Raw genomic sequence first — 141,741 nt, forward strand, 5'->3', positions numbered from 1 at the left:
TACCTGCGGGAGCGCGTGCTACGGGTGGGTGTTGTTATCGTGACCAGTGAACTGAGATAAGGCGGAGCTTTACCTATCATGGACTTATAGATGACCTGGAGCCAGTGGGTCTGGCGACGAATATGTAGCGAGGGCCAGCCGACTAGAGCATACAGGTCGCAGCGGTGGGTGGTATATGGTGTTTTAGTAACAAAACGGATGGCACTACGATAAACTGCATCTAGTTTGCTGAGTAGAGTATTGGAAGCTATTTTGTAGATGACATCGCCGAAGTCGAGGATCGGTAGGATAGATCCACATCGGATAGACGCCGGGAACTAATGTCTAACGTTTTACTGCAGTGTGTTAAATCAGGGTCACATAGAGTGTTTCTTGGTAGTCTTAAACCAATCTACTTTGAAACGAAAGTATACACCTCAAATACATGGTTATGGTCTTTAAAAAGAGAAGAGTTTTGTTGTACAGTTTTGTTGTATTTCAATCTTCTGTGATGTATATAAAGTGTAATATTGGGATGCAAACTCATATTTGAGTTTCATGTCAGATATAAACTCAAATATGAGTTTGCATCCAAATATTACACTTTATATACATCACAGAAGATTGAAATACAACAAAAGGTTTGCCATAGAAACATCAGATAACCTTTTTTTAGTTTCTTTTTTTCTAGTTTATGAATTATGAAATTATGAAAAATATTTATAACATCCCACTCACAAGGCCACTAGGTCATTTGACTGCAGGAAAGGGCTACTCCACACAGGCTGCTTTTTAGGAAGTCTCAGGCTACCAGACGCAAACCCTCTCAAGATGGAAGAGATTGACAGAGCCATACACCAGAGATCCAGAATAGAAAACTTTTATTTTATCATTGACCATGGTTGTATTATAGTTGCATTGCATTGCAGTTCTTTAACTATAAGGGTTTATTCACTGACCACTGTTCTGCAGATTCTGATTATAACTATTAATTGTCATGGCTTATAATGGGCAATGCTCATTTTTGCATATTTTCGCTTACTCCGTCTTCAACACATTTGGGAGTGATGCATGTTTTAGCCCCACATGACCACTAATTCATTCCCATAATGAGATGTGTTACTCAGCAGTCCAGGCCAGCCAAAAGGAGGAGAGGGGGTGTGGTGGAGTACAAGTCATTTGGCACAATTTCTACTGTTTAGTAATGATCAAGTTGTTTTCTCAAACGGGGTAATACTGGGTAGCATGCCTACAAAGAACAGTGTCACGCCCGTTCCCACTCCCCCTCTCTGGCGCTCGAGGGCGCCAGGCTCCCCAGCATTACGCACCCCTGCCACATTAGTACGCACACCTGCTTTCCCCCCGTCACGCGCATCAGCGATTATTGGACTCAATCAGCTCTGTCATTACCTCCCCTATATCTGTCTGGTTCCCCGCTCTGTTCCTGGCTTCAGCATTAATTGTCGTTTGTCGTTGTTTACCCGTGTGCTGACGCTGTACCTGTTTTGTTACCTGTCTGTTCCTGAATAAATGTTGATTCTCATTACCATCTCCAGCGTCGGTCCTTACAAACAGTCTTAAAACTGCTCTTTAAAAAAAATGTATTTAACCTTTATTTAACTAGGCAAGTCAGTTAAGAATAAATTCTTATTTAAGCTAAGCCTAAATCAAATCGTTTATTTATTATCCTTTAATTCCCCTGTGAACTATCACATGGGCCCACACTGGGGCTATCCAGTAAAATTCAACAGTAAAATTCAACAGTGCTCTTTTATGTCCATATACATATTCAACTGGAAACCGCTTTCAGCGAATGGCAGAGGGTTGGAAAATGTTGTCCGGGGGACAGCTAATCCTGAAGGTCCAGAGGTCTCCAGCTGGAGTCACATGTGTAACGGCTTTCGTCGGTGGAAGGAGAGGACCAAAGCGCAGCGTGGTTAGTGTTCATCTTAATTTAATAAAAAATAAAAAAACAGAACACTTCAAATACAAAAACAACAAAAGTGAAAACCGAAACAGTTCTATCTGGTGCAGACACACAAAGACTGAAGACAACCACCCACAAAACACAATAGAACACAGTCTACCTAAATATGGTTCCCAATCAGAGACAATGACTAACACCTGCCTCTGATTGAGAGCCATATCAGGCCAAACGAGAAACCCCACATAGAAACAGAAAACATAGATCATACCCACCCAACTCACGCCCTGACCACACTAAAACAAAGGAAATACAAAAGAACTATGGTCAGAACGTGACAACATGTTTGTTCCCTGCCCACCAGACTACCAGACTATCCTCCATGAGCAACATGTTCTTGGAGATGAGAATGGGAAATCATATGAGTTGATTTTAGAGTGGTGATGTGTTGTAGCCAATTATCATTGTTAAAGTGCTATTAATGTTTTATGACACCTTGACTAACACAATAAGTGTTTTAATTGAAAAGGATTGTAAATAAGATGTCTATGAGTGTTTTCTTGAAAATAATTTGGATTACCTCTGTGAAGAAAGGTGGCGTTGCAAAGCACATTGTGACGCATTACACAGTTAGATCAGTAATGGAAGTCAAGGACTGAATGTAACCATTACAATACCTATTTCAAAGGTCATTAGTCAAAGGTTAAAGGTCAATAGTATCTCAGACCATATGAACAATTCAATAAAATGGCTGATTGGAGTGGAGTAAATAGAATCATCGAAATGGGTCCTCATCAAGACTGGGCTGATTAGAGTAAAGCAAAATATCTTCATCAGTATTGCTAATCCTTTTTCAACCCCTGTTTTCCTACAACAGATTATGAAGTCATATTTCATTTGGGAGAGAAGGGCTACCTGGGAAATGAGTTATGGATGGGAAAAAGAAATGGAAACTTCTGACGGACTACTTTTTTCTGTGGGAAGTAGACCTACGAGCCACTACAGCCCCTCATGAGTTCCGTTTTTTTGTGGCCCCCATCAAAGTTGCCCTCCCTGGTGTAGGATGATACTGTATTATCAATTATACCACAAATGATAATATATGATGTAATGTCATATTCAGCATATTCATGAAATAACAGTGATGGCAGAGGAGACAATACTTTTCCTCAATGCAACAGAGCGTGCATAGCAGAATTGATGGATCATTATACATTTTAACCGGAAGTACAGTAGGCTATGTGTAAAGACAACCACCATTCATTCTCTGAATGTGTTATACATTTTAACCAGAAGTACAGTAGGCTATGTGTAAAGACAACCACCATTCATTCTCTGAATATGACTTGAGAGATTGATCTGATTGGATATTTTCCAAATCCCAAATTCAAACATACATCAAAAGATATCAAAACCTATTGCTGTGGTTTGGCATATATTTGGAAAGAATAGCCCTATCAATCAAATCAATGCTAGAATATATAAATGGTCTGTAAATTGTGTGACGATGCATGTACACCCGTATCTCACGCTGTCTTTTCACTTAATACTAATTCACCATGCTGAATCTATCCGCTCACTCTCTCATGCACTAATTCACCATGCTGAATCTATCCGCTCACTCTCTCATGCACTAATTCACCATGCTGAATCTATCCGCTCACTCTCTCATGCACTAATTCACCATGCTGAATCTATCCGCTCACTCTCTCATGCACTAAATCACCATGCTGAATCTATCCGCTCACTCTCTCATGCACTAATTCACCATGCTGAATCTATCCGCTCACTCTCTCATGCACTAATTCACCATGCTGAATCTATCCGCTCACTCTCTCATGCACTAAATCACCATGCTGAATCTATCCGCTCACTCTCTCATGCACTAAATCACCATGCTGAATCTATCCGCTCACTCTCTCATGCACTAAATCACCATGCTGAATCTATCCGCTCACTCTCTCATGCACTAATTCACCATGCTGAATCTATCCGCTCACTCTCTCATGCACTAATTCACCATGCTGAATCTATCCGCTCACTCTCTCATGCACTAAATCACCCGCATTTGGCAATGTACAACTAAATATATCACAGGTTGGGTAACTTGTGATATATTCATATAGGTGTACAGTACTTCAAAAATATTGCTGAAATAGGTCTGGACTGGAGTCCTATTCTTGCCTTCGTAGACAGTTCTTAGAAATGCTCATTATGTCACTGTTTCATGTAACTAATTACAGTGGCAAGAAAAAGTATGTGAACCCTTTGGAATTACCTGTTTTTTTGTATAAATTTGTCATCAAATTGGATCTGATACTCATCTAAGTCACAACAATAGACAGTCTGCTTAAACTAAACTAATAACACACAAACAATTATACATGTTCATGTGTTTATTGAGCACACCGTGTAAACAATCCCAGTGCAGGATGGAAAAAGTATGTGAACACTTGGATTTAATAACTGGTTGACCCTCCTTAAGCAGCAATAACCTCAACCAAACGTGTTCTGTAGTTGCGGATCAGACCTGCACAACGGCTGGCTGAGCATGCTGCCCATACAATCTGTCAAGGCATTTACTGTCTGTACATGGTCATCCAGATAGTTAAACTTGACCTGCAGCTTGCCATATATCGTAGCAGCGGCATGAATGGAGAGACATGGACATTTTAGAAATTTGAGTCAATGTAAGATTTTCAATAGTCCTCCTTTGAAACTGTGTTCTTTAAATAACTAGAATGAGGAGTTTCAATGTAATAGTACATTTTGTTTTAACTATAAATAACTATTATACAAATAATGTTTTTTTAAGTACTTGCAAAAAGGTTTGTGATAAATTGTGATAAGAAACATTATGATGAAGGGGATAGAATCTATTTCTGACCATACAGTGAACCGAAAGCAATTTGTTGGTTCTGAAATGTTTTGGGAAACCAGATATGCTTGTAAACAGATTAGAGTACAGTAGTCTAAGCCCTGAAACCCCAAAGCAGTGACTGAAACACAGAGTTCTCTGATGACTGAATCTGTATCCATTAGGAGAACAAGCTGTGAGTCAGCTAGGCCTCTCTGAAGTGTAGGATTGTTGTGATATTGTGGTTATACAGTGGCAAGAAAAAGTATGTGAACCCTTTGAAATTACCTGGATTTCTGTATAAATTAGTCATACAATTTAATTTGATCTTCGTCTAAGTCACAACAACAGACAAACACAGTCTGCTTAAACTAATAACACACAAATTATTGTATTTTTCTTGTCTATGTTGAATACATCATGTAAACATTCACAGTGTAGGTTGGAAAAAGTATGTGAACCCCTAGGCTAATGACTTCTCCAAAAGCTAATTGGAGTCAGGTGTCAGCTAACCTGGAGTCCAATCAATGAGACGAGTTGAAGATGTTGGTTAGAGCTGCCCTGCCCTATAAAAAAAATAGTCACAAAATTTGAGTTTGCTATTGCCTGATGTGAACCATGCCTCGAACAAAAGAGATCTCAGAAGACCTAAGATGAAGACTTGTTGACTTGCATAAAGGTGGAAAGGGTTACAAAAGTATCCCTAAAAGCCTTGATGTTCATCAAGACACATTTTCTATAAATAGAGAAAGTTCAGCGCTGTTTCTATTCTCCTTAGGAGTGGCCGTCCTGCAAAGATAACTGCAAGAGCACAGTGTAGAATGCTCAATGTTAAGAACAATTCTAGAGTGTCAGCTAAAGACTTACAGACATCTCTGGAACATGCTAACATCTCTGTTGATGAGTCTATGATACGTAAAAGACTAAACAAGAATGGTGTTCATGGGAGGACAACATGGAAGAAGCCACTGCTGTCCAAAGAAACCCATTACTGCACGTCTGAAGTTCGCAAAAGAGCACCTGGATGTTCCACAGCGCTACTGGCAAAATATTCTGTGGACAAATGAAACTAAAGTTGAGTTGTTCGGAAGGAACATACAACACTGTGTGGCGAAAAAAAAGGCACAGCACACCAACATCAAAATCTCATCCTAACTGTAAAGTATGGTGGAGGGAGTATCATGGTTGGGAATGCTTTGCTGCCTAAGAGCCTGAAGAGCTTGCTATTATCAACGGAAAAATGAATTCCCAAGTTTATAAAGACAATTTTCAGGAGAATGTAAGGCTATCTGTCTGCCAATTGAAGCTCAACAGAAGTTGGGTGATACAACGACACAAAACACAGAAGTAAATCAAGAACAAACTGGCTTCAATAGAAGAAAATACACCTTCTGGAGTGGCCCAGTCAAAGTCCTGACCTCAACCCGATTGAGATGCTGTGGCATGACCTCAAGAGTGGTTCACACAAGACATCCCAAGAATATTGCTGAACTGAAACAGTTTGTAATTAGGAATGGTCCAAAATTCCTCCTGACCGTTGTGCAGGTCTGATCCACAACTACAGAAAATGTTTGGTTGAGGTTATTGCTGCCAAAGGAGGGTCAACCAGTTATTAAATCCAAGGGTTCACATACTTTTCCCATCCTGCACTGGGATTGTTTACACGGTGTGCTCATTAAAGACATGAAAATGTATAATTGTTTGCGTGTTATTAGTTTAGTTTAAGCAGACTGTCTATTGTTGTGACTTAGACGAAGATCAAATTACATTTTATAACCAATTTATACAGAAATCCAGGTAATTTCAAAGGGTTCACAAACCTTTTCTTGCCACTGTATAACCACAATATCACAACAATCCTACACTTCAGAGAGGCCTAGCTGACTCACAGCTTGTTCTCCTAATGGATACAGATTCAGTCATCAGAGAACTCTGTGTTTCAGTCACTGCTTTGGGGTTTCAGGGCTTAGACTACTGTACTCTAATCTGTTTACAAGCATATCTGGTTTCCCAAAACATTTCAGAACCAACAAATCACTTTCGGTTCACCGTATGGTCAGAAATAGATTCTATCCCCTTCATCATAATGTTTCTTATCACAATTTATCACAAACCTTTTTGCAAGTACTTAAAAAAACAGTATTTGTATAATAGTTATTTATAGTTAAAACAAAATGTACTATTACATTGAAACTCATCATTCTAGTTATTTAAAGAACACAGTTTCAAAAGAGGACTATTGAAAATCTTACATTGACTCAAATTTCTAAAATGTCCATGTCTCTCCATTCATGCCGCTGCTATGATATACGGCAAGCTACAGGTCAAGTTTAACTATCCGGATGACCATGTACGGACAGTAAATGCCTTGACAGATTGTATGGGCAGCATGCTCAGCCAGTGACAAACCAATGATGTATATGAACCATTGGACAAAACCCCCTGATCGAGGAGAGTTGTAAGGGAGGTGGAGCTATTGTTGAATGAGTCGTAACTAAAATTCCGACCGCTCGCAATTTAAATGTGGTAGGCTATAAGAACGAGGCACCAGCAGCACTGTGAGCAGTTATCTAACAAACTTTGAAGTGTTATTTTTAGACGAACACTAGCAACACTGACTCAAGGGAGGACAATCAGCATTCATTATTGTTTTCGATAGTAAGAGGCTACTGCTACTGCCTGTAACATTTTGGATTATGATGGATGTAAGGACTTCCGTTCACTTTGGAGTGTCACTCTTATCGGTACTTTTCACGATTGGAGCATCTGGTACGTTTTACTTATGGCTTTTTATGAGTTTCATCTCAAACATTTAGCCGTTTTTTTATCCAAGGCTGCCTAAATAGGCAGAGATTAACATTTTCACCTGATTCTACATAAACATTTCTGTTTATTCCAATGGCACCGTTTTTGCACTCCACATTGTAATATGCACAATTACTTAGCCCTGATGCTTAGTGGGAAATATGCGAGATATCTGCATTCAAATCGATATGTAGGCTATAGATCCTATTTAATTTATAGGCTATACTTTGTGGATATCTTGATTCTTGCTTTTTTTTATCAGGTTACAGTATCTGAGTTGTGCAGATCCAGAGGTGCAATACTCTGGAATTCTTATCTTCACATTTTACTAAACATCAACATCCCTAAATAACTTCAAGGGAAGACTGGTGAACCAAACTACTCAGTAATCTCCTCCATATAACCTAACTCTCACACTGACATGCACACACACAGTTCAACAAAACACTTTTTTTTTGTGATTACTGATCAATTCATTTATAATTAGTTGGTTTTGTTATGTTTTAACAAACCTTTTTTAATTTTTGTACTTATGTTGTGGTGTGGTTTTCATATGAGCCCTTGGGTCTTCTAACCACACCTGCACACTTTTTTTTTCTGTTTTGTTTTAATCTGTTTTGTCTATCAATTATTTTCTTTGGTGCAAATACATTTTACTAAATAACTAATCATGCCTTGTTTTTCCTGGGTTAACAGGTGAGTATTATTTCCCAGAGGCACAGAATGTTAAATGGGTGTCCAATAACTTCAAGACTATTCTAACATGGGGCCCTGAACCTACCAACTACACATACACCGTTGAATTTTCTGAGTAAGTAGCCTACATCATGTCTCTGTAGACTGTCTGCTCTGTTCATCATTACATCATCGTTGAAAAAAACGCCCTTTCTGTACAAGCACAAATTGACCACTTTTATTGATGAATACCTTCATGTCAGCAGAATGAATTTAAAACTGAGTGTACAAACTGTACCTATCACAGTTCAAAGAGTGTCTGATGTGGGACTGCTGTGTTGTGTGTGTTCAGGGTCGGCAAGGATAGACGGAGGAACCCCTACTGCATTCGGAGCTCGGGGACAGAGTGTGACCTCACCAACGAGCTGCGGAACCTGGAGGAGACCTACTCTGCCGACGTCCTATCAGAACCCCTGCCTGGCGTGAACTCTGACCTTGTAGAGTTCCCCTACACCCGGGCCGAGAGGTTCTGCCCCTACAAAGACAGTGAGTGTTATTAGCTACATTATTATTACAGTAATAAATAGATTATTATTGTATTTACGCTCACACAGTAACAACCTGAGCCATTAACCACCTTGTTATTGCATTGAAAAATAATGCAGTTATAGCATTAATTTATAATATTAAAATGTTTATTTCACTGGAAATTCCCCAAATAAATTATGTCTGTGGTGCCTAACTTGTCTGGTTCTCCTTTTAGCTCAAATAGGAGCACCCAGATTCAACATCAAGCAGAGCGAAGACAAGACCAAGATGACACTCCACATACAGGACCCTCTCACTCCCATCTACAAAGATGACCAGCTGTTGACTATCAGAGACATCTTTAAGAATGACCTGAAGTACAACGTCGTATACAACAAAGCCGGGAGCACAGGAAAGGTGAGTTGAACAGTCAGTCAATAGATTGTAAATGCATCGCTTATGATTCTATACCTGTTGATTCCCACCAATGACACAACACAAACAGTGTGCGACTTGAGATAATATTGTATCTAACTCTAAACCTCTGTCCACAGAAAGAGACAATGTCAGACCTGAGAGATGTTGAGCTGACCAACCTGGATAAAGGAGAGAGCTACTGCTTCATGGTGGCAGCCTATATCCCTTCTCGCTCTGTGGAGAAGAGACTTGGAGATTGGAGCAAGCCGCAGTGCTCACCCAGAGAGAGCAAGACCATCTTTGAGGGTAAGTGACCCCACAATGCAAAGCACCTGGTATGTTGGAGTTGAGATGGAAGGAATTTAAGGGAAAATTCAGTGTACTCAAATGTGTAGGGGATGGAGTAACTACAACAAATCTAGTCTATAAAGATACTGTCATTTGGGCAATATCCCTTTTTACTATAGACTACAATGTGTAGCAACTTCAAGAACTTCAATTCAATGAAGTATTCTTTCTCACTTCTCTCAGAATTCCCCTTTGGTGTGATCGCAGGTGCCATCGGCATCATGCTGGTAATGCTCATCATCCTCATCACTCTGACTGTGGTGTGCTGCAAACGCTTATGCTGCAAAAACAATACAACTGTGGACAAGGAGAACCTGCAGTTGAGTCCAGTGTAAAGGTTTGTGTATGTATAGAGTATGTGTGTCTTATAAATAATGGTACTTCACTAAATCAACCCTTTCAGAGGGAGGGAGCTGAGCTCCCAATAATTTAGCCCAAATGTGTCTTAACACTGGAAATGCATGAGGTCTGTCTCATTATTAGCTGGTTCTTTTAAATGGGTAGATAATTTTTTACACTACTTATTTATTTGTTTAATAATGTTGAACAAGTAAATTAGATGAATCCTTGAGAAATACATATTTTTGCCACTATGTAGAAAAAAACATTTAATTACTTGGCCACTTATTTATTTCAATCAATGTTTTTTTGTTTGTTAAATATTTATTTTTGTATGTCTAATATGTTGATGTATTGAATGGGATTGTTGAATGGGATTTGTCCATATTGTGTGCTGTTGGAACATGGATTTGATCACTGTGGTGCATTGTGGTACTTTTAATTTTGTTTTACAATTAAATGTATTGATATGAGTCAATTCTCATTTGTCTTTTATCTAACACTATCCCTGTGAAGGAAATTTGACTTACAGCACCATCTAATGTCATCTTTGTATTACATTTGCCTTAAAATGATCTTACTTAAATCATGTTTGAAACTGATGAGACAAGGGGAAAGCCTTTTCATAGAGTGATTGATTGTAGCTTAATGCCTGCTTATCAGTTTATGACCCAGTAAACCATGGGAATACCCTGGCAGAGGGGTGAACCCACAGTCACATTGGCAACATGGTGCCAAAGACCTCTGAGTCATGCCCTGGAGCAGGTCCAAGTAATGGGTGCAGCAGAATAATAAAAATTGACTGCCTCTTCTTCATCTGAATGGACTTAAATGCCACTAACCTATTTCTAGTTCCTATATTTTTCTTGCACCGTGTTGGGCTAACATGCATCTGAAAAGGCTGAAGAGACAACATGGCAGAAGCTTTCTGGGGCATTTGCTTTCACCTGTCCAATTGTTTCAAGATCTGTGTGGAATCAGTGGATGAATGAAAGGAGATAGGAAGCCACTTAAGAGGTATTGGGATGCACAAACTATACTCTGATATCTAACAGAATAACACAATGGGTAGTCTGCAGAACAGAAGACCAAGGGTCTTGAAATATATATTAATGAAATATTTATTTCTAGTTCAGCTCATAGCAATGGCATTTTAAATATGCTATGTTAACAAAAGTACCACGTCCTCAATCCCCTTTTACAAAATAATCAAAGCTAAATTAAGTACAGTGTAAAGTAACTACAGTGTAGTACCTTCCAAATTGAGGCAGCATACTATAAAAGACAAAAAAAATGTGCATACATGTACTACAATTGACATATTTGGACTAGCTATGCTTAATGTCATTTACAGTTACTGGCTTCATGAAAGAATGCACTTCAGTGTTTCAACAAACAGCACTAAACAAACATTTAATTCAACATTAAAACTGACCATTTTAAATAATGAAAAACAATGCAATATTAACAGAAATAAAATTAAAACATACAGCTAGTAAGGCTAGTTTTCTTAGTACATTATTTGCTTCATATAGAATTTTAAAAAACTCACTACACGCACGTCCTTAAACGTAGACTCTGCAATATGACATCATACACAGCGGGGCGGCTTCCTGCTCTAAACAGAATTCAATCTGCCCTTCGGAAGAGCCAATACGGTCAGTCTTGGCAGAATTCAATTTTGTTTATTTCTGCGAGCAGGAAGTGTACCCTGCTCTGTATGATGTCATATTGTGGACTCTACCTTTAATCTAATACAGGTTTAGCTATTTCTCTCTTGACATTGAGCTCCCAGTCTTCACACTGTTGCATAACATTTTAATGTTAGGACTTGACTTCTGTTCCCTATGCTTCATGTAGTGCAGAATTACTTAGGACCATCTCTGTGAGCAATAATTGGCTGTGGTGAGGTCGTTATGACCCAAACTCAATTGTTTCCTGGGTGATGGCTTTGAACTCATAGTTTCCCCTTCCGTCCATGTGCAGGTAGTACTGGAAAAGAGACAGAAATCATTGGTTAGGTGTTCTTTCTTAAAGGTCCTTTTAAATATTTGGAAAGTATTTTAACCCATATAAAATAGATGTAAACTCTCTTAAAATTAAAAAAGGACAAAAGAACAGGGCTTTAGTATTCACCTGCATTTTACGTTTCATCGTTCGGTGTGAAAGGACTTACCTCATGGTGCTTCCACAAAGACTTCCTGTGAGAAACCGTGAACAACGTGATGCCCACCTGTGGAAAGGTAAATATGACATCCCATAAGCTCGGAAAACACTTTCTCAGTCTTCTGTAAGTTTATTTAACTAGGCAAATCAGTTAAATTATTTTTACAATGACGGCCTACCAAAAGGCAAAAGTCCTTTAAAGATTAAAAATAAGAAAAAACACACATGACGACAAGAGAGACAACATAAAGAGATACCTAAGACAACATGGTAGCAGCACAAGACATGGCACAAACATTATTGGGCACAAACAACAGCACAAAGGGCAAGAAGGTAGAGACAATAACACATCACATCAAGTTACCATGCATCAGTTTCCTTGGATCTTTTTCATTCCTCTTTCACAATGTGCACATAAATAATAGATTTTTAAATAATTATCATTATATTGACAAAATGGCCTATTTAATGTATAATCTTCATTATTAGTCCACGGTGTTGTATCTTACCGTCCTACAATGGCTGTAGATGAAGTCCTCCACATCTACACTCACAGCACTGGTGCACTCATCCAGGATGGCAAACTGGGGCTTATGGTAGAACAGACGGGCCATCTAGATACCAGAGAGAGCAAGAGAGTGTGAGTGAGTGAGCGAGAGTCCAATCAATGAAAAGCTACATTTACCCATTTTACAGCCATATGTGCTTGTAAAATGGTCTTAAACGTCATGGCAACATAAATGGAGTGAAGTGCTATGCCGCTAGCAGAATTAGTGTGGCATAGAAAGAGACAAAACAACTACACGTGTCTACACTATTGTTTTAGTTTTTTTAGGAAATGAGCAGTGACTTACAGCCATCCTCTGTTTCTCTCCTCCACTGAGGACGTCCATCCAGTCCTGGACTGTGTCCCAGCTGCCCTCCCTCTCCAGGATGTGACCAAGCTGGACGTTGTCCAGGTACTCCTTCAGCACCTATTCCCCAGCACAACACACACATCCCATTACACACACACAAAGACAGAGAGACGCACAGATACGTACAAACACGCCAGTATACCACACTGTCAGCAAACAGCATGCATAGCTTAGTGTTATCCTCAGACATACCACATCCTACTGACAGAGGCCACATACAGCACACTGTTCTTTCTTCTTGAGAAGCATTACAATCATTGGTCCAGAAAAAGGCTGCTGTGATTGGATATATGATCCAGTAATGAGCTGATGTGATTAGATAGTTAGTCTACCTTATCAAAGGTGCCCTTCCTCCTCTGGTCCTCCACTGTATCTGGGTAGATCACCTGATCCCTCAGAGAGCCCAGGGTCATGTATGGCCTCTGGGGAACATAGAAGAGTTTCCCTCGCTCAGGTTTGGTGAGACGGCCACCAAACAGAGGCCAGAGCTGAGAAACAGACACATCCATTACTACTCATGAATGTAAAACAGTCAACACTACAGCAACATAACAGGCTTTTTAAGCAATTGTTGATTCCTCATACCTCTCCCAGGACTCTGAAGAGTGAGCTCTTCCCACAGCCGTTGGGGCCACACACCAAGACGTTTGTCCCTGACGTCACCTTAGGTTAGCAGGGGATGGGAAGGCACAGTTCAGCCATTTGCACTTACAGATTAAACAGTCCCTCGACCGTCAAAAGTCTAGTCTTTCGATTTCATGAATTGTATAAATTGGTTCAGTACGGAGTTGCTCCTAGGTGGGATTGAGATACTCACCTCAAAGCTGAGGTCTTTGATAAGAATGTCCCCATTGGGCGTTGCAAGAGGTGTATGCTCAAACCTGAGACACAAGTACAACGTCAAACAAGGTAGTACCTACTTTCATTAAGCGTGTTAATCATGTTTATTCTATTGCTATAACACATGTATCTGTCAGACACATACTTAATAATCTTGTCTTTGTGGATGATTTCACCACTTCCTGGGACCAAGGTGATTCTATCTTGTAATTCACCATCTGAAAATGTGACAAAAAAATCTAAAGCAATCATCTCTCACATCAACTAGTAAAATGTTCTCATGTTCCTGCATTAGAGTACTACAATATGAAACTGCTATCCAACAACAATAATATCATCAATACATTATCAGGGAACATGCAGCGGGCACCTCTTCCTCCTTGTTGAGAGACCATGGTCCTCTCGTATTTCCCAGAGTTCAGCTCTTTCAGGACTTTCATGATCTCGGTGATGCGAGCTGTGAACCTGTAGGGGGACAGCAGGGGTCATTGAGGAGGGGACAGCAGGGGTCATTGAGGAGGGGACAGCAGGGGTCATTGAGGAGGGGACAGCAGGGGTCATTGAGGAGGGGACAGCAGGGGTCAGTGAGGAGGAGACAGCAGGGGTCAGTGAGGAGGAGACAGCAGGGGTCATTGAGGAGGAGACAACAGGGGTCAGTGAGGAGGAGACAACAGGGGTCAGTGAGGAGGAGACAGCAGGGGTCAGTGAGGAGGGGACAGCAGGGGTCAGTGAGGAGGAGACAGCAGGTTTCATTGATGAGGAGACAGCAGGGGTCAGTGAGGAGGAGACAGCAGGGGTCATTGAGGAGGGGACAGCAGGGGTCATTGAGGAGGGGACAGCAGGGGTCATTGAGGAGGGGACAGCAGGGGTCAGTGAGGAGGGGACAGCAGGGGTCAGTGAGGAGGAGACAGCAGGGGTCATTGAGGGGACAGCAGGGGTCAGTGAGGAGGAGACAGCAGGGGTCAGTGAGGAGGAGACAGCAGGGGTCATTGAGGAGGGGACAGCAGGGGTCATTGAGGAGGGGACAGCAGGGGTCATTGAGGAGGAGACAGCAGGGGTCAGTGAGGAGGAGACAGCAGGGGTCATTGAGGAGGAGACAACAGGGGTCAGTGAGGAGGAGACAACAGGGGTCAGTGAGGAGGAGACAGCAGGGGTCAGTGAGGAGGGGACAGCAGGGGTCAGTGAGGAGGAGACAGCAGGTTTCATTGAGGAGGAGACAGCAGGGGTCAGTGAGGAGGAGACAGCAGGGGTCATTGAGGAGGGGACAGCAGGGGTCATTGAGGAGGGGACAGCAGGGGTCATTGAGGAGGGGACAGCAGGGGTCAGTGAGGAGGGGACAGCAGGGGTCAGTGAGGAGGAGACAGCAGGGGTCATTGAGGGGACAGCAGGGGTCAGTGAGGAGGAGACAGCAGGGGTCAGTGAGGAGGAGACAGCAGGGGTCATTGAGGAGGGGACAGCAGGGGTCATTGAGGAGGGGACAGCAGGGGTCATTGAGGAGGGGACAGCAGGGGTCAGTGAGGAGGAGACAGCAGAGGTCATTGAGGAGGGGACAGCAGGGGTCAATGAGGAGGGGACAGCAGGGGTCATTGAGGAGGGGACAGCAGGGGTCATTGAGGAGGGGACAGCAGGGGTCATTGAGGAGGAGACAGCAGGGGTCATTGAGGAGGAGACAGCAGGGGTCATTGAGGAGGTGACAGCAGGGGTCATTGAGGAGGGGACAGCAGGGGTCATTGAGGAGGGGACAGCAGGGGTCATTGAGGAGGGGACAGCAGGGGTCAGTGAGGAGGAGACAGCAGGGGTCAGTGAGGAGGGGACAGCAGGGGTCAGTGAGGAGGGGACAGCAGGGGTCATTGAGGAGGGGACAGAAGGGGTCGTTGAGGAGGGGACAGCAGGGGTCATTGAGTAGGGGACAGCAGGGGTCAGTGAGGAGGGGACAGCAGGGGTCAGTGAGGAGGGGACAGCAGATGGAGGGAAAGAAGAACAAGTGGAGCAATCTCAGACCATTAAACCAGTGAACAATTGAACTGGTCTCAGATCTGTTTGTGCTCTTACCGTCTCCATTGCTGTCATTTTCAGGCCAAACAGTCTTGCCTCACAGCAATATTCAAATATGAACATTAATGAGAACAGAGGATTGGATCCTAATTTGATAACCCCCACAACTATGCAAATATTGGAACTCTATCGCAATAACTGACAGGAAGTTGACATGATAGCACAAACAGACTGGCATTCAGACTACCAGTGAACCACCAAACCATTGAACCACCGAACCAATGAACCATTGCACCAGTTGAACCAATTGTGAGATAGAAGCATTGTGTATGACTGACCCAGAGAGCCTGCTCATCTCTCTGCCAGCCAGGACGATCCTGCCCAGGGCCTGAGACATGCTCAGCAACATACGCCCACTCTGGTAATAGTCCTGAATGAGAACGAGGGAGAGGAGAGACAGGGAAGTTAGGATCTCAACCATCCAGAACACAGACACACACTCTTTGTCTCTCCTACCTCTAGCAGCTCAGCGTGGGTACTGCGTAGGTGGCGTGGGTGGGTATGGTTCAGGAACGGCCTGCTCACCACCAGGTACCCCACAACAGTGGCAATATCTACAGAGATGGGAAAACCACAAGTAGTTCATTCAGCTATTTTCAGTTAATTCAGCTATATTATCTTAATTCGGATGAGAGAATATGAATAAAGCAATTGATAACAAACTTCAAATCAAAGACATGACAAGTATTCTCACACTTTGCAATGATGCTATCCACGAAACCAGTTGAAAAGCGGAAGACAATGAAATTGTGCAAATGATCCACCTAGGGGTAAAAGGGAATGCAACGTGAGACATTGTATATGCACTGCAGTATAGATATTCTGTGATACCATAGTACAGGGCCCGCAAGTGATTTTATTTGGCCGCCCAACTTTAAATTGTTTTTTTAATGTTGGGTACATAAAAGACTGTAAATTCCCCCAGCAAATCAGCTCCAATTGATTTTAATTCTGGGAATCTGTTCCAAAGTATTCCCACGCATAATAGAGAGATATATGTGATCGTATACAAATGTAAGCAAGGTTTGAAATTATGATGTTTTAGTCAAATATTATATCTGTTTGGGCTTCTTGCGGTCAATTTGCAGTCTACAAATGATTTGAAATTATGTTCCGGCCCCCTGACCATCCACCCAAGAAAAAAATCATCCTCCGGCTGAATCTAGTTGCTGATCCCTGCCATAGTAAGTCAACTACCGCCACTGATACATTTAAAGTCCCTGCCCTCTCACCAGTTTCTGGAAGGTAGAGTGAATGGTCTGCTTCTCCCTCAGGTTTCCATTGTAGAAGGCAATTTCTTCACTGTGGGAAACAAAACATTAAACCTTTAATTTTTCACAGTGGAAAAAGAACATGGAAACAGAAATTCTTTGTCTAAAAAAAGAAGAGAGGGACAGTAGTAAGGAGCGATGTGTGTCCCGACTGACCTGTTGGTGATTAGGCGTGAGTTGACGAATCTGTACTCTCCCTCGTATCTCTGCTCCATCACCGTCATCTTGCCGATTGGCCGCCGCAGACGTGTCAGGATGAGCCCAGAGAACACCAGGTAGCCTATCATACAGGCAGGACCCTGAGGGGAGAGGAAAGTAGAATAGAGACGGTAGAAACTATATTCTGCTGTACGGATGCATTGGAGATTATCATGGTCACTCTTTCAATTTAAACTACATAAGCCTAACTGTAGGACAATTCCAGAGATCCATAGAAGGCTACATTAGACAAAGCAAGACTCACCTGTGGCCCGATGGCCGAGGTCAACTTGAAGATGTACAGACCAATGTCCAATAGAGGCTGAAGGGACAGAAAACCTGTCTGATTATCATCATAGGTTCAGTGTACTGTCAATAGCGGTAGATTGTATCAGGCTTTGAGCAGCATTAGTTGTCTCTACAACAGAGGTATTTTTTAATAGCCTGGTTGAATCCGACTGAATTCTGCACTAACCCTTGTTTCATTTGAGTGCAGAATTCGGTCTAGTTTATCCAGGCTATTTAAGTGCAGGTTACCTTGCTGATGTTGGAGTAGAGGTCCACTACACTGTTACAGAACCTCTCAACGTCCTGGGTCAACAGCTGGTCGGGGTTACCGATGCGGTTGTCCAGGTTACCAATCTTATAGTACGTGTAACCTCTGGTGGATGGTGTGGTGAAAACATGAATCAGGATTTGGCAGTTGGGTTATGTATTTTCTATCACTTTGAGTTTATGACGTCATTGTTCATTACACCATTGTAACAGGGTCACTACACTGTAAGTACCTATTGCATTGTGGCTACGAAATGTGTAAGATGAAAGAGGATCAAGGCTAAATCCTTCCAAACTAGCTCTATTGCTAAGGGCTAATCCACTGGGTTATATACGAACTAGAGACAGCGTCCAGAATGGAGGCGTAATCAACTTAAGTTTACATACGCTGTTTCTGGTTGCTGCCATCATTCTATATCCGTTTTTACTGGGACAACTATACCTGAGCACTAGCGCTCAGTGCGCACTGGACAGACAGCAAGCAGTACCACGCGAACATGCTCCGGGAACTCTGCCAGAACGTGGACAGCTACACAACCCAACCGGCACACAGTTTTGTGCTCAAAGACACTTAAGTGTCTTATTAAGAATTTTCAAATGTGACTTCTCTATGGGGCCGTCTATGGGAATTGCTTTCTGGGCCGGACTTCAGTTAAACTGCAATACCGAAGCTGTCATCTGGGCACAGCCAAACGTGTCCTTCCAGTCCGGAACCCGGGGACCTGCGCTAATCTAGTCATCCAGAAACAAATCTCCCGCTACGTGATTTGGGTTGGAAGCAAATGTTAACGTCTTTCACAAGAGACAAGCTAAGGGCAGACAGACAGATGTTCTCTCAGAAGTAATATTCTGTAAAAGTAGGCTTGGGAATGTGATCAGGAGGACTTACTGCAGGTACTCGTCATAGAGGTGCTTGGTAAGTCGAACCCGGCAACAGAGCTTCAGTTCATTCAAACCCAGCTTGAGGAAGTTGTTAACCAACGAGATCTGAAACAGGCAAACGGGCCATAATAGCAGTCTCATTTAAAAGCAGTGCATTACATTTTATAGTGCGAGTATACCACTCAATGGAATGTATGCACTGAGTAAATAATCATAAGAATCATGAACACCTCAAAAAACTTCTAATAAATATAGGCCAGGAATCACCAGTCTTATCAGGCAGTTTTAGTATTGACCAAAAATACACACAAAACGCTCTCCCCACGGGGCACAATACTAATACTAACGTAAACCCCCATTCCCAAAACATGAGGTTAACTGTTTTACTGTAAATTCATTAGTTTATTATCAAATATATTGTATTGAGAAAGTGTAATGTGTAGAATTACACATTATAATGTTAGTTGTATAATAATATATTTTGTTTTAATCTACGGGTAGTAGAGACAATTAAAACAGCAAATTAACCACAAAAATAGAAGTATGAAAGTTGCACTTACAAATGGCATGACTTTTATAAAGTTGAACAAGAGTCTCTTGAAATCTTTTGTTGAACGACCAATAATTGCACTGCAAACCAACGTCCACAAAGTGAATACACTCACAATGTCACATACAGGGCAAAAGTGGGGTCATTCTACATTGTAAACCAAAGGTGTCTGTGTTTTCAGTGTCTTTTAGCGCACAGAAAAACCCAACACTGGAAGAGCTAGATTGTCCGCACCTTTACTGTCATTAGAAAAACTTGTTTTCAGTCTTGGAGGTGGGTTTCCTAACTGATTCCGCATTTGGTTAATGTTTGCCCCTTATGAGACACTGTAGACTGAGAAGCCTATTTCACTTCCTCAAAATACCCAGCATTAATTTTGTATTTATTTTTTATTCCACCTTTATTTAACCAGGTAGGCTAGTTGAGAACAAGTTCTCATTTACAACTGCGACCTGGCCAAGTTAAAGCAAAGCAGTGCGACACAAACAACAACACAGAGTTACACATGGAATAAACAAACATACAGAAAATAATACAGTAGAAAAAGTCTATATACAGTGTGTGCAAATGAGGTAGGATGAGGGAGGTAAGGCAATAAATAGGCCATAGTGGCGAAGTAATTACAATACAGCAATTAAACACTGGAATGATAGATGTGCAGAAGATGAGTGTGCAAGTAGAGATATTGGGGTGCAAAGGAGCAAAATAAATAAAATAAATAACAGTACGGGGATGAGGTAGTTGGGCTATTTACAGATGGACTATGTACAGGTACAGTGATCTGTGAGCTGCTCTGACAGCTGGTGCTTAAAGCTAGTGAGGGAGATATGAGTCTCCAGCTCCAGTGATTTTTGCAGTTCGTTCCAGTCATTGGCAGCAGAGAACTGGAAGTACAGGCGGCCGAAGGAGGAATTGGCTTTGGGGATGACCAGTGAAATATACCTGCTGGAGCGTGTGCTACGGGTGGGTGCTGCTATGGTGACCAGTGAGCTGAGATAAGGTGGGGATTTAGATGACCTGGAGCCAGTGGGTTTGGCGACGAACATGAAGCGAGGGCCAGCCAACGAGAGCATACAGGTCGCAGTGGTGGGTAGTTATGTACAGGTGCAGTGATCTGTGAGCTGCTCTGACAGATGGTGCTTAAAGTTAGTGAGGGAGATATGAGTGGAACGATTTTTGCAATTCGTTCCAGTCATTGGCAGCAGAGAACTGGAAGGAAAGACGATCAAAGGAGGAATTGGCTTTGGGGGTGACCAGTGAAATAGACCTGCTGGAGCTCGTGCTGCTATGGTGACCAGTGAGCTGAGATAAGGTGGGGCTTTACCTAGCAAAGACTTAGAGGACCTGGAGCCAGTGGGTTTGGCGACGAACATGAAGCGAGGGCCAGCCAACGAGAGCATACAGGTCGCAGTGGTGGGTAGTATATGGGGCTTTGGTGACAAAACGGATGGCACTGTGATAGACTACATCCAATTTGCTGAGTAGAGTGTTGGAGGCTATTTTGTAAATGACATTGCCGAAGTCAAGGATCGGTAAGATAGTCAGTTTTACGAGGGTATGTTTGGCAGCATGAGTGAAGGATGCTTTGTTGCGAAATAGGAAGCAGATTCTTGATTTAATTTTGGATTGGAGATGCTTAATGTGAGTCTGGAAGGAGAGTTTAGTCTAACCAGACACCTAGGTATTTGTAGTTGTCCACATATTCTAAGTCAGAACCGTCCAGAGTAGTGATGCTGGACGGGCGGGCAGGTGCTGGTATCGATCGGTTGAAGAGCATGCATTTAGTTGTACTTGCATTTAAGAGCAGTTGGAGGCCACGGAAGGAGAGTTATATGGCATTGAAGCTCGTCTGGAGGTTAGTTAACAGTGTCCAAAGAAGGGCCAGAAGTATACAGATGGTATCGTCTGAGTAGAGGTGGATCAGAGAATCACCAGCAGCAAAGAGCGACATCATTGATGTATACAGAGAAAATCTAAGATAACTCAACTGTATCATAAATTTAGACTTTTTTTGCCGAGGATGCTTTAGTTGCGCAATTTTACATCTAGCTATGGTGTTTGGTGCAGTAGCTCTCAAGTAAACAAATTGCATGACGTGTTATGTAAACAGTCGGCGCTGCTGAGCAGGTCTGCATCACACTCTATGCTATTGTATAGATAGCATTGGTTCACTTCCGGGTTGGAGTGAGTAGTCGCACTTCGCTTCGCTCCACAGGTAATATTACATTTCATTACAGTACAACAGTTTGATTTGTTTGATCTGAGCAATTTTTCTTAGCTAGCTACATAGCCGTCTTTGTATCAAAGATAATTGTGTAGTTTAGAGTAATTATCGAGGTTAGCTAGCCAGCTATTTTCGTCCTTCTAACGTAGTCAACACTGCTAGCCAGCTAGCCAACTTCTACCGAATAGCAGCACTGTAGAAACTATTACATTACAACGGAACGACTTGATTAGTGTAGTGTTAGCTAGCTACATAGTTGTCTTTGCTGTCTTTGTATCTAAGATAATTGTGTAGTTTAGAGTAATTATCGAGGTTAGCTAGCCAGCTATTTTCGTCCGCCGCGCCACCGTTCTCCTACCTAGTCAACAACTGCTAGCTAGCTAGTCAACTTCTACCGACTAGCAGCACTGTAGAAACTAATAATACATTACAACGGAACGATTTGATTAGTGTAGTGTTAGCTAGATACATAGTTGTCTTTGCTGTCTTTGTATCTAAGATAATTGTGTAGTTTAGAGTAATTATCGAGGTTATCGAGGTTACCTAGCCAGTTATCGAGGTTACCTAGCCAGCTACACTTTCAAACAAAGTCAACAACGCAGCCACTGCTAGCTAGCCTACTTCACCAGCCAGCAGTACTGTATCATTTTAATCATTTTAGTCAATAAGATTTTTGCAACGTAAGCTTAACTTTCTGGACATTCGAGAAGTGTAGTCCACTTGTCATTCCAATCTCCTTTGCATTAGCGTAGCCTCTTCTGTAGCCTGTCAACTATGTGTCTGTCTATCCCTGTTCTCTCCTCTCTGCACAGACCATACAAATGCTTCACACCGCGTGGCCGCTGCCACTCTAACCTGGTGGTCCCAGCGGGCACGACCCACGTGGAGTTCCAGGCAGCCTCTGGAACTGCCGATCTGCGGCCAACAAGGCAGAGTTCATCTCAGCCTATGCTTCCCTCCAGTCCCTCGACTTCTTGGCACTGACGGAAACATGGATTACCACAGATAACACTGCTACTCCTACTGCTCTCTCCTCGTCTGCCCACGTGTTCTCGCACACCCCGAGAGCTTCTGGTCAGTGGGGTGGTGGCACTGGGATCCTCATCTCCCCCAAGTGGACATTCTCTCTTTCTCTCCTGACCCATCTGTCTATCGCCTCCTTTGAATTCCATGCTGTCACAGTTACCAGCCCTTTCAAGCTTAACATCCTTATCATTTATCGCCCTCCAGGTTCCCTTGGAGAGTTCATCAATGAGCTTGACGCCTTGATAAGTTCCTTTCCTGAGGATGGCTCACCTCTCACAGTTCTGGGTGACTTTAACCTCCCAACGTCTACCTTTGACTCATTCCTCTCTGCCTCCTTCTTTCCACTCCTCTCCTCTTTTGACCTCACCCTCTCACCTTCCCCCCCTACTCACAAGGCAGGCAATACGCTTGACCTCATCTTTACTAGATGCTGTTCTTCCACTAATCTCATTGCAACTCCCCTCCAAGTCTCCGACCACTACCTTGTATCCTTTTCCCTCTCGCTCTCATCCAACACTTCCCACTTTGCCCCTATTCGGATGGTATCGCGCCGTCCCAACCTTCGCTCTCTCTCCCCCGCTACTCTCTCCTCTTCCATCCTATCATCTCTTCCCTCTGCTCAAACCTTCTCCAACCTATCTCCTGATTCTGCCTCCTCAACCCTCCTCTTCTCCCTTTCTGCATCCTTTGACTCTCTATGTCCCCTATCCTCCAGGCCGGCTCGGTCCTCCCCTCCTGCTCCGTGGCTCGACGACTCATTGCGAGCTCACAGAACAGGGCTCCGGGCAGCCGAGCGGAAATGGAGGAAAACTCGCCTCCCTGCGGACCTGGCATCTTTTCACTCCCTCCTCTCTACATTTTCCTCTTCTGTCTCTGCTGCTAAAGCCACTTTCTACCACTCTAAATGCCAAGCATCTGCCTCTAACCCTAGGAAGCTCTTTTTCACCTTCTTCTCCCTCCTGAACCCCCCCCCCCCTCCTCCCTCTCTGCGGATGACTTCGTCAACCATTTTGAAAAGAAGGTCGACGACATCCGATCCTCGTTTGCTAAGTCAAACGACACCGCTGGTTCTGCTCACACTGCCCTACCATGTGCTTTGACCTCTTTCTCCCCTCTCTCTCCAGGTGAAATCTCGAGTCTTGTGACGGCCGGCCGCCCAACAACCTGCCCGGTTGACCCCATCCCCTCCTCTCTTCTCCAGACCATTTCCGGAGACCTTCTCCCTTACCTCAACTCGCTCATCAACTCATCCTTGACCGCTGGCTACGTCCCTTCCGTCTTCAAGAGAGCGAGAGTTGCACCCCTTCTGAAAAAACCTACACTCGATCCCTACGATGTCAACAACTACAGACCAGTATCCCTTCTTTCTTTTCTCTCCAAAACTCTTGAACGTGCCGTCCTTGGCCAGCTCTCCTGCTATCTCTCTCAGAATGACCTTCTTGATCCAAATCAGTCAGGTTTCAAGACTAGTCATTCAACTGAGACTGCTCTTCTCTGTGTCACGGAGGCGCTCCGCACTGCTAAAGCTAACTCTCTCTCCTCTGCTCTCATCCTTCTAGACCTATCGGCTGCCTTTGATACTGTGAACCATCAGATCCTCCTCTCCACCCTCTCCGAGTTGGGCATCTCCGGCGCGGCCCACGCTTGGATTGCGTTCTACCTGACAGGTCGCTCCTACCAGGTGGCATGGCGAGAATCTGTCTCCGCACCACGTGCTCTCACCACTGGTGTCCCCCAGGGCTCTGTTCTAGGCCCTCTCCTATTCTCGCTATACACCAAGTCACTTGGCTCTGTCATATCCTCACATGGTCTCTCCTATCATTGCTATGCAGACGACACACAATTAATCTTCTCCTTTTCCCCTTCCGATAACCAGGTGGCGAATCGCATCTCTGCATGTCTGGCAGACATATCAGTGTGGATGACGGATCACCACCTCAAGCTGAACCTCGGCAAGACAGAGCTGCTCTTCCTCCCGGGGAAGGACTGCCCGTTCCATGATCTCGCCATCACGGTTGACAACTCCATTGTGTCCTCCTCCCAGAGTGCTAAGAACCTTGGCGTGATCCTGGACAACACCCTGTCGTTCTCAACTAACATCAAGGCGGTGACCCGTTCCTGTAGGTTCATGCTCTACAACATCCGCAGAGTACGACCCTGCCTCACACAGGAAACGGCGCAGGTCCTAATCCAGGCACTTGTCATCTCCCGTCTGGATTACTGCAACTCGCTGTTGGCTGGGCTCCCTGCCTGTGCCATTAAACCACTACAACTCATCCAGAACACCGCAGCCCGTCTGGTGTTCAACCTTCCCAAGTTCTCTCACGTCACCCCGCTCCTCCGCTCTCTCCACTGGCTTCCAGTTGAAGCTCGCATCCGCTACAAGACCATGGTGCTTGCCTACGGAGCTGTGAGGGGAACGGCACCTCCGTACCTTCAGGCTCTGATCAGGCCCTACACCCAAACAAGGGCACTGCGTTCATCCACCTCTGGCCTGCTCGCCTCCCTACCTCTGAGGAAGTACAGTTCCCGCTCAGCCCAGTCAAAACTGTTCGCTGCTCTGGCACCCCAATGATGGAACAAACTCCCTCACGACGCCAGGTCAGCGGAGTCAATCACCACCTTCCGGAGACACCTGAAACCCCACCTCTTTAAGGAATACCTAGGATAGGATAAAGTAATCCTTCTAACCCCCCCCCCCCCCTTAAAAGATTTAGATGCACTATTGTAAAGTGGTTGTTCCACTGGATATCATAAGGTGAATGCACTAATTTGTAAGTCGCTCTGGATAAGAGCGTCTGCTAAATGACTTAAATGTAAATGTAAATGTATAGCAATCACTGCAGCTGTTCACCCCATGTTAGTGGGCAAATGGACATCACCAATTTAAATCCCAAACTTAATTAACCCGCTGTGACGCAGAAATGTTACAAACTCTGTTTTAGATGAGATTGACTTTACTTTCCAAATTACCCTATTTACACTTTGTAGTAAATTTTGACACTAGAATACCTGCTTCTGACTCATATCGATGCCACATAGGTCGTTATCAAAGGGATCAGTTGCTTTCAAAGGCAGTCGCTCTTTAAACTGACCCAGCTAGTTGGGCGAGAGTGAGTCACTGGATCTAGCAAAAGGCTTTCACCAGTACCCTGATCAATTACTGAACATTGGAAAAAGCCACTGGTAGAAGGTGAACACAGCAGGATGAGGAGTGCAAAATTGGATGGACACAAAACAAACTAAATAAAGTCTCATTAATAATTTGGGCCAGTCTAGTCCTGTAGGGCTGCCAGGATCAAATGTCTGTTGATTTTTCCACCCCAAAAACAAAATTAAACCCGCTCTAGAAAATAACCAGGATTATGTTAATAACTGACTAGAAGGTAAATACAGTATTTCAAATATTTTCAAACCTGCAACCCTTCATGACCAGTGATGCCCACAAACACAATTAAACCACAACAACAATACACAAGTGAATTCATAAGCACTTAATCATATTCTGCTTCCAGGCACCCCAAGCAGCAAAGTATTCCATGCAAATGGGCACTGGACACTAGTTTACCCCTGGTATGGCAGCAACATAGTAATAAAAGAGCTTCTTGAAAAGATTGACATCTCTGCTAATGATTCCACTGTGGAGGAATTAAGAGATGATTACAACCTGTCAAATATGATAAATAACAATTCTGCAAAGCTATGTTGAAATTGCTGCTGGCAATGCTGGTGTGCTGGGGGTTTCTATGGAGTCCTACCTCTAGTGCTGAGCGATATGGCCTGAAAAATCATATCTTGATTTTATTCAAAGTCATGGGCGATTCACATCTTTATTTTTTTACGTTTTCTCTTAAACTTTGTTGAACAATTAAAAGGTCAATACACTGCATTTCAAACAGTCAGGTCAGGAATAATCTAACGAATTCAGGGCTTGTAAAATTATACCTAGGCTAAATATGCGCCTTCAACAATAAGACCCACTAATAATTGTATTATTTTAGCCTGCTTTTGTTGCAATAACCACTGATCTAGCTTTCAAGTCAGTCTATGAAAATGACATTTTTGTTACAAATTGAACAGGAACCATGCATAATGCACATTCAGTAATATTGATTAACTTCTTGTAGCAGGCATTATAGAAAATGAACACAGGTTTCATAAATACTCTCTGAAGCATAAGCCCATGTGCTAGTGAGTAGCCAGCTAATCTTTATATTTAAAGTCTAGCCAACTTGGATCTATTTGCTTGCTAACGAGTTAGAACAGTTCAACTGTTATGACCCTGATGTCCATCTTAAACTGTTTGAACAACATAGCCTGTTCACTTTGTTTAGATATTGAAATCAAGTGTCCTACCTAGATAAGATTATTTATCAGAATGAGAAAGTGTTGCCAATTCCTTATATAAATGCATATTTTTATGCTCATTGCACATTCATAAAACGCAGACTATACAGCTAGCACAACAGTATGTGGCTAAAATGCTGAAAAAGCGGTACGTGGTACTGCAATGCCGCGTGCGACAGAAATTGAGCATTAACCAACACAAAAACATCCTATGGAGTTCTGCATTAGCAACGAACAGCCCCCGTGATATGCAACTTTTCAGGGAAGCTAGAAACCAATATACACAGGTAGTTAGAAAAGCCAAGGCTAGCTTTTTCCAAGCAGAAATTTGCTTCCTGCAACACAATCTCAAAAAAGTTCTGGGACACTGTAAAGTCCATGGAGAATAAGAACACCTCCTCCCAGCTGCCCACTGCACTGAGGACAGGAAACTCACCACTGATAAATCCACTATAATTGAGAATTTCAATAAGCATTTTTCTACGGCTGGCCATGCGTTCCACCTGGCTACCCCTACCCCGGTGAACAGCACTGCACCCCCCACAGCAACTCGCCCAAGCCTTCCCCATTTCTCCTTCTCCCAAATCCAGTCAGCTGATGTTCTGAAAGAGCTGCAAAATCTGGACCCCTACAAATCAGACAATCTGGACCCTTTCTTTCTAAAATTATCTGCCGAAATTGTTGCAACCCTTATGTCATGACGTTGGCCTGGGGGTAGGTATATGACAGTCATAAATACCTCTCCCCCCTTTTTACTCTCTCTGCCCTACTGATGTGACATTTGAAAATCCTTTGGTTAACTTCTCTGGGATATGTGGGACGCCAACGTCCCACTTGGCCAAAAGCCAGTAAAAATGCAGAGCGCCAAATTCAAATAAATTACTATAAAAATCTAACTTTCATTAAATCACACATGAAAGACACCAAATTAAAGCTACACTTGTTGTAAATCCAGCCAACATGTCTGATTTCAAAAAGGACTTACGGTTGAAAGCACACCTTGCGATTATGTTAGGTCAGTACATAGCCACAGAAAAACACAGCCATTTTTCCAGCCAGAGAGGAGTAACAAAAAGCAGAAATAGAGATCAAATTAATCACTAACCTTTGATGATCTTCATCAGATGACACTCATAGGACTTCATGTTACACAATACATGTATGTTTTGTTCAGTAAAGTTCATATTTATATCCAAAAATGTGAGTTTAGGCGGGACGCTATTGTCTCACTTGGCAAAAAGCCAGAGAAAATGCAGAGCGCCAAATTCAAATAAATTACTATAAAAATCCAACTTTAATTAAATCACACATGAAAAATACCAAATTAAAGCTACACTGGTTGTGAATCCAGCCAACATGTCAGAATTCAAATAGACTTTTCGCCGAAAGCAAGCGATGCTATTATCTGAGTTAGCACCATAGTAAACAAAGAGAGAGAAGCATATTTCAACCCTGCAGGCGCAACACAAAACGCAGAAATAAAAACATAATTCATGCCTTACCTTTGACGAGCTTCTGTTGTTGGCACTCCAATATGTCCCATAAACATCACAAATGGTCCTTTTGTTCGATCAATTTCGTCGATATATATCCAAAATGTCCATTTATTTGGCGTGTTTGATCCAGAAAAACACTGGTTCCAACTTGTGAAACGTGACTACAAAATATCTCAAAAGTTACTGTAAACTTTGCCAAAACATTTCAAACTACTTTTGTAATACAACTTTAGGTATTTTTTTACGTAAATAATCGATAAAATTGAAGACGGGATGATCTGTGTTCAATACAGGATTAAAACAATTGTAGCTAGCTTTCTGGTCATGCGCCTCTAACAAACAGGACACTTCGAGTGACCCTCGTTCAAGATGGCCGTACTTCTTCATTACACAAAGGAAAAATCCTAAACCAATTTCTAAAGACTGTTGACATCCAGTGGAAGCGGTAGGAACTGCAAGAAGGTCAATTACAAAATCTGTATTCCCAATGAAAATCCATTGAAAAGAGCGTGACCTCAACAAAAAAAAAATCTGAATGGTTTGTCCTTGGGGTTTAGCCTGCTAAATAAGTTCTGTTATACTCACAGACATGATTCAAACAGTTTTAGAAACTTCAGAGTGTTTTCTATCCAAATCTGCTAATAATATGCATATCTTATCTTCTGGGGATGAGTAGCTGGAAGTTGAATTTGGGTATGCTTTTCATCCAAACGTGAAAATGCTGCCCCCTATCCTAGAGGAGTTAACATAGAGATTCTGGGAACATCAGAAGGTGGGGGGAAATGAACTATATTCTGGTAATCCGACCAATTGAACATTTGCGGTGGTACTTAATAAATATGATGTCAGTTCGGTTGTCATCTGAGACATTCTCATCAATGATAGGATGACATAAACTCTACAGTGGAAAGTCTGCACATTCTAGTTATCGGAGTCACATGGAATTGTTGTTCAATTTAAATGTTTGAATATAAAATTATTGGTGAAGAGATTAAATGTAATTTTAGCTTCCAAATGACAGATTTGGGTTTTCATAAGGTTAGGGCTCTGCTCAATCAGTGGCCCGCCCCTGTGAAGAGACATGGGTTATAAAACTTTTCAAACACGCCCTCTTCTCCCTCCACTATATAAAGCCTTGACGAAAATGTAACCTCCTGTTCCAAGTACGTGAGGTCTGCAGCCTCTGCGTTAAAAGGGCAAATAACTATCTGTTCCGAGGATGTTAGGATGACGATCCGATATCAGAATGGTTCAGATGTCAACTACAGAACTAAGCCAACCTCAGCGTAAGCTTTGGTTGCGAATGGTATGAACTTTGAACTCTTATTCACTACAGAAGTGATACCTCCTAGCCGTTGAGTTAGCAACAGCAGCTGCAAACGTGGGCTAAAAAAGGACAGACAGAGTATCCCGTCTACCACACAACAATGTTACTACAACGTATCCAATTTACCAGCAGATACATTCTTCAAAGGACACGGCCCTTCATCTACCACCAACCTACCGAAGCACAGCTCAGAGTAAATATTTATTGCATTTTCCTTTTCCAAATGGCCGGTAATTTAGAATGCATAAGATACTGTATTTACGATAGAGACACCGCTTCTCCCTTTGTTCCTCGGTCTTCCCGCTCTTTCACTCAAACCCAGCCCATTTTCTTTGTGTAACCAGCTGTCATATCTGTTCCGCCAGCTAGGGACGTTTTCCTTTATGAAGTAATTCGTAATCAAGGTATGATTCATTCTGTGTATATGTAATTCTGTGTGATTAGTTAGGTATTTAGTAAATAAATAATTAACCCCAATTTTGTATTGCTGATTCAACTTGTTAGCCAGGGTTCGTGAAGATAACCAAGAATTTACAACTTTCAGATGAGACTGAAATAAGGTGACTGCTATTGATGTAAAATATTACTAGGTCTTTAAGAGTTTATTCGGAAGATAACAGCTCTATAAATATTATTTTTTGTGGTGCCCCAACTTTCTAGTTAATTACATTTACATGATTAGCTCAATCAGGTAATAATAATTACAGAGAAAGGATTTTATAGAATAGCATGTCATATCACTTATATCATATCACTTAATCCGGCATAGCCAAAGACATGACACCTATTACTAGCCTGTTCAACCTCTCTTTCGTGTCGTCTGAGATTCCCAAAGATTGGAAAGCAGCTGCGGTCATCCCCATCTTTAAAGGGGGGGGGACACTCTAGACCCAAACTGCTACAGACCTATATCTATCCTACCCTGCCTTTCTAAGGTCTTCGAAAGCCAAGTCAACAAAGATTACCGACCATTTCGAATCCCACCATACCTTCTCCGCTATGCAATCTGGTTTCAGAGCTGGTCATGGATGCACCTCAGCCACGCTCAACGTCCTAAACGATATGCTAACCGCCATTGATAAGAAACAATACTGTGCAGCCGTATTCATTGACCTGGCCAAGGCTTTCGACTCTGCCAATCACCACATCCTCATCGGCAGACTCGATAGCCTTGGTCTCTCAAATGATTGCCTCGCCTGGTTCACCAACTACTTCTCTGATAGAGTTCAGTGTGTCAAATCGGAGGGCCTGTTGTCCGGGCCTCTGGCAGTCTCTATGGGGGTGCCACAGGGTTCAATTCTTGGACCGACTCTCTTCTCTGTATACATCAATGATGTCGCTCTTGCTGCTGGTGAGTCTCTGATCCACCTCTACGCAGACGACACCATTCTGTATACTTCTGGCCCTTCTTTGGACACTGTGTTAACAACCCTCCAGACGAGCTTCAATGCCCTACAACTCCCCTTCCGTGGCCTCCAATTGCTCTTAAATACAAGTAAAACTAAACACATGCTCTTCAACCGATCGCTGCCTGCACCTGCCCGCCCGTCCAACATCACTACTTTGGATGGTTCTGACTTAGAATATGTGGACAACTACAAATACCTAGGTGTCTGGTTAGACTGTAAACTCTCCTTCCAGACTCACATCAAACATCTCCAATCCAAAGTTAAATCTAGAATTGGCTTCTTATTTCGCAACAAAGCATCCTTCACTCATGCGGCCAAACATACCCTTGTAAAACTGACCATCCTACCGATCCTCGACTTCGGCGATGTCATTTACAAAATAGCCTCCAACACCCTAGTCAATAAACTGGATGCAGTCTATCACAGTGCCATCCGTTTTGTCACCAAAGCCCCATATACTACCCACCACTGCGACCTGTACGCTCTCGTTGCCTGGCCCTCGCTTCATACTCGTCACCAAACCCACTGGCTCCAGGTCATCTACAAGACCCTGCTAGGTAAAGTCCCTCCTTATCTCAGCTCGCTGGTCACCATAGCAGCACCCACCTGTAGCACGCGCTCCAGCAGGTATATCTCTCTGGTCACCCCCAAAACCAATTCTTCCTTTGGCCGCCTCTCCTTCCAGTTCTCTGCTGCCAATGACTGGAATGAACTACAAAAATCTCTGAAACTGGAAACACTTATCTCCCTCACTAGCTTTAAGCACCAGCTGTCAGAGCAGCTCACAGATTACTGCACCTGTACATAGCCCATCTATAATTTAGCCCAAACAACTACCTCTCCCCCTACTGTATTTATTTATTTTGCTCCTTTGCACCCCCTTATTTCTATCTCTACTTTGCACATTCTTCCACTGCAAATCTATCATTCCAGTGTTTTACTTATTATATTGTATTTACTTCGCCACCATGGCCTTTTTTTGCCTTTACCTCCCTTATCTCACCTCATTTGCTCACATTGTATAGACTTATTTTTTTTTATTGACCATGTGTAACTCTGTGTTGTTGTTGTATGTGTCGAACTGCTTTGCTTCATCTTGGCCAGGTCGCAATTGTAAATGAGAACTTGTTCTCAACTTGCCTACCTGGTTAAATAAAATAAAAATGTATTTTCCACATGTTCATTGATACTCTCGTTTTAGTAGGGTCTCCTCTGTTGTACATTTTGGCAGTTGAGACAAAAAGGGTATCGTTAGAAAATGTAAGTTCTCCTCTAATACAGTAAAATAACGTCTCTAAGCGTTTCGGTGTCCATACGACTGATTATGTTGGACCAAACCTCAAATACAGAGTTTAAACTGCTTGTTGTCAGGGTGAAGTTATCATTCGTCTGTGTTGTTGTAAGTGGCAGGGGGAGGGGCTTGGTGCCTGTGTACGAGTGGGAAGGTGCACAGAGCACAGAAGGAGTCGAGACCAAAAAGACAGAACACTTATAAAAACGAACACAACATTTTTAAAAACTAGATTTTTGCGATACAGGCATTTGGAACATCGACCTGAAACATTAGATATTTTGCCCAGCCCTACCTACCTCTCGATCATGGTGCCATTCTGGATCATCCACACATCACAGTAGGTTCTGGCCACCAGCATGGCAGCGATGAGGAGACAGTATCCTGACTGTGGAGAGGTAGATTACCAGAAATAGGTCAACACAAGTGATCGGGAGATGTGTGGAGATGTTACACAATACACTTCCTTACATTAAGTGAAATGTAATTCCAATCAAGATGAAAATGTTGGAGTGCATTCAAAGTCATCAAGTTTGTAGAAGAGCTCTTACCTCTTTGCAGAACACTCCAGGAACCATGATCTTCACTATCTTCAGGATACGTGCAAAGAACACCTTGTCCACCACCGTCCTTTCCTTCTTGGCCTCCTGACACACATCATACCAAACATTTACAGATTAATCCGATAAATAAACCCCTTCAAATCTCACCAGCTCAGTCCTACTGGTTAATCTGGTAAAGGCATGTGGATATTGACATTATTGCCAAAATGTTGTCCCTGGGTGTGGTAAGACAGGGGTTCCCAAACTTTTTCACTATGGCCCCCCTTCCAGCCTTGGTGAAGATCCCGCGCAAGCGCCATGTCCATTTCTATTGACACAAACACTGCTCGTGACACAAACTGTTCACATCCCTCTTGTTGGTGGAAAGAATTTTGCAGGTTTCAAGCTTATTTCCTGCAATTCTATGCAATTTGACATGGGGTGCAAAGAACCTTCAGCAGTTTTAAAGCAAATTTTCTTGCAATTCTGTACATTTTGGCATGTTATATGTATTCATGTGCTATTTGAGTGACAAAAAATTACAACACTATCTATAGGTTAAAAAATAAAAATGTTAGCTGACATGGGCTAGTTGATCTGGACATTTCTGATAAGTTATAAATAGCTCTCTAAGGTATGCAATGACTAAAATGACAAGAGGAACTGATGATGCACTACCCAATTTTGAAATTGCACCTTGTGCATTTTACTATTACAACTTTCAAGAGTAAGTTTAAAGCCGGATTAAGTTTCTAAAATAAATAAATAAATGTTAAAATATATATATATATTTCAACAGGACGATGTTTTTCAACAGAACAATGACCCAACACACCTCCAGGCTGTGTAAGGGCTATTTGACCAAGGAGAATGATGAAGTGCTGCATCAGATGACCTGGCATCCACAATCCCCCCAATTGAGATGGTTTGAGATGAGTTTGACCGCAGAGGGAAGGAAAAGCAGCCAACAAGTGCTCAGCATATGTGGGAACTCCAAGACTGTTGGAAAAGCATTCCCGGTGAAGCTGGTTGAGAGAATGCCAAGAGTGTGCAAAGCTGTCATCAAGGCAAAGGGTGGCTACTTTGAAGAATTTCAGATATAAAATATATTTTGATTTGTTGAAAAACTTTTTGGTTACTACATGAGCCCATATGTGTTATTTCATAGTTGATGTCTTCACTATTATTCTACAATGTAGAAAATTGTTAAAATAAAGAAAAAAAATACTATGGTAAGAGAGAGATTTCAACATTGAGTGTTGTAAGAATCTTACAACTCAGTAGTTGGTAACATTTCCTGAATACAAACACTTACATCTTTGCTCAACTGTAGTTCTGATGATCTTTTCACCCTAAACATAAAACAGTAAATGAAACCAATCAATGGTACCGAAAGACACACAACACACTCATATTACTTTGTTAGCTAGACCTTGGGATCCTGACCACCCAGCTATAACAGGCAATTCAATAATAGCCACACAGGACCTCTGAGTGTCAGTAGAGAACATTTACTCCATAAACTACTAGCTACCTAAAAGTGTTAAAACAACATAACAGAAATCTCTGATTCAATGTCATCATACTGCAACTTGTCTCAGTTACATTTTGTCTGACAAGTGCCGCGTTCAAAACTACTGGGAACTCGGAAATCTCCGAATTAAGTGCGTTCTTAACAACTGGGAATTCGGCAAAAAAAACTATCTCCAACTGGGAAAATCGTTAAGAACCGTCATCCAACTCGGGAACTCGCGACTCTTCCTAGAGCTCCGACTTTCCTAACTGAAGATCACTGACGTCATGATTTGACCTCTTACTTTCCCCTAGTTCCCAGTTGTTTTCAACGCGACATTACTAGCTAGCCAATGTTGGCTACATCAGTTTAGCATTATGATGGCCCGTCATCTAGCTAATCTTACTTTAGCTACGAAATAGTTGTCAAGTTTTTAACTTAGCTACCCATTTATCTTGGCAGCATGTCTTTTCCTCTTGAGAAGATACAAGGCAACGATTGTGGCGCCTGCTACAGTGCAGTTCTTAGCTGTCAAGTATTTACTGATCGCCGCCATGTTTTCATCTGTCGACCGACCAAAGAAGTAACGAGATGCATGCTGGGGTAGCTACCTGGCTGGCGTGCTAGCATAATGAGCTATATGGTGCAACATTTCAGTATATCAGACAAATGCAATGCATTAATCTTATGAATAAACCGTTTTAGCCAAGGGCAAAAAAGTCAGCATGTCCTTTATCTTCAGTAAAGCATGCTAGCTTTGTGTGTCAACATTGCATTTTCACTTCTGTTTTCATTTCAAACTCAGCGACATTTGGCAGGAGAAAACCGGAAGCAAATCCTTCAAATTAAAAGTAGTAAGGACTCTTAGAGAAAATACTACACACTAATGAAGACAATTCTAATTTCGTATGAACACGAGCAACTATAGAATGCTACAGCAACCTCCTTATTGTAGCGTTATTTTTCCATATGGCTTTTATTTTGCAATATGGCTAAACAAACTCACTGAAAACCGGAAGTTCTGAAATAGTGATGCTTGTGGAACACGCGCGTAGTAGAAAGACACGGATGGAGATTCCTGATCAAAAACAAGGTATGTTCTTGTTGCTGGTTCTATATAATCGTACTGTTTCTTAGTAACCACCAATAATAATTGCAGATGAATGTACGTCTTTCTGATGAATGGGCTAATCAACAAATGTATTGATTATTGTTAGTTCCCTGACATAATGCAGCATTTAGCTAGCTTCTAGCATTGTTAGCTAAGGCGCGATTTCAGTTAATATGTAACTAGTTGTGTACTGTATCTACTACGGTTTAAATCTACTAAAAGAGCTGTCTGTTCAACTTGCTCAGTTAGCGGCTAGCCCACACTGGCTTCATCGAAGTAGCAACAAACTAGCAAGTCAGTGACTAGTAAGCTAACTTAACGGTACAGTTGTTAGCGAGTGACTGCTTTGAAGTTGTAGCAAGCTAATGTTATCCTTGGCTTGAATCCAGTCGACTGCAAATAGAGTGTTCATAGTCAAAAGGTTGGCCATCAAGTTAGCTAGTTACTGATGTCTATATGGTTACAACTTGCAGAGAAATCCTTGCAGATGTCAACGCACTCACATAACGTTAGCTACTTAACTAAGCATTAAGTTACAGCATTGACTGTGTGAGATGGACCTCATAATGGACGATTTTGAAAAAATGTCTGCTTAACGTTAGATGTTGGCAAAATTCAGTTGTGAACTTATATTAGCTAGCTACATACAGGTAACTGCCAAAATAAAGGAAACACTTGAGTAAATGAGGGATACAAAGTATATTGAAATCAGGTGCTTCCACACAGGTGTGGTTCCTGGGGAAATTTTAGCAATTAGCATTGCATAATGTTTAGGGTAATGAATAACAATGCCCAGTTGCTCATTATTTTGTCAGCCATGGCTAGAAGAAGACATCTCAGTGATTTTTGAAAGAGGAGACTCAAAAGAGTGTGTGTCTCAGTCACCAGATCTCAACCCAAATGAACACTAATGGGAGATTCTGGAGCCGCACCAGAGACAGCATTTTCCACCGTCAACAAAACACCAAATTATGGAATTTCTTGCGGGATAATGGTGTCGCATCCCTAGAATAGAGATTCAAGGCACTTGTAGAATCTATGCCAAGGCGCATAGAAGCTGTTCTGGTGTCTCGTTGTGGTGCAACGCCATATTAAAACAATTTATGTTGGTGTTTCCTTTATTTTGGCAGTTACCTGTACCTTTCAAGTTTAATATTATTCTCTTCATTGCGTAGAAGTCAATTGTGTCAGAAGATGAGTTCGCAACAATATTCACGACCGGGAATACCCCCTGGTATGGGGAAAAAACAGATTTCCGGAGGAAACACTGCAATGGTGGCTAGTAGTCAACCAAACACAACAGGTAATATCATGCAACCTGCTGAACTAACTCACTTTATCACAGCTTTTACAACTATTTGCAATGGTTAATAAGTGTGAGAAATCATTGGTCAGTCAAGTCTGCTGCATAGTACTCCAACTCTTTGTGCCATAGGTGGGACAGACGATAGCAGCCGTGACCCTCACCCAGACCACAGTCCTTATGACCGCCCCAGCGGTGGTGGTGGAGCACTGGGCTTCAGAGATGACAAGCAGGAGACAGTGGTGGTCCGGCCTTACCCCCAGGTCCACGGCCCCCCCCAGGGTCACCACCCAACACTACCTCAGCACCTGCCCCTCCAGCAGGGCATGCCCGTCACAGTGTCAGCCCCTCCACCGCACATTCCCCAGGGCCTGCCTCTGGCCTTCACTGAAGGACCTATAAAGGTATGGATGAGGCAGCTCAGAGTTCTGTCTGCTGCATTTGCCTTCAGCCTACTTTATCTAATCTCTCCATGCCTTTTCATAGGTGCAGTCGTCTCTGAAGTCGCCCATGCCCAGTCGAGTGATCGCCCCAGCACCAGCCAACATCCAGGGCCACATCTCCCTGCCACCCAAGGTGCCAAGCCACCTCACTGTAACCATGGAGAGCACTGTGCCTCCGACCCCCGGCATCCCTGTAGCAACTATCAGTGGCCAACAGGTAAGGACTGGTGTTGTTTACCGTTGTAATGTACCCCAGCAATAATATACCCTTTTAAGGTTACCCAATGTGATGACATGATGAAAAATGTGGTTCCAAATCTATAATGCTTTGTGTCCATGGGCGTGGCGTTTCCAGGGCAACCCCAGTAACTTGCACCACCACGTGCAGATCATTCGCAGCAACGGCCCGCCCCTGCAGCTCGGATCCACTGGCGTTCCCCAGCACACCTTTACTTCCCATCTACCCCGAGGTCAGTTGCATAGCCCAGAGCAGATAGAAACTTTTATAATTCAGAAAATAGTCACGGTGCTTACCGTGACCAAACAAAGTACACCATAGTGCTTGCTTCATATTTTAACCCACTCTAGGTCCTCAGCAAAACCATCCTAAGCACAGACATGTCTAACTGTTGTTCATGTGTGTTTCCAGGAGCTGCTGCAGCTGCTGTGATGTCCAGTTCCAAAGGCCCTACCGTACTGAGACCTGCTACAGGTCCTGGTGGTGGTACTGGCCCACCTACTGTCCAGCACATCATCCACCAGCCTATCCAGTCCCGGCCAATAGTAACAACGTCCACGGCTGTGTTGCCCACGGTGGTTGCCCCGGTAACGGCCACCAGGCCTCAGTCCCCAGTGGTTAGCTCAGCCACGCACTCCGCAGAGATGGTTCATGGGTACGACATGCTCAGAGCATTAACTTTAAACAATTTTTTAATGTTTTATTTATGTGTGTGTGTGTGTGCCATTTTAGCAGATGCTTTGTTCAAACCGACTTGGTCATACATCAGTTTTTTTATGTCCCGGTAATCAAACCCAATATCCTGGCATTGCTCTAACAACTAAGCTCCACATTGTGTAAATGTGTCTAGATAGTGCCCAATACCATTCCAGCTATTGCAGGTGTACGTAAAATCAATGTTAACTCTCCTCTTGTTCTCTTCCATCAGGCGTCCAGGGTTGACCATTCACCCCCCTCCAGCCACTCTGAGCATCCAGCGTCCTCCCCAATCTCGGGAGACCCCCACACGCATCACCCTGCCCTCTCACCCTGCCATTGGGGGTCAGAAACCCCAGCTGTACAACACCATGGCACAGAAGTCCATATTCAGCAATGTTCCTCCTGTCGCTGCAGCAACTGTTGCCCCCATATTAGCCACCAATACTGCTCCATCGCCTAGCACTACAGGTATGATGCTATTGTTGTGATGGAGAGAGGTCTAACTCATCTATTTTAATTTCAGCGTCATATGCATGTACAGTGAAATGCCTTTCTTGCAAGCTCCAAACCCAACAATGCACATATCAATATAGCACTAAAAATAACATAAGGTAAAACAAAAACACACAAGAAATAGAAATAAAAAGAAAACGAGAAAGTAAGAAGCTATAATACAGGATCAGTTCCAATGCCATATGTGCAGGGATACTGGAGTGATAGAGGTAGATATGTATAGGGGTGAGGTGACTAGGCATCAGATATGATAAAGCGTAGCAGCAGCATACATTATGATTGTATGTATAGAGTCCCATGAGTGTGCATAGATCAGTGCAAAAATAAAATACAAGGGTCAACTTAGTCCATGTAGCCATTCTGTTAGCTATTCAACAGTCCTATGGGTTGGGGATAGAAGCTGTTCAGGAGCCTGTTGATGTCAGACTTGATGCACGGAAGCAGAGGGAACAGTTAGCAAGACTAAATGTCTCCTTTATTCTGTTTTAATTGTGTAATAACCACATCGTACCTCACCCAGGCTCAGGACCCCACCCCAACAGTAACATCGTCACCATGGCGATGCCCTCTCATTCCTCCCACGCCACAGCAGTCACCACGTCCAACATCCCCGTGGGTAAGTATCTCAATCATTAATGTTGGAGTCAAAGGCACCAGGCTACTGTCTGGAGTAACATACTCGACATAACATGTCATGTTTACTTATCTAATAAGTAATTGGTATGAGTAGAGACTATTAAAAACAGTGACACATTGAATTATTAATTGCCGAACTGATAGCAACAAATTGAATTTAGAGCACCAGTCCCTACGGAGTGATTTTATGTTGTGAAATGAAATTTGCACCCCATTCCACCTCCGCCCCCTTCAGCTAAAGTGGTTCCCCAGCCAATAGCCCACACCTCGCCCAGGATCCAACCGGAATACCCTGGAGAGAGGGGGAACCTGATCCCCATCTCAGGCCCCCGCTCCTCCCCCAACCCCATCACCATGGAGGCCCGCAGTGACAGGTCAGAGACGGGCACTGATAGATTTTTATTTTGGGTTGACAATACTCATCCTGTTAATGCATGTATTATCTGATCCCAGAGGATAGATAGCACGAGAGAACACTTAATGTTTCTCGATTGTCCTGGGCTACATATCAATAGTCTAAAATGTTTTCTCCTTATTTCTGCTGTACTTGGAGTACATTTCTGGTTGATAGTTGAAAATGTTATGAAAAGGCAAAAGTTGTGTTTTTTATCTTATTCTGTTGGCATGCATTCCCCCCCCCCCCCCACCCCACACAGGCAATCGGTGCCAGTGCAGTTTCAGTACTTCCTGCCTACCTACCCTTCTTCGTCGTACCCTCTGACACACACCTACACCCCCATCACCAGCTCTGTTTCAACCATCCGACAGTACCCAGGTACCACTCACCTTTTCTCTTACTATTTAAATCACTGCTTCCATATGACTCTGTAACCAATCAGATATTTGGAATTCTCGGGGTATGATGCTGATGATAATGCTAGACAATGATGCTGATGATAATGCTATATAATGATCATACTAGATGATGACCAATAATAAAAATGCTAGATAATGAAAGTACTGAACCAACTCTCACTTCAATCAAGATGAATGATAATTATGTATCATTAAATCACTAGTTTCTAGTTCTGGCTACCCAAGCCAGAGTCCGACCCAATTGTGGGCTAGTGTAATCTGTCTCTAAACAAGTCTCTAACCCTGTGTGTGTCAACCCCAACCCCTCATCTGTTTCCTGTCACCCCTGCAGTAACCCCTCAGGCCCCCAGCGGCACGGCCATGCAGACCCAGGCCAGTGTGGGCGTAGCGTCGGCGGTGCACCTCAACCCCATGCAGCTGATGACGGTGGACCGTATCGCTCAGATCAACACGCAGAACATCCAGCCCGCCGCCATGGCCACGCAGGGCATCAAGTCAACCAACATCAGCACCCAGGGCCTGCACACTGCCACCGGTCAGATCACTGCGCAAAACATCCAACCTGTGCCCATCAACCAACAGCAGCCAGCCATTGAGAACAAGACCTCAGGTGAGTTGGTGAATGAAGTTTGAAGAGGTTTGAATCAATCAAATTGTAATTATAAAGCCCCTTTTACATCAGCAGATGTCAGTGCTATACAGAAAACCAGCCTAAACCCCCAAACAGCAAGAAATGCAGATGTAGAAGCATGGTGGCTAGGAAAAACTCCATAGAAAGGCAGAAACCTAGGAAGAAATCTAGAGAGGAACCAGGCTCTGAGGGGTGGCCAGTCCTCTTCTGGCTGTGCCAGGTGGAGATTATCAGAGTACATGGCCATTTAAGGCCAGATTGTTCTTCAAGATGTTCAAACTTTCGTAGATGACCAGCAGGGTCAAATAATAATCAGTGGTTGTAGAGGGTGCAACAAGTGCTCAGCGTATGTGGGAACTCCTTCAAGACTGTTGGAAAAGCATTCCAGGTGAAGCTGGTTGAGAGAATTCCAAGAGTGTGCAAAGCTGTTATCAAGGAGAAGGGTGGCTACTTTGTAGAATCTCAAATAGAAAGTATATTTTGATAACACTTTTGGTTACATTATTCCATATATTTTTTCATAGTTTTGATGTCTTCACATTATTTTGCAATGTAGAAAATTGTAAAAATAAATTAAAACCCTTGAATGAGAAGGTGTTCAAAAACATTTGACCAGTAGTGTATAGTGAAAACAATAGTGGTCCTAAAATGGAACCGTGAGGAACGCCGACACTTACAATTGATTTGTCAGAGGAGAAACCATCCCCAGAGACAAACTGATATCTCTCTGACAGATAAGATCTGAACCAGGCAAGAACTTGTCCGTGTAGACCAATTAGGGTTTCTAATCTCTCCAAAAGAATGTGTTGATCGATGATGTCAAAAGCAGGACTACGGTCTAGGAGCACAAGGACAGTTGCGTAGCCTTGGTCTAACGCCAATAAAAGGTAATTTGCCACCTTCATGAGTGCAGTCTGCTATGATGGGGCTAAAACCTGACCGAAGCATTTCGTATACATTTGTCTTCAGGAAGGCAGCGAGTTGCTGCACAACAGATTTTTCTAAAATGTTTGAGAGGAATGGGATTTTCGAAATAGGCCGATTAGTTAAAAAAAAAAAATCTGGGTCAAGGTTTGGTTTTTTGAAGAGGGGCTTTATTACTGCCACTTTAGTGAGTTTGGTACACATCCGGTGAATGTGATCGGCTATGAAAAGCCAACTGACATTTACTCCTGAGGTGCTGACCTGTTGCACCCTCTACAACCACTGTGATTGTTATTGTTTGACCCTGCTGATCATCTATGAATGTTTGAACCTCTTGGCCATGTACTGTTATAATCTCCACCCGGCACAGCCAGAAGAGGACTGGCCACCCCTCAGAGCCGGGTTCCTCTCTAGGTTTCTTCCTAGGTTCCTACCTTTCTAGGTGGGTTTTCCTAGCCACCATGCTTCTCTACATCTGCATTGCTTGCTGTTTGGGGTTTTAGGCTGGGTTTCTGTATAGCACTTTGTGATATCGGCTGATGTAAAAAGGGCTTTATGAATACATTTGATTGGATAGGTAGCCATTTTTATTATGTTGAACACTGGTGGACAAAGCACAGGAAGTAGTTCTTTGAGTTGTTTAGTTGGAATAGGGACCAGTATGCAGCTTGACGGTTTAGAGGCCATTACTATTTTCATAAATGTGTCAAGAGATGTAGGATTTAAAAATTTGAGTGTCTCCATTGATCCTAGGTCATGGCAGTTCTGTGCAGACTCAGGACAACTGAGCTGAAGAAATATGGAGATTCAAAAATGAGTCTAATTTGCTTTCTAAAGATCTTTTCATCGAAGAAGTTTATGAATTTATCACTGCTGAAGTGAAGGCCATCCTCTCTTGGGGAATGCTGCTTTTTAGTTAGCTTTGCAACAGTATCAATAAGAAATGTTGGATTGTTCTTATTCTCCTCAATTAGGCTGGAAAAATAAGATGATCAAGCAGCAGTGAGGGCTCTTTGATACTGCACGGTACTGTCTTTCCAAGCTAGTCGGAAGACTTCCAGTTTAGTGGAGCGCCATTTCCATTCCAATTTTCTGGAAGCTTGCTTCAAGACTCGGGTATTTTCTGTGTACCAGGGAGCAAATTTCTTGTGACAAATGTTTTTTTGGGGGGGGGTGCGACTGCATCTAGGGTATTATGCAAGGTTAAATGTAGATCCTCCGTTAGGTGGTTAACTGTTTTTTTGTACTCTGACATCCAGTAGGTGGAGGGAGTCTGGTAGGGCATCTAGGAATCTTTGGGTTTCTGAGAATTTATAGCACGGCTTTTGATGATCCTTGGTTGGGGTCTGAGCAGATTATTTGTTGCGATTGCAAATGTAAGAAGTGGTGGTCCGATAGTCCAGGAATATGAGGAAAACATTGAGATCCAGAGTATGACTGTGGCAATGTGTAGGTCCGGAAACATGTTGGACAAACCCCACTGAGCCGATGATGGCGCCAAAAGTCTTTTGAGTGGGTCTGTGGACTTTTCCATGTGAATATTATCTGCCATGACTACGAGGTCCGATAGGAACTTGGTGAGGAACACTGTATACAGTCCATTATGCCTGTAAACGGTAGCTATAAAAGGTGATTGAGTAGGCTGCATAGATTTCCTGACTAGACTGGTTGAGCATGCCGACAGCATTTCTTTCCAGAAGCCTTGAGAAAATTGTCCGGCTGCGGGGACTGTCCAGGGGAATTTATACTACAGTACAAGCTGTACTTAGTGGTGGCACAGACACCGTTTCATCCTTGCCTAACGTTTGCATCTGAAGTTGCACTTGCAACACAGCTATCTTCACCAGTTTGTTCTTATAGTTCTCCTGTATGATGAGTACAGCGACTGCAATTAGATGGCATAGTTTTAATGTTCCTACTTAACTTTTTCGGCTGGTGGAGGTTCTGTAGAACCATGTCCAGATAAAGTATCTGGAGTGAAAAAGTTGAGGGAAGAAAAAATGTATATGTTGGTTGTTACGTACGCCTCTTGGCGGAGGGAACACAACACCCTGCCACAACTCAAAATAATTCACCAATACTTTGAACAATTTCAATAAACCAATGTACTAAGTCCTATGGCATACACATACCTCTGCAGGAGCGGCTACAAAATACTTTCAACAACTTATACAGACCAACACATGACATACAAAGAAGCTCTTTCCTCCTGACAAAAGAACACTGGCTTTTATCCAGCTGGAGAAGGAGTTGTAATTGCAGACAGCTGTATCCCTTGATGATGAGAGGGAGGGGTCAGATCCAATCTGCAATGGGGCAAACCAATCAGCTGCTTTTGGAATCCAGGAAGCCATTTCTTGAAATACACACACACAAACCCACAACACAGAAACTGGGGAACGTAACATTGGTACATGTATTAAAAGTAAAAACCAAAAAGTTGGCAGATAGCCAAGTAGCAACAAACACACAACAGCATAGAGACAAGTCCAGAATTGTCGGTTCTGAGATTTACATATTATGAATATAATACATATATCATTCTACACATTTTCTCCAGTCTCTAAAGTTGTCATGATATTAATGTATTAGTTCAAATTAATTTAGTTGTCTGGAAAAAATACAGTAACATTGTTCTTTATTCTTAGTTGTGTTAGCAGACGGCTCCACTCTGGTGGCCAACCCCATTGGCCAGACGTTCGGCAGCAGCCAGCCTCCCACCTGCGTTGGGCAGACACACCCCCAGAACACTGGGACTGGTGCCCCCACCCTGCTGTCCTCCCCCCGGCCTAGCATCCTGCGCAAGAAGCCTGCCAATGAAGGGTGAGTTTAGAACACCCCTCTGTTTTTCTCTGGATGCTACAACTTACTAGAGCAGTGGTCCTGGCGAGCTACGGGGTGTGCATGTTTTTGTTCCAGTCCAGCACTAACCCATTTCTGTTTGCCCTATAAAGGTCTGCTGTGAGGAAGAACCTGATCCCAGAGGCCATCAGCCCCAGGATAGATGGAGGCATCAGGCCTGCATCAGGGTAGGACTTAGCACAGCACCTTGTTAGTAGGCCCTGATCACAGTAGATGCTGATTACACACACGCTGGTATCCTCAGTAGATGCTGATTACACGCACGCTGGTATCCTCAGTAGATGCCGATTACACGCGCTGGTATCCTCAGTAGATGCCGATTACACGCGCTGGTATCCTCAGTAGATGCCGATTACACGCGCTGGTATCCTCAGTAGATGCCGATTACACGCGCTGGTATCCTCAGTAGATGCCGATTACACGCGCTGGTATCCTCAGTCGATGCCGATTACACGCGCTGGTATCCTCAGTCGATGCCGATTACACGCGCTGGTATCCTCAGTCGATGCCGATTACACGCGCTGGTATCCTCAGTCGATGCCGATTACACGCGCTGGTATCCTCAGTCGATGCCGATTACACGTGCTGGTATCCTCAGTCGATGCCGATTACGCGCGCTGGTATCCTCAGTCGATGCCGATTACGCGCGCTGGTATCCTCAGTCGATGCCGATTACGCGCGCTGGTATCCTCAGTAGATGCCGATTACGCGCGCTGGTATCCTCAGTAGATGCCGATTACGCGCGCTGGTATCCTCAGTAGATGCCGATTACGCGCGCTGGTATCCTCAGTAGATGCCGATTACGCGCGCTGGTATCCTCAGTAGATGCCGATTACGCGCCTGGTATCCTCAGTAGATGCCGATTACACGCGCTGGTATCCTCAGTAGATGCCGATTGATTACGCGCGCTGGTATCCTCAGTAGATGCCGATTACGCGCGCTGGTATCCTCAGTAGATGCCGATTACACGCGCTGGTATCCTCAGTAGATGCCGATTGATTACGCGCGCTGGTATCCTCAGTAGATGCCGATTGATTACGCGCGCTGGTATCCTCAGTAGATGCCGATTACACGCGCTGGTATCCTTCAACTACATCTTGTAGTTAAAAATGACATTTAAAATTATTTTGTGGTTGATATCTTCCCTGTTCACCCAGTATGAAGCACAAGGCTGATCTCCACGTGTCCCTGGCTCCCCCGTTGACGTTGTCCTCCATGGAAGCGCTGCCCAGCCATCAGATCAATGAGCAGCAGCCCTCTCAGCCAATCCAGACCCTCCTCTCAGTGTCCGCACCCCCACACTCCCAGCCTGGCCCCGCCATGTCCGCCATTACTCCACCAATCTCGTCTATGACCAACGTGGTGGTTCCGCCTACACAAGCAGCAGCCAGTAGCACAGCGGCATGTGGAATAAGCTCCACCCTCCCAGAGCTCAAGATAAAGCAGGAAGTGGAGCCTATGGATACCTCCAAAGCAGGTACGTTTGAATTGAAAGATGAATTTCTCTGTAACACTTTTTGTTTTATTGATGTCCTTCTATTGCTGATATGGTGTACGATGCTTTTACCTTTTTAAATCAGAATGAATAAGAGGGGGGGCTGATCCTGGATCATTATTCCTAGTCTGAGACGTTTTGTGAATACGGGCCTCGCCCCTCATCTCCCTCCAGGTCCCCCTATGCCCCATTGCGGTGCCCCCATGTTGTCCATGATGCCCGGTGGGGACGTGATCCTCGGGGCCTCCCCCAGGAAGAAGCCCCGGAAGCAGCAGCATGTCATCTCCACGGAGGAGAGTGAGATGATGGAGACCAACAGCACAGACGAGGAGAAGGTCCTGGCCAGACCACACAGCATGAGGCCCGAGAAACGCAAGTCGCCCCCCAAGGAGTACATAGGTAAGGGAACATCCCTTTTGTGTGTGTGTGAGCGATTTGTTCCGGTAAACTAGCCTCAGTAACTTGGAAACGGGCTCAAGTTAACTGCAGTCTTACATAATGTTTATTGCATTCTCCTTATTTTCAGACAATAAATCGTCGTTAGCTAGAGTCTACTCCTGTTGTGCACTTTGTCTAAAGATTCACTAGTCTATAAGGACAAGACTTGTACAAGAACAGCCATATTAACCTTGTGAGTGACCACTGTGTTTCTCTGCCCTGCAGATGAGGAGGGTGTGCGCTATGTCCCCACCCGGGCTCGCCCCCCGGTCACCCTCCTCCGCCACTACAGGAACCCCTGGAAGGCTGCCTACCACCACTTCCAGAGATACAGTGACATCCGGGTCAAAGGTCAGACCAACGTCTTTTATTGTTGATTACGTTCAATGATAACTGTATTTCTAAAGAATGTTCATACATTCTGGGTTCTAAGAGCTTGTTGTGGTATTGGAATGCGTTTCTCGTGGGACTGACTGAAATGCGTTTCTCGTGGGACTGACTGAAATGCGTTTCTCGTGGGACTGACTGAAATGCGTTTCTCGTGGGACTGACTGAAATGCGTTTCTCGTGGAGAAAAATGCCAGTAATGCTCAGGAGGCTTTTTGACATTGAATTGTTTATTCGTTGTTTTGTTTGGACAATTTAAATGACACAACCATTATTACAACAACATCACACACAAGGTTATTATTCTCTCCAGTGTGCACACATATGAAAACATTTAGAACACGCACACGCACGCCCATACACACACAAACCAAGAGGACCTCTTTCTATTGTGCACTGTGAAGCAAAACGAAAAGGAATTATTAGTAAGCTATGAAAGCTAATGTCATTTGTTGTCATCACATCATTGTTAGACCTTTTCATTAGTAACGCTAGTGGGGGGGAAAACACCAGTTAATTCCACTGTTGTGTTTTAGTAGTCTCCAGCATGGCTTGCTAGCAAATGACCAGTCACTTTCAAAGCACAAATATTTTATGACTTGGGTCTAGAGATTTTCCTAACCAGGAAAAACTCCTGACCCTAGTTATAATTAAATATCTTAATGGTGTGTATTACTGTATTATTTTTCTGCTATAATATAGAATTACAAGAAACTAGCTTTAAAATGGCGAGAATTTGAGAAATTTGAGAAATGTGTAGAATTGCAGGAAAGTGGCTTAAATGCAACAGTTTCTCTACACCGCCAGATGGGGGTCTCTAAAATGTTCTAAGCAATGTTGCCGCGCTGACGCCCACCACCTAAGCCCCTGTTGATGCAGAAAAAAAACTATTATATTATAAAATGGCTTAATGGTGGTGTTGGAGGTATTACTGTATTATAAGATGGCTCAATGGTGGTGTTGGAGGTATTACTGTATTATAAGATGGCTTAATGGTGGTGTTGGAGGTATTACTGTATTATAAGATGGCTTAATGGTGTGTTGACTAGAGGTCGACCGAATAATCTGCATGGCCGATTTTAATTAGGGACGATTTCAAGTTTTATTAACAATCGGTAATCAGCATTTTTGGACACCGATTATGGCTGATTACATTGCATTACATGAGGAAACTGCGTGGCAGGCTTGACTACCTGTTACGCGAGTGCAGCAAGGAGCCACGGTAAGGTGCTAGCTAGCATTAAACTTATCTTATAAAAAAACAATCAATCTTTACATAATCACTAGTTAACTACACATAGTTGATGATATTACTAGTTTAACTAGCTTGTCATGCGTTGCATATAATCAATGCGGTGCTTGTTAATTCATCATCGAATCACAGCTTACTTCGCCAAGCGGGTAATGATTTAACAAAAGCACAATCGTTGCACAAATGTACCTAACCATAAACATCAATGCCTTTCTTAAAATCAATACACAGAAATATATTTGTTTAACCCTGCATATTTAGTTAAAAGAAATTAATGTTAGCTGGCAATATTAACTACAGAAATTGTGTCACTTCTCTTGCGTTCATTGCACGCAGAGTCAGGGTATATGCAACAGTTTGGGCCGCCTGGCTCGTTGCGAACTAATTTGCCAGAATTTTACATAATTATGACATAACATTGAAGGTTGTGCAATGTAACAGCAATATTTAGACTTAGGGTTGCCACCCATTCACTGAAAGAATAAACGTTTTGTTTTCGAAATGATAGTTTCCGGATTTGACCATATTAATGACCAAAGGCTCGTATTTCTGTTTTTATTATAATTAAGTCTATGATTAGATAGAGCAGTCGGAGTTGGTAGGCAGCAGCAGGCTCGTAAGCATTAATTTAAACTTCCCTGCGTTCGCCAGCAGCTCTTCGCAATGCTTGATCACAGCGCTGTTTATGACTTCAAGCCTATCAACTCCTGAGATTAGGCTGCCAATACTAAAGTGCCTATTAGAACATCCAATAGTCAAAGGTGTATGAAATACAAATGGTAGAGAGAGAAATACTCGACGTGTCATAATTCCTATAATAACTGCAACCTAATATTTCTTTACTGGGAATATTAAAGAACTAGGAATATTGAACCACCAGCTTTCATATGTTCTGATGTTCATATGTTCAGCAAGGAACTTAAACGTTAGCTTTTTTACATGGCACATATTGCACTTTTGCTTTCTTCTCCAACACTATGTTTTTGCATTATTTAAACCAAATTGGGCATGTTTCATTATTTATTTGAGACTAAATAGATTTTATTTATGTATTATATTAAATTAAAATAAGTGTTCATTGTTCATTCAGTATTGTTGTATTTGTCATTATTGCATATATATCTAAAAAACAAATGCCAGTTTAATTGCTATTGGCTTTGTTTGGTCCTCCAATAATTGGTATCGGCGTTGAAAAATCATAATCGGTCGACCTCTAGTGTTGAAGGTGTTACTGTATTATTATAAGATGGCTTAACCCTATCAGACCCAAGACCCTAGCAAAAATCGCCTTTTCATTTATCTGAACTTCATTTATGTGGCTGTCCAGCTCTTTATATTTAGCCTCACTATTAAGTGTGTTTACCAATTTTCTTTCAGGGTAACCAGGGCTACGAGTAGAACACCAACAATTTGACAAATAGTCGCATTCATGAATTTTATTCACAAATGTCAATAACAAAAATAAGGTCTGCCAAAGCAAAAACCTGTTTCAAAAATGTATTTATATGAATGCTGTAAGTACATAAATTGTTTGCTCATTGGGAAATGAATATCCACTAGCCAGTGACAACTGTTTGGAGTTTGTGACAACAACTGTGAGCTTATTACAGTATTATTGACACTATGTCCTGGGTTTTCCTACAATCTTCTATAACACCTTACCTTCTAATGACTCTTCTGTGGCTTGTGAGCATCATAGAGCAAAACATGTCACATGTTCATGAGTCTTTTCATAAATAGCTTTTAATAGTTTGAGCTACAAACTATTCGGGGGTGTCTCAAACACCACTAGCTCAGCCTCAATTAATCACACAGACTAATGGTTGGTATCTACGAATGCAGAAGAAATGGACAAATGCAATGGCACACCATGGAAGTATGTAGCTCATTTGGGTTAATGGAGTGGGACTCATTGGGTTAATGGTGTGTTGTTAAAGGTATTATTATATTGTAACATGGCTTAATGGTGTGTTGTCATGGTTTCAGAGGAGAAGAAGGGCACCCTGCAGGACGTAGCCAATCAGAAGGGGGTGGTGTGCAGAGCGCAGGGCTGGAAGATGCACCTGTGTGCTGCACAGCTCATGCAGCTGGTGAGAAACACTTCCCTTTTACGTGCAGTTGGCTGAATTTTAAGCACGACAAAAACAGATCTTTAGAGTTCTGAAGTTGGTGTGAAAAAGGGTGACTCTTAAAGTTATCCAAGTGGATCTCATTGTCTCGCGTCATTTAGCACGACGGCAATCTGCGCTGATGTTGCTTCATGGCAACACTTCACATTGTATGACGTAGCTGTCGGAAGACAAGGAAGTGGTTCTATGGTTCTACCCATATTTTCTTAGAACGAGATACAGTAATTGTCCTCCTGAATAGCAGTCATTTGTGATGTCAATCATGTTGTATTGGTGTCTCTACTGTATCCCCTCTCTATCCCCAGACTAATCTGGAGCATGATGTGTACAGCCGCCTCACTACCCTCCAAGAGGGCCTGATCCCAAAGAAGAAGGCCGGGTCGGATGATGACATGCACCGTATCAACGAGCTCATACAGGTCAGAGGTCATACACGCAACAACACAAAGGAAATCCATGCACGTCTGCTGCTCATGGGGAGGCCCAGATTTTTCCCAGACCTGGTGACTTGACCAGGAAAAACTCTGGGCCTTAGTTATAGCCTACAAACCAAAAAGGTTTTCCTGAGCACACGTTTAATCACAATATCTAAGAACTCACTATTCCCATAAACACTGCTACTACACTCATATTAAAGTGAGGCATGCTGCTCTGTAGCTGTATTTGGTCTGTTTTGTTTAATCAATTCCACAGGTATGTGTATATATCATTTTTGAGGGCTCAAGGGAAAATCTACCTGGGCCTTTGTTATGAATGTCAGTCAGCCATCTTGAATTGTCTCTCCCCCCCAGGGTAACATGCAGCGCTGTAAGCTGGTGATGGACCAGATCACTGAGGCTAGAGACACCATGATGAAGGTGCTGGACCACAAGGAGAAAGTCATGAAGTTAATCAACAAGAACGGCGGAGCCAAGAAAGTCAACAAGCTGAAGCGCAAGGACAAAGCCTAGAACAGAGGGGGGACCAAGCCTAGGCTAACCCCTGTACTCTTGTCTTTCTAAAGACGGCTCTAGTCTACACCCCTCACTGATATGACCATAGACCACTGGTAGATTTGAGTCAGTATGGCGTCTGGGGTTACTCGTTAGCTGTGTGCAACCGTCCGACCACGTTTGACCTAGAACTGAGAACCAAGTGGTCGGCAGAAGGAACATATTAGGAACAAACACGGTTCCGCTACGTCCAAGGGAGGAGCTTGTCAATGGAGAGGAATGTACAAGTATTAAGCCCATATCAGGAAGTTGGTATGTTCTCAGTTGTTGATTGGATGGCTGGCAGAATTATTATGATTTTGATGGTTGAATGATGGTCTAGAGGGGATGCAGTGTCTGTTCAATTGATACCCTGGAACATTGTGTGATCAATATGGGTTGTTTATTAAACTATCATCAAGTACTTATTGCGTAATAAATGTGTAAAACAGTACAGTGTATTTATCCTTCACTCCTGAAAAATCACAAGTATGCTACCAAGTTCAGTCATTGGAAATGTCACTACGGTCCAAGTAAAGTGTTGTATATCACAGTATTCAACAGATCTTGGGACAAATATGTGTCAAATACTTGTGTGCTTGGAGTTAGCTGTCTGATAAACTAAATCGAGCACATCTTAAGTATTTGACCTCAGGCTAAATGTATTCTCTAGTAAATACAGATTGTAAAAGAAAGTGCAACTGTAATCTCTTTTAGAACTTTCACTGAGTGTTACTCTATTTGGGAGTAAAATGGGATGCCTTTTTGTCATGTGCTATCAGTAGCTGACTAGACTGTAAACCCAATCAAACTCTTATCGGGACAAAGAACTTTCTGGGGCTTAAGCTTGGAATGTTGAACAAGTCTTATTTTGGTTTGTGGGTAAACTGAAAGATATTAAAACTGCAACAGTGTTATTCTTGGCAGTCTGACATTTAAAATGAAGAAATAGCAGAGTAATTTTCCATCACATTATGTGGAACAATATAATACTTGTGCTTTTCTTTAGGTTCCTCGGTTGTCAGAGTTAAAGCTTCTTAGTTTTAGGTCCCCATTTTGAAAGTGCTGCCGTTTTATATAGCATGGCACATTTTAAATCTCCTCAATCATACAGGATGATGCCTCTGGTGGTTGACTCCATGAGTCTACATTAAAGTCAAGTCGATCTGTTGTCCTCATAGTCACTACATGTCTATTGCTGTTCTAATTCTAAGTATCTAAGCATGCAAAAAATATTGCTGGACAGTCAATGAGGAGTGTCCCGTTATAGAGTTATTTGCTGAAGAACACAAATTAACGGGGAATGGATGTGTTTTTCAAACCACCGTTAAGACAAAAGATTGTAGTCAGAGTGCAGTATGCTGCAATTATTGCTCCAAAATACCACAGTAGACTGCAGTTTCAAAACGGCTATCTTTTTTTGTAAGGGCAATATGAACTGTGAATATATTAGTATACCCACTCATCAAAAGCGATGCCATTATTTGCACTGCCGACACAATTGTGGGGTATGGTAGTTGATTACATCAAGGTCATCTGTAGCTTCTGAACACAATTCTCAGTGGCAGGAAGGTTCTTCTGTGTGCTTTTTTTAAAAGCCATCTTGTTGATGCTGTGTAGTATCAACTAAATCAAGTTTTGAGTATAAAATCTGGATTAAAAATGGTATGAGACGAGGTGAAATTGTCTACATAGGCCTATATTGTGCATATGCACACAACGTATCTACATTCTTTTAATGTTTTATGGGTAAAAAATAGTCGATTTTGTTTTTTGGTGATTAAATGCACTTCATTTTTATTTGACCAGACATGTTTGCTTGTGTATTTTTCATTTGTTTTACTGTGCATTGTAGCTGATAATGAATGTGTGTTACATGCAGTTGAGTCTAGATTCTTTCTTTCCGTTTGGGTTTCTTTTGCCATTCCCCATCACTGCAATAAAGACACTTTGTACAAAGAATATGGTGTGTTATATTGGCAGTACCCGTATGCAAAAATGGGAATCCATTTTGTAACGATAGATATTTGCAAACTGGACAAAAGGTTAAGTCCAAGATTCAATCAGATCAAGCGTTAATCGGCGATAGCCGACACCCGCATAGCTTATGTTTTGGCGGTGTGGAAGGAGTAACTGCGTTGGAGCTGTCAAATCGGTGAGCAGCTGCTCTTGATCATTGTCATGAAGCCATACCAGTTCCACTCGCGTTAGAAGTTCAGAACAAGGGAGTGTATATCTAGAAATAATGATGCTCAAAATCAGGAAACAGGATTTCTCTCAGCCTAATCGAGGTGTAGATTACATCTCACATTCTAGTGTTTGAAACTTGTAAACAAGGCTGCATGGAATTTATCTGAATGCGACTGTGCAGCCAATGGCAATGTCCGCTTTAGGTATAATGGCAGGAGCTACTTGTGGATCTGATAGCTCTAACACAGTTCCAGCTCAGACACCGCCTAAACAACTATGTGGATGTTGGCTAAAGCGGATCTGATTGAATAGAGCCTCTAAGTTACAAGAATGGGTTTAAGATCAGACACTCACTCACTTTGTAGTTCCCTACATTTATCTATGTATCACTGGTCCAGGGCGTCTGAGAAAGTACATATGGATTTACATTTATATACATAGACACACATTTGTTTAAGGTATGGCTCACGCCATGTCACATTGGTAGGTGGAATATTATATAGCTAACCAGGAGGGAAAATCGAGCGTGCATGGTCCAAGGGGTTTTAAACATTTATGTTTAATATATTTATGTTAGATACTATTGTACTGTTGGAGCTAGGAACACAAGCATTTCGCTACACCCGCAATAACATCTGCTAAATATGTGTATGTGGCCAATAACATTTGATTTGATTTGATTTTAACTACTTGTATTGGCCGCAGTTGGCTTTACTTTAAACCTATTCAATTATTATTTTACAGTTGACTCATAAAGCTTGAACATAAAGAAGCTCATACCCTGCATTCTACCAACCTGGTTTGCTCACCTCCATCAAAAAGTAATGGTTGTATTTGCAGAAAGCTCAATTCCAAATGATTCACTCCACCCTTTACCCTATCCCTTGGCATCTCATATATTTCTGATTGAGGATGGATGGTTAAAGAGTTTCAAGATAAACAGGATAATAAATCCTTTCGTTTTCATGCAATTAAAACTTGAGGTTCTTAGGGATGTGGAAATGTATGTTCTCACCTCTACCTATATCTGGACCAAGATTAAATACTATATTGCACCTATAACAGGGTATAGAATGAATCAACGCCTTACAGCTGCAAAGCAACCATCACCAATTAATAACTCATAAAATAGAATGATCAAATTATGATTTTCAATGAACATATCAATCCCTTTTAAATCAATGCAATGTTGCAACCCTTGACTAGGAGTCAAGGTGAATCATGCCAGGTTGGAGAAAAGCGACTCTCTCCTTTCTCTCATTCCTTCCTTCACCTGCTTCATCTACTCCCCCATTGTTGGGCTGTACTGCAGTAGACTCATGGCCAGACTGGTGACTTCTTCCCAGGGAATGGTTCATTTGTCCAGGCTGTGTGTGCGAGAGTTGACTGGGCCGAAGGACTCCCTGGAGTTTGTCTGTGAAGCAAGAATACAAATTAAGTTACTGTCTCTGGATCAGTCAAATATGCACACATGCAAGGTCCGATTCTTAAATTATTTGTACCTTTATTTCTTTTTTTTAATATATATTTATTTATTTATTTAAAACATTTTTAACTGCGTTGTTGGTTAAGGGCTTGTAAGTAAACATTTCACTATAAGGTCTACTGTTGTATTCGGCGCATGTAACAAATACAATACAATTTGATTTGATTTGACATGCACAAAGAAACACACACACACATGCCTTTCTTCTACACGAACGCACAGCTACACACACTTGCTTACATTACACCACATGCACAACCATACAGCAAACACACTCACACATCCAGTACACATGTCCCCAGAGTATCAAACAACAGAGCCACTGACCTTAACAGTCATCCAGTCAGAAACGGTGTCTACAGACTCGGAGTGGGCAGTGTCTCTTGCTCTGAATGCAAAGTTGTCTGGACCAGCAGGGTTTCCCAGTCTAGGCTCACAGGGGTGGAGCTCAGGGGCGACCTCAGTGTTACCATAACTACTGCTTCCAAACACAAGGTCCAGGTCTAACAGGTTGCTTCCAGTTGCCATGGTTTGTACTCTTCCTAATGGGTCAGACACTGTAGGATTGTTACAGTCTGACTCAGCAACACTGTTGGCTCTGCTGAGTTCCAGACCTAGGAGGTCCATTGTTGCAGTATTACTGGGGTCTGAACTATAGTGGTCCATTGATGCTGCGTTACTGAAATCAAAGCTAAAGGGGTCCCGTTTGGTTCTGTTATTGTTGTCTTTAAGGTTGGTACCATCACTACTGTGTAGGTCGACAATAGCTTGGTTGTCAGTCTCAAAACTTACGAGTTTGAAACCAAAGGGGTCAAATGTGTCTTGGTTGGTGGCATGAGAGTTTTGTCCAAACTCGTAAGGGTCAAACTTGTCTTGGGTCTCAGGTTGAGTGGTAGGCTCAAATTCATAAGGATCAAATGAGGCTTGGTTGTCGGCCTCTTCATCGCTGAGTTCAGTGCCAAAAGGATCGAGAATCTCTTCACTGTGGTGTTCAGGGCTGAGTTTGAATCCATAGTTGTACGAAGTTTGACTACTGGGTTCATAGTTCAGCTCGAGACTGTTGTTGCTGAAGCTGAATTTATTGTTGTGTTCAGCAGAGCTGGTAAGAGAGTCCATCCCGATAGCACTGTTCAGCTCTGAATCAGCTGAGCGGTTGGAAGAACCTGGATCACAGCGTTCAGCTTTGGGAGTGTCTGGCTCTTCTACAAGGACAGCTGACGCTCCCCCTTTGAGGCGTCTAGGTGGACGGACCGGGCGGGTGGGCACAGGAGGGCTGGGTTCAGGAAGGTCGCATCCACCTGTTCCGGCAGGTTCTGAGTCACAGGCCTGAATCCCAACAGGGTAGCTGAGTTCCACAGAGTCACACACAACGTCAAAGTCAACCCGTATAGATCCAAGAGTGATGTCGATCTCTTCTATGTCGGAAGGTGGGGATACTGCATTGATATTAAACTCATATCCATTAGGGTCCGATTCGGTGGATAAGTTAGGCCCGGCAGCCCAGGTGTTGGCCCGGGATGCTTCACTGAAGGGTTGGCGTCCCAAAGCTAAGCCGGGTTCATCTGCGTCATCTAATTCAGTGTCCAAAGAACAGGTTTGAGCTGTGTAGATGGGCTTGAAACCCAAGCGTTCGGTCATGATCAAGGTTTTGGGCTCAACGAAGGAGAGTTCAACAGCGTCCGTGTGAACAGTGTCCAGATCCTCCCTGCTGTAACTGATTTCTATGTCACTGGATTCATCCTCGTCGGGGAACTCGGACTCAAAGCACTGGGTGCCGGTAGAGGCTTTGTTTTCAGGGCAGGAGAGGCTGTTGTCTGTGTCCTCGTTAAATCCAGGTTCCAGGCAGGCAGGGGTGTCTAGGAAAGGGTCAGTGGATGGATATGGCTCCTCTGTCCCCTCTGGAAAGAGGATGTCCGCAGCGAAGGGGTCTGTGCCTTTGAACGGGTCATCATCTAGGAGAAAGGATCAGTTGCAACAGAATTAGAGGCCTAGATAATGCTATAGCGTATCATCATAATCAATCCATCATATTGTCAAAGTTTTATATATGAACGTCACTCACCAGATTTATCTGTCTTGGCAAAGAAGTTGTCATCTTTGAAGAGGTCATCTGCAAATAGAAAATTATCACCATTATCGTCATCATTATCATCACAAGCATCATCATCTTCAGTATCACTACAACAACCATCATCATTATCATCACCACCACCATCATCTTCATTATCATCATCACTGTTATCATCATCATCATCACCAACATCATCATCACCAACATCATCTTTAGCTGTACCATCACCATCGTCAAAGCATATGGAACAGAGAACAGATGCTCACGTTCAGATTCACAGTGAATGAAGGGGTCGGGGTGGTAGAAGTCTAGATCTTCGACTGCTATGCTACTGGTGGATCGTGTCTGGGAAATCTTCTCTTCCTCCTCCACTTTCTCTTCCTCTTCTCCCTTATCTATCTGCTAAAGAGGTATAGGATAAACCTTTCTCACAGATGAAGGGAGTTTTCCTCATACATCCAGCATACACTGTAGTGCTTTCCTGCAGTCAAATTACCTAGCGGCCTCATGGGTGAAATGTTATTCATATTTTTCATAATTTCATAATTAATCAACTTTTTTTTTATCTGGTGTGTCTATGTCAAACAGTGTTGTTATAGTTCAGTTCTCTGTGATGTATATAAAGTGTAATGTTGTGATGCAAACTCAAAATGTAATGCATTTCAACTCTATATCTGACATGGTACAGGTTTCTTCTTTTTTTAAGCCCATAACCATGTGTGTGAGGTGTATACTTTTGTTTCAAAGTAGATTTGTTTAAGACTACCAAGAAACACTCTGTGTGACCCTGATACAGCCCAGTGCAGTGAAAGATTAATTTAGTCATTTGCCAGTCTCTCCAAAAGATTATTAGTTTACAATACTTTACTGAGTTGGTAGCCATACCTTTGGTGTGCTTGGTACAGGTGTCTCCTCCTCCTCTTCTTGTGTATAAGACAATCCGTCCTTAGCGCGAGCCGCGCACCCAAGGTTTGCCTGTGAGAAGAGAGAATAGACAAAATTCAAGCTATCCCAAATTGTATGGTTATGATGGACATCTTGTGTGATTTAAACCCATTTATATGACACATACCAGGATTTCAGCGTAGACAGGCAGTGATTGGCTCCTGCCCCATGACCTAGCTGGTACATCGGGTACGTCCAGAGTTCCATCCTCTGTCCTGAGGCTGCTGGGAGATGTGTCGTTTGACTCCACTTGCTGGTGGTCTGGCAGTGTTGCATCTCCCGTCCGCTCACTCCTCAGTGTACTGAACGTCTGCTCCTCCTAATCCACAGCAGACATCAACGAAAGCCACTATTCGTCGAATACATATGATACATCTCAGAGAAGTCTATATATGTGTTAGCTTTGCCCGGAACAGGAAGAGATGGAGGGAAGCCTCATGCTCCACTTGGCTCGGGGAAGGCCAAGTAAGTAAGTGGTTGGCCCTAAGTGCCAGACACACGGTTGTTGAAAGACACTATGCTTGTCTATCCAATAGCACAGACCTTTTTAAATCTCTGAACCAACCAAACAGTTATCTGTTTAAAGATGATCTCTGCTACATCATCAGCAAACAAAATAAATCCAGCTGATATTAAATATTGGTCTACTACATTATTTTATTTATTTTATTTCACCTTTATTTAACCAGGTAGGCAAGTTGAGATCAAGTTCTCATTTACAATTGCGACCTGGCCAAGCTAAAGCTGTCACGCCCTGACCTTAGTATTATTTGTTTTCTTTATTATTTTGGTTAGGTCAGGGTGTGACAAGGGGTGGTTTGTTTAGTTTTGGTCTTGTCTAGGGTTTTTTGTATGTCTATGGGTTTTTGACTAATCTAGGTAGTTATATGTCTATGGTTGCCTAGATTGGTTCTCAATTAGAGGCAGCTGTTTATCGTTGTCTCTGACTGGGAACCATATTTAGGCATCCATATTCCTTGAGCATTTTGTGGGTGATTGTCTATGTGTTATTTGCCTGTGTCTGCACTTTTCATATATAGCTTCACGTTCGTTTTGTAAGTTTGTTTAAGTGTTCTTTGTTTCATTAAATGAGATGTATTAATCTCACGCTGTGCCTTGGTCTCATCCTTACAACAAACGTGACAAAAGCAAAGCAGTTCGACACATACAACAACACAGAGTTACACATGAAGTAAAACATATATACAGTCAATAATACAGTAGAAAAAAAGAACTATATACAATGTGAGCAAATGAGGTGAGATAAGGGAGGTAAAGGCAAAAAAAAAGGCCATGGTGGGGAAGTAAATACTATATAGCAAGTAAAACACTGGAATGGTAGATTTGCAGTGGAAGAATGTGCAAAGTAGCTAAATAAATAAATAAATACAGTAGGGGGAGAGGTAGTTGTTTGGGCTAAATTATAGATGGGCTATGTACAGGTGCAGTAATCTGTGAGCTGCTCTGACAGCTGGTGCTTAAAGCTAGTGAGGGAGATAAGTGTTTCCAGTTTCAGAGATTTTTGTAGTTCATTCCAGTCATTGGCAGCAGAGAACTGGAAGGAGAGGTGTCCAAACAACAACTTGAAGGCTTTTCTCTAAAGTCGCAGTATGATTAAAAGGAGCAAAAATCAACATGGAGGATTAATGGCACACATAACGGATCAATGTGACCAGCCTCTTCACCCTTCCAGTTCCACAGGGGGTTTGGAGCTTGTCTGCATGGTGCAGCTGCCATGACAACACAGATCAATACACTGGAGGCATGATGAAGGCTACACATGAATCAGCTGTCAGCCGGGGACTGAAATAACACAATCACCACCACCACCTGCTGGTCTGACTGAACCGTTTTATATTAGTAGTGTCATGTAACTGAGGTGGTTTGGAACCTTGCTCCTGTAATGAGTACCTTTACCTGAGACCTGAAGCTTTAGCTCAGCAGGCTAACACAGTCGCAGGAGACCTGGGTTTGAACCCCAGTCTATCACATACGCATATAGCCTGATTACACAGGCGGCTGGGAGGACGGGCTCATAGTAATGGCTGGAACGGAATCAATGAAATGGTATCGAACACATCAAACACATAGCTTCCATGTGTTTGATACCATTCCATTCACTCCATTCCATTATTTATTATGAGCCATCCTCCGCTCACCAGCATCCTGTGATACCATATTCTCATATTCGCTCTGCATCCTGGCATTCTAGGAGAACCCTAGAAGCCTGGCAAGCAAGACTATCTTATTAGCTACTGCTATCAGGCTTCCAGCTGCCATGTGAGGAGTACAGCAGGAGACACAGTGGCAGGAAAAATCTGAGGCCATGGTCCAATTCGCTTAATGGGCTTTTCAACCTTGAATGCTCTCTTGAATGCTCTCCCTTGTGACCATAGCCCAGGGCATGTATGCTGTCTTATGTGACCACTGTCCCTTTTCAAAACTGCAAGACTAGATTAATGACTGGTTACATGACCATGACCATGACCAAAGACCAGCCTGTCGGAATGCTGTCATCAATCCAGTGCTTCTATAGCAATCATTTTGAAGGACAATTAATTGAGTTCATAACCAGAGTGGGACATACAAAGACATACCCACCTGTAAAATCTCCTCGTATGATTGGCTGATGGACTCCTCCAGAGGAATGGTGCGCTCACCCGCCTCCTCCACCTTCCCCTGGGCCTTTCTGACCTCCATCTTCAGCTGTTTGAGTTTCCTCCTGGCCCTTGCCAGCTCCCGCTCATACTCCTCCACCTTTGTCTCCCTGGCCACCTCCTCCGCCTGCAAGGACAGGATCTGTATTGGGAAGAGTAGGGACACGGGACAGAGGAGGAGAGAAGGAGTCGACAGCAGTGTCAGAGGGACCTAACTTCGGGGGACGTGAAGGGTAGCAAGAATCATTTGCATTTGCAAATCTTAATTCATTTGAAGATTGGAGAAGAGGTCTGAACTGACCACAAACCAACCAAGTCTGTCTATGGTTGCTAAATGTCTTTATTGTTCAGTGTCTCACCATCACAGCATAGATGACTGCATAAAAATTACAAAACATGCAATAAACATTCACTAATAGAAATGATCATCATGCATAAAAATGGTTATTTGTTGTGTTTTATTCAGTAACAGTAGTCGTAGCAGCTGTCATCTCTGTGTGTGTCTGACCTGCTGGCTCTCCTGGACGCACTCCAGCCTGGTCAGTTTGAGTTGCTCCTCCAGTTCCACCCTGTGCTGCTCCAGCTTCTCCAGGGTCTCCTCCAGTTCCTGGCGGTCGCCCCGCTGCTCCTGCAGCTCAATGACTTCCTGCTGCACTGCATCCTGCAGGTCCTGGTGGGGTGGAACACACAGGCAGGTGGAGGGAGGGATGAATGAAAGTATGGATGGAGTGGAGGGATGAAGGGTAGGAGAGAGCGATGGAGGGACAGCAGGGGCAGATAGAGTTGGAGTAGTGAGAGAATGGAGGGATGGAAAGAACGGAAGGACATTTAGAGAGGGAATGGAGAGAGAGAAAGAAAGAGAGAAGAAGGAGAGTTAGAAAAACAAGGGGCAGATGGAGTAGAGGCAGCAAAGACAGAGAAAGGAGGGAGGGGAGAGAGAGACAGGGAGAGAGGGAGAGAGATAGATAGAGATAGAGAGAGAGAGAGAGAGAGAGAGATAGAGAGAGAGAGAGAGGGAGAAGAGATATCAGTAGTTACTGAAAAGCTGAGGAAATAGAGGCTAGAGACAGACAACTATGCAAAGTCCCTTTCACTGCAGAAATAAAGCTTACTTGAGGCGATCCTTTTCCATTAATTTTACAAAGCAGTATCAAACGTGATCTCCATTCTAAAAAGAGGAATGACTAGAAAATTAACCGACGGGAGGGAAAACTGCCAAGAAAAGGGGAGCAGAAAGGAGCAGAAATAGAAAGGGCAAGGGCAGTGGGAAGGAGAGGAGGGTAGTGTGCGAAAGAGAGAGAGAGGCACTTCAGACTTTCCTAAAGAGTATCAAAGGCTCTACACGCATGAGTATTCTGATAATGAGCTTCTCGATACACTAGAATAAGAGGTGTTATGAATGACAATGTGCTGTACTTACACGGAAAAATCACTCTATATTCACAGGCACCATCAACACTTCAATCTCTGGCGTGTCACACTTTGATGGTTCTATTTTCAGACTAAAGACTAAAGAGCTATGTAGTATATTTATAACTACTGAAAGACGTAGAGCCGAGAGAAAATCTCACTGTAGTGACTTAGACCTGTATATGCCACTAGAGAGCGGCTTCACTCAGGCACAATATGCACAGCTCATCCTGACAGTTGGCTAATGTCTGGAAAGGACTTCAGCCCTTCTGCTCAAGGCCCTAAGAGTTAACAACGGGGGATCAAGTTGTAATAATTTTGGGACATTATCCCAGATAGCAAGCTGACACAGAGACAATTCAAGGCCAACTTGCTATCTTGCCAACCAAATCTGAAATGTATCTAATGTCAGTTGCTATCTTGGATGAGGGGAAGTTAATTCACTTGAGTAACCTTCACAATGCTACAATGCATCTATCATGCATTTACTACCATGTATGCATGTAGAAGCAGTTCATTCTGCACTGACTTTGGGAAAAAATGGTGTTTGATCAAATACAAAGTTATTTTACAGACAACAAATTAACAACAGACTTTCAGCATGCTTATAGGGAAGGGCACTCAACACTGACACAACTGACGGATGATTGGCTGAAATAAATTGATAGTAAGAAGATTGTGGGAGCTGTTTTGTTAGACTTCAATGCAGCTTTTGATGTCATTGATCATAACCTATTTATAAAAAAATGTAGGTGTTATGGATTTGCATCCTCTGCCTTATTATGGATTGAGAGTTACCTATCTAATAGAACACAGAGTGTTTTTGTTAATGGAAGCCTCTCTCATGCTAATTCAGTTGTGTGTGGTGTACCACAGGGCAGCCGGTTAGGGCCATTATTGTTTTCTGTTTTACAAATGACCTTCCACTGACCTTGAATAAAGCCGGTGTCTATGTACACTGATGACTCAACAGTATACACGTCGGCTGCAACAGTAAAAGAAAAACTGATTCACTTAACATAGAGCTCCTGTCAGTTTTAGAATGGGTAACTAGCAATAGGCTATCTCAAAAACTAAAAGCATTATTTTGGGGCCAAATCACTCGCTCATTGCTAAACTTCATTTAGATCTATTATTGAATACTGTGGCTGTTGAGCAAGTTGAAGAGACTAAACTGCTGGGTGTAACCCTAGTTAGCAAGCTTTCATGGTCAAAACATAGACTCAATGGTTGCTAAAATAGGAAGAGGTCTGTCCATGATAGGGCATTGCTCTGCCTTCGTGACATCTCAGTCGACCAGACAGGTCCTACAGGCCCTAGTTTTGTCGCACCTGGACTACTGCTCACTCTTCCACCCCAGGTAACTCAAGGTAGCAATAAAACCTGTTTTAAAAAACAGATAAAACAATGCAATGCAAATAGTCTGGGTAGTCATTTGATTAGCTGTTCAGGAATCTTATGGCTTGGGGGTAGAAGCTATTTAGGAGCTTCTTGGACGTAGACTTGGCTCTCCGGTACCGCTTGCCATGCGATAGCAGAGAGAACAGTCTATGACTAGGGTGGCTGGAGTCTTTGACAATTTTTAGGGCCTTCCTCTGACACCGCCTGGTTTAGAGGTCCTGGATGGCAGGATTATGGTGTTGAACGCTGAGCTGTAGTCAATGAATAGCATTCTCACATAGGTGGTCCTTTTGTCCAGGTGTGAAAGGGCAGTGTGGAGTGCAATAGAGATTACATCATCTGTGGATCTGTTGGTGCGGTATGCAAGTTGTAGTGGGTCTAGGGTTTCTGGGATAATGGTGTTGATGTGAGCCATGACCAGCCTTTCAAAGCATTTCATGGATACAGACGTGAGTGCTACGGGTCTGTAGTCATTTAGGTAGTCATTTATATATATTGTATAGTAATTTGCACTGTACTATGTATTATACCTAGATATTGTGTGTATGTACTGATATGTAGGCTGTGTGTGACGTTTTAAATGTATGTATTTCAGTCCTTGACGAATAATGTTCTGTAATATGTATTATGTCATGTTTCATGTGGACCCCAGGAAGAGTAGCTGATGCTTTTGCAACGGCTAATGGGGATGCTAATAAATACCAAAACACCAAATACATTGCAGCTATTTGACAGCAGAAAACCCAGTGGAGCAGGGACTGTATTCAGAAATGACCTAATCCTAGATCAGCACTCCTTTTTTAATACGGGCACAGTGGCATACACATCTGCAACAATAATCTTTTTTAATAATACTACTAGCCGAGAGATAGGAAATCAGTTTTTGGTGAGATCCTGTCTGGGCCACCTCTCGGAAATTAGAGATATGCTGTTGTCAGGGGATGGAGAGCTCCATACCAGGTTGTTGCTGGGTTTCAAAAATAAAATATCATACATCACAATGTCATCCCAGCAGGCAGCAGGCAGTGGTGCACTGAAAGCGTTCAAAGTGTATAGTAGTTGACATAATGATGGTCTTTCCTATGATGCTGAAGAACACCAGTAGATATGATCTGTGTTCTAATGGCCTGATAGTACTGTGTATGCATTTGGCTCTGTAAGTACAGAGATAGCCTTCTCTAAAAACTGGCAATAAGAGATGCGTAAAGGAAAATGGAATCTGCTCATTAAAGGCTACCGATTTCCCAAAGGAATACAAATACCTGTACTTTAATCTCGGTATGCCTTCCTCAATCCTTATACACAGAATCACACAACAACACAGAGGCCTCTGAGCTAACAAACATATTACATACAGTACTGTATTCTCATGTTTTAGGGCTCCCGAGTTGTGCAGCGGTCTAAGGCACTGCATCTCAGTGTTAGAGGCGTCACTACAGACCCTGATTCGATTCCAGGCTGTATTACAACAGGCCGTGATTGGGAGTCCATTAGGGCGGCGCATAATTGGCACCGTGTCGTCTGGGTTAGGGTTTGGCCGGGGTAAAGATGGCGCCGACAGAGATGGTCGCCTCACTTCGAGTCCTTAGGAAACTATGCAGTATTTTGTTTTTTTATGTATTATTTCTTACATTGTTACCCCAGGAAATCTTAAGTCTTATTATATACAGTCGGGAATAACTATTGGATATAAGAGCGACGTCAACTTACCAACATTACGACCAGGAATACGTCTTTCCCAAAGCGGATCCTCTGTTTGGACCACCAAGACAATGGATCTAATCCCAGAAGCCGACCCAAAACAACTGTGCCGCAGAAGGGGCAGACGGAGCGGCCTCCTGGTCAGGCTCCGTAGATGTGCACACCGTCCACCGCTCCGGAGTATACTACTCGCCAATGTCCAGTCTCTTGACAAGGTAGATGAAATTCGAGCAAGGGTTGCCTTCCAGAGAGACATCATAGATTGTAACATTCTCTGTTTCACGGAAACATGGCTCTCTCGGGATATGAAGCCATCGGGCTTCTCCATGCATTGCGCCCGACAGAGATAAACACCTCTCTGGGAAGAGGAAGGTCGGGGGTGTATGCTTCATGATAAACGACTCATGGTGTAATCATAACAACATACAGGAACTCAAGTCCTTCTGCTCACCCGACCTAGAATTCCTTACAATCAAATGCCGGCCATATTACCTACCAAGAGAAATCTCGACAGTTATCGTCACAGATGTGTACATTCCCCCTCAAGCAGACACCACGACGGCCCTCAAGGAACTTCACTGGACTCTATGTAAACTGGAAACCATATGTCCTGAGGATGCATTTATTGTAGCTGGGGATTTAACAAAGCAGAATTCTATCAGCATAATGATTACACTACGCGCGGGGGTAATACACTTGATCACTGCTACTCTAACTTCCGCGATGCTTACAAAGCCCTCCCTTCGGCAAATTCGACCACGATGCCATCTGCTCCTACCGTTTTATTGGCAGAAACTCAAGCAGGATGTACCAGTGACTAGATGTACCAGTGACTTGAGGATAATATAGTGCCACCGTCGCGGCCCACTAACAAGAACGGCCCCCCCTCTCCTTCTCCGTGGCCGACGTGAGTAAAATATTTAAATGTGTTAACCCTCGCAGGGCTGCTGGCCCAGACGGCATCTCTAGCCGCGTCCCCAGAGCATGCGCAGACCAGCTGGCTGGTGTGTTTACGGACATATTCAATCTCTCCCTATCCCAATCTGCTGTCCCCACATGCTTCAAGATGGCCATCACTGTTCCTGTACCCAAGAAGGCAAAGATAACTGAACTAAATGACTACCGCCCCGTAGCACTTACTTCTGTCATCATGAAGTGCTTTGAGAGACTAGTCAAGGATCATATCACCTCCACCTTACCGGCCACCCTAGACCCACTTCAGTTTGCATACCGTCCCAACAGATCCACAGACATTGCAATCGCCATCACGCTGCACACTGCCCTGTCCCATCTGGACAAGAGGAATACCTATGTAAGAATGCTGTTCATTGACTACAGCTCAGCATTCAACACCATACTACCCTCCAAGCTCATCATTAAGCTGGAGGCCCTGGGTCTCAACCCCACCCTGTGCAATTGGGTCCTGGACTTTCTGATGGGCCGCCCCCAGGTGGTGAAGGTAGGAAACAGCATCTCCACTTCGCTGACCCTCAACACTGGGGCCCCACAAGGGTGCGTGCTCAGCCCCCTCCTGTACTCCCTGTTCACCCACGACTGCGTGGCCATGCACGCCTCCAACTCAATCATAAGGTTTGCAGACGACACAACAGTAGCTGGCTTGATTACCAACAACGACGAGACAGCCTACAGGGAGGAGGTGAGGGCACTCGGAGTGTGGTGTCAGGAAAACAACCTCTCACTCAACGTCAACAAAACAAAGCAGATGATCGTGGACTTCAGGAAACAGCAGAGGGAGCACTCCCCTATCCATATCGAAGGAACAGCAGTGGAGAAGGTGAAAAGTTTTAAGTGCCTCGGCGTACACATCACAGACAAACTGAAATGGTCCACCCACACAGACAGTGTGGTGAAAAAGACGCAACAGTGCCTCTTCAACCTCAGGAGGCTGAAGAAATTTGGCTTGTCACACAAAACCCTGACAAACTTTTCCGGACGCACAAGCGAGAGCATCCTGACGGTCTGTATCACAGCCTGGTACAGCAACTGCACCGCAAGGCTCTCCAGAGGGTGGTGCGGACTGCGCAACACATCACCGAGGGAAAACTACCTCCCCTTCATGACACCTACACCACCCGATGTCACAGGAAGGCCAAAAAGATCATCAAGGACAACAGCCACCCGAGCCACTGCCTGTTCACACCGCTACCATCCAGAAGGCGAGGTCAGTACAGGTGCATCAAAGCTGGGACAGCTTCTATCTCAAGGCCATCAGACTGCTAAACAGCAATCACTAACTCAGAGAGGCTGCTGCCTACATTGAGACCCAATCACTGTCCACTTTAATAAAAGGATCACTAGTCACTTTAAACAATGCCACTTTAAATAATGCCACTTTAATAATGTTTACATATCTTACATTACTCATATCATATGTATATACTGTATTTTATACCATCTATTGCACCTTGCCTATGCCGCTCGGCCATCACTCATCCATATATTTATATATAAATATTCTCATTCACCCCTTTAGATTTGTGTGTATTAGGTAGTTGTTGGGACATTGTTAGATGACTTGTGAGATATTACTGCACTGTCAGAACTAGAAGCACAAGCATTTCGCTACATTCGCATTAACATCTGCTAACCATGTGTATGTGACCAATAATATTTGATTTAATTTGATTTGGTAGGCCGTCATTGTAAATAAGAATTTGTTCTTAAATGACTTGCCTAGTTAAATAAAAAAATGTAAAAGAAATGTGTGGTGCCATTTGTAAAGCCATCCCCCTGGGCAAAAACTTGTTGAATCAACGTTGTTTCCACGTCATTTCAACCCAAACAATCTAAGTGATGACGTTGAATCAACATGGGAAACTAACTGGATTTACAAAATGTCATCAACGTAAGGGCATTTTGTTCTTTTAACCTAAATCCAATGACATGGTGACATTTGTTGTTGATTTCACATTGAATTCACGTTAGTTGACAACTCAATCAAATGTAAATCAAAATTAGACGTTGAACTGATATCTGTGTCCAGTGGGAGGTGTCTTGATCAGTCCAGGATAATATAATTAGGCTCGCACATATCACACACACCGTATGCAGTGAAACATGAGAGCACATGCACAGACTCATGCACACACCTTCACACGCACGCACACACACAGACACACATTCACACATACACACATTCAAACACACAGGAGCACACACACATTCAAAAGGCACACACATTCACACACACACACACATACACACACGCACATACACATACACACACATTCACACACACACACACACACACACACACATACACACACGCACATACACACACACACACACACACAGATGACAATATAAGAAACGTGCAGCCTTACTTTGATTTCTTCAGTCTTCTGAATGACACCCGCGTCCTGTTCCACAAAGTCCTGGTCCCTGGGGGAGAAGACAGGAATGTTTGACGAGGGCTGCACCTAACCATCCTCCCTTTCCTCCATCTCCACCTCCCCCCTCCCTCTTCCCCTCTTCCCCATCCTCCATCGCCACTCCATCCATTCTCTTTAGTATGTCAGTCATACAGACATAGCATATGGAACCAGAGGCAGGCTGTCCGTGAACACGTGTGTGTGTGTGTGTGTGTGTGTGTGTGTGCGTGCGTGTGTGCGTGCGTGCGTGTGTGTGTGTGTGTGAGAATATACCAACTGAGCATGTGCAAAGGGGTTGCGTGTAGATGGAGAATGAGTCAGAGAGGGCGGGGGGAAGAGAGGGATGAGAGAAGAAGGAGAAGACATGAAAGAGAGGTGCAGTCGTATTTCCAGGGAAGACATAAGAAGCTTGCCCATCCTTCACAGGAGAATGAACTACCTCCTCCTCCTCCTACCATACCTGATTTAGCACCGTGAAAGGTTAACAATCATAAGAAATAATGGGAATGTGCCATTCCTCAAGGACATGCTGTTCCTTAAACATTTCCATGACACCGAATGTACCTGTCATTGCAGAGTTAATATCACAGAGCTGTGTTACACTTAACCCCGCGCTCTCTCTATGCCAATGACTGTTTTCTCCAAGCTGCAGTACGGGCCATGCCTATGTGCTGTGACTTTTCAATTTGAAGCCTAACTGCCAGGTGAAAATCTCAGGGCTCAGAGGGCTGTAGTAAAATAGCCTTGTTTGAGAATGACTGTAATATAAATAGGACTGCAGTGTTAATGCAACACTATTGGCTCACCTGAAGACTCTCACCAATTGTGGAGTTCAATACAATACAGTTCTATGAAAGAGTTTAAACATTTGGCCCAATGCAAATTCTACACTGCAACTTTTCTTTAATGTAGTATACAGGTAGGCTTATATAAAAGATCATCATAAATGGCAGGTTTAACAAAAAATACGATGTGCACTTAAAAGGCTATTCATAAGCCTACTATACATTTGCGGCATCCTATTAATATTTTCGTGATGGTCAAGAATTCCATTTTAGAATTTAATTAATTCCAGTCAATTTTAAATTAACCAATTGCTGTCCCTCTGTCTAAAATACATGTTATTGCTGGTGTATGTCCGTGAATATTGCATGCATAGACCAGCTACTGTACATTGAAAAGAGGTGAAATACTCGCTGCTTTGTTGCCTCTTACTGACCATTCATAAAAAAGCATCCCTTCAAAAATGATATTACTTAAAATGCAGATGGGTCAGAAATTAACACGAACTCACTCTATTATGTATGATGGGTCAATGTATGTAGGCCTACAAGGAGATTTTCGTCAACTAAGCATTCCCTAATCCGTTATCGTTACCAACCTCTCACTGCAGGGTGCCCGTTGCCTTGGCGTCCGCAAGCAATCCAGTACAAAACGCATCATCTCTGCGGTACTCGCTCTCCCATCGCATCCCCAGGTACCCGACTAGATCTTGGCTGCGGTCCCGTGCACAAGGTGGGATCCCAAAGCGATTATTCGATTAGGTTTGGCTAGTTCGGTTATCTACCTTGAAATAACCGTGGTTGACTCTGTTTTCAGTAAACTGGCGCTGCTCCTAAATTTGACCATTTATCCTTGCCTCTTCCGACTCCATCATTGAGAGGTACAGTAGCTGCTTTTTCATCACGTGGGGGAGTCGACCCTTGAGACGGGATGAGTTCAGAGGCGCGGTACAAACATAACTGATTTGCGCTGTTTAAGTTGTCACTGTGCTACATGACAGAAGTTATACAGACCTTTGTATGATGAAATATGTATATTTATAACAGGCTATTATGCTGACGCAGATAAACCTCCAATAAGTCACATTGGACCAAGTAACAGGATGCTGCTGAATGTTGAATGTTGGTGATACAAATATGCACTTTGGAGTGACAGTAGCTGCAATAGAATAAATTAAACTGTGTGCCTTTCTCATTAACCTATAAATAGCAAGGCAATAACTCCCAACACACAGAAAAAAAAAAAACTTTCTTAGGAGATTTTATGAAAGGCTGTAGAAAAATGTCTCGAAGCATACGGTGCTACTTAATTAGCTTGGCTTCTAATTGCCTGTAGCATAAATAGTGTATTATATAGGCTATGATGATGATTTGTAACAAAGGGAACACTTTACACATGTAAAATCCAAACAACCGTCTTTTTTTTACTACTGTACAGTATTTTTGCACAACAATATCTGTAATCGTCATAATTTCCCAAATAAGGTTACAAATATCTACAAAAACAATAAGGGGGAACAAATGCAATAGGCTACATTAGGAAGTATGAGGTTACTGTGCGAGACAAAATACAACAGTGAAAACTCACAATGGAGTAAACATTTGACTTGGCTACAGTAGTTCATGGCTGAATGTCAATGGAATTAGAGGTTGGTGAATGAATTTGGCCTTGGTGAGGTTATAGATGCTACTTCTACCTAATAGTATGTCAGTATGTGACTGCATTTAGTTAGCAAATGGACATTGAATGAATGAGAAACTATCGCTATACATGTCAAGGTTGAGTAGGATTCACATGGCGTACATATTCACTCAATGTGAATTAAGAAAACAAAACACACAAGCTTCATTCAATTAGACTTCATCTGTGATATTTGGTGGAGCAACAGACAATTAAAAGCATACTTACAAGAAATAGGTTCGTTTTGACTCACTGGTTTAACCAGTGAGTCAAAATCTAATAAGTTAGAAAACATAAAATAAAAAATGTCAGATTTTGCAGTAAAACCTAAATTACTTCTTCACCGCCCCTTCTCTCAACATTACTTTGAGGCCTGACTGACTGGATGGTAAAGCAAAATGACGCATAATCCCTCCCCTGGCTCAAAGGAAGATTCACCCCAATGAGAAAGTCAGTGTCCTCTAAAGTTCATCCTTTATAGAGTCTGTTTCCTCCTCTTCTTCCTCTGCTCCAGTCTCTTCTTCTTCCTCTTCACGGTCCTCTAACTCTTCCTCCTTCTCTTCTTCCTCCTCTTCTTCAGGCTCGTCTTTTGTCTGCTCTTTCCTCCCCATCTCTTCCGCCTCTAGTTTCTTCCTCTCCTGTTCCTCCTGGGACACCTTCATCTTTTTCTCTGGATCCTACAAAACATGAAACAGAGACAGCCATTTTAACAAACCACAGGAATTAGCATTTTTACAGTTTGTAGTGTACTGTTAGGCAACGTTGCAAATATGTCTTCATAAGGATCTGAAACCAAACTAGTGAATTTATTCATACAAATAATCCTGTAACAAATTGTCAGATAACAAATTGGGGTTAGGGGAATGCGACTCAAGAGACACCAGTGTGAATACCCACTGGGCACACACTGTTTGAATCAACGTTGTTTCCACATAATTTTAATGAAATAACGTTGAACAAACGTGGAATAGACGTTGAATTGATGTCTGTGCCCAGTGGGTATGTATTAAAGTTTGAACCTGAGAGGTGAGTACCACTGACCTTAGTCTGACCCCAGGTCTCATTGCCAACCTCTTCTGCCAGCGTAGCGTCGTCTGTGATCAGGAAGTTATCGAAGATGGTCCCAGATTTCACCTGTGACAGCAATGAACATGTCTGAATTACTCAAAATATTTCTGGGAAAAAATATTATTTCAGGGATGCATTTTATCTTTTCAATTAAAAAGGAAAAATAGAGCCTTTGTAAATAATGATCACAAACGTAATACTTTTCAATAAGATTCCACTCTTTAGCATTACGTGTTAATAATTAAGGTATTGAAACGACTGAATAAAGTCCTCCACAGTACCTGCCACAGGTCCAGGCCAATGACGCCGATGCTGTCGAATCTGTATATTTCAGAGTCTGCGCTGTATTCTGGATTGTCAATCTCAGGATGCACCCATTTGCCCTTGTAGTCAGGGTTATCGATCTTGTGGGGTTTCCATTCGCCCTGAGAAGGCAAACAAATCAATTAAACAGCTGTTCATATGACTGAAGTGGCAATAGAGAAAACTACCGTCATACTCGATGTCTCATAATCAAAAAACAAAATGTGGTCCTGTCATGTGTATAGGACCAGGAAACACCTTAGCCCCAGTTATGAAGTGTCTGACTGCTTGCCTTATACTCAGGGTTGGAGACCATAGGTGGCTCCCATTCACCGTCCATCTCATTGTCCCAATCCTCAGGCTTCTTAGCGTCAGGGTCAGCAATGTTCTCTGGCCTATCCCAGTCCTGACAAATGACAACATTGAATCATTAACCCCACATTAACAAAGTGAAAATCATTAAAGACATTCTACTCATAAAAGATTGACAAAAGGGATTGCTTTTGCATCAAGAGTAGCTGGCTAGATACCTGGTCGGCCAGTCAGTTTCTGCCATTGTCCTACCAATACAATAATGTGGCTTGCTAGCATTGTTGAATGCAGAAACAGCCATGGGTCTCTAGACAGAAAAGGTGTCTACCGTTATCTACCCACCTCTGGTTTCTTATCGTCGGGGTCCTCCACCCTCTCCCTCTCGTCCCAGTCATCTGGCTTCACAGCCTCTGGGTCCTTGACCTTCTTAGGAGGCAGAATATCCCAGTCCTCCTCCAGACTTCCAGACTCCACTTTCTTGTTGTCAATCTTCACCTCGTACGTGTTGTCAGGGTTCAGGATCAGAGTGTACAGATGAGTGTACTCATCATCCTGGAAAACAAAAGAAAGAACATTGATTTGATCCACCCAATATGGACGTCACATGTTGAAAAAAGCACATTTGTGACATATGCTTTACCTTGCACCTGACGTCCTTGCTGATGAGGTGATTCCTGCCCTTGTAGTTGATAATGACATGAACTTTCTTGGTGCCTGGGCCACAGATGTCTGGACCTGGATATGAGAAAACCCCTATGATTAGCGGTACAAATGAAATATACAACCTGAACAATTTATCTACATGTTGAATGAGGGTACGGTGTAACAAGGGGTTATCAATCATTTTGCTAGTACCATCATTATCTCATTGGTAATGGACTTTACCGAACATGATGTTGTATCTGGAGTCTCCATGCATGTCTGCCTGGTCAAGGTCAGCGGGGAATAGTTTGATGTAGCCTCCCCCACAGTCGATGTTCTGCTCGTGCTTCACAGTGAACTGGATCACCAGGGTCTTGCCCTGGTTGCTGAAGGGCTCAAATCGAGCAGAAGAAGAGTAGAAGCGGGCATCCTGGCTGGTCTGGAGACCTGAGGGGAATAAGATATGTTTTGGACTGTTTCAACTTCGGAGTTACCTCCTGCTCCACAGTCGAGAGGAAAAGCAGAAATGTGTAAGAGACTGATTCTGAAATTGTCAGAACAATGGTGGGGTCACGAAACTGACTGACCAGATGATGTGTAGGCAGTCATTGTAAAATAAGAATTTGTTAAACTTTTAATACAGAGAAAGTCAGTTAATAGAAATATTTTATCACATGGTCTTTAGCGTGCAGACCTTAAACTGCATGAAGCCTCAGGTTCATGACACGATAGCTACCTTTGTCTTTCTCTGGATCTCCATAGAATTTCCCAGGTGTCAGGACAAATTCCCCGTAGTCAGACCTATGGCTGGATTCAACCCACCGGGTAGTCCAAGCATCTGACAGCAAAAACAGAATCAAATACTAGTAAGGCCACAAAATTGGCATAGTTGCATACAAATTCAGCTAACGTTAGGTTATTCAAGCACTAGGCTAGCGTCAGCCGTTGTCTAGGTAGATACATTTAATTAGCTGGCTAACTTGATAGCCAGCCATCATTTTGTAAGCGACTCAGTGTGGATAAAAAGCAAACTAAACATACATTGGAGCTAACGAAGCATAGCTAGCTATTGTCATTTCATCATTATGGTTAGAGTAGCTCACTGACAGTTAGCTTGGCTAGTTCGACATTTCCAGATGAATTTCGCAATAACAGCAGCCTACACGAAATTAATGGAACTCACCCCCATCATCAAACTGCTCTTTAAAATACAGCGATGGTTCAGCACTGGCTAGTGCAATCAGTGCACTGAATAGCATCGACCCTCGCATGACGTGGCTTGCTAAAATTTAAAATGATAGTTGACTAGCCTGCTAAACGCAGTTTCCCCACTCCCTGTCCGTCTGGCCAATCAGTCTACTCTGAACAAATGTCCGATTTTCATTGGTTGACAGGGAAGTTGAGGTCCAGCTAATGTACCATACTGTATTCAATATACTACACAAATTTACCAAACTCAATTTGGTATTATTGCTTGCCTGAAGCAACAAACTGCACCCATCAATGATATATAGGAACCACCTTCAAGTCATTTTCTCAACTAATAGTTAATGTAGCAAATATGAAAAAAATGGCACAGATCGATTATGTACAAATTCCTTTATTGGTTCTGGACAATGAATTTAAGACACATACTGGTTTTATTTACCAAGCTAAAGTAGAACACATGTACAGTTTAATGAAGTTTATTTTTTACATGTCTCCAAACAAATGGCTAAATTATAAATTCAAGCCGGTGATGCACTGCTTTCTTCAGGACAACTGTAAGTCAGTGGTAATGACAGTTCCTGCACACCCTCCTGACCAAACACTGGAGGGAAGAAAAGACAAGTGAGCCAAGTAAAGTCATTGGTAGGCTGAAACATTAGGAATCATTGGGGAGAGATCAGAATTCTTATTGTCATCAAGATCTCAGGGAGAGAGTTCAAGAATTGAATCATCATTTGCTAACCCCACAATATAACTATGGTTCATACAGACCAGAGGGGTATCCTACAAAGCAGGATCAGCAAGTTAGCATTAGCCAGCTAACATTGATACAACTATATTGACAGGTCCATCAAGCAAGCTAAACCTGATATGGGTTTTTAATTGCAGTCAATTACGGTGTCCATTTCAAGCTGATCTTGAAACGGGCACAGTAAAGTACTGAATATTTTAGTTAAGATTGCAGACAACCTCATTGAGCCCATTGAAATATGCCCCTCTTGTAAAGGGTAAGACACTGAATCAGTGGCAGATACTGAAAAATGCTTTCTGCATGCGTAAAATAACATACCCGCTCAGTTGATTCTCACGTGTTGAGGGAATTTATTGCATATTCATCTCATCCTCCAACACACCCTTGAAACCTGGAGTGGGAATAAGCAATGGGTTCAAGAGCAGCACACCAAGAACAGATATTCACCATTAAAACCCTCAGAAATAAATGGAACGGTTGGAGTATAATCTGTGTACTCATATGGCAGAATCTTTTCATCACTGGCTGTTGAAATGTAAAGGCAGTTTTGCTCAAGTGCTTCTTACTTTTACTGGTGTCACAATGTTGACATCAAAAACCAGGATCAGTCAATCCCACCTCACCATGCCTGAAATTGTCAAGAAGCCATATTTAAAATCAAACCTAATAGCCAATACATCAGATAGGAGCAAAAGACAATGCTGATAGTTCTTCATGTTTAATCTGCTGAACTAGCCAGTGTTTGTATCAGCCATGGTTGAAAATTATGCTTGCAGCCCAAAGTAAACAGGACTCACCATCAATGGTTCCTTGATCATTATGGCTGGAAGTTCAGACTATGGGACTCCAGCTGGAGGCAAACCTGAAACAAAGTTTGATCAAGATTGTTTCAGAGGGGTGGCATTTTAGAAAATTAGTAGCAGACCATTTCATGGATCTAAGATCCTTCACAGTCTCAGATTCCCAATGATACTTTAATCAACGGCATAGCTAGTAAAAAAATCATAACAGCTAAGGGTTTCCATGAAAACATACCAGGATTGAGCGATCCCCTGGTTCAGCAAGAAGTTAAGCTAAAAGGAAAACGTTCACTATTAAATTCGTCCAGTCATAAAATGTCAATCACATAGTTTAATAGATAGCCATCAGTTTGAAAATGTGTCAGAAATCACTTCTGTCCACTACTCTTATTCAAATATTCATCACAGGCTAAATATGAATTATGAGTTATCATCAATGTGTGCCATACCTGATTGTAAACCATTAGGCAGATACATTAGTTATCCAGGATCACGTGTGTTGTACTTCATAATCTGAAAATTTAGAGGGACGGTTAGATATCACAGGCAAAGTTTTAGTGGAATGAAAAGTTGTATCCAATCCATGTCTTGTCAGTAAAGTTGGCGTTTCCTCAGACGTTTCAGATGTCCCTACCAACATGTTCTTCATCACATCAGACACGGATTAAATTCCAGACAATTTAATTAAATATTTAGAATGTGTTGATTCTGAAGTAAAGTAGAACTAAAGTCGGCTGTTGTGTGAGATGTAGCCAAGCTATAGTAGTTAGTGTCAACAAGTTCTTGCACACATGGCAGGCCACGCATGAACATTGACTTAACACGCAAGTAAAATACTAATAGCAAAGCTGGCCACCAAGCACAATGTTAATTTGATACCAGTATATAGTTCCTCATTTCAAGATAAACTATTTGGTAAAAACATAATCGAATAGTTACCCTTTTTTGAAGAGCACAGTATGACCACATATCGACTGCTGAGTTCAGCGCGGAAAAGAATTTCAGACGGGGTGACGTTGGTATTTGTACTGTGCCCCCGCTGGCTTGTGGGTAAAATTGGCGTCACATTACATGACGTTGTGCGCTATGTTGTTTATGCTTTGTTGAACGCTATTCTGAATCCTTGGGACGTCCCAACTTTGACGTTGCCCCATTGAAGTAAATGGTTACGGTAAGGGTTAACGTTAGGGTTAGGCAAGGGTTATGGTTAAGGTAAGGGCAGGAGTTAAGGTTAGAGTAGGGACGTTCCAAAGATCCCGGGTCAACCGCCATTCCACTCGCTAGTGCTTCGTTCCATCAGATAACCTTTATGGTGCTTCTGGTATGGCGTCTACCATGTAATGCCATAATTATACCTAAACACAGCTATCCACCTAAACGTGGAGAAACGAAATACATGGTTGCAAGCCGTCAGTACTAACCAGGTAGCTAAGTGAACAGACAGTAAATGTGTTAGCTAGCTAGGTGGGGTAGCTGGTTAGAAATCTGCATGGGGTCCCACTGTGGGGGCATTGCTTGACAGACCTGATAAACCTAACCACGGCCACAAATGAAAATCATAGCCAAGCCAGCTAGCTCACAGATAAACAATAGCTTGTTTTGAATTGCTGTTTCCTAAATCCCTAAAAAGCCTAATATTAGGAGTGTGTAGTCTATTGTCAGACAACCATTTCAAGTCATCTGTATTTATGAACTCAGAAATCTAGCTAAAGTTATAAAAAATCTATATATGTTGGAGAAAGTTTCAGTGCCAACCGAAATGTGGTATTGTTAGCTGGGTAACTCAATGATCTAAACTTACCCCCTGGTGTGTTTGTGTTGTGGTTTCAGGCTGTGGAGATAGCCAGTGGGTAATGATGGAGCAGGAGGAAGTGCGGGACACAATTGGTCAGGCAAGACACTCTCTCTTTGGATGCAACAACAAAAGGTTAGTGTGTGCTAATGAATGCTTTATAGATGTTGTCTAGTGCTCTTCAAAATCATTACCATGTCACTCATCACTGTTCAACAAATTGGGCATGATCTTCTCACCCTTAATTGAATATTTGATTAAAATGGCATACAGGGGGGATAAAAGGCAACGAGAAAACAGCACTGACGAGGATAGAGGGGAAGTACAAGAGAATGACTGGGATGAAAACTATGAATGTGACAGCAACATATCATATTTCGAAGATGAGATGGATCGAATTTTGGACCCGTAAGTACAATAAGTTTCACTATTACGACTTCTCTCACGTCATTCCTTGACGACTACAGTACTGATACATATCATAGCTAGCTGTATGTGCAAATCTTATGGAATGCAGCATACACCTTGAATTATGTGTTTGTGTTGGGCCACTCATTCTCAGTAAGCATGTGATATTGTATATATATATATTTTTTTTATCACAGAATTGTATTTCTTGACTATTAAAGATGAAGGGCTATTCACTTGTGCTAGGGATGTCACAATAAACATATTTTGCTTCACCCTGACTACATTTTTTAATTGATTTGTTTTCAGAGAGGAAAATAAAGACTGTTGGACAGAACCTTCAGAGACTGTAGACGGCAATGGGGCAGCAGTTACAGAGACTAGAGGGAGGGAAGACTCCCTGTCCAATGGAACAGAAGTTATAGAGCTTAGAGTGGGCAGTGATTCTCCTCCCTGTAGGACAGCAGTTATAGAGACTAGAGGGAAGGATGACTCCCCTCCCAAAGTGACAGTCTCTTCACAGTCCAGAGTAAGGTTTCCCTCGTCTTCCTCCTTAATAGATTCCGATTTCAAAGAAGAGTTGGATCAACTTATGGACCAGTGAGTTGAATCAGTTTCAGTATTATAACTTGTCTCATAAATTGCAATCCCTTGACCACTACATGTGATATTATGCCTTCAAATGATGGTATGATTATTATTTTCTCACACATAAATTTGTTCCTTGACTATTATATATTTGCATGTACTAGGGATGTCACAATTAACTGATTTTGCTCACTCTTATCCTATTTTGTCTTTGATACGTTTCAGAGAAGAAGATGAAGACGGTTGGACAGAACATTCAGAGACTGTAGACGGGAATGATTCCCCGTCCAATGGGACAGACTCTTCACAGCCCAGAGTAAGGGGTTCCTCCCCTCTCTCCACTGAGACTTCAGAGTCCAGTGAGGAGGATGAAGACACATTTTCCTTTGAGACAGAAGCCATAGAGACCAGAGCTTCAAAAAAGAGAAAAACCATCTCCAGCCCTAAAGGAAAACAGAAAAAGGGGCAAAAGAAGGCCAGGCCTCCATCCTCTCCCCTCTGGTTATCCAGCCCTGCCAAATCCAGAAGGAACGCTCATGCAGCCACACCTCTTATCATTGTGTCAGAGAGGAGGTGGAAGACTGAGGATGAACCAGACCAAGAGCCTAAACTGTTCCCCTTCGAACCAGCTAGGACTCCTGGACCCCAGCTAGACACTTCAAAGAACTACACTGTTCTAGAGCTCTTCCAGCTCTTCTTCAGTAATGACATTGTTGATACTCTCTGCTCAAACACCAACAAGAATGCCAAGAGAAGACATGAACAGGGATTTAAACCTGTATCTGTGGAGGAAATGTACAACTACCTCAGCATTGTAATCTATATGGGTCTGCTGAATGTGCACACTGTATCAGACTACTGGGTCCCGAACAGGTTGTATGGTATTCCTTTTTGCCGTACAGTCATGACTATGACAAGATTTCGGGCAATCACCTATTCACTGCACATGAGTGACCCAGCAGAGGATGAGGAAAACGACAAGAAGAAGGGGACTGCAGGGTATGATCGGCTCATGAGAATCAAACCTCTCAAAGACCAGATATTGGCGGCATGCAGGGCCTTCTACCACCCATTCCAGAATCTTTCCATTGATGAGCGCATGGTGCACTCCAAGGCCCGCCACGGCCTCAAACAATACATTAAATCCAAGCCCTACAGATATGGATTCAAGCTGTATGTTTTAGCAGATTCAAGAAATGGCTATACCTGCGACTTCAATGTCTTTATGAGCAAGAACCCATCTGCTTCAGGAAAAGGGGAGAGCTATGACGCTGTCATGGACCTGTTGAATATCCCTCACTTGGGCACTGGGTACCACATTTACGTTGATAATTATTTCACCAGCGCCACTCTCTTCCGTGACCTGTACAAGAGCAAATTAGGAGCTTGTGGAACCATACGTGAAAACCGTGTGGGCCTCGCTGGTGTTCAAGAGAACAGTATGCCACCCAGAGCAAAGAGAGGGACCATCCGCTGGCTTCGTAACGGGGAGCTGCTCTTCACCAAGTGGATGGACGCACGACCAGTCATCATGTGTACCACCATCCATAAAGCCTTTGCAAAGGAGCAGGTCCAACGACGCAAGAGGTTAGAGGATGGCACCTGGACAACAGAGCCTGTACCCGCCCCAGCGCCACTCAAGTCCTACAACAAGTATATGGGGGGTGTGGACCTGTCTGATTCCCTTATCAAATGCTACAGTGTGGCCCAGAAAACCATGAAGTGGTACAAGACCTTCTTCTACCACTTTGTAGATGTTGCTGTGGTGAACAGCTGGCTCATGCACAAGGACATGGCCGTGACTAAGAACACAAAGCCCATGGCCCAAAAACAGTTCAGGGAGAAGCTGTGTTCGCAGCTTGCTGATATTGCACTGAAAGGGGATGTTCAGGAGGAGAGGGGCGAGGAGCAGAAGGAACAACCGAGCGAACAGCGATTGGAAAAGCAGGGTGAAAAGCATGGTAAAAAACAGGATGAAAAGCAGGGTGAAGAAGAGGAAGAGGTGGAAGTTGGTTTATTGTGCTGTCCTGTGCCCACAAAAGATCCCATCACTGTTGCGTTGTGTAATAAAGCTTCTGAGGGAAGGAGGCAGTGTCATTTGTGTAAGCACAAGACCATTTGGCAGTGCGAGTCCTGCAAGGTGGCACTCTGCATAATACCAGATAGGAACTGCTTCAGAATATGGCATGTGAAAAAAGACAATGACGAGCAAGATTCAAGTTAGTAGTTTATTTTCGTTCCAGGGGTTAGGCCTACAGGATTTCTGAATTGGTGGGATGTATAGGGAATTGTTGCGCCTATATATTGTCACACATTGGGCCAGTAACCGAAAGGTCGCTGGTTTGAATACCTGATCCGACAAGGTGAAAAATCTGTCGACGTGCCTTTGAGCAAGGCACTGTACCCTAATTTGCCCCAGGGGCGCCATACGACTATGGCTGGCCCTGTAAATCAACAGATTTCACTGCACCTATCTGGTGTATGTGATGACAAAACTATATATTTTATTTTTTATTCAAATGTATTTGTGTTCACCACAAATGTTTGCTTATGGTTGCCAATAGTTTTGTGCGGTAAACACATGGCTTGCTATAACTGCCAAAAGCTCAACAATGATTTCTATATCACATATCAGGAATTGCTTAACAAAAAAACATTGGAAGACATTTTGCTGTCCATTAGAAAATAGCAACTGTTTTTTTTATTGATCATTTTGGAAATTGTTTCAGATCATTCTGAATTTGTTGTTCACCTTTATGCTTTGGAATTGCCACTTTGGGAACATTTCAGCTTGCCTGCTTTGGTTACCAGGGTTTGTGTTAATAAATAAAAACATCTATAACATTCCCTCTCTATTCTTTCCATTTTATTTAATTGTTTCATTAAATTAAATTTTGAAATGTACGCAACGAATTGAACTATGTTTCTTTTTTTAGGTGTCTTGTTTTGACATATTATCTTATGTCTCCAATAATGTACCATATTAGTGGGGAATAGTATCTGATGGATTAACAGAATCTGATAGGAACAGTATATAATTGATTCAGTTTGGACACAAATATTATGATTGACTTCAAAATATGTATTTAGATAGAACTTTCACATGAGCATTCTGGAGCTGGACTTCTCACAGTTCTCCTGAGATCATCTTCTTTGACTCTTGTATTGATCCAAATGATTATCGCCTCCTTGGAGTCTGTTTCCTCCTTGTCATAACTGTACCAGAGACATTTTAATCTGTCCCTGCTGAGTTCGGCAGCAGCAGGGCCAGTATGTTAAAGATGCATTATTCAGAAATTGTTCTGGCATTTCCTGGTTGCTAAAATTGTAATAGTTCACCTAATTTTAGTTTATTCTACAAAAAACAAGTATAGTGTAGAGAATCATTGTATAATCTAAACCACAATTAAATATATTTTCCATAACCAATAATTATGTTCAGCTGTTTGAAGCTGGTGTACAAAACTGAAAGTAAAAGACACAAAAACAAAACAACCACAGACCACGTGTAACCACACCAGCCCAGGACCTCCACATCTGGCTTCTTCACCTGCGGGATCGTCAGAGACCAGCTACCTGGACAGCTGATGAAACTGAGGAGTATTTCTGTCTGTAATAAAGCCCTTTTGTGGGGAAAAACGCATTCTGATTGGCTGGGCCTGGCTCCCCAGTTGGTGGGCCTGGCTCCCAAATGGGTAGGCCTGCTCAGTCGTGAAATCCATAGATTAGGGCCTAATTTATTTATTTAAATTGACTGATTTCCTAATATGAACTGTAACTCAGTAAAATCATTGAAATTGTGGCATGTTGTGTTTATATTTTTGTTCAGTATATTTTTGTGATGTCAGTGTTACTTTTGTCTGAAAAGGTACAGATGGTTCTGAAGCAGCAATTGTTTTCCTGATTTCCTGATATTGTGTGTCTGTAAAAAGTATAAAAACTAGGCTGAGCCTTGCCCATCTATATGAAATACTACAAACCTAAACTAAAGGTTAAATAAAAATAATGTTAATTTTTGTTATGTCAATTAAGGAACATGAACATACATGACTCTGATTGTGTTTGACATCATGACTGGAATTACATTTATCAAATGTGAAAATTCTGACAGTACAATGTCACCAGACTTAGATCAAATTATGTTCTCTATTTCCATCCAAAAATTTGAAAAGGCCATACTTCTCATCAAAGTATTCACATATTTGATATGATTGAACAGATAAACGAATACACTATTTCTCACCTGTCAAATGCATTTTTCCTTCCACCAAGTATTGGGAAAGTAGTAAAAAGGACGCTTTCATTTTTGGACAAGGCCTATTTTGCATGTGGGTTCCACTCCCATCCTGTTGGAGGCGGTAGTATACCACACTGGTCGTTTACCAATTGCTTTGAACCTCAGTACTGGTGAAAAAGATGGCGGCGTCCTACGGTGATACGTGTAACGAGAAGATGCTATAGATAATTATTACTTTATAAAGATAAATAATACTTAGCAAAATGTTTAAAGAAACTGCACAACTTTTTAAAGCCGCAGCTCCTTTGCTTGCGAAAACGACGCTTTTGAAAGAGGTAAGAATCATCTCGACACATGGGGGGAGCAGTGTCCACGGGCATCGATATTTCAATGTCACCTGCAGTTTATGTGCGAAGGTAACGCCGAGAAAAAAGCCGCGAGTCAAGGTGGACATACCCGGACTCGAGCGCATTACCTATGGCGATAGAATGCACTATGTCCCTGGTTTGGCAAAGCCCTCTTTCCCTACCTGGGTGCGAGACTGGAACGACCCCTCTCATTATTATGCGCCGAAAGAGGAAGAAATGCCACTCCATAAAGAGAAGTCTTGCTTCATATTTAACCAAAGGACAAACGCACTTGAAGGTATTTTATATTAAAGTTCAATAAACTGTTGGCTCCTATTATTGATCCTGTATTAGACAAATGGAAGATATCAGTCAACAAAAGAGATGCCACTAAATGTCAATTGGAGTCCAAAATATAGAAATCAATAAAATAAAAATACATCTAATGAATCAATTGTGTGTATTCTCTTTAATATTTATTCCTATGTTACAGGTGTCAGGCAAGCACTGTGGCTCACTAAATCCAAGCTGACACAGGGACTTCCGGACCAGGTTCTGTCATTGGCTGAGAACGAAGCCAATCAGATTGAAAACCAGGATGAGCGAGTTCAGAATGCCATCAGGCATGCTCGCTTCTGGGACACCACAGAGGAACGACCGTCCAGAGACAATTTCTGGTGAGTAGTTGACCACTACCCAGATGAACGCAAACTAACTAGTCCATGACCCATAATTGTCTTTGTCTGGTGTCACAGGTTTTCATTCACATCAGAATCACAAAATACATGGCTGGGCCAGCTTGGGTCTCTGAACATTAATTCCACTGTCTCTGTGCTGACATGTGGCATCTCTCTTCTGTCCTTTGTCTCTCTAGCGTGGCTTTGCTGAGGAACCTGATCCACCTGTGTGGGAGCCTGCAGGTCAGTCATCCTGTGCTTGGCAGGAGGATCCTGGCGGAGAAATACAGTCTGGCTGCCACATGGAGCAGAGGTAGGCCCGTGACCCCTGACCTCATTCAATAGCATTATGCAATAGTGGTAAATACAGTATTATACTGGACTTTGAATGTATTTGTTGTTTTAGTGTTACTGATATAACACTATTGCCCATCTCATCAAGTTGTACCCAGTCCGAAATCAACCCCTAAGCCCCACTAGTAGGTAATGTGTCCAGGGCCCATTTATTTAAAATCTATGAGACAGACAGGATAGCCACAGTACATAGGCTACTACTACACACCATTGACCAATAGCTTAGCTGTTTTATCTCACCTCTTCCTGGCCACCTGTCCTCCAGGTGAAGACTTGTTCCAGGTGCGAGGGCAAAATGGGTTGCTGCTCAACAGCATGGCCCCTCTCCCAGTGCTTGCTGGGAAAGAGGAGGTCCAGAGCACGGCCGACCATGTCCTGGAGACGTTCTACCCGATCTCTCCCACCATCGACCTGCAGAGTGTCCAGCTCTACAAGGAGCAGAACCATACAGGCAATACTACTGTTTGTCAATCAACCAGTCATTACAGCTACAGATCCATACAATTTGTATGTAGAACAATGGAAATGTTGAATTCAGATCAGGAATGAACTCACAATAAAACCTCTGTTCCTTCAGGCTTCAAGGAGGACTACCCTTACCCTCATGCCCACACCCTCTTCCTCCTGGAGGCAGGAGACACCCCTGTCACTCTCCTTCCTGAGCAGCTCCGTGCTAAGATGATTATGTTTGCCTTCGGGAACGCCCTGGCTCGTGCTCACACACTCCACGGGGTAAAGGCTGTTTGTAACCTTACACATAAATTAATTACATAATGGTATAATGTCCAATACTTTATTACACATTTGTAACAGAAATTATAAAAAGTGATTGAATGGGATAGAGATTTGATCAGTATTTCTGCTTGGCATAATGAGCTGATGGTTGCTTACAGTGGCGGACTTACAATTTGGCAGAAGAGGCAATTGCGACAGGCCTCACATCAGCAAGCCCTCCCCCATGCTCTGCTCGAGGCCCCCCAACACGAAACAAACGACCCGCTGTCGTGGGCTGCTCAGCTCATCGCTCTCATTCTGTCTTGCTTCAGCAGGTTGGTTCAGCAGCAGAAGAATCTGCGCGAATCTTTAAAGTTGCGAAGGAAATGGGGAGGGATAGGGTTTTTGCCTGGGTACTGTGCCCAGGTTAATGAGGCCAGCCACATTGTTGACAAAAAAGGCCTCAAAAAAGTTTGTGAATCCATACAGACGAAAAATTATTCATAAAATATAAAAAATGTATTCCCATACATATATTTCATATCAATATTAATGCAATTCTAGTTTTTCTTATACTAGTAGAAACAAATGCCATTAATCACCCACGGACTGGTTCATAATAATGGACTATTCCACCCTGACAGAGTTCCCGTGCATTGTTCCACACAATATGATTGCAAACGTGACTTTCATTGAAATTAAGCTGCAACAATGAACAAATCCTCCACTGATTTCTCCCTCCACTGATTGTGTATGTGGGTCACGTGTCTAGTCTTGAGCAATTAACCTACATCTCTGATTTTTTTTTTCTTCTCCGTTTTAACAACTAATTGACCGATGTCTGTTCAGTTATTTGAATTCCATTTCATTCTGTTTTTTTCTGTTAGCTCAATGCGTACATTGCAAAGTTTCTCTAGAGATTAACTGTGCAATGTAGTAGGGAGTTTCCAACAGGCCAATATTTTTCACAGTTTAGCAACAATGACCATAATTCATTGCGCATCTTCTTGTCCGGTCTGATTATTTTACACCTACTACAGAAGAGACCGAAGAATGCATGATCGTGAGGTGATCTAGAGAGCAGCTGTTGCTTCGTGAGGTATCTCTACCTGAAAATATATTATCGAAATGATTGATAGTTGGTATTCAGGAGTCATATAAATAGGCCTTATTTACTATGAAGAACTACAAAATAGTGATATGTCAGACCGCACACAGTAGGCAGCAGCTCTATAGAGATGATGACTTGGAATGAAATAATAAAGTAATCAAATAAAACAAATATATAGAACAACTGAAATATTTTATTAAAGTAATGTGAATAAATTATGGAAATCACGGGCTACAAAAAGAAAACCAGCCACGTCACGGACACCGACGTCACGCTTCCAGACAAACGAAGCACTTTATTTGCCCACATTGAGGATACTACAGTGCCACCGCCGCGGACCGCTAACAAGGACTGCGCCATCTCCTTCTCAGTGGCCGAGTGAGTAAAACATTTAAAGTTGTTAACCCTCGCAAGGCTGCTGGCCCAGACGGCATCCCTAGCCGCGTCCTCAGAGCATGCGCAGACCAGCTGGCTGGTGTATTTACGGACATATTCAATCTCTCCATATCCCAGTCTGCTGTCCCTACATGCTTCAAGATGGCCACCATTGTTCCTGTATCCAAGAAGGAAAGATAACTGAACTAAATGACTACCGCCCTGTAGCATTCACTTCTGTCATCATGAAGTGCTTTGAGAGACTAGTCAAGGATCATATCACCTCCACCCTAGACCAACTTCGGTTTGCATACCGTTCCAACAGGTCCACAGATGATGCAATCGCCAATGCAATCGCCCTATCCCATCTGGACAAGAGGAATAACTATGTAAGAATGCTGTTCATTGACTACAGCTCAGCATTCAACACCATACTACCCTCCAAGCTCATCATCAAGCTGGAGGCCCTGGGTCTCAACCCCACCCTGTGCAATATTTGGTCCTGGACTTTCTGAAGGGCTGCCCCCAGGTGGTGAAGGTAGGAAACAACATCTCCACTTCGGTGATCCTTAACACTGGGGCCCCACAAAGGTGCGTGCTAAGCCCCCTCCTGTACTCCCTGTCCATGCACGCCTCCAACTCAGTCATCAAGTTTGCAGACGACACAACAGTAGTGGGCTTGAATACCAACAACGATGAGACGGCCTACAGGGAGGAGGTGAGGTGTCAGGAAAACAACCTCTCACTCAACATCAATATAACAAAGGAGATGATCGTGGACTTCAGGAAACAGCAGAGGGAGCACCCCCCTATCCACATCGAAGGGACAGCAGTAGAGGTGAAAAGTGTTTAAGTTCCTCTGCGTACACATCACAGACAAACTGAAATGGTCCACCCACACAGACAGTGTGGTGAAGAAGACGCAACAGCACCTCTTCAACCTCAGGAGGCTGAAGAAATTTAGCTTGTCACCCAAAACCATGACAAACTTTTACAGATGCACAATCGAGAGCATCCTGTCGAGCTGTATCACAGCCTGGTACGGCAACTGCACCGCCCTCAACCGCAAAGCTCTCCAGAGGGTGGTGCAGTCTGAACAATGCATCACCGGGGGCAAACTACCTGCCCTCCATGACATCTACAGCACCCGATATCACAGGAAGGCCAAAAAGATCATCAAGGACAACAACCACCCGAGCTACTGCCTGTTCACCCCGCTATCATCCAGAAGGCGAGGTCAGTACAGTTGCATCAAAGCTGGGACCGAGAGACTGATGGCATTGAGATAGAAACTGTTTTTCAGACTTCTAAACAGCAATCACTAACTCAGAGACTGCTGCCTACATTGAGACCCAATCACTGGACACTTTAATAAATGGATCACTATTCACATTAAACAATGCCACTTTAATAATGCCACTTTAATAATGTTTACAAATCTTCCATTACTCATATCATATGAATATACTGTATTTTATACCATCTATTGCACCTTGCCTATGCCGCTCGGCCATCGCTCATCCATATATTTATATATACATATTCTCATTCACTCCTTTAGATTTGTGTGTATATGGTAGTTGTTGGGAAATTGTTAGATTACTTGTTAGATATTACTGCACTGTCGGAACTAGAAGTACAAGTATTTCGATACACTTGCATTAACATCTGCTAACCATGTGTATGTGACCAATAATATTTGAAGTGATAAGCAGTAATGGGCAGTCACTACCATCATGAAAATTGTATTAATTGTTTTATTCTGTGTTATAGCATTCATCCCACATATTGCATAGTGCGTAAAAAATAGATACAAATATAATCGAACCAAAACCAAACCGTAAACGCTCAGCACTATGTTGTTCAACCTCTCTTCCCCCTCCCTTCAGACTAAGCCTGGGGTGCTGGAGCAGCCCATAGTGGTCCAGTCGGTGGCCACCAACGGCCGGATGTTCCAGTATGTGGTGTTCCAGCTCAACACCACAGACCTGCAGGCTGACGAGGGGGTCAAGAACCAGGTGTGGGTGGAGAATGACCAGCTGCTGTACGACTTCGCCAAGGTCCACCCCCTCATCAAGAAGAGGGTGGTGCAGGTAAGAACTACTTTGTTTTTTTCTTTGTCTCTTTTCAAAAGTTATATAATCAAACAGTTATAAAATATATTGTACACCCTTATAGGGTCCCACATCTGAAATGGATAGTAACAGGGAATCCATTTTACTTAGTAGCTTAGATTTTATACAAATGGTATTTCAAACATCATTTTGACCAGGTTTTGTTCTCTCTGCTTTGCCCCCGCAGATACCACCAGGTCTATCTGGGTACAAGCCTGAAACCTTCCAGAAGTTCCTGTCCCTCTATCTGCATGGGGCTGTGTGAACTAGCTACATTAAACAGCACCAAAATAACAATGTTCCACTATTCATAACCTTCCTATTTCTACTGTCAGTACTGTAATATCTGAAAATAAAGAGACCCTAGATACTCTAGCTCATCAGTCAAAAGTTTCATTGTGTTTCTCTACCTTCGGCTCAGTTTTGATTTACATCTGTGGAAGAGGATTGTGATCCATATCTCTTATTGCTTAAGAAAATAGCATTGTGGAAATGTAGCTATGTATGTCATTATGACAAACACATTATTTTGTTTCCAGAATTTATTAAATGGATACAGATGTCACACAATTAAGGTGGATTGTATTTCATACAATGAAATGTGCTGGTGAAATGATCCATTCCACCTTAAAATGTGGTTTGGGTGGGAGGTGGTGTTGGCAGCAGTAGCCATTTCATACTGCACCATGTCCTATCACGCTGTCATAACAAGCTGAAACGCGCCCGAGATTGTGCGCTCTACCCATGTACAGTGTAGACTATCTAAAAAGCCCAATGCGATATTCCTATGCGTGTTATAACTTTTGAGGTAAGTTCATCGACAAAAGCACCAGACTGTTCTTTGTGTCCTCGCTGCTCTGTTGCCATTTTGTTGATTTGTTACGTTTGGTCTGGTATGATATTAATTTGTGGATGTGCATCATCCATTTCGTATGATATGTTACGAATTCCAATTTGTTGTGGCTAGCGTTAGCTAGATGCATGGGTCATTCCTATTCACCGGTGCCCCTAGGAAATATCACCTTATTTAGTGTAAAATGTGGATTCCAAGGGGCTTTAAATATCAAGTTAGGTGTCTTTACTATAAAAACGCAAATATATGTATGTCGAAGTGAATTTTATGCATTTTGTTTTTAGTGTATGTCGGCGTTTATGCCATGTCCCCGGCTGCTATTCATCAACTTAAAAATATTAGCTATTAAATATACTGAACAAAAAAGGAAATGCAACATGCAAAGTGTTGGTCCCATGTTTCATGGGCTGAAATAAAAGACCCCAGAAACTTTCCATACACACACAAGGCGTATTTCTCTAAAATGTTCTTCACAAATTTGTTTACCTCCATGTTAGTAAACATTTCACAGGTGCACCTTGTGCTGGGGACAATAAAATACCACTCTTTAATGTGCAGTTTTGATACACAACACCACAGATGTCTGCAGGAATGTCCACAAGAGCTGTTGCCAGATAATTGAATGCTCATTTCTCTACCATAAGCCTCGAACGTTGTTTAAAAAAAATGTTAGTTTGTCCTCACAACTGCAGACCACTTGTAAGTATGCCAGCCCATAACTTCCACATCTGGCTTCTTCACCTGTGGGATTGACTGAGACCAGCCACCCGGACAACTGATGAAACTGTGGGTTTGCACAACTGAATAATTTCTGCATAAACGGTCTCAGGAAAGCTCATCTGCATGCTCGTCATCCGCATCAGGGTCTTAACCTGACTGCAGTTAGGCGTCCTAACCGACTTCAGTGGGCAAATGCTCACCTTCGCTGGAGAAGTGTGCTCTTCACGGATTAATCACGGTTTTAACTGTACCGGGCAGATGGCAGACAGCGTGTATAGTGTCGTTTGTGCGAGCGGTTTGCTGATGTCAGCGTTGTGAACAGAATGCCCCATGGTGGTGGTGGGGTTATGGTATGAGCAGGCATAAGCTACGGACAACTAACATTGGATTTTATCAATGTCAATTTGAATGCACAGAAATACAGTGACGAGATCCTGAGGCCCATTGTCGTGCCATTAATCCGCCGCCATCACCTCATGTTTCAGCATGATAATGCATGGCCCCATGTCGCAAGGATCTGTACACAATTCCATTGAGCATGTTTGGGATGCTCTGGATTGATGTGTACGACAGCGTGTTCCAGTTTCCGGCAATATCCAGCAGCTTCGCACAGCCATTGAAGAGGAGTGGAACAACATTCCACAGGCCACAATCAACAACCTGATCAACTCTATGCGAAGGAGATGGGTTGTGCTGCATGAGACAAATGGTGGATACACCAGATACTGAATGGTTTTCTGATCCACACCCTTACCTTTTTTTGAAGGTATCTGTGACCAACAGATGCACTTCTGTATTCCCAGTCATATGAAATCCATAGATTATTCTACATTGCAGAGTAATAGTGAAGACATCAAAGCTATAAAATAACACATATGGAATCATGTAGTAACCAAAAACGTGTTAAACAAATCAAAATATATTTTATATTTGAGATTCTTCAAAGTAGCCACCCTTTACATTGACAGCTTTGCACACTCTTGGAATTCTCTCAACCAGCTTAATGAGATAGTCACCTGGAATGCATTCCAATTACAATGTAGGAATTAGTAAAAATAAAGGAAAAACCCTTGAATGAGTAGGTGTGTCCAAACTTCTGACTGGTACATATATACTTTTCCTAAAAAACGTGAGGACCAAAAGGCACCGCATGGTAGGAATGACCAGGCGAACGCTAATGTTAGCTAGGTGGCTAACCGTTAGCTAGGTTAGGGGTTAAGGTTTTTTATTTATCTAGGCAAGACAGTTAAGAATAAATTCTTATTTACAATGACATCCTAGGAACAGTGGGTTAACAGCCTCGTTCAGGGGTAGAATGACAGATTTTTACCTTGTCAGCTCAGGGATTCAATCTAGCAACCTTTAGACGGATAAAAATCAATAATGAAAAAACAAACTGTGTGCAGTAGAGGGTTAACCCTTTAGCCCAACGCTCTAACCACAAGGCTAGCTGCCACCCCAAGGTTAGGAGTTGGGCTAATGGGTTAACCCTCTACTGCACACAGTTTGTTTTTTCATTATTTATTTTTATCCATCTTATTTTTTGGAAGATTTAGGCTTTCGGGTAATGTATCAATAATAACAAATATATACTTTGACCCCAAAAACCAATATTATTTTTTGCCTTAGGGAAACGCTGTGCCATAAGGCTACTAAAACACCAAGGAAAATCTGATATTTTCATAACATTTATTAAGTGAAATATAAATTGAGCAAAAAAAGAAATGTCCTCTCACTGTCAAATGTGTTTATTTTCAGCAAACTTAACATGTGTAAATATTTTTATGAACATAACAAGATTCAACAACTGAGACATAAACTGAAAAGTTCCACAGACATGTGACTAACAGAAATTGAAAAAGCTGTCCCTGAACAAAGGGGGGGGTCAAAATTAGAGGTCGACTGATTTATGATTTTTCAACGCCGATACCGATTATTTGACGACCAAAAAAAGGGAATGCCAATTTTCATATATATATACAGTTGAAGTCAGAAGTTTAAATACACCTTAGCCAAATACATTTAAACTCAGTTTTTCATAATTCCTGACATTTAATCCAAGTAAAAATTCCCTGTTTTAGGTCAGTTAGGATCACCACTTTATTTTAAGAATGTGAAATGTCAGAATAATAGTAGAGAGAATGATTTATTTCAGATTTTATTTGTTTAATCATATTCCCAGTGGGTCAGAAGTTTACATACACTCAATTATTATTTAGTAGCATTGCCTTTAAATTGTTTAACTTGGGTCAAATGTTTAGGGTAGCCTTCCACAAGCTTCCCACGATAAGTTGGGTGAATTTTGGCCCATTCCTCCTGACAGAGCTGATGTAACTGAGACAGGTTTGTTGGACTCCTTGCTCGCACACGCTTTTTCAGTTCTGCCCACACATTTTCTATAGGATTGAGGTCAGGGCTTTGTGATGGCCACTCCAATACCTTGACTTATTTATCCTTAAGCCATTTGCCACAACTTTGGAAGTATGCTTGGGGTCATTGTCCATTTGGAAGACTCATTTGCGACCAAGCTTTAACTTCCTGACTGATGTCTTGAGATGTTGCTTCAATATATCCACGTAATTTTCCATCCTCATGATGCCATCTATTTTGTGAAGTGCACCAGTCCCTCCTGCAGCAAAGCACCCCCACAACATGATGCTGCCAGCTCCATGCTTCACGGTTGGGATGATGTTCTTTGGCTTGCAAGCCTCCCCCTTTATCCTCCAAACATAATGATGGTCATTATGGCCAAACAGTTCTATTTTTGTTTCATCAGACCAGAGGACATTTCTCAAAAAATGATGATCTTTGTCCCCATTTGTAGTTGCAAACCGTAGTCTGGCTTTTTATGGCGGTTTTAGAGCAGTGGCTTCTTCCTTGCTGAGTGAAATAATCTATCTGTAAACAATTGGAAAATTACTTGTCATGCACAAAGTATATGTCCTAACCGACTTGCCAAACTATAGTTTGTTAACAAGAAATTTGTGGAGTGGTTGAAAAACGAGTTTTAATGACTCCAACCTAAGTGTATGTAAACTTCCGACTTCAAATGTTTGTCTGCAATGAGCTGTATTGGGCTAGGAGATGGCTGTGGTGCTGTGCAGGTGGAAGTGGGAGGTTGTGCTTTGTCTGCCTCTGTTTGTTGAATTATCACAGTCTGTGGGCCAAAACAATCACATAGATATGGAGTTGAGCAGAAACAACTTAGAACTCTCCATGTGATTTGTCCTGCGATGGCAGTGACGATCTTTATACGGACAGAAGATTTCTTAAATTAACGAACATCCAGTAAATTTCTAACACGTTCTGTTGAGTAATTTAAGTGTTTACTGGAAGTGTTAAGATAATGAAAATATAATGATTTGATATACATTTTGTCATAAAAAATCTGTAGTTTTACATTATAAATATTACCTGGTGTATTTTCTGTTCTTCCACGGATCGTCTTGAGACGATCTGGTAGCAGGGGATCCATTTTCTCAATCTCTTGCTCTGTGACGTAAAAGAGCTTCACATTTGACTGTTCTTTGGAAAGATCATCGTAGATTACGTTTCCATTCTTAAGGTTATTTCCTTTTGCCGATTCCATCCGCAGGACCTTTCCCATGTCCAGCCTCCAAAAAATCCAATTTGATCTTCTCAAACCCCTGATAAAATGGAATTTTGCTCAGGTAGAATAAATTATTTTAGGATCTGTACAGTGTGGTTGGTCCATCACTTACAACATGGAGGACAGTGGCAGATAGATTAAACTCACGGAGGTGGGAGAGAATTTTGGAGAGATGTACCCAAATTGCAGAGGGGTCATGATGCATTGATGAGCTGACTGAGCACACTGACACAACACCTTCTTTAGTGTATACAACCCCAGTGTGAAGTGCTGTCTGCTGGTGAGAGTCACCAAAATGCACCGCCTGTATTTCAGAGGCATACATGCACAGGTAGTTCTCGGCCAAATCCACATGAGGGGTTAACTCATCTTCTATAAGAAGTTTTCTGAGACTTAATGTGGAGTACTGATGTCTGATATTGAAGACATGTTTCCCAAGTGTGTTCTTCACATTGGATGTAAAGTCTTTCAGTAGAGTTTGAAGGGTACCGTACACCTTCTCCTTTACAGTCAAATGGACAGAACTTCTCTTTTATTCCATCTTTTGTTTTCTTCTTTCTCTCTTCTGCCTTTCCACTCAAACCACTCTTTCTCTTAGCAAAGTGAGCACTCTCGATACATGCACTCTTTGGTCGTCTTCTCGCAACACAAAGACCCAAACAATTCTTCAATGTCTTTTAACCACTCTGTGATATAACAACTTGTCTGCCATGAACTGAAGGTTGGCATGTGTCTAACATTGGCATGTCTACCTGTCTTTCACTGGTGGATGGACAATCCAAAAGGGACGTCTTTTGGTGAGCTCTGTGTGACAGCTTGACCTCTGGTAATTCTATATTGAACTTCTGATGGAGTTTTGCCAGTGTGTCATTCAGGTATCTCTTCTGCATTTTATTCTTGTGTCTTGTCAATGTTTCCCTTTTTCTTTTTGATGCTTGACTGTTATTGTCACGTTCCTGACCTGTTTTCCTTTGTTTTGTATTCATTTTAGTTGGTCAGGGCGTGAGTTGGGTGGGTTTGTCTATGTTTGTATTTCTATGTGGGGTTTTGTATTCGGCCTGGTATGATTCTCAATTAGAGACAGGTGTGTATTGTTTGTCTCTAATTGAGAGTCATACAAAGGCAGCCAGGGTTTCACTGGTGTTTTGTGGGTGTTTGTTCCTGTGTCCTCACAGGACAGTTGAAGGTTAGTCACGTTTGTTGTTTTGTAGTTTGTAGTGTCTTGTTTGCTGTTTGTTCATTAAAAGATGGCTTATTTCCCTCAATCCGCATCTTGGTCCTATCCATGCTCCTCCTCGTTAAAGGGGGAGAACAACATTGACTGCCTTTACAGAAACACCCACCACAAGAGGACCAAGCGGAGTGGAGAAGGGCAGCGACAGCAGCAGAGACAGAAGGAGGAATGGACATGGGAGGACGTTTTGGACGGCAAGGGTTGCTACACATGGGAGGAGATCCTGGCTGGAAGGGATCGCCTCCCATGGGAGCAGCTGGAGGCAGTTAGGAGCGCAGGTATGAGGGTACGCGGCTAGCACGGAAGCCCGAGAGGCTCACCCAAAAATTTCTTGGGGGGGGGCTAAAGGGGAGTGTGGCGAAGCCGGGTTGGATACCTGAGCCAACTCCCCGGGCTTGCCGTGGAGTAAGAGGGCGTCGTACTGGTCAGACACCGTGTTATGCGGTGAAGCGCACGGTGTCCCCAGTACGCGTGCTTAGCCCAGTGCGGGCTATTCCACCTTGCCGCACTGGGAGGGCTAGGTTGGGCATCGAGCCGGATGCCATGAAGCCGGCCCAACGTATCTGGCCTCCAGTACGTCTCCTCGGGCCGGCGTACATGGCACCAGCCTTACAGGTGGTGTCCCCGGTTCGCCTGCATAGCCCAGTGCGGGCTATTCCACCTCGCCGCACTGGCAGGGCTACGGGGTCCATTCAACCTGGTAAGGTTGGGGAGGCTCGGTGCTCAAGAGCACGTGTCCTCCTTCACGGTCCGGTATATCCGGCGCCACCTTCCCACCCCAGCTCAGTACCACCAGTGCCTACACCACGCACCAGGCTTCCAGTGCATCTCCAGAGCCCTGTTCCTCTTCCACGTACTCTCCCTATGGTGCGTGTCTCCAGCCCGGTGCCTCCAGTTCCGGCACCACGCACCAAGCCTCCTGTGCGTCTCCAGAGCCCTGGACGCACTGTTCCTTCTCCCCGCACTCGCCCTGAGGTGCGTGCCCTCAGCCCGGTACCTCCAGTTCCGGTACCACGCACCAGGCCTAGAGTGCGCCACGAGAGTCCAGTGTGCCCTGTTCCTGTTCCCCGCACTCGCCCTGAGGTGCGTGCCCTCAGCCCGGTACCTCCAGTTCCGGTACCACGCACCAGGCCTATAGTGCGTCTCAGCCGGCCAGAGTCTGCCGTCTGCCCAGCGGTGCCTGAACGGCCCGTCTGCCCAGCTCCGTCTGAGCCATCTGTCTGCCCAGCGCCGTCTGAGCCATCTGTCTGCCCAGCGCCGTCTGAGCCATCTGTCTGCCCAGCGCCGTCTGAGCCATCTGTCTGCCCAGCGCCGTCTGAGCCATCTGTCTGCCCAGCGCCATCTGAGTCAGCCGTCTGCCACGAGCCATTAGAGCCGCCCGTCTGTCCCGAGCCAGTAGAGCCGTCCGTCAGTCAGGAGCCGCTAGAGCCGTCCGTCAGTCAGGAGCTGCCAGAGACGCCCGCCAGTCAGGAGCTGCCAGAGACGCCCGCCAGTCAGGAGCTGCCAGAGACGCCCGCCAGTCAGGAGCTGCCAGAGACGCCCGCCAGTCAGGAGCTGCCAGAGACGCCCGCCAGTCAGGAGCTGCCAGAGACGCCCGCCAGTCAGGAGCTGCCAGAGACGCCCGCCAGTCAGGAGCTGCCCGCCAGTCAGGAGCTGCCCTACAGTCCGGAGCTGCCCTACAGTCCGGAGCTGCCCTACAGTCCGGAGCTGCCCTACAGTCCGGAGCTGCCCTACAGCCCGGACCTGCCGGAGTCCCTCAGCCCGGACCTGCCGGAGTCCCTCAGCCCGGACCTGCCGGAGTCCCTCAGCCCGGACCTGCCGGAGTCCCTCAGCCCGGACCTGCCGGAGTCCCTCAGCCCGGACCTGCCGGAGTCCCTCAGCCCGGACCTGCCGGAGTCCCTCAGCCCGGACCTGCCGGAGTCCCTCAGCCCGGACCTGCCGGAGTCCCTCAGCCCGGACCTGCCGGAGTCCCTCAGCCCGGACCTGCCGGAGTCCCTCAGCCCGGACCTGCCGGAGTCCCTCAGCCCGGACCTGCCGGAGTCCCTCAGCCAGGACCTGCCGGAGTCCCTCAGCCAGGACCTGCCGGAGTCCCTCAGCCAGGACCTGCCGCCCCTTGTCCCGGTGCTGCCCCTTGTCCCGGTGCTGCCCCTTGTCCCGGTGCTGCCCCTTGTCCCGGTGCTGCCCCTTGTCCCGGTGCTGCCCCTTGTCCCGGTGCTGCCCCTTATCCCGGTGCTGCCCCTTCATTTAGGTGGGGTTAGTGGGAGGGTGGTCATTGGGAGGGGGATAAAGAAGCGGGGATTGATTATGGTGGGGTGGGGACCTCGTCCACCGCCAGAGCCGCCACCGTGGACAGACGCCCACCCAGACCCTCCCCTAGACTTTGTGCTGGTGCGCCCGGAGTTCGCACCTTAAGGGGGGGGTTCTGTCACGTTCCTGACCTGTTTTCCTTTGTTTTGTATTCATTTTAGTTGGTCAGGGCGTGAGTTGGGTGGGTTTGTCTATGTTTGTATTTCTATGTGGGGTTTTGTGTTCGGCCTGGTATGATTCTCAATTAGAGACAGGTGTGTATTGTTTGTCTCTAATTGAGAGTCATACAAAGGCAGCCAGGGTTTCACTGGTGTTTTGTGGGTGTTTGTTCCTGTGTCCTCACAGGACAGTTGAAGGTTAGTCACGTTTGTTGTTTTGTAGTTTGTAGTGTCTTGTTTGCTGTTTGTTCATTAAAAGATGGCTTATTTCCCTCAATCCGCATCTTGGTCCTATCCATGCTCCTCCTCGTTAAAGGGGGAGAACAACATTGACTGCCTTTACAGTTATCATCACGTTCAAATAACCTTTGTAAACTTCCGACTTCAACTGTATAGTCAAAATATTGGAGTGACCATCACAAAGTCCTGACCTCAATCCCATAGAAAATGTGGGCAGAACTGAAAAAGCGTGTGCGAGCAAGGAAACCTACAAACCTGACTCAGTTACACCAGCACTGTCAGGAGGAATGGGCCAAAATTCACCCAACTTATTGTGGGAAACCCAAAACGTTTGACGCAAGTTAAACAATTGAACGGCAATGCTATCAAATACCAATTAAGTGTATGTAAACTTCTGACCCACTGGGAATGTGATGAAGGAAATAAAAGCTGAAATAAATAATTATTTCTATTATTCTGACATTTCACATTCTTAAAATAAAGTATATATACACTGCTCAAAAAAATAATAGCAGTGTATATATATATATCTATACACTGCTCAAAAAAATAAAGGGAACACTAAAATAACACATCCTAGATCTGAATGAATGAAATATTCTTATTAAATACTTTTTTCTTTACATAGTTGAATGTGCTGACAACAAAATCACACAAAAATGATCAATGGAAATCAAATTTATCAACCCATGGAGGTCTGGATTTGGAGTCACACTCAAAATTAAAGTGGAAAACCACACTACAGGCTGATCCAACTGTGATGAAATGTCCTTAAAACAAGTCAAAATGAGGCTCAGTAGTGTGTGTGGCCTCCACGTGCCTGTATGACCTCCCTACAACGCCTGGGCTTGCTCCTGATGAGGTGGCGAATGGTCTCCTGAGGGATCTCCCCCCAGACCTGGACTAAAGCATCCATCCGCCAACTCCTGGACAGTCTGTGGTGCAACGTGGCGTTGGTGGATGGAGCGAGACATGATGTCCCAGGTGTGCTCAATTGGATTCAGGTCTGGGGAACGGGAGGGCCAGTCCATAGCATCAATGCCTTCCTCTTGCAGGAACTGCTGACACACTCCAGCCACATGAGGTCTAGCATTGTCTTGCATTAGGAGGAACCCAAGGCCAACCGCACCAGCAAATGGTCTCACAAGGGGTCTGAGGATCTCATCTCGGTACCTAATGGCAGTCAGGCTACATCTGGTGAGCACATGCAGGGCTGTGCGGCCCCCCAAAGAAATGCCACCCCACACCATGACTGACCCACCGCCAAACCGGTCATGCTGGAGGATGTTGCAGGCAGCAGAACGTTCTCCACGGCGTCTCCAGACTCTGTCACGTCTGTCACATGTGCTCATGTGCTCAGTGTGAACCTGCTATCATCTGTGAAGAGCACAGGGCGCCAGTGGCAAATTTGCCAATCTTGGTGTTCTCTGGCAAATGCCAAACGTCCTGCACGGTGTTGGGCTGTAAGCACAACCCCCACCTGTGGACGTCAGGCCCTCATACCACCCTCATGGAGTCTGTTTCTGACCGTTTGAGCAGACACATGCACATTTGTGGCCTGCTGGAGGTCATTTTGCAGGGCTCTGGCAGTGCTCCTCCTGCTCCTCCTTGCAGAAAGGCGGAGGTAGCGGTCCTGCTGCTGGGTTGTTGCCCTCCTACGGCCTCCTCCACATCTCCTGATGTACTGGCCTGTCTCCTGGTAGCGCCTCCATGCTCTGGACACTACGCTGACAGACACAGCAAACCTTCTTGCCACAGCTCGCATTGATGTGCCATCCTGGATGAGCTGCATTACCTGAGCCACTTGTGTGGGTTGTAGACTCCGTCTTATGCTACCACTAGATTGAGAGCACCGCCAGCATTCAAAAGTGACCAAAACATCAGCCAGGAAGCATAGGAACTGAGAAGTGATCTGTGGTCACCACCTGCAGAACCACTCCTTTATTGGGGGTGTCTTGCTAATTGCCTATAATTTCCACCTGTTGTCTATTCCATTTTCCAACAGCATGTGAAATTTATTGTCAATCAGTGTTGCTTCCTAAGTGGACAGTTTGATGTCACAGAAGTGTGATTGACTTGGAGTTACATTGTGTTGTTTAAGTGTTCCCTTTACTTTTTTGAGCAGTGTATATATTGTGGCAGACCAGGGGGTTTGGTCAAGACGTTTACACATATCAGACACGGACAGAGTATGATTAGCTCGGTTTCAGGGTGTTTCAGGGTGTTTATTAAATAATAAATCAAAAGAAAAGGATAGGTCTCCCCCATGAGACCCTCTCCGGGATACCGTCTTCTGGGCTCCGGGTCTTACTGTATCCTGTCGGGCACACAAACGTCTTCGCTCGGGCACCGTCTCCAACTACACGGAAGTCACCTTACATTTTCATGTGTAGGAATTTGAAAATAGTAATATGGGGGGTGTGAGGGCCAAAAGTGTATTTGTTGCCTGAGGGAAAAGATGGGCAGTAGAGAGTTACGGGAAGGGTTAGCTAACATCCTAAGACTAAGTAGTTGCAAGTAGCTAAAACGTAGTAAGGAGTTGCAAAGTTTATAATTTGCTAAAAATCTAAAGTTTTCAGTGATGAGATTCAAACACACAACCTTTGGGTTGCTAGATGTTCGAATTGTACACAACACCCATCCACCCTCCTTTTCATTTTCTCCCTTCAAGTTAACCTCTGTCTTCTGTCACCACAGGGAATGCAACATACACTATCAAAAGTATGTGGACACCTGCTCGTCGAACATCTCATTCCAAAATCATGGGTATTAATATGTTGTTGGTCCCCCCTTTGCTGCTATAACAGCCTTCATTCTTCTGTGAAGGCTTTCCACTAGATGTTGGAACATTACTGCGGGGACTTGCTACTATTCAGCCACAAGCATTAGTGAGGTCGTGCACTGGTGTTGGGCGACTAAGCCTGGATCGCTGTCGGCATTCCAATTCCATCCCAAAGTTGTTCGATGGGGTTGAGGTCAGTGCTCTGTGCAGGCTAGTCAAGTTCTTCCTCACCAATCTCGACAAACCATTTCTGTATGGACCTCGCTTTGTGCACGGGGGCATTGTCATGCTGAACAGGAAAGTGCCTTCCCCAAACGGTTGCCACAAAGTTGGAAGCACAAAATCGTCTAGAATGGCATTGTATGCTGTTTCCTTAAGATTTCCCTTCACTGGAAACAAGGGGCCCAAACCATGAAAAACAGCCCCAGACCATTTATCTTCCTCCACCAAACTTTGCAGTTTGTACTATGTATTGGGGCTGGTAGCATTCTCCTGGCATCCTGTAAACCCAGATTCGTCTCCAGATGGTGAAGCGTGATTCTTCACTCCAAAGAACACGTGTCCACTGCTCCAGAGTCCAATCACGGCGAGCTTTACACCACTTCAGCCGACGCTTGGTATTGTGCCTTGTGGTCTTAGGCTTGTGTGCGGGTGCTCGGCCATGGAAACCCATTTCATGACGCTCCCGACGAACAGTTCTTGTGCTGACGTTGCTTCCAGAGGCAGTTTGGAACTCAGTAGTGAGTGTTGCAACTGAGGACAGACGATTTTTACACACTACGCGCTTCAGCACTCGGTGGTCCAGTTTTGTGAGCTTGTGTGGCCTACCACTTTGCAGCTGAGCCGTTTTTGCACCTAGACTTTTCCACTTCACAATAACAGCACATACAGTTGACTGGGGCAGCTCTAGCAGGGCAGACATTTGACGGACTGACTAGTTGGAAAGGTGGCGACGATGCCACATTGAAAGTTACGGAGCTCTTCAGTAAGGCCATTCTACTGCCATTGTTTGTCTATGGAGATTGCATTACTGTGTGCTCGATCTTATATATCTGTCAGCAACGGGTCTGGCTGAAATAGCCAAAACTACTAATTTGAAGATGGTGTCCACATACCTTTGTATATATAGAGTATCATACTAATTTGAGTGTCCCAGATTTTAGTTTACTATGTTACATCTAACCTATGAGACCAGACTGGTACTTTGGAGTGAACTTTTCTCTGTAGTTAGCAACCTGGCACCCCGAGTGAACTTCCCGTTCTAGCCAAGTACCTCAAATTCACAATGATTATTTGAGCGCAGACCAGAATTTGTAAATTCTTAAGCCTTTACCGTGTACCTATGTTTGTCCTCTGTTTGCCTTTCTTGGATTACTGAAACCATACTCTTTAATAAAACGTTAATCAAATACAACCTCCGACTGTTTCCTCATTACTGTTACTCTAAGATGGCAACTCATCGCGAATGTGCCAATTGAATCTTAACAAGGTGAAACAGTCGGTGGTTGTATTTGATTAACATTTTATTAAAAAGTAGGTATTTTAGCAACAAAGAAAGGCACGCATCTACAGAGGACAAACATAGGTACACAGTAAGGGTTTTAGAATTTAAATGTTTTTGGTATTGACTGCATGGTGCCTCGGAGTCGAAGGTTCATTAAAAAAATTATAGTCAACTCTCAACTCCGTACGTGGAATCTTCGTAGAGGTGAGGTACTTAGCTATGCCCATTTATGCTGGTAGCTCAGATAGCTTAGCTATACACTTATAGTCTTGATATGAAAATATGCTGCTAAACTTTATACGACGCTACTTTAAGCTGTCAAATGGAATGAACTAGCATTGCTATTTAGTTGGCAATGTTAGGGGAAGCTCCTATTCCAGAACAAGATTTTGCAATCACTGTGCAATAATCTGTCACATCTCCTGTGTAGATTTGAGGTCGGGTATGTCATGGGGCAGGCAAGGGCTACTGCCACAGAGTTTTCTTTGCTATTGCTCTGTATTCTTCCTAGAAATGTATTATTCTATAGCCACATTTTGCATGGATAACATGTTGGTCACTAGGTCACTCAAATGAAATGCATTTTCATTGATCAACGTTATATTACCTTTCTTAGAGAGGAGACCTAAGATCTGAGACCCTAAAATGAGCAGACCCCAGGATGAGGAGGAGGAGGTGTTCAGGAACCTTACAGAGGTAAAGAAGAGCCAGATAGTGATGCCCTGCCATGCCAACCACCGGCAGGAGCTCAGTGTGGGTCAGCTGCTCAAATGGATGGACTCTACAGCCTGTCTTTCAGGTGTGTGTCTGTCTGTCTGTGTGTGTTCTCACTCACAATGGGCCTGTGGGAATAGGCCTATTGATCCAGTTTTGGATTGAAAGATATCTCATACACACCCGCATCATGCTCAGTAAGGCCTTTGCATAGACGGAGATGGCATAGTTTCTCACTATGAAACATAAACACAATGTAACACATTGCATTTTGTTCACAGATAAAAACAGCTGAGATGTTCCTAGGACGTCTGAATACTTCACTGTCACCTAAACTCCTGGAGTAATAGACTGTGCTGATGATAACAGATTAAATATTATTTTAGAGTCGTAACTTTTGTTACTTGGTTTAAGGGAAAAAATATGAACAGTATTTAGCGACTGAAAGACCATACTGTTCCTACTGATGTGTTGCTGTCACGTAAATGGCTGTCATGAGAAAATGACTCTTACACTCACTAGAACCAACACACTTCGCACACAAGGCTAAGTGTGTTGTAATGTTGAGCAGTAGTCCATACAATATTAACTGTAACATATCTGTTATTATATCTTGACTTGGCTCATCGTGCTCTATCACTCCCTGTGGCGGGCCTGGTACCTGAAGGCTGACTTTGGTTGTCAATTGAACGGTGTTTCTATCAGAGCTACGGATAAGACCCAGATGCAGACAGTTCAAACCACAGAAGTGTATTTACAGAACAGGGGGCAGGCAGAGGTCGGTAATACAGGGCCGAGTCCGTAAGCTGCAGGCAGGCTCAGGGTCAGGTCAGGCAGAATGGTCAAAACCGGAAGAACTAGAAAACAGGGACAAAAGAGAACACGAGTACGGAAAAAACACGCTGGTAGACTTGATGAGACAAGGAACTGGCAACATACAAACAGAAAATACGGTATTTTTTTATTTCACCTTTATTTAACCAGGTAAGCTAGTTGAGAACAAGTTCTCATTTACAACTGCGACCTGGCCAAGATTAAGCAAAGCGGTGCGACAGAAACAACAACACAGAGTTACATGGAATAAACAAGCGTACAGTCAACACAATAGAAAAAATGAAAGTCTATATACAGTGTGTGCAAATGGCATGAGGAGGTAAGGCAATAAATAGGCCATAGTAGCGAAGTAATTACAATTTAGCAGATTAACACTGGAGTGATAGATGAGCAGATGATGATGTGCAAGTAATGATACTGGTGTGCAAAAGAGCAGAAAAGTAAATAAAAACAATATTGGGTGGGCTATTTACAGATGGACTATGTACAGCTGCAGTGATCGGTTAGCTGCTCAGATAGCTGATGTTTAAAGTTAGTGAGGGAAATATAAGTCTCCAGCTTCAGCGATTTTTGCAATTCGTTCCAGTCTGGCAGCAGAGAACTGGAAGGAAAGGCGGCCAAAGGAGGTGTTGGCTTTGGGGATGACCACTGAGATATACCTGCTGGAGCGCATGCTATGGGTGGGTGTTGTTATCGGGACCAGTCAGCTGAGATAAGGCGGAGCTTTACCTAGCATAGACTTATAGATGACCTGGAGCAGGGGGTCTGGCGACGAATATGTAGCGAGGGCCAGCCGACTAGAGCATACAGGTCGCAATGGAGTATTGGAAGCTATTTTGTAAATGACATCGCCGAAGTCGAGGATCGGTAGGATAGTCAGTTTTACTAGGGTAAGTTTTGCGGCGTGAGTGAAGGAGGCTTTGTTGCGAAATAGAAAGCCGATTCTAGATTTGATTTTGGATTGGAAATGTTTGATATGAGTCTGGAAGGAGAGTTAACAGTCTAGCCAGACACCTAGGTATTTGTAGTTGTCCACATATTCTAGGTAAGAACCGTCCAGAGTAGTGAAGCTAGTCGGGCGGGCGGGTGTGGGCAGCGAACGGTTGAAAAGCATGCATTTGGTTTTACTAGCGTTTTAAGAGCAGTTGGAGGCCACGGAAGGAGTGTTGTAAGCTCGTTTGGAGATTAGTTAACACAGTGTCCAAAGAAGGGCCAGATGTATACAGAATGATGGCGTCTGCGTAGAGGTGGATCAGGGAATCACCTGCAGCAAGAGCCACGTCGTTGATATATACAGAGAAAAGTCAGCCCGAGAATTGAACCCTGTGGTACCCCCATAGAGACTGCCAGAGGTCCGGACAACAGGACTCATGGCTCAACCTTCACCTCTCCCGAGCCCGTTGGGGAGATGCAGCAATGAGACAAGATCGTAATATCATGAAATTGGGGAGAAAAAGGGGATAATGTGTTATTTTTTCAAATAAAATAGTAACACGAGGAATAAATACACAGTGAATAAAAAATAACAAAAACGAGTAAAAATAACATGGCTATATAATGGGAATACCAGTACCGAGTCGGTATGCAGGGGTACGAGCTAATTGAAGTAGCTATGTACATACACCCTCTAGACGACAGAAAGTGACAAGTCACTGTGTTCTTACTCACCACAGCTGAAAGGCATGCTGGGTGTCCTTGTGTCACAGCCTCGGTCGATGACATCCACTTTGAACACACTATTGGGTAAGTGTCTGTGTTGTTGATTCACCTTCCTTATTATAAGTCATCAAAGTCGTTCTGGACTTTGTGTTCTTTGACAAGAAGCCTTGGTCCGGGTGGTATACCTTTACACATTAGACATACAGTAAAGAACTGAAGCCACAGCTTAGATTCTGGATTTGTTATTTTTACCATGCCTAGTGTGGTTGACATACACTAGTGGAAATGGGTGTGTGTGTTTTTCAGGGTTGGACAGGTGGTCAACATCAAGGCCAAAGTCAACCGAGCTTTCAACACCAGCATGGAGGTCAGGCCATGTTCAAACCCTATAACACCTTAATACAACCTATAGGTTTATCCTAACGGATGGATTTCCGGGCTGGACAAATAGTTGAATTCCTGTGATTATTATCATTTGTGATGCTTTGTGTGTGTCTCAAGGTTGGCATCGTGGTGAACTGTGAGGACCTGTTCAGCGATAGCCACTGGAGGGTGTGTCAGGCATTTGCCACGTTTGTCACCCAGCGCACTACGGGAGGAAAGGTGAGATTTGATTAGGAACATAGTGTGTGGAACAACGTTAATGAAAGGATACAGATGGTGTGATGGTGTGTAAGAGTTGATGTTGAGTAATGTTGAGTTGACTGTGTGTGCATATGCTCTCAGGTACTATAATAACCTGGTGTGTGCGTGCATTTGTGTGTGTGCGTGTGTTTGTGTGCGTGAGTGCGTGCGTGCATTTGTGTGTGTGTTTTGTGTGTGCGCGTGTATCCATTCCACAGGTGCAGCTGCGTCCATTGGTCCCACGTACCCAGACGGAGCAGGTGGAGCACAGCCTAGCAGCTGAGAGGAGGAGGATGAGGCTGGTCCACGCTGACATCATGAAGGACCTGCTCACCAACAGGGCCTTTCAACAAGGTCAGTCGCCGTGGCAATGACCTCTGCAAGAGGACTATCATCACTATTGGAACTGTAATGGTGTATGACACTTTATGCTACAGTGCATTCGGAAAGTATTCAGACCCTTTGACTTTTTCCACATTTTGTTAGGTTACAGCCTTGTTCTAAAGTTGACTATAATAATGTATTTTTATCTACACACAATACCCCATAATGACAAAGCGAAAACATGTTTTTAGAATTTTTTGCAATTTTATACAAATAAAAAAAAGAAGTAGCTTATTTGCTCCCGAGTGGTGCAGTGGTCTAAGGCACTGCATATCAGTGTTAGAGGCGTCACTACAGACCCTAGTTCGATTCCAGACTGTATCACAAGTGGCCGTGATTGGGAGTCCCATAGAGCGGCATACAATTGGCCCAGCGTCGTCCGGGTTAGGGTTGGTAGCCATCGTTGTAAATAAGAATTTGTTCTTAACTGACTTGCCTAGTTAAATAAAGATAAAATGTACATAAGTATTCAGAACCTTTGCTATAAGACTCGAAATTGAGCTCAGGTGCATCCTGTTTCCATTGATCATCCTTGAGATGTTTCTACAACTTGATTGGAGTCCACCTGTGGTAAATTAAATTGATTGGACATGATTTCGAAAGGCACACACCTGTCAATATAAGGTCCCACAGTTAACAGTGCATATCAGAGCAAAAACAAGCAATGAGGTTGAAGGAATTGTCCGTAGAGCTCCGAGACAGGCTTGTGTCGAGGCACAGATATGGGAAAGGGTACCAAAAAAATTCTGCAGCATTGAAGGTCCCCAAGAACACAGTAGCCTCCATCATTCTTAAATGGAAGAAGTTTGGAACCACCAAGACACTTCCTAGAGCTGGCTGCCCGGCCAAACTGAGCAATCAGGGGAGAAGGACCATGGTCAGGGAGGTGACCAAGAACCCAATGGTCACTCTGACAGAGTTCTAAAGTTCCTCTGAGGAGATGATTGAACCTTCCAGAAGGACAACCATCTCTGCAGCACTCCAGCAATCAAGTCTTTATGGTATAGTGGCCAGACGGAAGCCACTCCTCAGTAAACGGCACATGACAGCCCCGCTTGGAGTTTGCCAAAAGACACCTAAATCCTCTTAGACTATGAAAAACAAGATTCTCTGGTCTGTTGAAACCAAGATTGAACTCTTTGGCCTAAATGCCAAGTGTCACGTCTCGAGGAAACCTGGTACCATCCCTACAGTGAAGCATGGGGGTGGCAGCATCAGGCTGTGGGGATGTTTTTCAGCGGCAGGGACTGGGAGACCAGTCAGGATCGAGGGAAAGATGAACGGAGCAAAGTACAGAGATCCTTGATGAAAACCTGTTCCAGAGCGCTCAAGACCTCAGACTGGGGGGAAGGTTTACCTTCCAACAGGACAACGACCCTAAGCACACAGCCAAGACAATGTAGAAGTGGCTTCGGGATAAGTTTCTGAATGTCCTTGAGTGGACCAGCTAGAGCCCGGACTTGAACCCGATCGAAAATCTCTGGAGAGACCTGAAAATATCTGTGCAGCGACGCTCTCCAACCTGACAAAACTTGAGAGGTTCTGCAAATACAGGTGTGCAAAGCTTGTAGCGTCATACCCAAGAAGACTTGAGGCTGTAATCACTGCCAAAGGTGCTTCAACAAAGTACTGAGTAAAGGGTCTGAGTACCTATGTAAGTCTGATATTTCAGTTATCCATTTTTTATACATTTGCTAACATTTCTAAAAACCTGTTTTGCTTTGTCATTATGGGGTATTGTGTGTAGATTGATGAGGGGAAAAAACACATTTGATCAATTTTAGAATAAGGCTGTAACGTAACAAAATGTGGAAAAAGTCAAGGGGTCTGAATACTTTCCAAATGCACTGTAAGTAATGTTGAGTTTGTGTGCTGACAGGTGCTGTAATAACCTGTGTGTTTCTGTGTGTGTGTGTTAGTGGAGGTCCAGGAGACTGAGAAGGCGGTGCCAGCAGAGAGGACGCAGGTAGAGAGTGTAGAGTTGGTTCTCCCTCCTCATGCCAACCACCAGGTCAACACGTTCGGAGGACAGATCATGGCCTGGATGGAGAACGTGGCTACTATCGCTGCTAGGTACCACACACACACACACACACACACACACACACACACACACACACACACACACACACACACACACACACACACACACACACACACACACACACACACACACACACTTTACATTGACCCAAAACCCCACCGCCCTCCTCCGTTTTTACACTGCTGCTACTCCGTTTATTATCAATGCATAGTCACTTTACAAATTACCTTGACTAACCTGTACCCCCGCACATTGATTCTGTACCTGTACCCCCTGTATATAGCCTTGTCATTGTTATGTAATTTTCTTGTTACTTTTTTATTAAATTTTTTAACTTTAGTTTATTTAGTTAATATTTTATTAACTCTTCTTGAACTGCACTGTTGGTTAAGGGCTTGTAAGTAAGCATTTCACGGTAAGGTCTACACTTATATTCAGCGTATTCGGCGCATGTGACAAATAAAATTAGATTTGACACACACACACTGTTAAACAAGAACAGAAAACACCACACAAGCAGAGTGTGATAAGAATGTAATTACACAGTATTGTAACATCCTCCTCCTCATCTTCCTCCTCCTTCTCTCATTCCTCCGCTCCCTCTTCTCACTCCTCCTCTTCGTCCTCCTCTCCACTCCTCTCCAGTCGTCTGTGTAACGCCCACCCCACCCTGCGGAGCATTGACATGTTCCATTTCAGGGGTCCCTCACACGTGGGCGACCGGCTGGTCCTCAAAGCCATCGTAAACAATGCATTCAAGAACAGGTGAGCTTCAGATCATATACTGTATAAAACAAGGCTAAAAATTGGTTTGACTGTGACAGTTTTTTGTATTTGAGTCTTTCAAATCAATGGTGATAAGGATCGGGAGAACTTGTGCTCACATTATTGATTGATTTATTGAGTAATTGTTTGATTAATCTTGAATAAGTTCAAATTTCAGTCATTAACTTACAGTGGAATGTTGAGCTGACCTGAGATGGTCATGTGATTGGCTGTGTCCCTGTGATGTCGCAGCATGGAGGTGGGTGTGTGTGCAGAGGCTTATCAGGGGGAGGAGCCTCTGAGGCACATCAACAGCGCCTTCATGACCTTTGAGGTCTGCGACAGGGATGGCAAGCCCTGCACGTTGCCAAAAATACAACCTGAACCCCTGGTCAGAGTCAAACAGTTCTCATTCAAATTTTTGTGAAATTAGATAAAAAATTCTATACATTCCTATTTAGATTTTTATTATCAGTTAATGAACAGTAACTACCTAATATATTATATATATAATATATATAATATACCTAATATATATAATATACCTAACATATTTCACAATATGGTCCTTCTGTCTTATTTAACCTCTTTCACTGACAGGAGGGAAGGAGACGGTATCAGGAGGCCATTGCTAGAAAGAAAATACGACTTGACAGGTAAAGAGAAGGAAACTTCCTGAGTAACTTTAATCGTGACTGCAATGTAGCCTGCAAAGTGTGTGGTGCACACAATAGAATATTGTAACAGATCTGTGTGTCCATTCAGGAAGTACATAATATCCTGCAAGCAGACTGAGGTGCCCTTATCTGTACCGTGGGACCTCAGCAACCAGGTAAAGGACGACGAGAGACCTTAACATCAAACAGTACTGAATACACCCTCTGGTTCTGGTTCTCACTCAACGTAGCAGTTGAAACAGTTTAGAATAGTACAGAGGTTAGAGTTAAAATGTTGATTAAGATCCAAGATTGATCTAGAATGATTAGCACATCTTAGTCCCGAGTAAGACCAAAGGTCATGCATGCATGGGCCGATTTTATAGCCTGTCCAATCACTTGGGCCTTGAAATCAATGATAAAATGTATCGCCAGGTGATAGCGTGAGTGCTAAAGTGTTATGTCATGTCTAACTCTCCCAATTAACACATTGTGCTTACTGTGTTTGAAGGTGAACAAGTGTCAAATGGGAACAATAACCTTGAATGTATTTTGAATGGCTGCAGGTGTACCTGAGCTACAACAACGTGTCTGCTTTGAAGATGCTGGCTGCCAGAAACAACTGGGTGTTAAACTCTGAGAAAAACAAGGTGAGCTGGGTTGAGACTTTTATTTAGGCCATCCACAAGGCATAATGGATAGGGAGCCAATGTGGGACACAGGCTATGGCCACGAGGGCCCAGAGTTTTTCTCGATCACAGTGCCAAACTAGGAAATACTCTGGGCTCATGTTAAATTCAGGACTAATCATGGCTTATGTAATCCCCCTCTGGCCCACAGGTGAGCCTGTACACCCTGGAGCAGAAGCAGGTGTTGAGTTTTAAGATTGAGTTTGAGGCAGACGTCCCGGCTGAGAGGGCCTTCATGGTGCTCTCTGACCTCAGCAAGAGAGTGGAGTGGGATCCAAACTACAAGTGGGTATCTGTATGCACAGACAGACAGACCGACACCCACACACAAACACACGCCACTTAAGAGAGGGTCCTATAAGACCTCAAGAGTATACACAGCAGCCTCCCGCACTGCATAGTATGTGTCACTGGCTTCTCCTGATTTCCTGACTTTCCCTGTGTAGGAGGTGTGAGCTGATTCGTAGGGTGGACGATGATGACTTTCTGTACCGCGTGGTGACTCCCTCCATATGCCGGGGTGGGGTCAGTAGCAGCTCTTCAGCCAATCAGGGAGGGATGGTCCAGGACTTCATTCTCCTGGCCTCCAGGAGACCGCCGTGTGACAGCGGGTGAGTGGCAGACTGACAAGCAGGCAGACAGACAGACAGGCAAGCAAACAGACAGACAGAAAAATAAAGAGACAATGTGATAGAAAGAGATTTTTCTCTTTTCAAGGGACCCTTATGTTATTGCTCTGCGTTCGGTCACTCTACCCACACACCCTCCTACAGAGGGCTACAACAGAGGGGAGGTGCTGTGTGCCGGCTTCAGCATCATGGAGGTCTCCAACACTGTATCCAAGGTAAGAAAGTGTGCAACCAGTAACAAATTGTTTGCCCAATGTGTTTGTAGTCTCTTGAATTACCACTGGTAAAATGACCATGACCGATGGCAACTTTAATGATGAGGACAACTCCTATCCTGTTTGGCCCTCCTAGATCTCCTACTTCAACCAGGCGTCTCCCGAGGTCTTGCCCTACATCTCCACAGACATCGCCGGGCTCTCCTCCAGCTTCTACGGCACCTTCTGCACCTGTAGTACCTTCCTCCAGGACAACAGGGACAACCCTACCCCTAAAGACCAACCACCCTCCACACTGAATAGTACACTACTGTAACCCCCTATCCTCACCACACCTGACCACCTCACCCTCGATGAGTATTGTGCTGATGGATTTAACAGACTGCCATTAGATGCTGTGATGAAGTTCAAGACTTCTTTTATTAGAGTGAATAATGTAAGGAGCCTGTTCATAAATCGGTTTGTGCTGTCTTGCCAACTCCTATGGCCGTTGACAATGACCTTAAAATATATCTGGGACCAGGCTAATGAAAGAGGAGCATCTACAGCAAACATTTTTGGGGGCACTGATGGTTTTTAACAATGTTTTGCATCTCCAATTATAACATGTGAAAATGATATGAGACAGAAATGTAAATTGTATTTGAAGTTTTCCAGAGAATGAATAGTAACGAGCTGTTTGTTTTACTGAGTAGAGCTCTGTATTGTTTTATAGAGGGTCAGAATACAGAAAGTAACACTGCATTTGATGTCAGATATGTTTCATGATGTTTTTTATGACGAGGCATTCAAATGTTTCAGCCAAGTTACACATAAGATAAGAATATCATATCTTAAACTACAGGCATTAAAGTTTTTTATATATATATATATTTATATAAAACAATTGAAATTACAAAGATGATTGTACAAAATTATTGCTAACAATTTTACAATAAATATATTACAATTAAATTGAATGGTTGTTTTTCATTTACTTTAAATACAACAAAAGATTAGATGAAAATGTAACTAATTTAAGAGGTGATCATGTCTTCACATCTTAGACCAGTAGTTCTCAGTTATAAAAAAACAAGCTTCTGTCTTTGCTCCCAGAGAGGTTGGCCATGATTGCCTGTGGTCCTGCCTCATCAATCCCACTTTCTGTCCCGGTCTCCACTGTAAGTGAGTACCGTGACTGCACCTCCCGAATCCTCCTCTGTCCCTCCACAGATCTCCCCAGTGGCTCCGCCCTCACCTGCAGGGACACAGCCTGCCACGCCCCCTTCAGTAAAACCTCCATGTCATCCACCATGGCCCTGTTATACCCCTCCCTCAGGACTTCAAGAGGCCAGCTGGGGGCCAGGGTCACATAGGGGAACACCTGGTTGACTGTGTGGAGGAACTCCCTCCCAGAGATGTAGCCCTGGGTCTGGAAGGCTCCATGGGACAGAGCCATGTTGACCCAGACGGGGCGGTACAGGAGGTCGCTGTGGTAAGCTGAGCTGAGGAGGTGGAGAGAGGGTTCCAGCTGGCTCTGGGACTGGATCCTTAAGTAGATACCAAAGGGTTTTGGAGAGGCCAGAACCAGGTTCAGGGAGTCCTGGAGAAGGAACTCTGGACGGGAGCCCTCCACCACTGGGACCCCAGGCTGGGCGGAACCAGATCCTACTGGAATGATGAGCATGCCACTGGCACTGTCTGCAACAGATTATGAATCCATCAGGAGATTTGACCGCTGTATTCAATATTCAACTCTAGACAGTATGAATGTCACTGAACAAAAAACAAAAATATCTGTATAAAACCTATCATTGCAATTCTAAGGTTGCCATTTTGGTTACACCCCCACCCTTCATCATCCCTCCTACCTGACAGCAGAGAAAGCAGTGAGGTTCTGTCGGTGACTGTGTTCCACTGGATGTACAAGCCATCTCTATATTTCGGCTGGAAATAGTCAATCAGGTCTCCTCCAGGGTAGAACCTCCTCTGCCGATCTCTTTGCTCTACAATCACACAAACAACTCAGTCCTGTTTACATTAAAATCAGGATGGACTGGTTGGAAATACCATTTGGTTTTACGAGTTGTCGAGAATTATTTTGAAATACATTTTCAAGACAGGAATGTAGAATGGTAATACTAATAATGAATAAGCTAATGATAATGATTCGTATGACTGTACAGAAGTCACAGATGGTTCTCAAAACTTTCCTCAGGGAACCCCAGCTGTTCCATGTGTTTGATCTATTCCCGAGCTAGCACAGCTAGCACAACATGTCAACTAATCCTGAATCGGGTTAACTAGTTCAGAGCTACAACAAAATTCTGAAATGTCTGGGCGTCCCAGAGGAGAGTTTCACAGGGTTTGACTTACTGGCAGCTTCTTTAAACTGGGACAGGACAGGTTCATAGATGTCATAGTAGACCCGCTTAGGGTTGGTGTTGTCTCTGACGAACAGCAGGTCATTCACACTGGGGTTCTTTTCCTGGCTCTGCCACAGAGTCAGACTGAACCTGTACACAGGGACAGACAGCTTATCTCATTGTCCACCATTCAGACAAGTGTAACCTTCATCAGTGTGATTGGAAGATATGAAAGTCACGACTAGATCAATTACTGTATAGGAACTAGCTGTTCTAGTTACTTTGGTGACTGGCTGAGTAGCCAGCTGATGTGAGGCCATCCGTTCTTGGCCATGAGCGCGTGGATGGGGAAGGTGACTGTCTGAGGGACATTTTTGATGATGGCGTACATGTCCTCCACCATGGCCTGTGTGTAGGTGACGTTTGGGAACTGGGGCAGATACAGAACTGCCCATCCAGGAGAGATGGTCACGTCTGGAAAACTCTGATGGATCATTGCCAAGAATCTGCATGGAGACAGGAAAGTTGGGTATAATTAGTATGAGACTGATTCAAACTCTGAAATCCTGTTAGATCTCCAAGTCAGACAGTGACATGTAATAAAGCACTGGTACCTTAAATTGAATAAGAAAAAAAAAAAATAAGAAAAAAAAAAAAATAAGAAAAAATCTATCTGGTCATGATTATTGTGAAAGAAAAGGTTGAAACTAAATTGTACTTGGCAATCCATCCTGCTTATACGAGATCTGTATTGTAAAATTAGTTTGCTGAAGCATAAAGCAAAACATACAGGTCTGGGATTTGGCTAATACGATTGCTCTTTCCTTGTTACTCACTCAGGTCCGTCGATGACAGGCCAGAAGGCTGGGACGTTTGGCCCAGGGAGGATGTCAGCGTTTAGCCACACCGGCCGGTTGATGCCTTTAGTCTGGTTCTTCATGCTCAGGATGCCCAGAGAGGGAGTCACCGCCTCGATGCATTTGAAGTCCAGCTTTATGCCTGAAAGAGTCAGTTGTATTACAGACATGTTGTACGTAATACGAAAGTACATCAGATTTCATGTGATTATGCATATCTTAGATCCTTTTGGATAATTGATTGACTTCATAGATTGGTACTAAAGGACCAGAAGAAACTGTTTCACTAGGCTCTAACTGATATTTAGAGTTGAATTGATATCTTAAGTCATATTGCTAGGTTTGATACCTTTCTTTGACTGGAGCACGGCATCCAGCCACTGGTCCAGAGTGTTGTCACTGTAGACAGCAGGAGGATGAGCCATGATGGGGATAGTGGTCACGTTGACCGTAGCGTATCCCTGCACAGTCACATCAGCCTCCAGAACCATGATAGAACCTAGAGAGGGGGACAGAACAGGGTTGTGTTCACTAGCCAACAAACAGATTAAAACGGACTGAAACAGGGAGGGACTACCTGAACGTGTCCAATAAGAAACACTCTTTTTCATTTTCCATTGGGAAACTTTTTGCTACGGTGTGTCCTAAGTGAATGCTACTGCAAATCCCCTCTGTATACTATCAAATGTAGACAATGTTGACCTTTTCTGTACCATACCTGCTAAGGTTACATAGAATTCATAGAATTCCCGAGAACAATACATCTTTAAAAAAAAAAAAAAAATTACTTTGCAGTGCTATGTTCATCTCTGACTTGTTGTTGGCACGGTGATACCAGGTGGCGTACAGCGCGTCTCTCTCCCTGATGTCTCCAGTTTGGACGAGGAAGTCCAGCATGTCTCCATCAGTAGGGAACGGCAGGATCGTTTCAGATGCCCTACCAGTAGGCACAGGAACAGTTATTATCTTCTCGTCACAGATGATTAGCTATCGTAACCTGTAGCCCTTATCGATATGGAAACTGCAGTTATAGTGATCAAGATACAAGCAAGGCGTAACATGGGTTACAGTAGATACAAACGCCATTTCAACATTATTAAAAAAAATATTGAAAGTGTTAAGATCAACAGTTTATATATTTCAATGGATTATTTTGCTGATTAATTTGTATTCTGGGATCAGTAAGTAAATAACTGTTGATTGCATTTTTTTTGAGAGAGATATTTACCTCCATTTTGAGTCAGGAGAACAGAGGTGATGATGATGACCAGAAGTAGCACAAGCAGAGCAACACAGACACACAGCATGATCAACTGTTCTTTAGTAAAGTATTGACAATATCTCCTCAGGTCTTCATTCTCTTCTTCCTCTTTCTCTTTCTTCTTTCCTTCTTCATACATTTTCTCTGTCTTTTCCTCCTCCATGAGATCTCAAAGCTGTGACAAGTGCAGTCAGATTCAGTGCAGACAGGCAGACAAGGACTGTTGGACTGTTGTCGAATGAGAGAAAGTGTAGTGTTTTATAATGAGTGAACACGTGTGTGTGTGTGTGTGTGTGTGTGTGTGTGTGTGTGTGTGTGTGTGTGTGTGTGTGTGTGTGTGTGTGTGTGTGTGTGTGTGTGTGTGTGTGTGTGTGTGTGTGTGTGTGTGTGTGTGTGTGTGTGTGTGTGTGTGTGTGTTATCTATGCACCAGAGATCACAGTGATTTCACAGAGCAGATAAAGAGAGTACAGAGCACTATCTCACCTCGCTCATCTCATTCTTATGACTCTACCCTTGGATTCCGAGAGAACTAGCCTATTGTTTTTTCACGGGTCAAGGATGAACTTAGAAGATAAACGTGTGGTGGCCTAATGATTTATAACCAAATACATTTCTCAAACTGATGGATTAATTATTTATACACTTTTATCTGAAGATATTTATTGATAACTACAGGTGTGATATGGAGTTGATTGTCCAGCACATCGTATTCTAATGTCACATTATCAGAACAACATTGTTATTGTCCAGACAACAGGGTTGTGTTTATTATGGCATGCAACAGAAAACTTTTTCAAAGTAAAATATTTTGCAACGTAAAACGAAAATGTACGTTTCTAACTGGACTAGTCAAGGTAATCCCTCACTGTTTCAATACCTTTTCTTCCATTTGGTGCCTAATGAACATGACCCAGTGCTTCACTGCTGAACCCTGTGAAGGACACACAGTCCCATACTGCACCGACAGCATACCCACTGGGCACACACTGGTTGAATCAACGTTGTATCCATGTAATTCAAACAAAACATTGAACCAACGTGGAATAGACGTTGAATTGACATCTGTGACCTGTGGGTATTTTGACCATGCTAAACCAGCCTGGTCTCATAGACTAGATGTATCATATTAAATGCAAACCTTAAGTTAGAATGATATGTTACGTTTGGTATGGTTATATAACACAGAAGCTTACAGAGTTATGCCTCTATTCAATCAGATCCGCTTTAGCAAACATCCACATAGTAGAGACTAAAATAACCTTAAACTTTTTTTTCAGCTTTTAATATGTTTTTAAACATTTATTTAATAAAGCATTTGATGTCTGGATTTCACTGTTTTGCGCAGTTTTTGTCCTTTCTTACACCCACACTTTTGACATTCTGGTACGTTTTATACTTACAAAAGTCTTGATAATTGATGCAAGATGGTGCCGACAGAGATGGTCACCTCGCTTTGCATTCTTAGGAAACTATGCAGTATTTTGTTTTTTTATGTATTATTTCTTACATTGTTACCCCAGGTAATCTTAAGTCTTATTACATACAGCTGGGAAGAACTATTGGATATAAGAGCAACGTCAACTTACCAACAATACGACCAGGAATACGACTTTCCTGAAGCGGATCCTCTGTTCGGACCACCACCCAGGACAATGGATCTGATTCCAGTAAATGACCCAAAACAACAGCACCACAGAAGGGGCAGACGGAGCGGTCTTCTGGTCAGGCTCCGTAGACAGACACATCGCTCACCGCTCCCGAGTATACTACTCGCCAATGTCCAGTCTCTTGACAAAAAGGTAGATGAAATTCGAGCAAGGGTTGCCTTCCAGAGAGACATCAGATTGTAACATTCTCTGTTTCACAGAAACATGGCTCACTCGGGATATGTTATCAGAGTCGGTACAGCCACCCAGTTTCTTCACGCATCACGCCGACAGAAACAAACATCTCTCTGGTAAGAAGAAGGGCGGGGGTGTATGCCTTATGATTAACAAGACGTGGTGTGATCATAACAACATACGGGAACTCAAGTCCTTTTGTTCACCTGACCTAGAATTCCTTACAATCAAATGCCAACCGCATTATCTACCAAGAGAATTCTCTTCGATTATAATCACAGCCGTGTATATCCCCCCCTGAGCAGACACCTCGACGGCCCTGAAAGAACTTCACTGACTCTATGTAAACTAGAAACCATATATCCTGAGGCTGCATTTATCGTAGCTGGGGATTTTAACAAAGCTAATCTGAAAACAAGGCTCCCTAAATTTTATCAGCATATCGAATGCGCGACTCGAGCTGGCAGCATTCTGGATCATTGTTACTCTAACTTCCGCAATGCATACAAAGCCCTCCCCCGCACTCCTTTTGGCAAATCTGACCACGACTCCATTTTGTTGCTCCCAGCCTATAGACAGAAACTAAAACAGGAAACGCCCATGCTCAGGTCTGTTTAACGCTGATCCGACCAATCGGATTCCACGCTTCAAGATTGCTTCGATCACGTGGACTGGGCTATGTTCCGGATAGACAACAACATTGATGTATACGCTGACTCGGTGAGCGAGTTTATTAGCAAATGCATCGGTGATGTTGTACCCATGGTGACTATTAAAACCTTCCCTAACCAGAAACCGTGGACTGATGGCAGCATTCGTGCATTCGACCCTGGGTCTCGACCCCGCCCTGTGCAATTGGGTCCTAGACTTGACAGGCCGCCCCCAGGTGGTGAGGGTATGAAACAACATCTCCACCACGCTGATCCTCAACACTGCGGCCCCACAAGGGTGCGATCTCAGCCCTCTCCTGTACTCCCTGTTCACCCATGACTGCGTGGCCATGCATGCCTCCAACTCAATCATCAAGTTTGCAGACGACACTACAGTGGTAGGCTTGATTACCGACAATGACAAGACGGCCTACAGGGAGGAGGTGAGGGCCCTCGGAGTGTGGTGTCAGGAAAATAACCTCACAATCAACGTCAACAAAACAAAGGAGATGAACATGGACTTCAGAAAACAGCAGAGGGAGCACCCCCCAATCCACATCGACGGGACTGTAGTGGAGAAGGTGTAAAAATGTAAGTTCCTCGACGTACACATCACGGACAAACTGAAATGGTCCACCCACACAGACAGCGTGGTGTCTGTGAAGAAATTTGTCTTGTCACCGAAAACACTCACAAACTTTTACAGACGCACAATCGAGAGCATCCTGTCGGGCTGTATCACCACCTGGTACGGCAACAGCTCCGCCCACAACCTTAAGGCTCTCCAGAGGGTAGTGCGGTCTGCACAACGCATCACTAGGGGCAAACTACCTGCCCTCCAGGACACCTACATCACCCGATGTCACAGGAAGGCCAAAAAGATCATCAAGGACAACAACCACCCGAGCCACTGCCTGTTCACCCCGCTATCATCCAGAAGGCGAGGTCAGTACAGATGCATCAAAGCTGGGACTGAGAGACTGAAAAACAAGCTCTATCTCAAGGCCATGTTAAACAGCCATCACTAACATTGAGTGGCTGCTACCAACATACTGACTCAAATCTCTAGCCACTTTAATAATTAATAATTGGATGTAATACATGTATCACTAGTCACTTTAAACAATGCCACTTTATATAATGATTACATACCCTCATTACTCATCTCATATGTATATACTGTACTTTATACCATCTACTGCATCTTGCCTATGCCGTACAACCATCGTTCATCCATATATTTATATGTACATATTCTTATTCATCCCTTTACACTTGTGTGTATAAGGTAGTTGTTGTGAAATTGTTAGATTACTTATTAGATATTACTGCATTGTCAGAACTAGAAGCACAAGCATTTCGCTACACTCGCATTACCATCTGCTATCCATGTGTATGTGACCAATAAAATTAGATTTAATTTTGATTTGATTTGATCATTAGAATATATTTAATGCAACTGTTAAAAAAATATAGTAAAATAAATGGAAACTATACATATTAGATGTGCATAAGCCATTTGTTACTTTTTTTTAAACACAAAATACAGTCTGTCTCTAAGTATTGTGTCATAACACCACCACAAGCAAATTACATGATAATAACAGGTTTTCAAAAGTTTGTGTACTTGGTTACCATGGATATGAATAGTGACAGTGGAACACATGGATGTCATGGAAGGAGATTCACATTTTAATGCCGGGAAAGGATAGAAAAATAAAGGTAAATATGATAAGATACTATTTTTTGTCACGTTCTTTCAAAATCGAACCCAGAAGCAGACCAGGACAAGGAGAGTAGGAAGAAGGTGAGTATTTATTTACAAGTGAATATAAAGGGGTAGAAATATCCAGGTAGCGTAACGGGCAGCGGTGGTGAGTTGATGGGAGTGAATAGGTGGGTCCAAGGGAGTAGCGGAAGCCTCCGACGACCACGCAGGAATGGGGTAAGTGATCCGGGTGAATAACTGAAGACAGAACAAACGGGGGTAAGTTTCAGGCAAGCAAGACGTACAAAATAACAAAACAATTTCTATCAAGCTGGAGGCTGATACGCTGGCACAACATACTGTTTAAGGCTAACGATCCGGCAGGGAATGGATGTCAGGTCCGGGTTTATGAAGAGGAGAGATGATGATCAGGACCAGGTGCACAGATAGCTGATGGGATACAGGTGCGGTTAATCTGAGATCTCCCAACTAGCTAAAACGCCCGGCAACCAGACAGGGTGCGTTCCAGGACACCAGAAAAACACTCCAGAACAGAACACAGGCAACAACCAGACTCAGGAAACGGGATTCGTGACAATTTTTACCGTAAGTCATTACCAAATAGGCTATAATAGGTTTTAGAAATTATGTTTTAATTATGTGTATTTAGGATACATTGTATGCTAGCTGTTCAACAGTAGTTAGCATGCTAGAATTCCTGCTATTTATGACCAAATACTGTAAAAATGTCATTCCCACCAGACGTCATTACCACCACATAATGAACTGTGATGGTAAGGACAGAATGTGATGGTAATGACAAAATGTATTAGTTAATACATTTTTACTTACATTAAGACCTGAAAAGGCACACAAATTACATATCTGATTATGGTTAAGTTGAAATTGAACACTTATTTGCTACATAAGACCATTACATTTTGTATTTTGTTCGGATGATTGAGTGATTTTGATGTCCATTTGTAACTTACTATGGTTATTACTGACTTTAATTATTTATTAAAAATGTTTCTATAAGTTGCCCCCTAAATCAACCAAGGAGAGGACAAGGACATATATAAACAAGATCCTATAAGTTACCAGGAGTATCTTCAGAAACAAACATAAAGATACCTCAAGAGAAACCCAAATCCCAACTTTCCCAGTGATAAAAAAAGAAAAAAAGGAGGTATTGGAAAATAAACTAAAGAAACAGAAGATCAACTATCCAGAAATGAGTGGTTATGGAGTCATACCTGTCAAGGAACATACAGTACCACCAAACTCACCTGAAGTCTTACAGCTACAGAATGATGATCTACCTGCCCCTCAAATGGCACCGGATTCCCCCTCCTGTTAAAACTCGAAAACCTCAAGATAGAGAGGCCGTAGAAAGGCGCAAAAAAAAACAGATCCAAAGTCTACAGGAAACTATATATGGCCAATATGAAGATGGAGGCCACGGAAAAAGAAAACTGAGAAAGTATAAAAAAATATATGATTGTTTGTCAGAGAAGATCCAGATTTTGGTTTTGCCCAGAACCAAAACAAAACACCAAATGCGGTCAAAGCCACAGAATCTGAGAAAAATACTTCTGTTCCATAACATCTCAGAGCTGGGAGAGAAATACTAGAAGCAACAGAGTGCGAAAGACCAATGCAAGGTTTTGGCTGGGAAAATACTGAAAAAGTATTACATGGTGAAAATGTCTCAAAGCGAATTTGGGTTCTCTGCGAAGACAATGCGGGCAAACAACAAACGGCCAAACCTGTCTACAGTACTCAAGAAAGAAAGATTTGAATGCAATCAGCCCAGCAATAGAAGATGAAATACAAAGGTTATTAGAACGTGATGATAACAGTCAAGCATCAAAAGGAAAAAGGGAAACATTGACAAGACACAAGAATAAAATGCAGAAGAGATACCTGAATGACACACTGGCAAAACTCCATCAGAAGTTCAATATAGAATTACCAGAGGTCAAGCTGTCATACACAGAGCTCACCAAAAGACGTCCCTTTTGGATTGTCCATCCACCAGTGAAAGACAGGTAGACATGCCAATGTTAGACACATGCCAACCTTCAGTTCATGGCAGACAAGTTGTTATATCACAGAGTGGTTAAAAGCAGCAACATTGAAGAATTGGTTGGGTCTTTGCGTTGCGAGAAGACGACCAAGGAGTGCATGTATCGAGAGTGCTCACTTGCAAAGAGAAAGAGTGGTTTGAGTGGAAAGGCAGAAGAGAGAAAGAAGAAAACAAAAGATGGAATAAAAGAGAAGTTCTGTCCATTTGACTGTAAAGGAGAAGGTGTACGGTACCCTTCAAACTCTACTGAAAGACTTTACATCCAATGTGAAGAACACACTTGGGAAACATGTCTTCAATATCAGACATCAGTACTCCACATTAAGTCTCAGAAAACTTCTTATAGAAGATGAGTTAATCCCTCATGTGGATTTGGCCGAGAACTACCTGTGCATGTATGCCTCTGAAATACAAGCGGTGCATTTTGGTGACTCTCACCAGCAGACAGCACTTCACACTGGGGTTGTATACACTAAAGAAGGTGTTGTGTCAGTGTGCTCAGTCAGCTCATCAATGCGTCATGACCCCTCGGCAATTTGGGCATCTCTCCAAAACTCTCTCCCACCTCCGTGAGTTTAATCCATCTGCCACTGTCCTCCGTGTTGTAAGTGATGGACCAACCTGTCACGCCCTGACCTTAGAGAGCCTTTTTATTTCTCTATTTGGTTAGGTCAGGGTGTGATTTGGGTGAGCTTTCTAGTTTTTCTATTTCTTTGTTGGCCGGGTATGGTTCCCAATCAGAGGCAGCTGTCTATCGTTGTCTCTGATTGGGGATCATACTTAGGCAGCTTTTTCCACATTTAGTTTGTGGGATCTTGATTTTGTATAGTTGCTGTGTAGCCTGCAGAACTTTACGTTCGTTTTGTATTTTGTTGTTGTCGGTGTTCATTTTAATAAAAGTAAGATGTTCGCCTACCACGCTACACCTTGGTCTCCTCATTCAAACGACAAGCGTAACACAACCACACTGTACAGATCCTAAAATAATTTATTCTACCTGAGCACAATTCCATTTCATCAGGAGTTTCAGAAGATCACATTGGATTTTTTGGAGGCTGGACATGGGAAATGTCCTGCGGATGGAATCGGTACAGATGTGAAGAGAAAAGCTGATTCCATGGTGGCAAAAGGAAAGAACCTTAAGAATGGAAAAGTAAATGTGAAGCTCTTTTACGTCAAAGAGCAAGAGATTGAGAAAATGGATCCCCTGCTACCAGATCGTCTTTGCTACCAGATCGTCTCCACCAGACCGTGGAACAACAGAAAATACACCAGGTAATATTTATAATGTAAAACTACAGATTTTCTATGACAAAATGTATATCAAATTGTACATTTTCAAATCACTATTTTTTCATTATCTTAACACTTCCAGGAAACACTTAAATTACTCAACAGAACGTGTTAGAAATTTACTTGATGTTCATTAATTTAAGAAATCTTCTGTCCGTATAAAGATCGTCACTGCCATTGCAGGACAAATCACATGGAGAGTTCTAAGTTGTTTCTGCTCAACTCCACATCTATGTGATTGTTTTGGCCCACAGACTGTGATAATTCAACAAACAGAGGCAGACAAAGCACAACCTCCCACTTCCACCTGCACAGCACCACAGCCATCTCCTAGCCCAATACAGCCCATTGCAGACAAACAGTTGAAGTCGGAAGTTTACATACACTTAGGTTGGAGTCATTAAAACTCGTTTTTCAACCACTCCACAAATTTCTTGTTAACAAACTATAGTTTTGGCAAGTCGGTTAGGACATCTACTTTGTGCATGACACAAGTAATTTTTCCAACAATTGTTTACAGACAGATTATTTCACTTATAATTCACTGTATCACAATTCCAGTGGGTCAGAGGTTTACATACACTAAGTTGACTGTGCCTTTAAACAGCTTGGGAAATTCCAGAAAATGATATCATGACTTTAGAAGCTTCTGATAGGCTAATTGACATAATTTGAGTCAATTGGAGGTGTACCTGTGGATGTATTTCAAGGCCTACCTTCAAACGCAGTGCCTCTTTGCTTGACATCATGGGAAAATCAAAAGAAATCAGCCAAGACGTCAGAACAGAAATTGTAGACCTCCACAAGTCTGGTTCATCCTTGGGAGCAATTTCCAAACGCCTGAAGGTACCACGTTCATCTGTACAAACAATAGTGCGCAAGTATAAACACCATGTGACCACACAGCCGTCATACCGCTCAGGAAGGAGACGTGTTCTATATGAACGTACTTTGGTGCGAAAAGTGCAAATCAATCCCAGAACAACAGTAAAGGACCTTGTGAAGATGCTGGAGGAAACAGGTACAAAAGTGTCTATATCCACATTAAAATGAGTCCTATATCGACATAACCTGAAAGGCTGCTCAGCAAGGAAGAAGCCACTGCTCCAAAACCGCCATAAAAAGCCAGACTACGGTTCGCAACTGCACATGGGGACAAAGATCATACTTTTTGGAGAAATGTCCTCTTGTCTGATGAAACAAAAATAGAACTGTTTGGCCATAATGACCATCATTATGTTTGGAGGAAAAAGGGGGAGGCTTGCAAGCCAAAGAACACCATCCCAACCGTGAAGCACGGGGCTGGCAGCATCATGTTGTGGGGGTGCTTTGCTGCAGGAGGACTTCACAAAATAGATGGCATCATGAGGAAAGAAAATTATGTGGATATATTGAAGCAACATCTCAAGACATCAGTCAGGAAGTTAAAGCTTGGTCGCAAATGGGTCTTCCAAATGGACAATGACCCCAAGCATACTTCCAAAGTTGTGGCAAAATGGCTTAAGGACAACAAAGTCAAGGTATTGGAGTGGCCATCACAAAGCCCTGACCTCAATCCCATAGAGAATTTGTGGGCAGAACTGAAAAAGCGTGTGGGAGCAAGGCCTACAAACCTGACTCAGTTACACCAGCTCTGTCAGGGGGAATGGGCCAAAATTCACCCAATTTATCGTGGGAAGCTTGTGGAAGGCTACCCTAAACGTTTGACCCAAGATAAAAAATTAAAGGCAATGCTACCAAATATTAATTGAGTGTATGTAAACTTCTGACCCACTGGGAATGTGATGAAAGAAATAAAATCTTAAATAAATAATTCTCTCTATTATTCTGACATTTCACATTCTTAAAATAAAGTGGTGACCCTAACTGACCTAAGACAGGGAATTTTTACTAGGATTAAATGTCAGAAATTGTGAAAAACTGAGTTTAAATGTATTTGGCTAAGGTGTATGTAAACTTCCGACTTCAACTGTATATGAGGGACTGATTGGAACGTGGTGTGTTGTGAAATATGATGAAGACCCTTATCCTGGTATTATACACGATGTTGATGCAGAGAGCTGTGCTCTAGTCAAGACGATGAGTTGTGTGGGAAACAACCGATTCTTTTGGCCAATGAGACAGGACATTGTATGGTACCAACCAAAGAATGTGCTTGGGCTTGTCCCTCAGCCTCATCTAGTGACAAAATGGCATATGATGCTTGATGGCGCAGTCTGGGAGGAAATTTGCTATCTCGTTAAGCAATAGAGAGCATTGAGGGCAAAACCTAATCTTGAGTGAGCATACACCTGTCTCATGAGTCTGAATTAATAGACTGCAGCCAGTGAACAATAATTTGTTGAATGTCAACCAGTGTTTCCAACCTTGTACCTGTTTTTCTGCATATTGCATTGAATCCCTATTTGTTTTCTGAAAGATGCTTTAAGTTCTTGAGGTTTGTTACCTTTGTGTTTTGAGGTTTTGAATGGTGTGTTCTATGTCTTCAATCAAATTAAACATGTACAACTGTGATATTAAAATGTTTAATGGTATGTTTTATCAGTTTTATATGAAATGTCATTTCCATCACACTCTGTCATTACCACAACGCTAAGTCATTACCATCACGGTACATATTTTTGAGGAAAAGGTGTATTAAATTACAATTGATATTGATGATTTTTCCCATATGTGAACCTTATATGCTTGTTCTTAAGATTATTTTTGAAATTATGTAAAATATTCTGATTTTGATGTAGTAAATGCATATGAGTATCATCAAGGCATATATGGACAATTAGACATGACAAATGCATATAATTAAGAACTTCAAAATAGTAAAAAAAAACATGATACATTTTTTTTATTTTTAACATTATATAAATACCTTAGGAACAATTACTGCAATAGCACATTTTATGGCATGTTGGTAATGACATTTCCCCTCGGGTATTTGGGGAAACCAATAGAAATCTTTATATTCTTGAAAAGTATGGTCTCAGCCACTTTTAGATCTTGTTTCCAGACAGAGTGAAGAAAATATTCAGAAAGATAAAAATCAGTTTCAAGCGGTTTCATTTTCAAAAACATGTAACATCCAAAAGTGCCTGTATTTGCAAAATCAACCAATTACACTTTCTCATTCTGAACTTCTAACGCGAGTGGAACGGGTATGGCTTCGTGACAATGATCAAGAGCAGCTGCTCACCGATTTGACAGCTCCAACACAGTTACACATCCGACAAAACATCTCTTAACCTGCTACATTAATCCTCCTAAACTGCTACGAAACACTCACTTCGGTATCGAAGTGCAGTGAAAAGAGTGTTTCCCCCACAACATCAGTTTTGCGGGCGTCGGGTGTTGAATATCGCCGGTTAGCGCTTGATCTGATTGAATCTAGGCCTTATTAGTGGGCCAAGTAAACAATGGTGTAAGTGACTCTTGTCATTACCGTTTAAGGCTCAGGTGCAAGCTGGTAACTACAGCAGACTGCTTTTTTCATTATTTACACACAACCAAGGCTGAGAGGTTACTAGGTCAACATTTAGAATTTGTATTCCATAATCTTCACCGCACTGTTCTACTCATTCATAGTTTACCTGAAATTAGAGCCCATTGCTCTAATGCAGAGCCTTATAATGAAGTGTCAACTTGTGTAAGCCTAAACCCAATGGAGTGCAATTAGGGGTCAGTAGGAGTTTCAAACTAAACCCATACTGCCATGTGTCTACCCTGCGCCAAATGTAACCCAAACCTGTGCTAAACTGATTTTATAAAAATACAAGTAAGTCACCTACCAAGCCACACACTTGACAAACATTAAATAGTTTAGAACGCTTTGAGTCAGGTATTAACAATAGGAAGACAGGTTGAGTTCCATGTACATTATGAAGAGAGATGCTTAGGACTGACATAGGCAGGATCATTTTAAGTTCACTTGAGCATTAAGATTAAGTGTTATTTGAGTCATCCTTTTTTGAGTCCATAAGAAAACCCAATTGGACAATTCAAATCCACTTATTATCGGATTTTCCTCTCCAGAGCAGTTGGCGATCTGTTAGTGGCTCTCTCAGGCAGCACTAGTCTAATCCTTCTGGGTGAGCCTTCTGCTGAGGACAGGTACTCCTGTAGAACAGGGGCGACTGCGGGGTTCATACTGTTGTTGTTGGAGAGACTCTCTACATTTAGTGATCCATGACCATGAGCAAGCTGAGATATATTCTGCCCATTTAGTGATCCAGGACCCTGAGCAAGCTGAGATATATTCTGCCCATTTAGTGATCCGGGACCCTGAGCAAGCTGAGAGATATTCTGCCCATTTAGTGATCCAGGACCCTGAGCAAGCTGAGACATATTATGCTCATTTAGTGATCCAGGACCCTGAGCAAGCTGAGACATATTCTGCCCATTTAGTGATCCGGGACCCTGAGCAAGCTGAGACATATTATGCTCATTTAGTGATCCAGGACCCTGAGCAAGCTGAGACATATTCTGCCCATTTAGTGATCCGGGACCCTGAGCAAGCTGAGACATATTATGCTCATTTAGTGATCCAGGACCCTGAGCAAGCTGAGACATATTCTGCCCATTTAGTGATCCAGGACCCTGAGCAAGCTGAGACATATTCTGCCCATTTAGTGATCCAGGACCCTGAACAAGCTGAGACATATTCTGCCCATTTAGTGATCCAGGACCCTGAGCAAGCTGAGAGATATTCTGCCCATTTAGTGATCCAGGACCCTGAGTAAGCTGAGAGATATTCTGCCCATTTAGTGATCCAGGACCCTGGGCAAGCAGAGTAAGATCTCCCACTCTTTGGGGTACTGGAAACTGGGCTTGCTGAGAGCCGATCATGGCCCCCTGGTTGGAGTTGCCTCGAACTGACTGTGACAACAGCTGAATCAGTGGATTTACAGGTGAGCTCCCTGCATTGTCTGTACATAGTGGGGATGTGGGTGGGATGTTAGTCAGTAAAGATGGCGGACCTAAACTGCCTTGTCTACTCAGATTTCGAGCCTGTGAGTTGCCACCATAAATGGTGTTTGGTGCTACAGTGTTTTGTAATAGTACAGAGTTTCCTCCCTGGACAGCAAGGTTACTGTAACTGGAAGTCCTTTCCATTGCTTTGAGGGGCTTTGCAGCTGACAGTTGTGGGCTACTCAATGTCCTCTGAAGAGTCACTCCATCGCCTAGGTAACCGGGGGGTTGGGGCACCTCAGGGATCGGTGCTTGGCACTGTCCATTTCTGTATTTTTCCACCTGTTGCCCATTGGCTGAACTCCCACCAGCTCCGTTGAGGTATGACTGGTAAGGACTCACATTACTTGGTATAGGTGCTCCACCAGATTCCTCTGTTTCTCCTCCAGTTTTATTTTGTGTGACGTCGGTTTTCTGATATGAATCAGCTCTACTCTTCTTGGAATGGTCACCATTCGAGCCCTCCTGATGTTTTGATTTTGAATTTGTCTTTTTTTCCTTGGAGGATGTATTGTTTTCCTGTGGCACTGGATCTTCTTCCTCTTGATTTTCATTAGTTTCATCAGTTTCTTTAGACTTGCTGGTGGTAGATTTATTTTTGGATGACCGATTGGCTTTGTTTTTGTGAGACGAGTTTCGTTTATTGGATTTGTCTGTTTTTTCTTTAGACTCTTCCTGGTTGTGCCTTTTGCCTTTGGCATCTTTATCCCTCATTTTCAGTTGCTTTCGGTTCTTGGAGTCAGTTCTTTCTCTATCGCCCTGTTCTAGTCTCTTGTGGTTGTTTTTCCTTGGATGGACCTTGCTTTTCTTAAGAGGGTTAAGGTTGAGCTTCACTTTTAGTAAACCATCTGACTGGGCTTTATGTTTATGCCTTTTGGAGTGGTCCTCTCTTTCAAGACCATTACTCCTCACAGATCGTCCAATGCTTTCATAGCTCAGGATCTGTTTATCACCATTTTCCGGTTTCCTAGAACTTTTAATCCTGTCATGTTTATCTTCCCTGTCATTGTTCATCCTTTGTACATCAACGACATGCACTCCAGATCTTTTCAAGTCAAAAGTCACACTCCTCTGATTGCTTGCAGGCTTTGCATAGATATCCATATTAGACTGGTTGTAGTTCATGCTCCTTCGGGTGTTTAGCCTTGTAAGTGGGTTGTGGTTGGGAGAACCATCATACCCAGCAGATTCTCTTGCACTGCTGTCATACAATACATCTCTGACTTTCTCCCCTGGCTGTCCATACTCATAGGTTCTGTAACAGTTCACACAGCTGACGGTTTGGGTTTGACAGTCAGGTACAGTTCTACCATGCTCTGATTGGAAGTCCATTTTTGACGGTCTGTTGTCAAGGCCTATGTGATTTCCAGGTCTTACCATCTCATCTTTTAGACTTTTATGTGTGGGCATGTTTCTATGTGCAGGTGAATAGTAACTCCTGCCACCCAATAGCTGGTTGTTGCCATTAGAACCATCATGGCTTTTTATATTTAAACTCTGCTGGTGATAGAGTAACTCCTCCTGACTAAGAATATGGTTGCTCTGACCCTGTGGTGGCCCGACCAATGACCTTTGACCGCTTAGATCTGTGAATGACAACAGGGAAAGAGAGTTAGACATATGCAGTGTGTGTGTGTGTGTGTGTCTGCCTATAGTCTCATCACTGATATAATCCTAATCCAGTCTATGCAGTGAAATATTAAATCAAAACATGCTCACCTTCTGTCTTTGATATCAGTACTTGTTGGGGCACATGTCTCTTCCTCTCGTCGCTCTCATCTGTCATGGCCAGACTCTCCATCTTGTTGGGCTGGCCTCCCCCTTGTCTGAGCATGTGCAGGGGTGCCCCCAAGTGTCCATCTCCTACCCCCTGTTCCGTTGCAGACCCACTGACTGCAGGGCCACAATGGGGGCATGTAAAATGGCCGCCATCTTTGCCTATTCTCAGGTCAAACATGGCTCTCTCCCTGTCCCAAGGCTGAAGGTGGCTATTGGGAATGATCAGCTTGGTTTCCAGTCCCATTTGAGCCATAGGTAGGGCCTCATTCTCCCTGCTCAGATCCCACTGGGTGACTGTTTGGGTGGGAGCTGTCCTCCCATTCTCATCCTCCTCAGCTCCAGTCCTGTCTCTCCAGACCTTCAGGCTCTTGTTCATCCCCAGTTTGCAGTAAACAATGTACACCACAGCTAGGGTGAGTCCAACGCCACCTGTACGTTATTAGCATAGTTATGAGTTACAGCCGACTGACTTAAGCTTTATGTAGTGTGATAAAATGATAAACAGTCTTTACTTTAAGTGTTGATACACTTTACGGAGTTGCATGATACAGAAGTCACATTGTCCTATACAATTTCATATATTTTTTCACTATTTGAGTAGAGAAAAGTTACGTGCGGCTAGAAAGTGGCCATGGAGGATCTAGTTTCTGAGGTACTGACCAGCAAAGCAGAAGGCTGCAGCCAGAGCCAGGTCTCTGGTATAACGCTGAGAGGAGATGGCATTCCTAGCCTCAACCTGCACTGTGATGTTCTGATTTGTTGGAACACAGTTGGCCTCTGTCAGCTCCAGCACCGTCTTCACTGCCGGGTTGTCAGCACTCACACACACCATCCTACGCCCGTTGAACAGTACCTGAACAAGAATGTTGTTATTATAGTAATCATACTGTTACAACGATAACACACATCTACATAGCACCTTTTATACAATATAGTTTATATACCATAAAAAACATATACCATAAAGCACCTTTCTTATAATAATTGCAGGCAGCCAAAATATGTGTTAGCCCTAATTCAAAATAATAAAACATATTGGTAAAAAAAGGAATACAATAAATCAAAGTATAAAAAGAAAAGAAGAAAAAAAGCAACAGAAGATAACCTTATCCGGAGCCTCCATATAGCTGGTGAGGAAAGACGCCAGCTTCCTCAGCTCACATGTACAGTTCCACCAGTTTAGTTCCAGGTTCAGACTAGACATCCGCGATAGGTACGAAAACACCTCTGGCGGGGCACTCTGGAGCTGATTCCTGGACAGATCCAGACTACGCAGCCCCAGCAGACCCCGGAAGCTATCCCTCCCCAGATATGTGATCAGATTATCGGACAGATCCAAGGTCTCCAGCCCCTGGAGGTCTGCCGAGGCAAAGGTGGTGGCGTCCAGCCTGGAGAGGCGGTTCCCTTCCAGCTGCAGCGTCCGCAGGGCCCCGGCGGCATGGAACCAGGAGCCATTGACTTCCCCGAGGGCATTGTTCCCCAGCTTGAGGATCTCCAACCTGGGCAGCCAGGAAAAAGTGTCCCTCCCCAGGGCCTGGCTGGAGAGGTGGTTGTGGTCCAGGAGGAGGGTGTGGAGGACGGTGAGGTTCTGGAAGGCGTCGTGGGTAATGGTGGTGATGGCGTTGTGGCTGAGGGACAGCACGGTCATGCTGGACATGTCAGACAGAAAGTGGCGGTCCACGGACACGATGGAGCCGTCGGTCAGCATCATGGCCTTGGTGGTCTCAGGGGCCTCTAGAGGTGGAAGAAAACACAAACCTGGTTGTCAATCATTACTGCTTTAATAGGGCTGGCTACACAGATAGGTGTTGGCACAAAAAGTCAGCGTCTTTATGATAGCCATAGGCTAGTGTGGAACAAGACATTCCAACAAATCTTGTTCAAATGAATGCTATCATAGATCATTAGTAGAGGGTGATATTTCTTAATCTCAACTCGGCAGTCAATGCTCCTTCTTACCTAGGATGTTGGAGAGCTTGTAACAGATGACAGCATCTTCAGAACACACCACACAGGAGGCTGGACATGAGGAGAGGCTCTGGGTATATGTGATTGACAGCATCAGCATCAGGAGAACACCTGGGGTTCACCAAGGGGACACACACAGCTGGTTAGCTTGGGAGGGGGAATGGTACAGTATATCAACATTTCATGTCAGTATATTTAATATCTTAGCTGTTCACACATTCAATAGACCTATATTGTGAAGCATTAATCCAATACCTGAACAGCATGAATATACCTTTCATGTGTTGAATATTGACAATTCGGTGTTGAAATGTTACGGTAGACATACTTCTCATGGTTTGTTACTGGCCAGGATGCATGGTGTGTTGGCTCTCCCATGTAAGTGATCTCAGGGTCTCATCATCTTGTGTCAACTCCTTCCCATGTCTGGTCATACTGCTCCTACAGATATAAAAATCATAGTCTCATTTTTCTTTTCTAAATAAAAACACATTCAGCTCAGTAACACATTTTTTTTTTCACCTTTATTTAACCAGGTAGGCTAGTTGAGAACAAATTCTCATTTACAACTGCAACCTGGCCAAGATAAAGCGAAGCAGTGCGACACATACAACAACACAGTTACACATGGAATAAACAAACATGCAGTCAATAAAACAGTAGAAAAAGTCTATATACAGTGTGTGCAAATGAGGTAGGAAAAGGGAGGTAAGGCAATAAATAGGCCATAGTGGCAAAATAATGACAATATAGCAATTAAACACTGGAGTGATAGATGTGCAGTTGATGAATGGGCAAGTAGAGATACTGAGGTGCAAAGGAGCAATATAAATTTAATAAATAACAGTATGTGTGATGAGGTAGTTGGATGGGCTATTTACAGATGGGCTATGTACAGGTGCGGTGATTAGTGAGCTGCTCTGACAGCTGGTGCTTAAAGCTAGTGAGGGAGATATGAGTCTCCAGTTTCAGTGATTTTTGCAGTTCGTTCCAGTCATTGGCAGCAGAGAAAGGAGGAATTGGCTTTGGGAGGTGACCAGTGAGATATACCTGCTGCTGGAGCGCATGCTACGGGTGCGTGCTACTATGGTGACCAGTGAGCTGAGATAAGGCGGGGCTTTACCTAGCAAAGACTTATAGATGACCTGGAGCCAGTGGGTTTGGCGACGAATATGAAGCGAGGGCCAGCCAACGAGAACATACAGGTCACAGTGGTGGGTAGTATATGGGGCTTTGGAGACAAAACAGATGGCACTGTGATAGACTGCATCCAATTTGCTGAGTAGAGTGTTGGAGGCTATTTTGTAAATGACATCGCCTTAGTACTTTGCTCATTTAGCTTGTGTTGCTAAGAGACCAAACAAACTGGGTGGAAAGTAATGGTAACAATCTGAGATGAATGAAACATGCATGATGACCCCCTGGAGTCTATTCAGATCACCCATGTTACCTATGAGTGCTTATCTGAGTCATACAGTTGAAGTCAGAAGTTTAAATACACCTTAGCTAAATACATTTAAACTCAGTTTTTCACAATTCCTGACATTTAATCCTAGTAAAAATTCCCTGCCTTAGGTCAGTTCAGATCACCACTTTATTTTAAGAATGTGAAATGTCAGAATAATAATAGAGAGAATGATTTATTTCAGCTTTTATTTCTTTCATCATATTCCCAGTGGGTCAGAAGTTTACATACGCTCAATTAGTATTTGGTAGCCAAAAAGAAAGGAGGACCAAGGCACTCTTCATATAATTAATTAAAATGCCTTTATTAGTATGGCATGTTCAATAGAAAAAAAGTTGTTTGAAAACCGACGCGTTTCGGCTGCATGGCCTTCGTCAGGGAGTACAGAAAAAGGAGAATACAATGTCCTCTTTTGAAAGGCTTTTCCAATTAGCCCTAATTAGAAGAGGGAGTGGTTACCAAATTGGACACACCTAGTAAGCAATAATATACACATGAAAAGGTGAAATACTGTAGCTATGTTATCATGAGCATACAACTCCAAGCATCAGAACACCCAGAGAGGCAGTTCCAACCCTAACCATGACTGGGAGAAGTGTCCAGAACAAAAAAGCAATATATTCCACAGTACACTAGACCACAGCAAAACATGAACAACAGTCCAAACATAGCTGAGGGCAATTGAGCAAAATGTCCACTAGATGACAGCAAATGGACCCATCACAACCCTACAGGAAGGGTGAGAAATCCATATCTTCATTTAAACCAGGGTACTTAGTGGCCTGTAGTTTGTAAATCCAAAAACTTTCCCTTTGGTTTAACTGTTTAAGACGGTCCCCTTTTCTAATAGAGGCCGGAACATGATCAATAGCCATAGCTTGTAGGGAGGCAGGGTTGCCATGGTGTAAGGACTTGTAGTGCCTTCCCATGGGGTAGTCTTCATTGCATACCCGTATGGCGTACTTGTGTTCCGCCAAGCGATCTTGAAGGCGTCTCTTTGTCCGTCCAATGTAGAACACCTTGCACTGTGGACATTCTAATCTATAGATGACATGAGTGGTGTTGCAGTTAATAAAATGCTTGAGGTAATACTCCATTTTAGAAGCTGTGTCAACAAAATACTTTTTCTGTGCAATATTACTGCAATGGTTGCACTGGTTACATTTAAAAGAGCCCTTGGGTTTGTGGTCAAGCCAAGTTTTTTGAGTCACCCGGAAGATAACTGTGGACTAATTTGTCATTTAGGGTAGGTCATCTCTTAAAGCTAATGACTGGTGGTTCAGGAAAGACTTGGCGTAGTAGCGTATCACTTTGGATGATTCCCCAATTATTTTTAATGATTCTTTTAATGTTCTCTGCTTCAGTGCTGTATTTTGCAACAAAATACACTCTCTCTGATGTATCACGAGGCACTCCTCTTCGTAACAAGTTCTCTCTGTCAAATAATCCAGCCCTTATACCTGCATCTTTCAGGACCTGAACGCTGTAGCCCCGATCCAAAAAGCGATTCTCCAATTCAGCAGATTTGACACTGTAGTCTGTTTCCTGATCGCAAATTCTGCGGACTCTTTGGGATTGGCCATATGGAATATTCTCTTTTAGCCTTTTGGGGTGAAAGCTGTCTGCCCTCAGAATGGTATTCCCATCTGTAGGCTTCCTAAAGATTGATGTGTGCAAACAACCTTTGTCATTTTTACTAATGTCGAGGTCCAAAAAATTAATGTTATCCTCCACATCCATGGTGACTAAAAAGGAAGCTGTGCCATGGGAGCTTGCTACAGCCCTTCCTACGCTGGTTTGTACTTGGGAAAATGACTTCATTTTGGATCCTTCTAATAACCATTTCTTTGACCGGATTATATGGTGGGGACGCTATATTTATTTATTTATTTTATTTTACCATTATTTTACCAGGTAAATTGACTGAGAACACGTTCTCATTTGCAGCAACGACCTGGGGAATAGTTACAGGGGAGAGGAGGGGGATGAATGAGCCAATTGTAAACTGGGGATTATTATTATTATATTGATGTTTGCCTGTTTTGGTCCGGCTCAGAAGATGAATTTATTTCCTTCCACCAATACCTTAACAGCATTAACCCTAACATCAAACTAACTATGGAATACAGCAAGGATAACATTCATTTTTTGGACCTCGACATTAGTAAAAATGACAAAGGTTGTTTGCACACATCAATCTTTAGGAAGCCTACAGATGGGAATACCATTCTGAGGGCAGACAGCTTTCACCCCAAAAGGCTAAAAGAGAATATTCCATATGGCCAATCCCAAAGAGTCCGCAGAATTTGCGATCAGGAAACAGACTACAGTGTCAAATCTGCTGAATTGGAGAATCGCTTTTTGGATCGGGGCTACAGCGTTCAGGTCCTGAAAGATGCAGGTATAAGGGCTGGATTATTTGACAGAGAGAACTTGTTACGAAGAGGAGTGCCTCGTGATACATCAGAGAGAGTGTATTTTGTTACAAAATACAGCACTGAAGCAGAGAACATTAAAAGAATCATTAAAAATAATTGGGGAATCATCCACAGTGATACGCTACTACGCCAAGTCTTTCCTGAACCACCAGTCATAAGCTTTAAGAGATGTCCTACCCTAAATGACAAATTAGTCCACAGTTATCTTCCGGGTGACTCTCAAAAAACTTGGCTTGACCACAAACCCAAGGGCTCTTTTAAATGTAACCAGTGCAACCATTGCAGTAATATTGCACAGAAAAAGTATTTTGTTGACACAGCTTCTAAAATTGAGTATTACCTCAAGCATTTTATTAACTGCAAAACCACTCATGTCATCTATAGATTAGAATGTCCACAGTGCAAGGTGTTCTACATTGGACGGACAAAGAGACGCCTTCAAGATCGCTTGGCGGAACACAAGTACGCCATACGGGTAGGCAATGAAGACTACCCCATGGGAAGGCACTACAAGTCCTTACACCATGGCAACCCTGCCTCCCTACAAGCTATGGCTATTGATCATGTTCCGGCCTCTATTAGAAAAGGGGACCGTCTTAAACAGTTAAACCAAAGGGAAAGTTTTTGGATTTACAAACTACAGGCCACTAAGTACCCTGGTTTAAATGAAGATATGGATTTCTCACCCTTCCTGTAGGGTTGTGATGGGTCCATTTGCTGTCATCTAGTGGACATTTTGCTCAATTGCCCTCAGCTATGTTTGGACTGTTGTTCATGTTTTGCTATGGTCTAGTGTACTGTGGAATATATTGATTTTGTGTTCTGGACACTTCTCCCAGTCATGGTTAGGGTTGGAACTGCCTCTCTGGGTGTTCTGATGCTTCTAGCTTGGAGTTGTATGCTCATGATAACATAGCTACAGTATTTCACCTTTTCATGTGTATATTATTGCTTACTAGGTGTGTCCAATTTGGTAACCACTCCCTCTTCTAATTAGGACTAATTGGAAAAGCCTTTCAAAAGAGGACATTGTATTCTCCTTTTTCTGTACTCCCTGACGAAGGCCATGCAGCCGAAACGTGTCGGTTTTCAAACAAATTTGTTTCTATTGAACATGCCATACTAATAAAGGCATTTTAATTAATTATATGAAGAGTGCCTTGGTCCTCCTTTTTGATGACCAATTTACACCTTTTACCAAAGAACACCTATCTACCAAAATATACTATAGTGTACCTTAGAAGCGCTTCCCTTCCTCCTCTTTCTACTAGTATTTGGTAGCGTTGCCTTTAAATTGTTAAACACGGGTCAAATGTTTTGGGTACCTTCCACAAGCTTCCCACAATACGTTGGGTGAATTTTGGCCCATTCCTCCTGACACAGCTGGTGTAACTGAGTCAGGTTTGTAGGCCTCCTTGTTCCCACACGCTTTTTCAGTTCTGCCCACAAATTCTCTATAGGATTGAGGTCAGAGCTTTGTGATGGTCACTCCAATACCTTGACTATGTTGTCCTTAAGCCATTTTGCCACAACTTTGGAAGTATGTTTGGGGTCATTGTCCATTTGCGACCAAGCTTTAACTTCCTGACTGATGTCTTGAGATGTTGCTTCAATATATCCACATAATTTTCTTTCCTTGTGATGCCATTTATTTTGTGAAGTGCACCAGTCCCTCCTGCAGCAAAGCACCCCCACAACATGATGCTGCCACCCCCGTGCTTCACGGTTGAGATGGTGTTCTTCGGCTTGCAAGCCTCCCCCTTTTTTCTCCAAACATAACGATGGTCATTATGGCCAAGAAGTTTTATTTTTGTTTCATCCAACAAGAGGACATTTCTCCAAAAAAGTACAATCTTTGTTCCCATGTGCAGTTGCAAACCGTCATCTCCTTTCTGAGCGGTATGATGGCTGCGTGGTCCCATGGTGTTTATACTTGCGTACTATTATTTGTACAAATGAATGTGGTACCTTCAGACGTTTTGAAATTGCTCCCAAGGATAAACCAGACTTGTGGAGGTCTACATTTTTTTTTCCTGAGGTCTTGGCTGATTTCTTTTGATTTTCCCATGATGTCAAGCAAAGAGGCACTGAGTTTGAAGGTGGGCCCTGAAATACATCCACAGGTACACCTTCAATTGACTCAAATGATGTTAATTAGCTTATCAGAAGCTTCTAAAGCCATGACATAATTTTCTGGAATTTTCCAAGCAGTTTAAAGGCACAGTCAACTTAGTGTATGTAAACTTGACCCACTTGAATTGTGATTCAGTGAATTATAAGTGAAATAATCTGTCTGTAAACAATTGTTGGAGAAAGGACTTGCGTCTTGCACAAAGTAGATGTCCTGACCGATTTGCCAAAACTATACTTTGTTAACAAGAAATTTGTGGAGTGGTTGAAAAACTAGTTTTAATGACTCCAACCTAAGTGTATGTGAACTTCTGACTTCAACTGTACATAGAAGAAACATTATCCAGATCAAGTCTTACCTGCAGGCCTAAATGGACCAGAGAATCCAACCATACACCATCATTGACAATCCACAGATCAGCTGCGAGTCCAATACATTACTTCTACAACCAGTCCAATATAACATTATATAAGCACTCATTGTCCTTCAACATTTCGATGTTGACCCGGTCCAGGTTACAGTAGTCACTTCTACTGTTTCACAGTCAACTGTCTGTGTTCGTATTGGAGAGGCTGGGTAAGGTTACCTGTGCTTCTCTGAGCATGCTCAGTTCGCAGGGCTGTTACCTGAGATGGCACGACGTCACACTCACCCCTGACTTAACTTGTGCCTGACCGAGGTAAAAGACTGCACACTTCAACGCTATTATTTAATCTGGAAAAGGAGGCATTCCCTTTGTAATATTTTACAAAAATGACATTCAATTAAAATATTGTTATTTCACAACATTTTTTCTTGTTGACCCAATGCATTGAAATGACAACAACTTGGTTTAGAAATGCACATGATTAATCACGAAGATCACCGAAAGTGAGCCACACCATCTTTGTCTGTGGCAAGATTTTAAGCAATTTTAATTCCATATGAATGAAACACATGTAAAGAAATCAGAATTTCATCCCAATGTAAATCAGTAACATTTCACAGTAATCCTACAGCTGTTCCATTCACATGGTCAGTACCATCTTCCCAGAAGCCCCTGGGCAGTCTATGATGTCAATATGGGCCTGGGAGGCCATGTCCAGGGTGTACTGTTTTCCTACAGCAGGCTTCAGCCAACCAGCATCCATCCCTGCAAACAGGGCCGCGGCACACTCAGCTTTCTCTTCCTGTAGAGACAACAGAAGATACACTACCGTTCTAAAATTGTGTCACTTAGAAATGTCCTTGTTTTTGAAAAAAATAAATAATTTGGTCCATTAATTAAATTAATATCAAATTGATCAGAAATACAGTGAAGACATTGTTAAGGTTGTAAATGTCTATTGTAGCTGGAAACTGCAAATTTTTTAATGGAATATCTACATAGGCATAAAGGTCCATTATCAGCAACCATCACTCCTGTGTTCCAATGGCACATTATGTTAGCTAATCCAAGTTTATAATTTTAAAAGGCTAATTGATCATTAGAAAACTCTTTTGCAATTATGTTAGCACAGCTGAAAACTGTTGTGCTGATTTATAGAAGCAATAAAATTGGCCTTCTGTAGACTAGTTGAGTACCTGGAGCATCAGCATTTGTGGGTTCAATTACAGGCTCAAAATGGCCAGAAACAAATAACTTTCTTCTGAAATTCGTCAGTCTATTCTTGTTCTGAGAAATGAAGATTATTCCATGCAAGAAATTGCCAAGAAACTGAAGATCTCATACAACGCTGTGTACTACTCCCTTCACAGAACAGCGCAAACTGGATCTAACCAGCATAGAAAGAGGAGTGGGAGGTCCCAGTGCACAACTGAGCAGGAGGACAAGTACTTTAGTGTCTAGTTTGAGAAACAGACGCCTCACAAGTCCTCAACTGGCAGCTTCATTTAATAGTACCCGCAAAACACCAGTCTCAACGTCAACAGTGAAGAGGCCACTCCGGGATGCTGGCCTTCTAGGCAGAGTTCCTCTGTCCAGTGTCTGTGTTCTTTTGCCCATCTTAATCTTTTATTTTTATTGACCAGTCTGAGATATGGCTTTTTATTTGCAACTCTGCCTAGAAGGCCAGCATCCCGGAGTCGCCTCTTCACTGTTGACGTTGAGACTGGTGTTTTGAGGGTACCATTTAATGAAGCTGCCAGTTGAGGACTTGTGAGGCGTCTGTTTCTCAAACTAGACACTAAAGTACTTGTCCTCCTGCTCAGTTGTGCACTGGGACCTCCCACCTCTTTCTATGCTGGTTAGATCCAGTTTGCGCTGTTCTGTGAAGGGAGTAGTACACAGCGTTGTATGAGATCTTCAGTTTCTTAGCAATTTCTCGCATGGAATAACCTTCATTTCTCAGAACAAGAATAGACTGACGAATTTCAGAAGAAAGTTATTTGTTTCTGGCCATTTTGAGTCTGTAATCGAACCCACAAGTGCTGATGCTCCAGATACTCAACTAGTCTAAGGAAGGCCAGTTTCATTGCTTCTTTAAATCAGCACAACAGTTTTCAGCTGTGCTAACAATTGCAAAATGGTTTTCTAATGATCAATTAGCCTTTTAAAATGATAAACTTGGATTAGCTAACACAACGTGCCATTGGAACACAGGAGTGATGATTGCTGATAAATGGGCCTCTGTACGCCTATGTAGATATTCCATTAAAAATCAGCTGTTTCCAGCTACAAAAGTCATTTACACCATTAATGTCTACACTGTATTTCTGATCAATTTGATGTTATTTTAAATGGACCAAAAAAAAAGTGTTTTTCTTTCAAGAACATTTCTAAGTGACCCCAAACTTTTGAACGGTAGTGTATAATTTACACTACAGAATGTATGATTTATAGAACGACCACTGCCTAAACCAGCATCAATATTATACTAGGAATCTAGACTCTTACAACAGTAGCGTAGGGTAAGGCAACACCAATGATGCTGGACTCTTTGGCCATGGTGTCTCGAGGGTTGATTTCAATGGGGCCTCTACTGCCAACAACCTAAACAACAAAAGAGGAAAACTGAGTAAGAATTAACAATGAATAACCAATACATATTCAAAAGTGGCTCTAAAAGTCTAAAATAAATTACACATGCTAACGTAACATATACTGACCGTCACTCTCCCCCCGTAGGCCAGCATCTGCAGGTCATTGCTGAGGTTCACGTTAGACAGCATCTCCACAATCACATTTACCCCTTGCCCCTTGGTAGCATCCTGTAAAAAACAATTGCCCAGACATAACTTATTAAGACAACCTGTGTTTACAAAAGCATCACCCCAGTTCTTAACTTATCCTAGGCTAACATGTTATAAATTTTAATATTTTTTATTTGTAATAACAAACATTTTATTATACCCCCTCTGGTTTAGCAGCTAATCGGTGTCAAAGTAGAGCATAATAGCAGTCACCCACTGGGAGTCATACAAAAAATGTCCTTAAAATGTATTCAGGTCTATGGAGACCGCAACTATGACTCCTTCCCACCTACCATGATTTTGCTAGTGTATCC

General features: G+C 43.1%; 10 protein-coding genes and 3 non-coding genes across 17 annotated transcripts in view; 4 read left to right on the forward strand and 9 right to left on the reverse strand.

Annotated features, from left to right (window-relative positions):
- The first annotated feature begins 7,203 nt into the window (after positions 1–7,203).
- On the forward strand, positions 7,204–10,345 carry LOC129823934 (tissue factor-like). The gene is made up of 6 exons (XM_055883064.1): positions 7,204–7,529; positions 8,262–8,376; positions 8,593–8,786; positions 9,004–9,185; positions 9,323–9,491; positions 9,717–10,345. The coding sequence occupies exons 1-6, from the start codon at positions 7,457–7,459 to the stop codon at positions 9,866–9,868; spliced, it is 885 nt and encodes a 294-aa protein (XP_055739039.1). The 5' UTR covers positions 7,204–7,456; the 3' UTR covers positions 9,869–10,345.
- Positions 10,346–10,975: 630 nt separating this feature from the next.
- LOC129823932 (ATP-binding cassette sub-family D member 3-like) lies at positions 10,976–35,074 on the reverse strand. Of its 2 annotated transcripts, none has more exons than XM_055883060.1 (22): positions 34,928–35,074; positions 34,284–34,320; positions 32,978–33,073; positions 32,726–32,814; positions 19,317–19,386; positions 18,764–18,861; positions 17,857–17,980; positions 17,585–17,641; positions 17,278–17,420; positions 17,083–17,152; positions 16,545–16,614; positions 16,307–16,404; positions 16,129–16,220; positions 14,166–14,260; positions 13,941–14,013; positions 13,773–13,836; positions 13,541–13,618; positions 13,288–13,443; positions 12,893–13,012; positions 12,548–12,652; positions 12,049–12,105; positions 10,976–11,864 (listed from the first exon to the last, which is right to left on the reverse strand). In XM_055883060.1, exons 1-22 carry the CDS (start codon positions 35,035–35,037, stop codon positions 11,787–11,789), a joined length of 1,980 nt encoding a protein of 659 aa, XP_055739035.1. In that variant the 5' UTR covers positions 35,038–35,074; the 3' UTR covers positions 10,976–11,786. The 2 variants fall into 2 exon arrangements, with proteins under 2 accessions (XP_055739035.1, XP_055739037.1); XM_055883062.1 differs by lacking the exon at positions 34,928–35,074 and adding an exon at positions 34,574–34,727.
- Positions 35,075–35,138: 64 nt separating this feature from the next.
- LOC129823929 (histone deacetylase complex subunit SAP130-like) lies at positions 35,139–53,291 on the forward strand. Its single transcript, XM_055883055.1, has 19 exons — positions 35,139–35,574; positions 36,768–36,895; positions 37,028–37,299; positions 37,382–37,555; positions 37,694–37,808; positions 37,988–38,231; positions 38,505–38,743; positions 39,309–39,404; positions 39,660–39,798; positions 40,081–40,199; positions 40,572–40,850; positions 44,444–44,618; positions 44,750–44,824; positions 45,815–46,134; positions 46,327–46,551; positions 46,816–46,941; positions 50,216–50,319; positions 50,664–50,777; positions 51,150–53,291. The coding sequence occupies exons 2-19, from the start codon at positions 36,787–36,789 to the stop codon at positions 51,306–51,308; spliced, it is 3,084 nt and encodes a 1,027-aa protein (XP_055739030.1). The 5' UTR covers positions 35,139–35,574; positions 36,768–36,786; the 3' UTR covers positions 51,309–53,291.
- On the reverse strand, positions 51,711–70,323 carry LOC129823930 (uncharacterized). Of its 2 annotated transcripts, none has more exons than XM_055883057.1 (10): positions 69,964–70,323; positions 68,535–68,592; positions 61,187–61,348; positions 60,623–60,820; positions 58,149–58,340; positions 57,962–58,051; positions 57,343–57,475; positions 57,068–57,115; positions 55,333–56,957; positions 51,711–54,933 (listed from the first exon to the last, which is right to left on the reverse strand). In XM_055883057.1, the coding sequence occupies exons 1-10, from the start codon at positions 70,023–70,025 to the stop codon at positions 54,874–54,876; spliced, it is 2,628 nt and encodes an 875-aa protein (XP_055739032.1). In that variant the 5' UTR covers positions 70,026–70,323; the 3' UTR covers positions 51,711–54,873. The 2 variants fall into 2 exon arrangements, with proteins under 2 accessions (XP_055739032.1, XP_055739031.1); XM_055883056.1 differs by having other exon boundaries at positions 57,343–57,478; positions 69,964–70,321.
- A 440-nt stretch (positions 70,324–70,763) lies between these two features.
- Positions 70,764–74,715, reverse strand: LOC129823933 (calreticulin-like). The gene is made up of 9 exons (XM_055883063.1): positions 74,554–74,715; positions 74,107–74,208; positions 73,614–73,817; positions 73,369–73,463; positions 73,071–73,280; positions 72,709–72,822; positions 72,395–72,538; positions 72,087–72,179; positions 70,764–71,722 (listed from the first exon to the last, which is right to left on the reverse strand). The coding sequence occupies exons 1-9, from the start codon at positions 74,639–74,641 to the stop codon at positions 71,507–71,509; spliced, it is 1,266 nt and encodes a 421-aa protein (XP_055739038.1). The 5' UTR covers positions 74,642–74,715; the 3' UTR covers positions 70,764–71,506.
- Positions 74,716–75,784: 1,069 nt separating this feature from the next.
- On the reverse strand, positions 75,785–75,857 carry LOC129824619 (small nucleolar RNA SNORD47). Its single transcript, XR_008754772.1, has one exon. It is a non-coding gene; the product is annotated as a small nucleolar RNA SNORD47 (small nucleolar RNA).
- A 613-nt stretch (positions 75,858–76,470) lies between these two features.
- On the reverse strand, positions 76,471–76,541 carry LOC129824626 (small nucleolar RNA SNORD75). Its single transcript, XR_008754778.1, has one exon. It is a non-coding gene; the product is annotated as a small nucleolar RNA SNORD75 (small nucleolar RNA).
- Positions 76,542–76,712: 171 nt separating this feature from the next.
- LOC129824620 (small nucleolar RNA SNORD74) lies at positions 76,713–76,792 on the reverse strand. The gene has a single exon (XR_008754773.1). It is a non-coding gene; the product is annotated as a small nucleolar RNA SNORD74 (small nucleolar RNA).
- Positions 76,793–77,162: 370 nt separating this feature from the next.
- On the forward strand, positions 77,163–81,765 carry LOC129823931 (piggyBac transposable element-derived protein 4-like). Of its 2 annotated transcripts, none has more exons than XM_055883058.1 (5): positions 77,163–77,301; positions 77,961–78,057; positions 78,196–78,330; positions 78,640–78,930; positions 79,144–81,765. In XM_055883058.1, exons 2-5 carry the CDS (start codon positions 77,984–77,986, stop codon positions 81,140–81,142), a joined length of 2,499 nt encoding a protein of 832 aa, XP_055739033.1. In that variant the 5' UTR covers positions 77,163–77,301; positions 77,961–77,983; the 3' UTR covers positions 81,143–81,765. The 2 variants fall into 2 exon arrangements, with proteins under 2 accessions (XP_055739033.1, XP_055739034.1); XM_055883059.1 differs by lacking the exon at positions 77,163–77,301 and adding an exon at positions 77,331–77,554.
- Positions 81,766–83,295: 1,530 nt separating this feature from the next.
- Positions 83,296–112,427, forward strand: LOC129823935 (acyl-coenzyme A thioesterase 11-like). Of its 2 annotated transcripts, XM_055883066.1 has the most exons (19): positions 83,296–83,800; positions 83,996–84,179; positions 84,377–84,492; positions 84,799–85,011; positions 102,893–103,054; positions 105,477–105,546; positions 105,769–105,829; positions 105,964–106,065; positions 106,305–106,440; positions 108,390–108,543; positions 109,160–109,279; positions 109,532–109,670; positions 109,880–109,935; positions 110,045–110,111; positions 110,502–110,585; positions 110,776–110,909; positions 111,071–111,235; positions 111,342–111,468; positions 111,605–112,427. In XM_055883066.1, the coding sequence occupies exons 1-19, from the start codon at positions 83,419–83,421 to the stop codon at positions 111,782–111,784; spliced, it is 2,652 nt and encodes an 883-aa protein (XP_055739041.1). In that variant the 5' UTR covers positions 83,296–83,418; the 3' UTR covers positions 111,785–112,427. The 2 variants fall into 2 exon arrangements, with proteins under 2 accessions (XP_055739041.1, XP_055739040.1); XM_055883065.1 differs by lacking the exons at positions 83,296–83,800; positions 83,996–84,179; positions 84,377–84,492; positions 84,799–85,011 and adding an exon at positions 89,515–89,655 and having other exon boundaries at positions 102,872–103,054.
- LOC129823936 (protein FAM151A-like) lies at positions 111,870–118,328 on the reverse strand. Its single transcript, XM_055883067.1, has 8 exons — positions 115,901–118,328; positions 115,459–115,613; positions 115,020–115,169; positions 114,650–114,812; positions 114,095–114,319; positions 113,824–113,963; positions 113,319–113,453; positions 111,870–113,148 (listed from the first exon to the last, which is right to left on the reverse strand). The coding sequence occupies exons 1-8, from the start codon at positions 116,092–116,094 to the stop codon at positions 112,526–112,528; spliced, it is 1,785 nt and encodes a 594-aa protein (XP_055739042.1). The 5' UTR covers positions 116,095–118,328; the 3' UTR covers positions 111,870–112,525.
- An 11,727-nt stretch (positions 118,329–130,055) lies between these two features.
- Positions 130,056–132,557, reverse strand: lrrc53 (leucine rich repeat containing 53). Its single transcript, XM_055884284.1, has 6 exons — positions 132,551–132,557; positions 132,214–132,333; positions 131,360–131,988; positions 130,915–131,107; positions 130,217–130,683; positions 130,056–130,061 (listed from the first exon to the last, which is right to left on the reverse strand). The coding sequence occupies exons 1-6, from the start codon at positions 132,555–132,557 to the stop codon at positions 130,056–130,058; spliced, it is 1,422 nt and encodes a 473-aa protein (XP_055740259.1).
- A 6,596-nt stretch (positions 132,558–139,153) lies between these two features.
- Positions 139,154–141,741, reverse strand: part of cryz (crystallin, zeta (quinone reductase)) — a 4,571-nt gene continuing 1,983 nt past the window's right edge. Inside the window, exons 6-9 of the mRNA XM_055883068.1 lie at positions 141,721–141,741; positions 141,344–141,445; positions 141,132–141,227; positions 139,154–139,425 (exon numbers count right to left, since the gene is read on the reverse strand). The exon at positions 141,721–141,741 is cut by the window's right edge and continues 129 nt beyond it. Coding sequence (XP_055739043.1) covers positions 139,264–139,425; positions 141,132–141,227; positions 141,344–141,445; positions 141,721–141,741 — 381 coding nt within the window. The 3' untranslated portion in view covers positions 139,154–139,263. The remainder of the gene's footprint in view (positions 139,426–141,131; positions 141,228–141,343; positions 141,446–141,720) is intronic.

This window comes from Salvelinus fontinalis, chromosome 26, assembly GCF_029448725.1.
Source record: "Salvelinus fontinalis isolate EN_2023a chromosome 26, ASM2944872v1, whole genome shotgun sequence".
In the NCBI taxonomy this organism is placed as follows: domain Eukaryota; kingdom Metazoa; phylum Chordata; class Actinopteri; order Salmoniformes; family Salmonidae; genus Salvelinus; species Salvelinus fontinalis.

Excerpts from the sequence above, each read along its gene's own strand:
- LOC129823935 (XM_055883066.1), top strand. The coding sequence starts at position 83,419 with ATGTTTAAAGAAACTGCACAACTTTTTAAAGCCGCAGCTCCTTTGCTT. Across the intron at positions 103,055-105,476 it reads CTCTACAGCCTGTCTTTCAG|CTGAAAGGCATGCTGGGTGT; the intron begins GTGTGTGTCTGT and ends TACTCACCACAG. Across the intron at positions 105,547-105,768 it reads CACTTTGAACACACTATTGG|GGTTGGACAGGTGGTCAACA; the intron begins GTAAGTGTCTGT and ends TGTGTTTTTCAG.
- LOC129823931 (XM_055883058.1), top strand. The coding sequence starts at position 77,984 with ATGATGGAGCAGGAGGAAGTGCGGGACACAATTGGTCAGGCAAGACAC. Across the intron at positions 78,058-78,195 it reads TTTGGATGCAACAACAAAAG|GGGGGATAAAAGGCAACGAG; the intron begins GTTAGTGTGTGC and ends AATGGCATACAG. Across the intron at positions 78,331-78,639 it reads ATGGATCGAATTTTGGACCC|AGAGGAAAATAAAGACTGTT; the intron begins GTAAGTACAATA and ends ATTTGTTTTCAG.
- LOC129823934 (XM_055883064.1), top strand. The coding sequence starts at position 7,457 with ATGATGGATGTAAGGACTTCCGTTCACTTTGGAGTGTCACTCTTATCG. Across the intron at positions 9,186-9,322 it reads AAGCCGGGAGCACAGGAAAG|AAAGAGACAATGTCAGACCT; the intron begins GTGAGTTGAACA and ends CTCTGTCCACAG. Across the intron at positions 9,492-9,716 it reads GAGCAAGACCATCTTTGAGG|AATTCCCCTTTGGTGTGATC; the intron begins GTAAGTGACCCC and ends CACTTCTCTCAG.
- LOC129823936 (XM_055883067.1), bottom strand. The coding sequence starts at position 116,094 with ATGGAGGAGGAAAAGACAGAGAAAATGTATGAAGAAGGAAAGAAGAAA. Across the intron at positions 114,320-114,649 it reads CCTGTCATCGACGGACCTGA|ATTCTTGGCAATGATCCATC; the intron begins GTGAGTAACAAG and ends GTCTCCATGCAG. Across the intron at positions 113,149-113,318 it reads ACTGCTTTCTCTGCTGTCAG|ACAGTGCCAGTGGCATGCTC; the intron begins GTAGGAGGGATG and ends AATCTGTTGCAG.
- LOC129823932 (XM_055883060.1), bottom strand. The coding sequence starts at position 35,037 with ATGGCGGCGATCAGTAAATACTTGACAGCTAAGAACTGCACTGTAGCA. Across the intron at positions 19,387-32,725 it reads AATGGCACCATGATCGAGAG|TGCAATTATTGGTCGTTCAA; the intron begins GTAGGTAGGGCT and ends GTTGGTTTGCAG. Across the intron at positions 17,642-17,856 it reads TCTACTCCAACATCAGCAAG|CCTCTATTGGACATTGGTCT; the intron begins GTAACCTGCACT and ends CTGTCCCTTCAG.
- LOC129823929 (XM_055883055.1), top strand. The coding sequence starts at position 36,787 with ATGAGTTCGCAACAATATTCACGACCGGGAATACCCCCTGGTATGGGG. Across the intron at positions 38,744-39,308 it reads TCCATCGCCTAGCACTACAG|GCTCAGGACCCCACCCCAAC; the intron begins GTATGATGCTAT and ends TACCTCACCCAG. Across the intron at positions 46,552-46,815 it reads GCCCCCCAAGGAGTACATAG|ATGAGGAGGGTGTGCGCTAT; the intron begins GTAAGGGAACAT and ends TCTGCCCTGCAG.
- LOC129823933 (XM_055883063.1), bottom strand. The coding sequence starts at position 74,641 with ATGCGAGGGTCGATGCTATTCAGTGCACTGATTGCACTAGCCAGTGCT. Across the intron at positions 73,818-74,106 it reads AGATCCAGAGAAAGACAAAG|GTCTCCAGACCAGCCAGGAT; the intron begins GTAGCTATCGTG and ends TATTCCCCTCAG. Across the intron at positions 72,180-72,394 it reads TTGGCCTGGACCTGTGGCAG|GTGAAATCTGGGACCATCTT; the intron begins GTACTGTGGAGG and ends TTGCTGTCACAG.
- LOC129823930 (XM_055883056.1), bottom strand. The coding sequence starts at position 70,025 with ATGATGCGTTTTGTACTGGATTGCTTGCGGACGCCAAGGCAACGGGCA. Across the intron at positions 61,349-68,534 it reads AGAAGACTGAAGAAATCAAA|GACCTGCAGGATGCAGTGCA; the intron begins GTAAGGCTGCAC and ends CCACCCCACCAG. Across the intron at positions 58,052-58,148 it reads CTGTCTACGCTGAAATCCTG|GCAAACCTTGGGTGCGCGGC; the intron begins GTATGTGTCATA and ends CTCTTCTCACAG.
- lrrc53 (XM_055884284.1), bottom strand. Across the intron at positions 131,108-131,359 it reads ATATGGAGGCTCCGGATAAG|GTACTGTTCAACGGGCGTAG; the intron begins GTTATCTTCTGT and ends ATTCTTGTTCAG. Across the intron at positions 130,684-130,914 it reads TGCAGCCTTCTGCTTTGCTG|GTGGCGTTGGACTCACCCTA; the intron begins GTCAGTACCTCA and ends AATAACGTACAG.